General features: G+C 34.5%; 5 protein-coding genes across 6 annotated transcripts; 4 read left to right on the forward strand and 1 right to left on the reverse strand.

Annotated features, from left to right (window-relative positions):
- The first annotated feature begins 4,897 nt into the window (after positions 1–4,897).
- LOC146140645 (uncharacterized) lies at positions 4,898–10,414 on the forward strand. The gene is made up of 3 exons (XM_083392671.1): positions 4,898–5,068; positions 8,289–8,507; positions 10,172–10,414. The coding sequence occupies exons 1-3, from the start codon at positions 4,898–4,900 to the stop codon at positions 10,412–10,414; spliced, it is 633 nt and encodes a 210-aa protein (XP_083248797.1).
- Positions 10,415–14,211: 3,797 nt separating this feature from the next.
- On the reverse strand, positions 14,212–45,266 carry LOC146140646 (meiosis regulator and mRNA stability factor 1-like). 2 transcript variants are annotated; one of them, XM_083391286.1, is made up of 32 exons: positions 44,890–45,266; positions 41,802–41,901; positions 40,446–41,341; positions 38,989–39,142; positions 38,175–38,257; positions 37,771–37,888; positions 35,829–35,995; positions 35,524–35,696; positions 33,066–33,186; positions 32,482–32,516; positions 31,808–31,878; positions 30,438–30,535; positions 29,791–29,966; positions 29,541–29,621; positions 29,299–29,394; positions 28,414–28,467; positions 27,342–27,446; positions 27,215–27,263; positions 26,509–26,620; positions 26,278–26,375; positions 26,056–26,181; positions 22,228–22,370; positions 22,013–22,146; positions 21,499–21,701; positions 21,148–21,378; positions 19,422–19,570; positions 19,234–19,318; positions 18,611–18,717; positions 18,310–18,470; positions 17,370–17,503; positions 16,310–16,880; positions 14,212–15,691 (listed from the first exon to the last, which is right to left on the reverse strand). In XM_083391286.1, exons 1-32 carry the CDS (start codon positions 45,118–45,120, stop codon positions 15,582–15,584), a joined length of 5,172 nt encoding a protein of 1,723 aa, XP_083247412.1. In that variant the 5' UTR covers positions 45,121–45,266; the 3' UTR covers positions 14,212–15,581. The 2 variants fall into 2 exon arrangements, with proteins under 2 accessions (XP_083247412.1, XP_083247411.1); XM_083391285.1 differs by having other exon boundaries at positions 14,212–15,694.
- On the forward strand, positions 22,835–25,019 carry LOC146140647 (uncharacterized). The gene is made up of 4 exons (XM_083391536.1): positions 22,835–22,936; positions 23,780–23,981; positions 24,173–24,337; positions 24,829–25,019. Exons 1-4 carry the CDS (start codon positions 22,835–22,837, stop codon positions 25,017–25,019), a joined length of 660 nt encoding a protein of 219 aa, XP_083247662.1.
- Positions 45,267–57,230: 11,964 nt separating the features above from the next.
- LOC146140648 (heparan-alpha-glucosaminide N-acetyltransferase-like) lies at positions 57,231–83,322 on the forward strand. The gene is made up of 15 exons (XM_083391891.1): positions 57,231–57,487; positions 59,775–59,968; positions 62,435–62,547; positions 63,351–63,466; positions 66,295–66,404; positions 68,560–68,669; positions 72,260–72,336; positions 74,899–75,075; positions 75,578–75,703; positions 77,860–77,992; positions 79,141–79,273; positions 79,545–79,649; positions 81,882–82,027; positions 82,240–82,352; positions 82,454–83,322. Exons 1-15 carry the CDS (start codon positions 57,439–57,441, stop codon positions 82,633–82,635), a joined length of 1,884 nt encoding a protein of 627 aa, XP_083248017.1. The 5' UTR covers positions 57,231–57,438; the 3' UTR covers positions 82,636–83,322.
- Positions 83,323–87,554: 4,232 nt separating this feature from the next.
- On the forward strand, positions 87,555–111,297 carry LOC146140649 (ribosomal protein S6 kinase delta-1-like). The gene is made up of 15 exons (XM_083391534.1): positions 87,555–87,679; positions 89,562–89,600; positions 91,920–92,037; positions 93,805–93,920; positions 94,105–94,192; positions 95,036–95,119; positions 96,717–97,344; positions 97,924–98,051; positions 100,997–101,118; positions 103,107–103,352; positions 105,372–105,507; positions 106,973–107,915; positions 107,979–108,100; positions 108,961–109,136; positions 110,619–111,297. Exons 1-15 carry the CDS (start codon positions 87,578–87,580, stop codon positions 110,835–110,837), a joined length of 3,267 nt encoding a protein of 1,088 aa, XP_083247660.1. The 5' UTR covers positions 87,555–87,577; the 3' UTR covers positions 110,838–111,297.
- Positions 111,298–116,439: the final 5,142 nt, after the last annotated feature.

The raw sequence follows: 116,439 nt of genomic DNA on the forward strand, positions 1-116,439 counted from the left end.
TTTAATAGGAGTTTAGCATAGCCGTTGAGGGACGAAATATCAGGTAATTTTATGATGGCATTAAAATACAAATTATTGTATGATAAAAAAACTTGATGCATACAACGACTAAAAAAAAGAAAACAAACAAAAAAATGTAGCATTCCTAGAAAATAAAGTCTGCTCCCGAGTTCAACTTGCGAAAAGTATAAACTGAACTTTATAAAACATTAATGGGTTAGACTACCCCACTTCAAAGTAGGTGGCCCATGTGCAAATAGGGAAGCACATTGCGAATTGTAAAGATAGAATAACGTGGAAAAATTTTAGCACACGTTTGTAGATGGGTTTGTTATATGACACCCTGAGAGTGGCCGACTGGCCGTTCAGGATTTGATTTGTTTGGTTGTAATCCGAATTTGGACTCAACCTTAGGTGGGTTAACAATTATCATTAACTTGTAGATATAATAATACTTGACCCACCCCAACCCGCGCCCTAACCCAAATTATGTGCGTTGATTTAATAAAATTGTTTAACGCTGTCGTAGGATTCTAGACCAGCGCAAAATTCCGCAATATATACGCCAGAAAAGGTCATTTTTATTGTAAATTCTTAAGGCCGATATAGTATACGCCAAATTCCGTTATTGGCGTGGTTTTATAAGCATTTCGTGCCTGTCAAGGAACCGGTTACAAAAGGAAACTTTTTTGGCGTACGTAGAAACCATAGAAATCAGCTTTTGTTTTTATTTAAAGCAGGGTAGGGCAATCTACGCCCCGCATGTCGGAATGTAAATTATCCGGCATGCCGCCTCTGTTTTTAGTAGGCAAAGTAGTTTTTTAAAGTAGTTTTGGCTGTATTACCAAATAAAAGAAATTCGCGCTTTGCAGTGAAGTTTTACGCACACCAAGGATCTCTCACCAGTGAAAGTGTTCTCCATAGAAGTCTATTAAAATGTTATATTGACGTCATTTAGAATAATATTTATGCTTTACATAATTGAATATCACGTCATAGTTGGTGTGTATATGGGTTAGTTGCTACATGCGTTGATTTTTTACTGACGCCCTTCGTTTTCCTAATAGAAAACCGCGCTGCCGGAGAAGGCGCGCGTCTTTAACTCGTGTGTTTGTATATTGAGCTGCTATAACCGCCTCGTACGTCTCAACTCCCAAAATACGCCATTTAGTATCGGGCGACGTAAAACTTTCCGTTAAGGCCCGTTTACACTATAGCTTCGCTGAGCTGAGCTTGGCGTGAAATTATTTACACTACAGCTGAGCTGGGAGTGAAATTGCGTTTGTACTTTCTATAAGGCAAAACAACTTTTACGCTTCAATGGCAGTCGAGCAAAGCGTGCAAAATCGCTCCAAAGTGTAACTTTTTGCCAGCTGCACGGGGCTTGAGTTTAGCAAAGCGTAAAACGCTCGCCACGATAGAAATTAAATGCCTACGCTTTGCTCAGCTCAGCGCAGCTGTACTTAAACTGGCCTTTATGTTACGGCCTTCTCTAAAGGCAAAATAAAAGTGTAGGAGTTTGTCCTCATGGTTATAATCTTTTTGCACAGATAATATGGGAAAATTCTTTAAAATATAAGCTCATTTGAAACCATTGTCGGAACAAAAACCGTATGTAGAAAAGGTCCCCGCATAGCCAAGCACGTATGGTAATGTCGAAATCTGTGTCTCGAAACTTCAATTAAATATACGACCAGTTTTCTGTAAACTTTGAAAATTTGTTCGGTAAGATTAACTGGATTTAGAACTTATTGTCGTCCCACAAAGTTACCCTCTTCGGTTGTATACCGGTACGTATTTAAAAAATTCTTGTAATCCCAATGCTAAATTGCAATTTGGTTTATTGCCCATTACCCTGTCCAAATGTTTTTTTAGTAGAAACGCTAAGGCCCAAAAAATTATCCCAACTTATCTCTGGCTCTTGGTGAAAATGATTCATGAACGAAACTGATTGCAAATGTCGAACTTGCAGGTGCAAATATATTGGATGTCGAATCTGTAGTCATAAGAATTGATTAGTGGATAATTTGGCATTTATTGTACATTGCGTAATTTCAGATTTGTTGCTGTTTTCGTTTCGGCGCTGTATGCCACTTTTGAATGCGCCGTTTAGTGATATTTTACATTCGCTAAGCTAAAAGCCTCGTGCATGACTAATTTCCGTTACAGATAAAAGTATTTCACCTGTGTGAACACGTTGCTGTCACAGTTCCCGGCTGCCAAAAAGGCTTCGATTAAATATTATACTATTCATTCAACCAAAACTTTCAGCAGATCACTGTGGACTTGAAAAATCATCAGTTTAAATCGCACACATTAACTTTTAAAGTCTTTTGTCGAAATAGGAGTAGGCCTACTCTATTACTCCCAATTATTTAACTCCAACGCGAATTACTAGAGCAAGATAGTACTATGTACGACAGAGCAACATCTAAACTCGTGACGAAAATTAAGACGTCCCTTTAAAGCCCACCAAAAACTAAAATCTTTGACCCGGCCCTGGTAACAAAAAGCATTTGCGCGAAGCTATTCGTTTATTACAAGTGGAGGCTACTAAACTAGCGGACCTCGGTCCGTATCCGGATCTTAAAGTGTTAAATATGAACCTCAAAACAATATTGTTAAAAAATGCTTTGCGGTATACGATTGAGTGACATTTTCGGGAAACTTGAAAAGATACATATTTTAAACTAACTATATAGCAGAACTATAAATCGCCTTGTGCTTCCGAGTCATGTTGCACTATTTTAAAATATTTAACTGCATTAACTGAACGTAAAACATTATCTACTTTCGCATTTGAACCCTTGCAAATACTATAGTCAAGTGTATCTAGGATATATGTTAAATTGTCAAAACATAATTTAACAGAAGCACAGAAACCAGATCAAATTAGCAAAATTGCAAAAATTGTCGTTCACAAAATTGACATTTTACTACAGTTAGGTTGTTGTAAATGGCCTTTTACGATGACAATACAATTTCGTTACTTAAACCCTTTCAAAGTGTTAAAAGCCAACAAATAATGTTGATTACATTCACAATGATACCTTATATGCCCAATGATCATTTGCCGCAGTAACACCCAATTTCGGCTCTGATCGACCCTTTTCCACACGGGGTAAATATAATCAAACTAAAGACAGTGGAGCAGTATATGTGTTTTACCTTGTCAACAGCATAGCGCCATTAGAATTAGACCGACAATAAAATGCCATTTCAGCTAAATTGATCTAGTTAACCCACCTTTTGTCCCACCATTTACAAGTGATGCTTTAATTTACTTCTTACAGTCACATTAACTGAAGATGATACAAGTTCGTATCGAAACGTCTTGATCAAGATGATGGGGTTTGTGTGTAAAAAGGTCCCTTTACTCTTCCCAGACTTTTTTCTTTAACTCTTTCTTTAACTATTGCTCCAACTTATTCTGTACCTCTTTCACCAACTCTGACTACGATTCTTTTTCCAACTTTACCTTCCGCTGTTCCTCCACCTCTTTCACCAACTCTTCCTTTCACTCTTTCTACGACTCTTTCTTCAACTGTTCCTCCAGCTCTTCTTTCTTCCTCCACCTTCCTCCATTTTAACTTGGACTTACTTCGACTGTTTTTCCGACACTCTTTCATACATTTCCTCATAATCTTTCTCCAACTCTCCCCCAAACATCTCTCCCCTCTTCCTCGAACGCTTCCACTAACTATACTTCTGAATCTTTTACCAACCCTGATTTTTATTTTTTCTCCAAACCCTAACTCCAATTCCTTTCACTTTTCTTCCCTCAACTCTGACTCTAATTCTTGCTCTGACTCTGACTCAAAAATGTGCGCACATTTTTAAAGGCAGTTTAAAATGAGCGCACATTGTTTTCTTATTTAAGCGAGCACATTTTTGCGCACTGTGCAAAACAACGTCACGTTCCCTGTTGATAACTTGGACCAATTAATATGGTCAAGAAGACTTGGTTTCCCATAGCATTTTTATTCATAATATGAGACCCATATCGAACTTTGTCAAACATTTTGGATTCTATATTACCTAATGAATATGGATGGCGTCACTATGACGTGTTTAGGCTTGATATTTTCTCGAATTCTTTTCGTGGGAGTCTTGGCAAACTTTCCCATTATCAATTAACCTAAAAATCTGTTGTAATTTGTTAGGTTTTGTTCCTCTGATCACAGGCCAAGAAATACTACTGGCTTTTTGACTGTTCCTGTCCTATACCTTCATAAGTGCAAGTAAAGAAGCGGCACATTGAGTAAGGTCTCACAGAACACAGATTGCGAAGCACTTGTACAGGAAAATAATTGTTACTGTAAAGAACGGTAGACAAATGTGAACCAAGCGCACAATTTAAATTTAGCTTGTTGGTGTTTTTAGTTACAGATTTTTTTCTCTTCATTTCTTACCGGAATATATTTCATCTCAGGAATTCCTGACTTAGTAAATTGAGTAGTTCCGTTAGAGAAAAGACTTTTTCGGAGGGAATAGCTGTTTAACTTTTTCAATAAGCTGTTTGTATAAAAATGTGTCACTAAAATCATTAATCCAGCAGACGTGGGTCGTGTTGTGTTTTGCATAATTTGTGTGGTTTAGTAAACTTTATTAGCATTTCGAAAACTGTATTATATCGATGAAATCCGTTCATAATTCTGAAAATAACCAGAAAGGACGCGGTTACACTGCAAACAAAAAGTGCACGTGGCTCAAACAAAGACCGTTATTGGTACAAGTCTTGTTACACGCCTAGAAAGTAAACAAACGTTTTCCAAGTCGACTTAAATTAATAAAAGGACGACTAAGTACAACATAACGGTTGACAGTTGTGTTGAAAAAACACCTATTACGTTAAAAGTTATCTACAAGTGACACAGTTAAAATCAAAATTAATGAAATGATTAGGTTGTCACTACTAAAGATCGGTTTAAATCTTATACTGGTTACTTTGGTTATCGGTAATCGGAACGAGGATGAAGAAAATTTGGCAGACCGTACTATGCGTGAAATATCCCGACAGATGGGATCTGATGTAAAATATGAAAGCTTGGAAAAATTTGATATTAAGGTAAGAGCTGCTTTTTATAAAAAAAAAAGTTATATGCAAGGGATAGCCTACCGAAGTAAAGAATAAGAGACAAACGCAACTCTACAATTCAGCAATCGCAAACTTGCTTTTCTCTTCACTTAATTTTAGCGGGTGAGGCAACTATAGCCCGATGTGGCTGACGTCGTAAGTTAAAACCTCTCCAAAATGTTTTTTTTTATTGCCTTGGTTTTTGCCTGCTAGGATATCTTTTAGTAGGCCGACTATTTTCGGTGACACCTATTGATAGGTGTGCTGTATTTTTACTCACTACAGCTTCAAAAAGGCCAGATTAGTTATTCCCAAGTATATATAAATACTTTAGGTAGCCTAAAACGGTTTTTGGTATTATTTCTACTGGCGTAGACATTTTGACGTGTGTTTTGGTTCGCACCGTTTTACGGCTAACAGTTTTCTAGGTAGGGATTTCCGATAATATCATATTGAAGCTGCATGATACTCGATGACGAGTAGTAGTATCGGTACTCGTCCGAGTACCTTTTAATCTAAAGTTATTTGTTTTAAATATATAAGTTTAACAACTGATAGCAATTAAACATTTTAATGTTAGAGGAAATTTTGGCCTATATTAATCTTCGAACGTTTCAATTTAATCTATTTTGTGTGTTTTGCCTAAAATATCGGGCATCGGATACAATTATTTCTGTATCGCACATCCTTATTTTAAGCATACCCAATTAGGCCTACAGCACTTGTTTGGTCATGAAGGGAAATTCTGTGTAAAATTTGCAGTGAAGATATATTTTTTTTGATCAACTTTTATGCGGAAATTTGAGTACTGAAAAATGATCGGAAAGTTCACAGGGTTTTACATAGGCCAGACGGACATTAGCCTACTGCTTGTGGTCTTTAGATTGGCTAAGATCAGTGTTGGTATAAGCAATGCCAAAAACTTTACGGCACACTGCAGAGCAACATAACTCTTCACATGGTAAAGAGTTTATAATTAGGCCAGCCTTGTCGTGGATAAAAAGGCATGCAGCTAACGGATGAATGCCATAGCTGTCTTTGTTTTGGTTTCCAAATAAAACTGGTGGAGCTAAAAAAAAACTGTAGTCTTGTTGTGTAGTAAGGCTGAATGTGGGAATAAACGTCTGCCTTTTTGCTATATTGAGTTATACTGTATTGAAATAGTTAAGTGATTTCTCAAACTGTGTGCCTCGAGAATAGGGTATTCAAGTAAGTAATTATCAAAAACTTAAACCTTTTCGTATTAGTTACTTCGTTACTTAATATTTGAAGGTAATTTAGACACACTAAAAACGTAAATGAGATATAAGTAGTTAAAATAAAAAAAAATAAAAATACAGTCTTCGGGGCATGTCAAAAATATATATACAGTCTTAAAAAAAAATATACAGTATTCGGTGGCATGTCCACGTGCCCACACCTTGAGACGGGGATGCGAGCATTTTTTGCACAATGCGCGCAAAAATGTGCATGCAAAAATGTGCGCACATTTTAAAGTGCCTTTAAAAATGTGCGCGTTTTTTTCAAAAGCAAAACGCAGCAAATAAAAAGAAAGGCACAATTAAGTTATTGTTCTTTGTAGCCTACTATCTTTTACAAGTTTTGTTTACAAATTGCTAAACAAAAAATCTTACCAAAGCTATACAATGATAAACAATTGCATTGAGTGTTTCAGTTATTTTCTGTCGCGAGAAAAGAATTTACGGATCACCGCATTAAAAAAGCACAGTTTAGGCCTAGCGCTTTAATTATGTCAAATGATTGTCTTGACAGATATCATCTACTGTTTTATAGCTTAAGCTGCAAATAGCGTTAAATAATGCTGGTTGTAAGCTATTTTTTGTAGGCCAATATTAGTATTCTGAATAAGTGGTACGAGATCGTAAAAAGGTTGGGAACACCTGCTTTAGACTGAGAAAGTAATATTGCCGTTTAACAAATGCAATATGAATATATACACATAATTGAAAGTATGGAATTTTTATGTTTTATTTATCCCTATTGTCATTTTTATAAATTTATCAATGAATGATGTATAATATTTTTAATCTTCATAAGTAAGCCTAATACATATTACACATCTAAAAGAATTCCAGAGGGGCATAAGTACCCTCCTTGCTCCTCCGTTTGGGCGTCCATGATTGTAGGCTATTATGCCCATGGCGAAAGCAAAGCAAAACAAAAAGGCAAAATAGTTTCTAATATTTAAATATATAGGCCTGCACCTGCTATTTGAACTTCAAACACCCTTAGAAAACGAGACAAAAATATTCAGGGAGTCAGAACCGATCCCGAACCGGGAATGTATGAACCGGTTTTGGGCCATTTTTCCCTGTACCGTAACCGAACCTGAACCGTTTTTTGTAAAATGTGAAGGAGTGAAAAGCGCTTCACCCTAGCATAACTTCACAACTTGTATTTTACATGGTCAAGTTGTGCCAAGTTCGAGTTTTACAAAAAATATTATTTATAAAACAAAAGCCTGGTTTATGATTTTCAAATATTTGAATAACGAGATGCTTGTTTCTAATTGTCCTTGTAACTTAAAATGAATACGACATTCAATAAAATAATAATTATTCTCTGGGCTACATATTTATTTACTCGCATTTTTAAGTTTGAATGCAACTTGTATTGTATCCGAACCGAAACTTTATAAACTGTTTTGTAAATAAATTTAGTCAAACCAGCAGAGCTGAACCTAAACTTTTGAATTGTTCCCAAGCAAACCGGAACTGAACTGAATTCCGAAAAATGTCTAGCGGTTCGAATCCTAAAATTTTATGTTTTAAATAAAGTAATTTCTATTAAAATCGATATATATACTATAGCCTATATAAGCTACAGAAATTAAATTTATGTTTTGCTTGAATATTTTCGTTCATTATCTGCTGAAAAGATTAGATAAAAATAAACAACGAGTAGGCCTACAATTTAATAAACAACAAATTTTGCTGTAACTTCAAACACAGACTGGTTTTGTTTTACAAAATGGGTGAACCTTATTGGAGGAAACTGACATCACATTTTACATTTCAAGAATTTTTTTAACAGTTGATAAATCCATGGTACGTTTGTATCTTCGCTAAAATCAGGAAAATAATGAAAAAATAATTATAACGTGTTTATGCAGCAATTCAGCGCCACTTTTGAAATTTTACTTTTTGGTTTATCAAATCTTTGAAACTCACTTACTTGTTTTTTCATACAGCGTTTTTATGACTCGGCCGTGGCAAGCCATGATACTACAGTGGATATGCAGATGCGAGCACGAAATAGCGACGGTCAACCTGTAAAATGTTCTGCGGCAGTGGCTCTACATGACAATCCTGGAACAATTAGTCTACGAAGCTACAGTTGCCAAGAACAAATAAGCGGGATAAACTTGCGAAGATCAGGGGAGACACCCTGCTCCAAAACAGAAAAAGAGGTATAAATATCTGCCTATTAAACTTGGTTAATAGTCGTGTTTCAATAGGTCAGAGTAAAAATAATAATGGTGAAAAAGAAAACAAATATAAGTGCGACACACCCAATGTAGTGCACGCTATTACCTGTGTCCAATGCTGAAATACAATATGCATTGGTGAAGCTGGATAAACTATAAGAAAATGTCTTATTTCATTAGTGGCTCAAAAAAACGTGGCTCAAAAATGAAATTTTAGATTTTTGAATAGACTTTTATGCACTACGGTATAGATAAGAGGTGTGCAATGCTTTAAACCAGTTGTTCTTAAACTGGAGTCCATGGACCCCTTGGGGTTCCGTGAACTAGTTTTAGGGGGTCCATGAAAGCCTAATTGAAATATTAGTTTATATTTAACAATTAATTAATCTTTCAAAGAAAACAGTTAAAAATAAAACGGTTTTGCACTGAATGTATTTAAACTTCATTTTACTTTCACATTTTTGGACCGAAATCAGCAAATTTATGAAGTTAATTTGTATTGTGACGTCAATTTATGACGTCCTTTTTAAAATGTCTTTGTCTACCGTGTGAAGCAAAACAACATTTTAGGAGTCATCGGTAAAAAAAGTTTAAGAACCCCTGCTTTAAACCGATTGGTCAAATATGTGCATATGGGGTTCAACGAGCCAAATGGATGCGAGTTGAACCGCGGGCCGAACGCATTTGTGATCGATCCAATTCACTTTACCTGGGGTGCTGGCCAACTAAAGTCCATTCTTCAGGTGTTCATTAGTCTGTACTATCGTCGAGGAATTTCATGTACCATTTATAGCCTACTTTAAAAAAACATTCATGTACATAAAACGTATGTCAATCTTTCGCCTCGAGAGTTGTAATGCCACATACTTAAAATAAGCAAATTTAAAATAGGCAAAAAACAGGCTTCGTCGAAACCTTAGACCCGTAGCAGTATTATAAGAAACACGCTGATGTCAAGCAAACCCGTGCGCAAATATGTGTATGTCACTAGAGTTAATTAAAAAATGCGTTTATTTTGCTTAAATTTGCATAACTTTTATTTTAAAAGGAGACGTCACACACTAGCGTCATAAGAGATATTCGCATTTTGCTCAAAATGATGATATTCATTTTTCATTCTTTAAATTAACAAAACGTACAAAAAGTGTATAAAAAAATGATTTTGATACCGGTATGTGAAATTATGTTATGAATGTAATGAGTTCATCATTTTTTGTTCATAAAAAAACATTATGATATATTTATTTTTGATGCTAATGGCTTATAGTTGACTTGCTATTGAAATGGCTTAAACCTTTTTGTTTAGGATGAGCCATGAAAAAACTTCAGAGATTACGTCACATGATTACGTCAGAAAGTGATGTCACAAAGTTATATCTAAACGTTACAGCGTAAAAAAGTAACCTTGAGAACGTCACATAATGTATTTATTTTGTAAGTTTTATGTTGGAGTGGTGTTACTTTCAATACAAAAGCTACATAACAAAATTGTTTTCGGTTCGCGCAAAGCAAAAAAACGACATTATATCGAATTTGGTTAGCCAAACTTTAATTTTCGAGCTCGAAGAAACGATTAAACTTAATGTACTTTTAGTTATAGTATATACCTTGCAATTGTCCAATAAATTGTTTACTTTATATTATAGAAAATGTCTGAAACCTCCGTTGATGAGATGAATAAACAAATTGAGGACCAAAACCAGCAATTGGCCGACGACAACATGGAAATGGACATGGGAATGGGCATGGAATTTGATACAGGAATGAAAGATTTGCAGCAGGATCCATACAGTTTGGAAAAACCTGTTTCTTGTTCCAGAATCGAAGTCGATGATGGAACAGAATTCATGATTAAAATGAAGGTTAAACAGAGCAATCAAGTAAGCTGATGTGGTGTTTACCTTGCTTTGTTTAATATGATTAATACCCAAATTCATCATCAACACAAAATTAAACGTAATGCTCCCTAAAGACTATAGTTTTGCCATATTGCACTAAATCTTGATAAACTTTCGCCTTCGTGGTAATGTTTTTGGCTTTTGGAAAGCATAGGCTATATTTCAATTCTCTTTAATTTATTAAATGTGATCGTTTTTTCGATTTGTCTATTTAAACTATATAGCCTAAGCGTATTTTTTCATAATCGAGAATTCTTAAGCGCCCGCTACACAATCTGCTGAATGTATATTTAACTCGATTTAAGTTACTTGTTTAATGACCTAATATCAAACGTCATATTTTAAAGTTGTCATGCTACCTCCCAATCAAGCATCCATCCTCGAATTATTGCAACATGTGTGTCGTGGGGCGTTTGAAGAATCTGTCGAGCCCAAGGGGGCGCTTGTACAAACTGTTCTTCTCTGTGATAAAAATCTTGTTTTTTCCGTTTCTTATATTCAGTTCCAGTGACCTGGATGCAGGGGTAGATACAAAAATCCGTTGTTACACCAACATCGGATGTTAGCTCAGACAGCGAACAGCGAGATACATTAGCCCAACTCGACGTTTTAAGCGAGAAAAAAGGCTTGATTTAGAATTGTCATTTGTATAATACACCCCGGCTAATCAGTTAACCTGAACAAATAACGAAAGGCGCAATGGAAAAAATATCCCGCGGTATTTGTATTTTGATGTATGTTTTTGTAAATATTGTTTTCTCCGAATTGTTCTGGTCCGATAAACGAGTCTTCGGTGGTCAAATGGCATTTCTATGTACATTAGACAAGGCTGTTCCGACCCACAGGTTGGGAACCACTGATTTAGAGCATTTGTCACAATTATTAAAAATATCAGAGGGATAATAACGGACAATGCTTCTTAGCAACTAGCTAAGGCGAAGTTTTTTCTTCAATCAGGGTTAAATTAAGGATTTTTGTGGGGAGGAATATTGACGTCGCAAAACCACGTCTAACCTTACATCTCGAAAAAAAAAATTAAACAAAATTCATTTTTAATCACTTGACATAAAAAACTTTGCACAATGCTCAATATAATGGCATTTATAAATATGTCTTTACAAACATGCAGTTAGGATCATTGCCTTTATAACTTGGGGAGCAAAAATTGTGCATTCAGGTTATCTTAGTAAAATAGTGAAAGGTGCGTTTGCTGTTTTGATGTCCCCTTTTAAGCACAGATTATTTGCGCAGGTGATGGGTCGATTTTTCGATTGATTAATATATACCAACGTACAACGTTTTTTTAGATTCAAACATGTGATGTGAAGTTGATCCAAGTTTCGCAAGATTCTATAAAACTTGAGACGTCTCAATGTCAATGAAGAACGAAAAAAGAATCTTATAGCAGGCCATCTATAATGTGTTTTGTTTAATTTTATGCTTTTTATTGTACAGTAATTTTGTTTCATAACAATAAAGCAACAGAAAGGGGATTTTGTTATATAGAATAAACCAAATATCCGAATAAACCAAATATCCGACGCTGCCTAGGTTGAATAAGGTATTTACCAGTTTAATACTATGTCGCCTTAAACTTGGATAATAACAATGATTGAAAAACTGTTGTTGTACCAATCATGTGAAACTACCGTCGCAATAAGCGCGACATTTGCTTATTTGGACAAAATGTAAAAAGCCATGATGCTATGGCCTTCATTCATTATTGCGTATTTTGTTCCGGTATTCCCGTGTAATTAAGCTTCGTGTTATAAACGGTAGTTTAAAAAGACCAAGTAAAATACTGTCGGGCAGTTACCAGTTTAACACTGTATGACGCCTTAAATCTCGAGTACGGTAATAAAAATTCTTGCAATACTGACGTTTTCCCCGTGATGTTAAAAAATTAACGCAATAAACAAGAAACTTTGCGTGGTTAAACAAAAAAAAAAAAAAAAAAAAAAAAGCTATAGACGTTTGATATAGCGCGCGATAAACCTTTTTTCATCTGCTTCCGTTGGTTTCTTTGAGACTTGCGAATATACCTACCGACCGACTGACTAACTGACCAACAAATCTCGACAAATAAATATTAAGATTAGATATTTGTTATTTATTTTGTATAGATCACTTTCAATTTTTAAAATTGCTTGTCGAAATACCACAAACACTCAAATATGGCTTGTTCCGCCATTATATCACTGCGATCAGCATTTGGATTTTCTGTAGTTAAGACCGCAATCCGCTTGAAAACTAACGTCTTCTTAGCTATCAACTTTTACTGTTAACACCGTTGATATTTGCAAGTGGCAACTTGCTTCGCCGATCTATAGCTTAGCTGGTTTGTTCGTTCATTAACTAATACAATTCTAATCAGCAGAACGTCTTGTGGCTAGCTCGCGAGTTAGATACACACCTTTAAATTGGATTCAGAACGAAAGCGTCAATTAGAACGCACTGTTAAATAAACTATTACAAGTTTAACAACCTAAACTCGTGCACCAAGGCACCTCTTGAGGCTATTAACCCGGCATTATTGTAATTTTGCAAAGCTGCATAAATTAAAGCTAATACTACCACCGTCCACCACCCAAGCCTAAACGCTAACCCGACCCAAACCCAAATAAAAAATTACGTATTGGTGCAAGCGTAAAAGAGCGATCCGGACAAATAGCCACTTTTTAATAAGTTTACGTCGATTAGCCTACATTTTTTGATTTAGGATATGAAGCCAGTAAATACGGCCATATATACCAATCGTCCCTTTACCAACTGAAGGTATAGGCCCTAAGAAAGCTGGTCAAAAAACTAGCACAGTAGCCTGCTACATCTTGTAAATCAGGGGTGTGGAGCCCTAATACAGAAGGGCGTATTATTTGTAGGGAAATGTGGTTAGCACGGACTACCGGGACAAACTGGAATTACTAAAACAATTAACGCGCCACCAATTAAGCGCATATTGTTTTAAGTGTGTCAATGCAAGTCATGCAAGTCACGGACGCCTTTGAAGTTGCAAGTGTTCGACAAAACAAGGTGCTGAGCTTGGAAAGTTCATTTTTAGATGCCATGATCGAATGGGAGGGTTTTAAATCGTTGAACGTGGAAACTCCTAACTGTAGTAAATTTTGTGCGTTGGTAACCAGCCCACAATTGCACAAAATAAAGAAGTGCTCCGCAACCGGTGTACGTCATCAGGTTTACCGCGGTTGTGTCGTAAAGTTAAAGAGGTTCCTCAACTGGGGTCCGTAAACCCCTGGCGGTACGTGGACAAGTTTTATGGGGTCCTCGATCTTTACATTTGCAAAATAAACTATTTTTTGGAAAAAGAGTTTAATTAAAACATGCGTCGGAGCCTTCTGCTTAAATAAACCCTATTTAAACGACATTTCAGTTTCACGTTTGTTGAAGCAAAAATACCAGGTTTCTTAAGTTAAATTGTTTTCTGAGGTAATCACGAAAAATTTCATACCGACCGTAGTCTGGGGCTAGGCGAACCAACTTTTTATGATTACTCGTTATTTTTTTTCAGAAACTTCCGTGTTGAAGTGAACCACTTTTTTTAAAATTTCGGTAAAAATCAGCCTAAAACCGGTTCATAAAGATCAGTTTAGGGTTCGGTTTGACTTCCTGCCTTTAGTATGAAAAACTCGTTAAGTATGTCAAAATAATTATGCCTTTTTCCATTTCATTTTTGAGATTCCAACTGGAGGAAAAGTCGTAAAACGAAACTGTAAAAAATGTATAAAATCAACCCAAAGAGCCTTATGCAAAAAGTGTATTCAAGAAAGAAATAAACGAAAACAAGTCAATCGTGTTTTGCACGCGATTTGACTTCAAGTAAGTTTAATCATTCGTGAACAAATATAGTAAAAATGACAGAAAACAAGACAATTCTAAAGAATAATCGCTGTCACAGTGTACTAACTGGAAAATTTCTGTTGTAGCGAAAGCGACAATGACTGTCGTTTATTTAAAAGTAAAGGACATTTCAGTAAACCATCTCATAGCCTTGTAAACAGGTGTGACCAAAAACAATTAACTTCTGTTTACAAAATATCGTGCACAAAGAACTCTTGAACGACATTTTCCATCTTGCCACAAAAGATGCTCCAAGGTAACAACAACACACAAAATTGTAAACATTTGTATACAATCAGCAACTGGCTGATATAATAACAGCTAATTTATAGCAAACATAGACATATACGCCAACTAATACGCATTAATATACGAATGCACTACTACGGCAAAAAATACTATTAGCGCAATAATCACATTTTCGGACACACTCGAGTAGGGGTCTAGGTCGTTTAAGGACCTGGTAAATACTCGAAAATTTTTGGTTTAATTGTAAAGTTGTTTTTGCGTCAATAACATGATTTACCGTTGGTCGATACCAATGTGCGTAAAGTATAAAACATATTTGCTGTGTTAAGTAATTTTTCCAATTTTGTTGTGTCTTGATTCATGCGCTACTCAATGGAGGGCACCGCTCTCGATCACCAAATACACAAGAGGTAAACGAAATAGTAGAACAGCAAAAAAATATTGCAGAAATAAATAAATATATAGAAAATGTATCACACGAAGGAAAAAATATAACACTGGGTGACGTCATATGGTTTTAGTTATCGAAAGCAAATTTTAAGTACTGCAAGATCCACTTTGATACAAATCGAGATTGCAAGATCAGGAAAAACTTTATAACTACATCTCTAAGATTGCAAATGTTGCGTGTTTCAATCATCATGTATATTGTCAACTTACATGAAAACATTAATAATAAACCAGTTTATACACAAAGACCGAATATAGAAAAAATACTTGAACGATCAGAAAAAAAAAAGGCTAAGCCCACAAATTTCAGGCACTGAACAATATATTTATCAAATCAATAAAGTGGCATTATCAACAATAACATGAAAAAAAATCAGAAATTATAAACTGTGCAAATGTGCACTATGTTCAGCGAAGAATAAACGACACTTAAAAAAACTAAATTTCGGTGTCATTTGTAGAAAAATACAACAGTAGACAACGAGTGCTTAGCCGTTTCAAATATATTTACTTATATCTAATAGCAGAGCTATTTTAGTACCTGCACAGTACAGACAAATATAAATAAATAACAAGTGTTATCAAAGCTTTATTTATAAGAATTTCACAGTGATGTGACGACTGCTGCAAAAGAAGCAGCCAAGCGTAATCGACCAGGTGACGTTTTTTTCCCTTCATCATGGAAACGCGACTCGTCAGAAGACGCAGTGGAATCTGCTGAGAAATAATAAAACACTGACTAGCAAGTAACAACATATTTTAAATAAAAATTTGGGGCACTATACATATGAAAAAATGTTTGATCAATTTTGAAGTAACAGACTGTTACATAATTTCAGTATTTAAGGCTGTAGAACAGCAACACAGAGTTCGTAGAGTCTGAAATTACGTCAACAAAGTGAATATATTAATGTAGAGATTTTTAGAGCAGTGAACAATGGCAATTAAAAATAAGCTGTTTAGAACTGTGTTGGTATCCGATAACCAACTGAAAATCATCCATGCATTCATAGACTAAATTTAGAAGAGTTAACACGAAACATGCGCTCTAAGTCAGACATTTTAACCGCGTAAATTAATTAAGTTAAAATTCAATAACTTAGGTGAAACATAAACACTTTTTTAAAAGGTACTTTTACGTTTTTATATATACATATGCTTGGACCACACATTGTAAAAATATAGACACTCTTCCTTTATTAATAAAATATCCTTGTTTAGGTTCTTCCTGTATTAGTTTTTTTTTAATTTTGGGGCAAAATACTGCTTTATACATATAATACAAACAAGTTCTTGTTCAGTTGGAAGAAAACATCTTTATGGCGTACTTACCTTCGTTGGTAGATAAAGCTGAGTCGGGTGATGGTGTCGACGAAATAGACGTTGTTCCAGTGGGAAGAGTAATGACGCTTAAACTGAATCGCCGCCTTCCTTGTTGTGAATCGCTACTCCTATTGTATAAATCCTGTAGGGCCACAGCACTTCGCTCAGCTGCCTTCCGCGCCCCAATCTCACCACCGCCACGCTCAACGTAAGTCGTTAAAGGTGATTGATAGGAGCCTTCTCGAAACTGGTGATACTGGCCCCCACCTGCGTTAGGTGTGGTATAACCTAGGTCGTTGTGTTTCATTCCACTGTCGCATTGATATTGGTGATACTGTTCCACACTTGGCTCGAATACGTAAAACGGATCCGAACCAACAGCCCCACGATTTCCAAGTGCGGGAAATTCGCGAGCAGCTGGGGCGGAGAAGTCTCGTGAGCTATTTCGTGACGTGAGGTGTTTGTAGCCTGCATTGGGACGTTTCGATCCCGGGCATCGGTCGGCATTAAACGGACGAAAGCTGTCTTCGTTATTGCGAACCGTCGAATTAAGATCATCCAACTTTTGTATTTTCGGAGGCTACAAAAAAAATATATAGTTGAGAGGTTGTGAGGTTTATTTGTTTTTTTTTAACCCAAATTACGAGAAATATACTGGCAGATCTAATAACAAAACACAAAATATAACTTTGTCGGTGAATATTTGTGGTAAAGGGTAAATTATATAAGAGGGCGACACGTTTTTACCCGGGGTGCTGAACATTTTTGTTAGAAAACTTAAAACTGAAGGTAACCTTATTTTTACAGCGAAAAACAGAGACCAATATAACCTCTTGAGGACGATACCAACACCTGATTTTTTGTGTGTGTTTGCCGAAAATGATACCTATGCTATAAACACCTAAGAGAGCGTAGTAGTTTTTATGCAGTATAGATATACTGTAGAATATGTTAGTTGTAAGTGATAGAGATGTGAATTGTGCAATCACTATCTTTTCCATACCACGTTTGCAAGTATTATTATTTTTTTGAATATAACGAAGATCGAGTTATTGGTTATGCAACCTACCGATCTTGTGGACGAAATGAGTTCTCGAAGCTGCTTATTAACTCCATTATCTCCGCTGGAGGTAGCACATGTAACTTGAGAATTATCAGATTTCCGATCACCAGGTGCAGAAATAGATGAGGACAGAGGTCCGTCTGTTTAAAGACATTAGTACAATTTAAAGAAGAATAAGAACAAACTATAAGTTGAGGCCTTTTAGTAAATAAAAAATCTCTCGCAAACAATAAAATGTAAAGTAAGGATGAGGCTTACAATTTTTATATTGTATATATAATATATACGCATGTTAAGTTGTTTTTTTGTGGAAAACCTGATGATGCCTGGTTTACAGGGCGAAACATATATTTCTGCAAATTTTGAAATAATTTTTTGTGTACAAACTATTGCATAACTATTTATTTTGATCTTTGTATATGGCCGCATTTGTCTTTTATTTTGGTAACTCTGATTTCGTTTAACTCTCTTGTTGAGGTCGGCTGGATTTTGAGGACGTCATTATCACATTAAACCATCCTTAAAAACTAGAGCGATTATTTTTGAAGTCAAGATTTACACGTTAGGTCGTAATTATTGTAAGTCAAAATCGATTAAATTTGAAAATGCATATAAATCGTATACAAAATTAAAAAACACTATAGTCAGCTTTTTTTTTGAAAAAAAGAAATATTTATTTTTATGTCATGATTTGTCAAAATTTTAGTTTTCTAGGTCAAAAAATAATCGCCCTATCAATAACTATATACTAAAATTAAGGATTGAAAATACCAGTAACCTAAGCAAAAACATACCTTTTCTAGCGAGAAATCTTGTAAATAAAAGAAAAAAAGAAAACTATTTCTTGTAAATAAAAAAACAAATGGAGTCAAAATTAAAAACAGTTAATACATAAAGGTTCCCACAATTTTAAATCACATTATCAAAGTAACTGCTCGGTACTAACGTTGCATGTGGTTTCGAAGAACCACCACTTTCTTTATTCCAAACCCCTTCACCACCAAGATCATGGAGAGAGCTCGCAGCATCGCTTCACAAGAACGAAATCCGTGACGTTCCGCATCCAGAGGCTCCCCAAACCGTGTCCGATACGCCTGGTTGAATTCGCTAAAGAGAAATATTAGACCACAAGATTGCCACAAAAATACTTTCACTGCGTGGTGTTGAATTTCATATAGTTGACGTTAAGGTAACTTCGAAACATAATTTTTACATTAAACTCGAAAAAAATTGTGAACAAAATTTACCCTAAAGTCATGGATTCTCCGTGTGACAACAGAATAGACCGAATCCTCTTTGCTCGTTGGTAAATTGGCTTCAGCGAAATTTGCGTCTCGCCATCGTTTTGATCGAACTAAGCAGATATTTACGTTAGGGTAGCATTCTTGCTTTTAATTTATATAGCAATACAAAAAATTGCCCCGTCTTTAATGCGTTTCAAACACAACCTGTAGGTATTCGAATTTAAAGCGTACATAAAAATATTTTTTAGAGCGTAAAATCTACGACCTGTGGCTAACGTAAATTCACTATGTTTTTTTGCCGTTAATAGCTAAAATTACGTAAGCTTCTGTGAAAAAAATCAATAAAATATAAAGTTATTTTAACTGGTGATTCAACAGCATAAAATAGGTGAAATACGAGGTTAAATTGCACTGTAAAAATACGTGAGGGTTCGTCAAAACTGCTGCTTGTGTTTTTCACTGTATTTTTATGAACATTGTAATGTTAAGTTAAAAACGCCAATGGTCCTGTTAGAATCAACAAAATACAAATAATTTAATGACTTGAAAAAGGCTGTGCACATCCATAAAACCAGGTGCCAATCGTGCCATACATGAACGTTATGTTTAATGCCGGTGATTTATACCTTGGCGACGCCTGAGATTGCCTTTTTGAGAACGTCGTTAAGAGACAGGAATCCGTATTCACTCGGAATGATGCTTTCGCTGTATCTGTATTAATTTATACAACGGTTAGCATTTCGAACACGCAAGACCATGTCGCGATTAAGGACTAAACTAATCTAAGTTGAATAAAACTAGCTTATAGTATTACCGATCCCTATAAACTTGGTGAAGTTGATCCTGATCCACCTGGTCCATCGTCATATCCAGAAGAAGAACAAGTAACTGGGCACACAGAAGTCGGATTGGTTTGCGTTCAGCCTGCTTTACCACGAGAGTTCCGTCCACATCTTGCACAACCTGATATGAAACAGGAAAAAATAGCAAAAGCCCAAACTAAGAAAAACAACTTTTACTTTGTAGTTTACATAATTTTATTGGTAACTGAATCAGGCTTCTATAGTCTCGTTTGCTTGCATTTAAATGACAAACGTTGGCGACCAGATAATAAATCTTTTGATTTTAGTGGGATTGCTTTCATTATAGCGGCATTGTACTGGAGCAGGATGCAAAGAGTTCTATTTTACGTGCGCAAGTATTGGACAGTTTGCTGTAATTCAAGTTTGAAAGTGTCTGGCGATGTTATGTACAACTATAGACTGGTGGTTGTTTTTTTTCACACAAATTTACTAGACGGTCTCCTGCATCTTTTTTAATGCTACACAATATATTCTCATAATCACTACCGGCTAGTTTTTTAACTAAATTGAGCGTATAAACGGGTTTTTGATAAAACGATCGCATGTTTATCGAGAAACCTATTTTTCAATAATGGAAATGTGACAATTCGTCGTAGTTTAAATGTAATTACCGGAGAATTGAAAAGTAAAATGACCAGACATTTAAACTTCTTTATTTTAATTATTTGGCATATCCCCGCTGTGTGGGAAATCACGCCACCACTTAAGCTATTTTTTCGTTACCCGTATAGGTTTATAGGCGTTGATATAGAAGCATGTTTTTAACTTATTTTTAGAATCCATTAAGAGCATCATTAACTTAGCGATTTCTTAGCGGGTCCCATAAAACGGCTTCGCGGACCCCAGGTTAAGAACCACTGCTAAAAAGGTATAACAAATATTGAGACGATATTGTTAAAGCACAAAAGTACAAAAGTGTGGTGAATGGTGACCAAAACGTATTTTGTTCATTATTAAAATGATTTTTTTCAGTTTTCTTTATATAATGTATATTTTATGTCGTATGGCTTCCAAATCAGACGAGTTTTGCCTCAACGGTTTAAAAAAGTGTTTTATTAACTTAATAATAATAATTGCTTGTACTAAAGCGTTACGACCATATAACCGGGAAGTGTTCGAATCATCCAGGCTCTGTGCCAATCTACTTTTGCAGAGTTTTCGGAAACATCACAAACTTCACGACGAACAATTACAGGATTTAGGTAAACTTGAAACTTGACACATTGCAGGTCAACTAGCGAGACCCAACGCCACAAACGGCATAATATGCATAGCGTAAATAATCCCTTAGTCGAATTTTGCCTTTTGTTTTTCTATCATGTTTGCGACGCGTATATCTATTGTTGTTATATTGTGCGGTTGACAACACAATTTTTCAGTTGACAACACAATTTTTGTTTTGTTTAACAGTTTAAAAAACATTATTTGAGGTTACTTAAACAGCTTGAAAGAACAACATTTAATCAGTAATCAATGATATATAATAACAACGACTGTATCATGTATTGGAACCATAAAACAAATAGTATTAATTACAAATAAAAACGGTGAAATTAACTGCTGATTAAATTCAATGATTTAAAAAAAATATATTATACAGCCTACAGGAATCTAAAACAAGACTCGCGAAATAGGAAGCCCAACTTTTTTAATTTGTCACATATAGAGACAACACACCTTCACCGCGTGAGATAACTTGCCGATCAGTGCCTCAGCGTTGACGCAGTTGTAGTGGTGAGGAACCAATGGGAAGCCGTACTTGTGCGAGAACGCTGTTTGAACTCGGGCCAACGGAAGCTGCACCGATCCACCATCAGCGTGACGAAGCATGCCGATAATCTGTGACGTCAAAACCTTGAGTTGCTCATCGTTAGTAAGCTGAAGAAATTTTTCCGGGCCGTCGACAACCTACAAAATGTCAAGATGTAAAAAATATTGGAGTATATATAAATACGTGGTACTAGAAGCAGCAACATTCAGCAAAAAATCTTCATGAAAATACACGTTTTTAAAAGTACGAGGAATAACCTGAACAACGTTGGGCAATGACTCGAAAAGATCAACCAGTTTTGTGAAACCATAGTTGGCGAGTTTGCACTGTCTGCCGAATTGACGGTGATAGGCCGGCACAAACTCGGTAAATGACATTCTGCATCGGTGACGAGATTTCAGAATCTCTACCAACTCTCGGGCGAATTGATTGGTTCGCTCGATCTCTTCGGCAGTGCGCTCTGTTTCGCAATAATGTTATGAATTAAACTAACCAAATATCAAGAGGTATAATTGCTGTCGTCGCGGCATAATATAATAGACATACACCATTATGAAAATATAGTGAACCGATGGTAAAGCATTAAAAAAGGTTATCAACACTCAGTTTTTAATCGCAAATCTGACTGAGCAGCCCAGCTGTCTTGTTTACTTGATTTTTGAAAGGTAAGGCCTGAAGACATTTTGTAAATTCGTGTCTAATTAAATTATGTCATCTGTTCAAAAAATCCCAAGTTAGCCCATGTCAAACACAGCAACAAAATCAACCTACCTCTGGTCGGAAGAGATAGAACAATGTTTTCGCCTTCGCCTGATACACAAATGTTACCGTCAGGAATATCGTCCAAAAGGTCTGACAATACGCTCACGCCATAATCTCGCAAATTCCAAGGTCGTCCGAAGGTTCTAAATTATAAACAGATATTCTGCCTTAAAAATATAGTTCTTGGCAATTATGCTACACTTAAATCAACCGTTGTTACGTACGTTCCATACATATCTGGTAGTTGAGCCATCAGTATGGCTTTGTCAGGAGATGATTTGAGTATTTTTATGATCTCATGGGTAAACCTTTTAACCTGGGATCTATGTGTGAGGGTCAAAACTTGATCGGGTTTATTGCCAAGAATCTATAAATAAATAATTCGTTAAATTGAAATGCAAATACCCAACGTCACAACTAACGCAACTAAAAAGTAATCTGGAATATATAGAAATGGTAAATTTTGCATAAGGTTTTAAATGCACAGCAACATTAAACACCTACTTCCAGCGAGCAATTCAGTATAGGTTTTTTCATAATAGTTTACAGTTCTCATATCTGTTGTACGTTGGGCGAATAGCTAGGCCTTGTGATTCTAAATTAGATTTTTGGTGGTATGTAGTTCAAACGTTAACCGTTTGATACCCCCTGTTTGTATGAATAAAACTAGGCCAAACAACAAGCAATTCTAAAGCAAAACATTGTGGTCACCTTCAAAGAAAATTCACATATATCACGCCATGTCAGGGCAGATAATAATTAAACACAGACACGATCTGCGCACCTGGATCAACATTACAGGTCGTGCTGTACATACACACATAGAATAAAATGCCAAACGAGGTTAAATTCAAACTAATGGGTGTGATTCCTTTTCAAGTTTTCCGCACGGTGAAACCCGATGAAAGCCTGGTTGTGATAAATCCAGGATGTGTAGATTATTACATAAAAGTCATTGCAAAGCAGAGCTTCATATATAGAGCGTGAGTTATTCCTTGGGGGTTATTTGCTGATAACAGTTATAACGTAAAGCATCAAAACATGGTAAGTTAACATTACTTTTAAACTAGTCTAATTTTCATAAATTTTTACCAGTAACTGTGAAAGACCGCATTTACGATATAAGATACTACTTATCTATCAAGTCACGTTTATTATTTATTACTAAGTTATCATATTAACCGTATTGCAAAAAATATTAACCGTATTTGCAAAAAATAATACAGAACAGCTCATTTTGGGCAATCGTTTCCTTCATATTGCTGTTATGCGACGCCCAACCAACGAAAGCGGAAGAAACTGCCGAAAAAAAGCTTTTAAACAAAGTGAGTTGCGACGGTCTACTGACGAAGAAAATAAATGTCTAATAATTTTATTTATAAATTTGAATCTATACCTAATTTTTTGGGCGATTTAAATAGAAAAATCATGGACTCTCTGGTAAAAACAATTCGATAACAGGGAATTTAATTTCGGTTAGGCCTTACATTGTCATGTTTGGTAAAGCTCGATTGCCACGTTTAGCCTATGCCAGGGATGTCCAACATTTTATTATAGTGGGCCGCATTGACACTTGAAATAATTTAATGGGCCGCAGAACCTATCAAGTTTCAAGATTAAGTATTGGCCTTTAGAGGTATATATATATTTTTTACCCATATTATACTATTAGTGCGCCCCTAAAAGCTGACTGGTACATTTTAATTAGGCTAATATTGAACGTTTAAAATACTACTTGGGAGTGAAAATGACTAGCGGGCCGCACAAAAATTTCAGGCGGGCCGCAGGTTGGACATCCCTGGCCTATGCGTTACTGTTTTTGTTTTACAGTTTTGTGGATTCTCTGTGGAGCAGTGCAAAACAGAACCCTATAGCCGACTAAAGTCTTGTAAATTAGCGGTCAATGCACCAGAAGCACTTGCTGCATTGTCATCGAATTTTCTATGCTCTAGCCGTGATGTTATAAATCAAACACATGGTATGTGATTTGGTTTTGTTGTTTCACAACAGAACTATTTAAAAAAAAACTCTAGTGGTCCAAAACTACAAAAGAAATTAAAAAAAAAAGGATTGTCAAGAAATGAAATAATCACATTTATTATTGTAGTAGCTGCTTTTTTCTTAACGTTAAAGAAAAGTAAAATTTTAACATTTATTTAGAAGAGGCAGCCAACCATTCAAACTGGACTATGGGGTCCGATCACAGCGTAAGCAAGCGATCTACAGACAATAAGTGTAACATTTGCATGACGCGATCAACTCAGCAGATCATTTATGCTGCACAAGACGCCGAGTACGGAACAAATCGCCTGCTGGAGCTTTTGCAAGACCCATGTAAAACGTTTTACCAATTTAGAACATAATTAATTAATGTCTATGTATTGGAGCATAATGGTTGGAGGTTGTAGTAAGACGTAATAAGAATATCAAAGCCCATACAGAAGTAGGTATCATTTTGGACGTTTCGAATAACTCTTTATTCATTTTCAACATCATGAAAAATGAATAAAGAAAATGATGTTGAAAATGAATAAAGAGTTATTCGAAACGTCCAAAATGATACCTACTTCTGTATGGGCTTTGATATTCTTATTACGTCTATGTATTGAATGTTGGAAAAAATAATTTTAAAATTTTATCCACAAATTTACAATAGACATTGGCACAAATAAGTTAATAAAAAGTTTAAAATCCAAAACGAGGTGTAACCGTTGTGTTACGTATTGGATTGCTTAGTTATATATATAATTTACTAATGTGATTTACTTCTTTACACATCCAATTAATAATCATTAGAATCTATAACACAAAACATTTTTATGCAGCCCAAAACCTGTACCAGACGTACAGCATTCAGATTTGCGAGCCTAACATCGAGAGCATAGTGCACGACAAGGTACACAGATGTGGCAAGCAGATGATCGAGTTTCGTGCAGCGGTTTTTAACGACGATGATACGGTTCGAGCACAGCGCGTTCGCTACCCAACCACTTGCGCTCTGCAGTATGACTGTTGAAGGTCGGGATGTACATTGTACAGCCCATAAATATTGAAACAATTTTATTGACCTGCGCTCTGCAGTATGACTGTTGAAGGTCGCGATGTACAGCCCATAAATATTGAAACAATTTTATTGACCTGCGCTCTGCAGTATGACTGTTGAAGGTCGCGATGTGCGGTCCATAAAGATTAAAACAATTTTATTGAGGCCGTTAAGTAGGCGCCCTATTTGCCTAATTAAAAAATTAAAAACCGCAAATATAACAAATATAGTAAATAACCCCTCTATCGAGACATTTATATGCAGATACTAAATTTAGGCTTCATTAATGTGGCAAGGAATATATACATGAAACAAGGGTTTACCTACATTCTTTACAACGGACATACATTTTCATTAGTGTATCATTTCTATAAATAAAAATTAAAAAAATAATATTTTTGGTAAAACCAAAAAATGTTTTCTGGTGACATCCACAGTATCTGCAATGGGTGTGCTGTAAAAGATTCGTAAACACACTAATACATTTTGAAAATCACAATTTGCGTTTTGGAGCTAAATTCTACATATTTAAGTTGTTGAAATGTTTGTGTATTGACATGATGTTTATTCCTGTATTAGCGTTAGTTTTCGAAATAAACGTCTGTCCAGATAAAATAAAAATATTCAAGGAGCTCATTGATAATATGAGCATATAGTTCAGGGAACACATTTATAACATATTAACATATATATATATAAATCAAAAAATTCACAAATCATTTTTTTAAATGCCAACTGTAATATTTACCTTAGGCGCTCAAAAGCGCTTCTCAGCGCCTATAAGTTTAAAAAGTTTTGGAGTCTTTAATTTTCTTAGGACGTTGCGCTGTTAAGTGGCAAAACTATATTTTGATATTTTAATGTTAGCCTATTAAACTCACTACACACTTTTTTTGAAGTATTAGAATGCGCAAAAATAATACTTTATTTTAATTGAAAATACACAACAACATACCAAAACAAGAACAACATCTTATAAAAGCAATTTTAATCGTTGTTTTAAACAAACCTGAACAACGTGCGGCATTGCGGAAAAAGGATCCAACGAATCAGATCCAGCCCGTAACGAATGTCCAAAATGAGTTTGGTAAGCAACCTTGAACTCACTCACCGGGAGGCAACAGTAAGGCTGAGTCTAATAAAATGAACAAACCAACAAATGAAAGCATTAATAAATAAACGAATAAATCACAAAAAAAATAAAACAAAACACAAAAATGCCAATTTATACTTTGAGTAAATCAACCATTTCCCGCGAGAAGCTGACTGCATTCGATGTTTTTGATCTCGAGCAGACTGAAGCTTCACTAGCCGTATCAGAACCAGAACCTTTAAACAAAATATACGTCCAAACATTAGACGCTGCAGATACTCCGCAGCACATGTAAGTAGTAAGTTTGTGAATAAAAATATACTGCCGAAGTGTATATACGAATCTAAATCGAGACCAGTAAAAGCTTACCTACATCACTTTGCGGCTGTGACCACACAACAACCTTATGACCATCGTCTAAAATCTGAACGCCAGGTACATATGAGATCTGGTGCTCCAGGTACACACCCGTATCACAATCCTACAAAACAGGCAAAACAGGACGTTTTGTATACATGACCTATACTTGGGACTAGGTTTCAGCGAATATAATCATTTAAAAACAAAAGTGATAGTACGGTATCATTAAATTGATATGTCTATTCGTAAGAAAACATCGAACAGCTATTCGAAAAAGTACAGAATTCGAAAAAAACCTAGGATAACTACTGATTTACGACATTAGGGCTAGCACGTGACGTCTCTCCGTACATCGCCGCTAGACTTTGAGGCCTCCGGTACAATACCAATAATAGACAATAGGAAATCAGAAAGCATTGTCTATCACAGCTCAAGAATTGCGGAAAACTGATAAGTGGACAATGGACATATGCTAATAATGCGATACTTGAGTATCCGCCTCGTTTATTTAATGCATTAAATTGTGCATTTGAGATGCTGATTGTGATTTGGACAAGTGTATTAAAGCGACTGACAAGTTATTGACAAATAAAATGCGGACGGTGAGATTCAAAAGCAAGAGCTGTACTATTTACTTTAGCCTATAAAATGTCAGGTAGTCAAACACAAAAGTAAAAATTGTCATTAGTATATAATACCAGATGTGACGACCTACCTCGGGATATGGGAATATTCCAAACTCTGCCTGATAGCACTGTTCAAATCTGAAACAATGTGTGAAATGCAACTCAATATATGTAAACGATGTATTTTTTTTCAGCTACAGCTATATGACAACTTACCCGTTAAGATAGACAGAACCGTTATGGGAGTGCAATAAGGCGTGTAGTTTAGCTGAAAACTCACGGAGTCCGATTTCAATTTTGACGAAACGGTACCGATGAGCCCTGTGAATAAACAAAGCTTGAGTTGTTAAATTACTTTATATTCATTCCTTTTCCCGACATTGCTACAGGGGCCCCGATAACACCACAAAGTCGCATTTAGCCAAATATGCCGCTTCGGTGGACTGCCGAATCCAGTTCCTATCATAATAGCATGAGTTCACCCCAAATACTACTAAAAATGGGGTGGATATACAGCAATCAATTCATTGGTGGTGGCATACATCTTATCCAAACAAAATAGTTGTTGAAAAATATTACAGTATATCTGTAATTTCATACCTTTTGGTGTTTGCGAACCCCTTTATCGCGACCCAAATTATGGTGTACGATTCACAACCAGAGTCAATTAGAATCAAGATGTTTTACTATTTGGCAAAAATGGCGGATTTATGCGTTTATAATTAGCTAAAGTTAAGGTTTAAGCTTCCATTCGTCTTATTAGGATTTTTCACTTAAACTACGAATACGTATGGAAAAACTGACTTTATGTTAGTTCGCAAAGTTATTAAAACTAAGCAAAGCTGGTTGATTTATCCAGGTTTCTAAATTTAAGACTAATCTAAGATCAAAACGATCTTAATAAAGATTAATATATTTTATAGCAGTTATTTTAATCTGCAGCAAATCCAATAAACACAATTCTCAAAACTAATACTAGGAACCACTGCCCTATATTATATTCCACCTTTACGATTTAAAGTTTGCTGCATTTTATTTAGAAATATGGTATTGTGCATGTGCACATCAGACTCCGGTAGTTATGCGTAGTCTTACTCGAGCCCCGAGTCCGACTGCCGTGAAATAAACTGACTACGTCAGGTCGCGATTTCCGAGTCCAACACCAATTAGGCAGCCATGACCCGAATATGTAATATTTTTTTAGGCGAAACAACAACATTGGTGCAATTTGCAAAATTAGTGCAATTTACTCAGGGTAAATTCAACTTGGCCGATATTTTATACCCACCTTTCTTCTTTGAAATGCATGCGGCAAACAGATGTTGACGGCCGGTCAAAAAATCTAAAAGTAAAACGACGATTTTCAGTTTTGGCGTGGGTTAGATAATTCAGGTGTTCTCTACAGTAGGATTTTTCAATCTTTTGCTCCAAACGACCAAAGATCAATGGATTCTTATATTACTCGAATGGTATTAGTACGTTATAATAATGCTCTGGTATTATCTTTTAGTTTACGGTTGCCAAAATGTGCAAATGCATAGGTTTCGTAATAAGATTTGGTCAGTAAGATCAAGTTGACTTCACCAATCACCATTATCTTTTTTAACAGTTGGTCGAGTTCACAAGTAAAGGCTGCAGCTGCAAAATTCTATCTGGGAAATTGAATAGAATGCTATTCTACTTAGATTCTAGTTTTTCAAATTTAACTAAACTTTTATGTATCCACATTATCACAAGAACACCTTTAAAAGCGATGGAATAAATTTGGTAATCGCAATGCCATTTTCGTTAAAAATATTTCGCGCAATAGTGTTTTTTTTTGGTCAAGACTTAATTTTATTTTAGTGATCTTATGTGGGGTTTGGTCAAAGTGTTATGTTGCGACCGAACAATTTATTTGTTTTTTGCAATATTGCATCGACAAAACAGATAATGTTAACAATATGAACAACCCTAACATAGCTAAACATTTTTGTTTGCACGAATCTCAAGCAAAAAATACATGTAAATGATTCTTGCTTAAATCAGTTAAATATTTAGACTGTTGCTTGTTTGTTTGTTTTTTGCAGAAACTGTTGGTGCCTTTGTTATACAGAGAGGTATAGGTTTCTTTCGATTTTACGATGGCCAGGTATAGCAAGTATATGTATGGCCAGGTATAGCAAGTATATACCGTTTAAGTGAGACGAATACGCCATCGCAACGTTCTTCCAATGTTAGAAAGTCTTGAAGATTTTGAAGATCGTTGAATGTGATCTTTTTGTGATAACTGAAAACAACGTATTCTAAAAATTACACAAACAGAAAACAGCATCATATGTCACACACGATAAATCACTATATAAGAACACATTCATTTTGCAATATGCACTTCAAAAATAAAACAAATAACAAATCCACGTAACATATTCTTACCTCTGCCAATACATATTTATTATCTTTTTAATGTGAATTCCTTCCTGTCCAAACTCACGAATAATGGGAAGAAGTTCTTTTCTATAAAAATAAAATTACAACTTTACATAATTTATAAGTGATACTTAATCGTAAATTATTTACAACCTAGGTTTACCAAAGCATAGTTTTACAATTTTAACAAATTTTTTAACAAAAAAACGAAATTAAGTATAGTTTTGTTCAGTAAGAACTGAAAAAGCGATCTTACTTAATGTTAGCGATTTGTTCACTCTGTCTTTGTGTTATGGTGACTAATATGCGTTTGCTGCCTATCTTTCTTCTATGCAAGTGTTGCAGAATACATGAAGCGGCTGAAACGTCAGGTACAGTAACATCGCACATGACAGTAAACCGGTTATGTGGCCGGATTTGCAACTTCCATATCTAATTAAAATATAACCTTGAAAGAAATGAATTACGAAAAACGTAAACAAATATTACTAAGAATAGCCATTATAGAACTAAAACAATTATGTATAATAAACAAACAAATAAGACTACTTTACATGGGTTGTATTACTACTCGTCATAAGCATTCACCTCTTTACACTTATGTGGGGTTTGGATAATTAGCGAGTGTATTATTGCGACTGTCCAATTTATTTTTGAGGGGCATTATCGCGAGTCGCATTTTAAATTGAGTAGTTTTGTAAGTAGTCGCAGCTTAGAGTGGATAACGTGTGGAGAATTTTTAGCCGTGCCAGGTAACGCTGAGTAGTCTGCTGTAGGGTGAGCTTGTGAAAACATGTCACAAAACAGGGGCGGGTCCAGGGTGCAACCAAGCCATGGACTAAAAAAATATATTTTGCTAACATGATTTTCCTTATATAAATAACACCAAATAAGGTAACATACTGTTGAGTGCTCCGTGACCATTTTCCATACAGCTTCTTGTATTGCTTTAACGCCAAGTTTTGAATCAATGTTGCTGATTGTGAGCTGAACGCCACTTGCTATTATATATACATAAAGTTAGATCACAGGAAATGTAAAATCTGTTTTTTGAGGGTCAGACATTAAATGTAGCAAAATATGATTAAAATGTTATAGTGTATTGTTAAACAATACAAAAACTAGATTTTTGCACGAAATTAAGGTTTATTTAGAGCAGGGGTGTGCAACCTTTTATACTGCGGGGCCAAATATGTGTATTCGGATTAAATCACGGGCCACTTGCATATATCTAGTCGACTATTGTTTTAGTGACCACCACGAAAAGAAAACCGTTTCGTTTTTAGTTTATTGAGAATCAACGGAAAGGTTGCTGGCAACCCGTTTATTCACTAGGTATACATTAGTAAGTTCTGAGCGATGAGGGGATTTCATGAATCCCCCAAAAAAGTGTTCACACACGTACGTTTAACCGAACAATGCATTTTTTGAAGTAACAAATTTTCTCAGCTATGAAAAATTCGAGATGTTTGCGGTAAAAAAACTCGTTTTTAGCTGCGCAGAAAGAAATTTGTTTATTTTTTATAACGAAAAACAATTACATTTCAAATGAGGTAAAACGACCTAACCCCATTCTTTATTATAATTTTGCTATATGGACCACAAGTAGCTATTCAAATCCATTTCAAGAACAAAAAAAATACAGCGCTTAAGGCAATCCACACATTCAACTTTCACACAGCTTGTACACTTTCACACAACTTGTACACTTCCCGCAACATCATCCAAATCATATTTTTGTAGTTTTATTTTGTGAACAGGTCACATTACTTTGGAATTACTTTCGCTTTCTGCTTCCGTCAACCAAGGAATTTTGCTATAAAGTTTGACTCAAAATTATGAACAAACTAGTAATTAACTGAAATTGCTACTGCAGCGATAACTCCATTGTTGTTTTGAAACAATAGCTCAACAAAGGGCTCAACAACCTCATACTGTGGTTATTTTAATAAACTAAAAAGTTACATGCTATATATGGTAACTTACAGTTAGGAATAGTCAGGAAGTTTCAACATTTTAACAGTTACCTAAATGTTTTGCAGTACGGGCCAAAAACCAAAGCACTCCGCGGGCCACATATTTTGGTTCCGCGGGCCGCAATTGGGCCGCAGGTTGCACGCCCCTGATTTAGAGATATCTTTCCCAAAAAACAGTTCACCAGAAATATTAAATAAATAAAAAATCGAAACCAAACTATATTTACTCACTATAAATGTGGTTACTATAATTCAAGTTAAAAATTATGTAAACAAATGAAAGTATCTTTCACTAACTGTCTGCAGCATATCTGGTCGTTGGACGATTCACCGTGTTTGAATGATGATCAACTTGATTATTGCTATGTCTTGAAACATTGATAAAACATATTTTTTATCACATACAGTAAAATATATTTTTTATCACATACAGTAATTTAATCAAAAGCAATTTCTTAAATGAGATAGTTACTTTATTCCAGTGATCGGCAAACTTTATTTGTTGTGGCCCAAAGTACTATTTTCAGAGCTATTGAAGGCCTACTACAAAAAACCACTACAAAATTTTGCAGGGAGTCCAAGTTCACAATTCACACAGTGTTAGGCTGTTGACACCAAGAAGTAGAGACTTGGGCTAGTTATACTGCACACCAGGGGTGTACAGCATAAAAAATATATCTACCCCATAGAAGCGAAAATATATTTAGCCCATAGAAGCCAATTTTGCTTGCAAAAATAATACAGTACATTTAATTACATTCAAGCAACATCAGTCCATCGATTAATGCTCACTAATGAACACCGAGAAAATGAACTTACAGCTACATCACTTTAATAAAGCTACTTATTTCAAATTCCTTAGTTTGTTGTAAATGATAAAACTAATACTTTTTCACTTGCTAAATATATTTTTTTGTTATTCATACAAGTTGTTTTAATTTTGTTGAGATTTAAATAGGCAATTTGCTTACCCAGGTGTATATCTCATCCTATGCTCCAAATGAGTCTGCAAAAGAAGAATTTACTCTTAATAATACAAGAGAGTGATTATATATAATTCAGGATAAAGCAAACCAAATAAAAACAACTGTAACTATATTAAACAAAAAGTACCACCCAACAGGATTCACATATTATATTTCTTAAACATGCAATAACTAACAGGGTTTACATACTATAATTCCTTAAGCAAGTATTATTTACTATACGGTATGTGCGACTTAAACAACTGCTTTAAATGACAGTTGTTTTAAATGTAAATCATTTGTATTTAAATTGTTCAATTACTATATAGATATGTTAGAAAAAGTTTTGTTATAAATTGCTGTTTTGTTAACAAAGGCAACATTATTATGAATAAATGACAATAATATAGAAGGTAAATAATAATACTAAAAAATATACTAGGATTCAATATTCTGGATTCTTTATTCCAGATTTGAAACCTATTATTGTAGAATACCTTGGAATTCCACTTTGAACATCCCCATGGCAAAGTCGCGTATACTATTAAGGAAATTCCCTATTTCATTTTTAAGGCACAGATGCAACTTACCTGTTGGAGCCACCGACGCTTTGGAGTAAAACCTTTGGAATGGGCCGAGAGATCACTAAACTTTTTAGACACGACAATCTTTGATCCAAACACAATTTCACCACCAAGTCTCTTTAGTGCTCTAAAAATCACAAACTGGCCTTTAAAATATATATATCACAGTTGGAAACTTAGTAACAATCACAGTAGTAGATTTAATAGTTTATACATCTAGTGTATATTTAATACTGATTAATGGACCAGAGACAAGTTACAACTTACTGCGTCCTTTTTTTAAAACATGGCCCTTGTACTTAAAAAAAATAAACCAAAACAAACAGTGTAAAAAAGAAACAACACATTTATAAGACTGAAACAATATTGTTTTTAGTGAATAAAAACTAAAACAAGTTTGCCTGTAATACACCTTTTGGTGCTTGCTATATGGAGTATTCCCAAGAATCATAGGAGTGCGTCAATTATAATAATTTAAAGTGTACATATGCCGAACACAAAATTATTGTACACTTTTGTTCATTTAAAGTATTTATTTACTGTGACCATGTGTAAAAGTTAAACTGCATATATAATTATAGGCTGTAAGCCAGGATTTTAGAAATCCATAGATTTTTGAAATAAATAGAAAACAAACAATCTGTGTAACAAAACTAGTTTCAAAACTTTGACCACAAACACATAAAATTGTTTAGAGCAGACCTGGGAAAATACTGTCAGACAAGCAATCCATTCTTTTTTACCTAGCTTGAGGACCCAAATATGGCCAGAGGCGTAGCCAGCCGAAATTTTTTGTTTAGCTTTCGTCATTTTGTTAATTGCCGTAACAAAGACAAATAACACTGTTAGCAAACCGAGTGTAACGCAATACTCAAAAAACAGTCAGAGAGCAAAAACCTTCTAAAAGTAGTAAAACTACATTATTGTATGGCAAATGTTATATTAACTACATCATTTGTGACTTAACAACGCATGACAATTACAGGTGTGGCATGCCTGTGATCAACTGTTGTGGTACTCCTCATAAATGCTATAAAAAACAAGTTATTAAGAGTAAAAAAATTATAAATTGTTTTTTTTTTTTTTGGGGGGGGGGGGGGCATGGCCCCTCAGCTACGCCTATGGGTAATGGGTATGGCTCCCTAAATCATAATTTTGTCTATTTTAATTATGTTTATTAAAATTTTGTTGGTTTTCGCACAAAACTAGTTTGTCTTTGTAGTACTTTTTACTAGGATTATGTTAAACAAACAGCGCCATGTGTATTAAACACTCCTAAAAAAAGTTGATGAAATAATAATAGTATTGTTATTATTTTTGTTAATTTTGGGATCTAAGCCTGCTCCAACATTGCTAGTTGTCATATCGTAAGATTCAAGCAAAACCACAAAGGTTGTAAAAAAGATCCAAAACAACTTTATTCAACAAAAGCAGAATCATTCGAATTAAGAATATTAGCAGAACTGACGATGCTTTTTGCGTAACTATAGTATTCTGCTTTTGTTGAATAAAGTTGTTTTGGATCTTTTTTACAACCATTGTGGTTTTGCTTGAATCTCCTAAAAAAAGCAACCAAGTTGAAATTTCATCAAAGGCCTCTATTTGCATTTTTTATTAACCAATTTTGTAAATGCAATATTTTCTTGTTTTGCCTGAATCTGGTACACCAATTGCAGATTCACTAAATCTGTCAATCGACCCTCACTGCAGGCTAGTTGTTTTTCTGGCATCATTGATCGACAGATTCGGTAAGTCTGCGATCGCTTTCAGTGTACTAAAAATACGTAAACCTTAATAGTTGGTCAAAAAGCAGCATTAAAAGGGCTAGATCACAGTTGTTAAGACATATGTGTGTGCATCTGTAATTGCCTGAATCTATACCAAATTTGCAATATTGCATTGCATCATCAGTAACACAATTCAGACTGAAAAAACACAATTATTATTTTTATTATTTTTTTTTGAAAAATTTTTTTTAGTTATTTAGGATCATGCCAATATGCAATATGAGAGTTATTAAACATAGGTAGATGAACTGAAATGTTATGTGGGATTAGTTTTATTTCATTTAAATGTTGACTATATTCCAGGTATATAAAAAATATTGGTATCGAGTATCGTTTGGCTAAAAAGTTAGACATTGCGTAACGGTTTCGGTTGATAAAAAGAGATATCGGTAAACCTTTATTTTTGGTCCCTGACTCTTGCAGTCAGTCAACAAAACCAGTTAAAAAAGTATTTTTATAGCTATTAATAATAAAAGTCACTACACATACTTTGTGTAATTCAAGATCCTATACTGGACCTTGTCAACTCCAGTATTTTCTGTTTTATCTGCGCCCCCTACAAAAATGTTACCTTTTACCCACCTCTGCTTGACTTTTGAACAAAAATAACCAACACAAGAATTTTACCTAAGTAAATTAATAGCGAATCGCTATTAGCGATTAGCAAAGTCACAAACCTCCGAGCAAGGTCTTCTGTTGCAAACATTAATGTGGCAGTAGGAGGTAAAATCTTGAACACTTTTCCCCCACAATTATTGGACAGTTGCTTTAGCCTGCTACGAATAGAGTTAACATCAACATGCATTGGAAGGTTTGACACTTGAAGATAACTTTCACCATTAGAAAGATCCTAAAAGCAATATACAAGACCCAGTTGTTATTGTGGTTTATCTGGGATTTACCTTACATGAATTAGAGGTTACTTGTTATATAAATGTTACACTGAATTTTAATGTTTTTGAACCATAGTCATAAAACTTACCTTTTGTACATACACAATAGGGACATTGGACACAAATTGGTTATAAGAAACAACAGTATTAGCAGCTTGCATTAGGCAACTTGAGGTATTGGTGGGATGAATTAGCACAACAAAGTATTTATGCCTGTGACGAAGATCACTAACTTCAGAAGTGAAATTGCAGTCGCCTAATAACATGAAACAAATTAAAACAAACAATGTTAAATCAAAACACACATTCAATCGAGGATTTAGAATGTTCAGTCTTCGCGGCCAGCTAAAATTTAACAAATTAAAACAAGCAATGGTAGAATCAAAACACACACCTTATCAAGAATTTAAAATGCGCACTCTTTGCACCCACCACAATTCAAACATTGGGTGTAATTTCAACCATACGCTATTAAATGATCTTAAAAGATATTTCATGCAAATTATGATATACTGATGATGCCTTTGGTGGCGAAATATATTAAGATGTTATAATAATGTCTGATCTTATTTGCTAGCTTTCCTAGAGTTTTCTGCTGTTACTGCTTACTGAGTTCAACATTTGGAAATCACCAAGGGCCAGGGGCGTATCCAGAAATCCAAAAAGGGAGGGGTTTCCAATTTTCAACTTAGGGAATTCCCCGTTTGTCCGTCTGACGTTAATGACGTCATAATATAGCGACGGATATGACGTCATATGCCTTTTATGGCGCAACGGTAAAGAAGCGATGATCTATTTTCAAAGACACCGTCAAAACGTAAACAAAGTGGACGTAGGAAGATGATTAAAATTTTTTGCACTTTCGTAGATAAATGGCCAAACAGTGTTTGAAATGGACTTTTGTATAGTTTGTCAAAGAGGCGGTGGGCAGACCCGGCCCGCAGGCCGTAGGCCGTAGGCCGTAGGTTGCCGACCCCTGTCTCACACCGACATTTGATATTAACGCGGACAGCAAACATCGAGAAACATCAGCACTGCCTAACTCAACGCTATTGGCGAGGAAAAGGCCGCTTGATTTATTGTTGCTGATTGTAGAACACGCACTTGCTGATCAGCCAACCTGAACCCTAACGAATAACGAAAGGCGAAAGAGAAAAACTATCTAGCGTTTACGGTCGACCAAACAAAAAAATAAAAACGGCGTTTTCCTTTGATTTTAATTTCGCATTAGCTTAAGACGTGTGACCTAATTACATTAAAAACATTGCCGCTTAGAACGGTGTGTAAACACTGACAAAAACATACAAAAAAACGATAATGTCACTTACAAAAAGGGAGGGGTCCGAACCCCCAAACCCATGTCGCGCTAATCGAAAAACACCCGGGAAAAACAATCTCTGTTTAGTATAGCAGGTGGCCAGAGACGTGCTTGTAATTTAGCCTAGTCCCGTACATGGATATACCAAAATCAATCACACATATTTCATGGTCTTGGTTTAGATTTTCGCCTAAAGTTAACGATTGCACACTAAGCGGTTTCGCAGCTGGCGCCTGGTAGGAATGTCGATAATGCATGTGTTCGCTTTGCGTCTAAATGTTCGCTTTTGCTGGATGTTAATTTGCTGTTTCGGATGATTTTTTTCTTGTTTATGACGTCATTACCATCGCTATTTTATGACGTCATATCCGTCACTATTTTATGACGTCATTAACGTCAGACAAAAAAACAATGGGGAATTCCCTAAGTTTAAAATTCGGACCCCCCCCTTTTTTAATGTTTGGATACGCCCCTGTCTGCACCAGACAGATTTTTAGTGGGACATTTTAGTTGGGCAAACCAGGCAACTGAGAGAATGGCTCACTGCACATTTTACATTGTTTAATCGTTCCTCTTTCAAACGGTAATAAACTAAGTAAAACATAAAAAAATGCAGATACAAACATTTTAATAAGATAGTTTTATGTTGAATGTGAAAGTGAAATGCTTATAAAACAATCCTTCAAAATAAAAACATGAAAAACCAGTTTTACCTGTTATTAGGATTACAGTGGCAGGTGCACTATGGGTTTGGGCATATCTTCTAATACTTTGTCGCAGTTTGTCATCTGCTGCATTTTTGGCAGTGGCATTAACATGGATAACATTTACCTGAATTGAAAATTTAAGATTATACAAACCCTTGGTCACATAAGTTTTCACCGAAACAAAAAATATCTGCTTATCTTGGAATACATCATGAAGAATATTGCTCTTTTTATTCTATTGGCTAAGTGATTTTCTATTTTTTCTGTTTTAGTACACTCAAGCAAATTAAATTTTGCTACTTAAATTTTTCGTAACAGCTGTGTATATATATATATTTATTGCATTGTGTTTTATTTATCTACTTATTAAAGCTTTATTGAAAATGGAAGCTATATAAGGATTGATTTACCTGAGCATTGTTAAGATCCTGAATAACATGTTTGCTTTCCTTGTTGATGTCACATACTGCCATAAACTCTGCTTCGGCATGATCTGTATATTATAATATTTGAAATGTTTAATAAAAAATGATTTTCTTCTTCACCATGGCATAACTTGCTAAAGACAATACAGCATACTGATATTTTTGTTTTGTTCAGTAGCATAGACCCCTATAATATGCCTAAAATAAATTTAAATCGTTGCCAGTAGATCAAACAATGTTAAAATAATTAGTAATTCTTTAAAGGTATAAAATAAACTGTTAAATACTTAAAAATAAAATAAGTTATTTAACTTTCTTATAAACTAATTGCTATCTGCATGTCACAATTTTCTGGCTTAAAAACAAAACTTGTAATGGTAGATACTATGCTAGAAGCATTTTTGACAAAAATTGTTCACAAAAAACAACATATTTGAGGGGTGAATGATGGAAAAAATAAATAGCCTGGGAATGTCAGGTATGTTGTTCAACTCTGTAAACTTACAAGTTGTAGCTATTGTATGACAAAATCTGTTCATGTAAGATATTGGTTTGTCTTTGATAAATGCATGTATGTTTTAATCACTGAATCGATAAGAAAATAACTTGTTGAGTTCTTAACAAGGTCTGTTTATCTATTGGATACTAACTTGTCTTAAGTCATGTTTGTGATTTTTAGAAATGTCACTTTATACAATGGTTTATAGTTAGTGTTTTTGATACAATTAAACTATACATATGTTTGCTTTAAATGTAACTCACTTTAAAATTATGGTTCAAAAGATTTAAATACACTTACCGGTGAAGAATTCTTCTCTAATTTTTTTCACAATATCCATGGCAGATTTTCCATTTGGAACAGCACAGTTCTCAATGTCCCAAAAAACGCCAATGGGAAAAACTTCATGCTTTGCATCTCTATTAGCATCAAAAGTGGCTATTGATGAAGACAACTATAACAAAAAAATATTATTTAGTATTAAGGTGCAAAAAAGGTTTATAGATTTTTGGTATTATTTATGAGGGGCCAAAACTTTTTCTAAAATGGCCGCATAACTGTGTATGAGTTATTCCTAATCTTTTATGGCTTGCGCCACCACTTAGACATAATAATAAATTGATTAAGGCACCCCTAAGAGAATTTACATTAAGTAATTCACCATAATGTTACACTAAACCGAAACTGGAAGAACACACTCAGCCCCTTGCATTATAAATGACATCCCAGGGTATGGCAAAATCCTGGTTGAGAACCACTGCTGTTGAGTCTAACAATTACTGGCCATATAAGTGTAAAAAAATATGAATAACTATATCAAAAATAATGTAGTAAGCTTGAATAAATGGTTGGTCCGTTTTAAATTTCATGACAATTTAGTTTAGAATTTCATCAGGCAACATTTCAACTGTAGTTGTTTTTAATCAGAAAATATACCGCAGGCCACTAGAATTAACTCTGGCAGCCGTATCTGGCTCGTGGCTGTTGTTCGACACCTGTTATATATTACGGTATTAAAAGAAACAGACAAAATTTTAGTGCGTTGATTTAAGATTTCATTTAATCAAGTAATTTTGCTTCAGTCCAGTATTCAAACATATTTTCAATATGAATGTTATAGATGTGCTGTTATAGAGCTGTATAGAAGGATATAAATCTCTTCTTTTTTCTAATTCACAACACAATAAAACCTAAAAAGTAACAATACCAAAGCAGAAAAATCTAAAAAATCATACTATTAGGACCAACAACATAATAAAGCCAAATACGCAGTAAAATCCAGTTCAGAATAAGACCAAATCGTATAAAAAAGACCTAAATGTGTGGGAATAAGTCTGAATTTATCTGAATAAGGCATAAATGGCCTAAAATGCCTGAAACTGTAGGTAGAGGGTATGGGACGATCAGGAGCCGGCGGTCTGGCATCGGCTGTTTTGGTGTCTGTTTGGGCTAGTTTTAATAGCGCCGTAAGGGCACCGCTGTTATGCCACTGTACATTTTGGGCCTGTTTGGGGTTATTGGTGGGTAACGGGTGGTGTTAAAAAAATGGTTAGGGTTGAAATTATTAGGGGAGTTAGGGATGTACTTAGGAATGGGGTTGAGAGTTAGGTAAAACGTTGTATAAGCCTGAATTAATATTTTTTTATTTCGGTCCTATGGCTGGAGTCCAATAAAACATACAAATAACAATAATTAAAAACTTGTTCAAGTACTTAGTTTAAAAAATAACATATTACTTAAAGCTAATTAAAACATACCTTTTTCAATATGTTGAAGTGATTCAGTTGTGAATATTCGTGTGAAAAGTGTGGGTAAAACAAATATGGCAACAAAGCAGTGTACACACGGTGGAGAAAAAAGTCACTCAGTGCACATTGAAAGTCAGCAAAATCTGTGCATCTTTTGCATAACATAAACAAATCCTTTAAAATCATTTCATAATCAAACAGTTTCGAATGAGACTGGCTGCTCCTGAGCGATTTAATATCAGAATCACAATTAATATTAGATGGAGTTGATGTTAGTTTAGCCTCTAAATTTTCATTTGAAATGTTGTTACTTTGACTTGGATGTTGTGGCAGGTCATGAATCAGAGTAGAAACATTGCTTTGGAGGCAGTTAGGGCCACCATCACAGGTCGATGACATAGATCCCAATTTAGCAGGTGTAATAGTTTTAGCACAAAAAACAGTTGTTTCGTTTTGTGTTGATGACTTACATCCAACCAGAGGATGACCAAGATTTTGATCTTTGATTTCTAAAGGATTCATGCTATGTTTTGAATCAGTTTTGAAATCATTCACAAGAATGGACACATTACTTGAGGGTTTAGGGCTGTTTTTTGTGTACACCTTCGCGTTATCAACTAGTGCAGATATTGTGGGTTTAAAATTAGCACCAATGTCAGTCTTTTGCAATAAAAGTTTGTCAGAAACTAATGCAGACACAGCACACTCAGTGGTTTGAGGTATCTTAAAATCATCCGGTGTCAGTAGTGTTTTGCTCACTGTATCAGCTGGAGCTGATTTTTTTTTCATAGAAGTGTAGCTTATTATGTTTGGATCACCTTCTACCACTGGAGGAGACATTAACCACTGAGGTAAATTGGAGTTACGTGGATGTATGTATTCCGGAGTTCCAGCTGCAATAATGTCTGTAAAGAACCTTGTATTATTAGTTAAAGATTCAAACTACAAAGCCTAGCTGTTTAAGTCTTAAATTCACAAGATTTTGTTTTTTTATTGCATTTTCGCAATTAATTTGAAATTATTCCAATTAACCAGAAGGGGGTATCGAAAATTCATTCCTTTCAAGACCTGTGGGTTTACAAGCAACTAAATCAAAGTAAAAAAAAATTCTCTTAAGTGCCTCCTGGCCCCTTTCTTGCCATGAATCAACAGAAAAACTTTGGTTTCTTGTTTACTGGGAATACTAGCTAATTATAGAAGTAGCTAAAATTTTCTGCAAACTTTACAAAGAAAAGATTGGAGGTTCTGAGCTATCAGCACTTACCTGGACGAAATATACAAACAAACAACCTGTATATATAATAACTGCATAAGATTCAACTTTTTTTTTAATTTTTGAAGCAGTGTAGGAGAAATTATGCCTACCTTGGTTAACATATGCTCCAGAGATGGAAGTTGGCAAGATCGTTGTGGGTTGTGAAACAGATGCCCCACTGTGGGAACTAGCCCAAGGCAAAGAATTTGTCTAAAAAAATAATGGTATAATTACAATTTGTATTACATTAAATAGGGGCTATACAAGTTGTTTTGTATTTTGGGGAACTGTGGAGCTACAAAAAAGAAATATATATATCATTGTTGAAAAGTTGCCCAACATTTTTTAAATAATAACAGTATATTAATTTTACAAAGGTTATTAAGTATAAAAAGCATTAAGTCCATTACCAAAGTTTGATAATTATCAATAACAATACAAAAATGTTAAACATGGAACATCTTTGTTTTTTCAGAAATTGTTAAATCTTACAACTGTATGTTAGAACCATAAATATATCTTTTGACACAGTCAAATATATAATCATATGAATTTTAACAAAAACAAATGTAAGAATTCCCTGAAATTCATTTCAATAACATTGGGTTGAGTTTGGTGTGTGCTGATGGACAAATCTTTTGACTGCTTTAAAACCGTAGTAATTGGAGCCGAAAAAGTAAAAAACATGCAGTTGTAGACAAAGTGATTATTATTTAAAAAACTATGACAATTTAAAGATGACTGTTTTCTTTTTTTTTTCCTTTATCGCATGAGTACTGCATGGTTTATACATCTCATAAACAAACCCAGCTTTTCAATTTAGTGGCGCAAAAAACAATCAGATAAATTTGGACCAAAACTATTGTCAACAGAAGCCTACATTGTTATGGTTGTAAATGGTACATATACTAGGGTTGCCATATTTTTGAAACAGTTGCATCGGCCAACTCCAGCTCTGGACCTTGAAAAAACTCAGAAATGACTTAAAAAAGTTATGTCAAAACTAGGGATGTTCAAAGTAGAATCCCAAGGTATTCTAGAATAATAGGTTTCGAATCTAAAATAACAAATCCAGAATAGCGAATCCTAGTATATTTTTATTAAATTATTTAACCTCGAATTTGTTTGGGGAAGAGATTAATCTTAATCTACCCTACGGGGCCTACAATCACAGCAATAAATCGCCCAAACAATTTTCTAATATGTGTACATTATAATAAAAAAAATCTCCCATATGTTTAACATTCTTAACAACTGTCATAAAAAAGCAGTTGTGTAAACTGTAATATGTCAACTGTCCAGGTTGTTGCCAAAACTTATATTTTTGCCAATAGTGAGTACAATGCAACACTGCACACAGAAGTCTTAAGCAATTCGGTCCTGTTTTTTCAAGAATTGTTGGGTCTTAGAGCTTATTTTTTTACTAATGTGATCTGTTATGCAGTCAAATAATGTACTGCAAAGAATACAAAGTTACTATTGACTTAACGAATTCTTGACAATTACACTGCGCATAACTGCATACCTCGCTGAATATTGGCCTAAAGTTGACCTAAAGTAACCCTATAGCGCATTTTGTGGACGGCCAGCACGTTTTACAACGTAATGTTACTTTTGCAACTTAACGAATTTAGGAAATTGCAAACTCCACACCAGACATTACACGTTGATCGCTTGACCAATAACGCTTGATTGACACTTAATTATTAGACAAACGTTATCGCGAGACGCGCTAATTGGTCGCCCGAAAAAACGCTGACACTGCACTACAGGGTTACATGCAGGCACTGTAAATTGGTCGCTGCAGCGACAGGCCAACTTACCACACGCGTTTGTGCAATTAGGCGCAACAATCCGCGGTAGAACATTAAATTATATCGGTTCCAATCACCCGAAATCCTCGGCAGAATTGGATTCGAATCCCATCTGGATTCGAATCCAAGGATTCGATATTCTACTTTGAACATCCCTAGTCAAAACATGACAGATTTTTAATATGAAAAGATAAAAAACAATGACATGCTGCATAAAAATGTTTTTTGTATATATATAGTTTAAGTTACCCAAATTTTCATTTTCAATGGTGCGATGAGATGCACGTCGCATTCTGGCTGATCAGATTTTAACAAAACAGGTGGGACATAGATTTTGCGATTCCATTTGCAAGTTTTACTAAGTTTATCAGAACTGATGTGTGATTTTAAATTCGCGCTACATTTGTATGAAACTGAGATATATGTGCCTGGGTTGTAAACTAAACATTGTGTTTCCACAGTAGGTTTAGCGGTAGGCAAATTATGTTTACCTGCATCTCTATATTAGGTTAAGAAAAATATATAATTTTGATGATTAAGGGTTTGCCATCATTTAACTTGCAGTACAAAAATGTGATATGCTTGGTAAATTTTTTCAACTGAGCTTACAAAATAAAACGCTATACACAAAATCTCTTTTCAAAAGTGAAAACAAAATACTAAAAAGCCATAAACTTGGGAGTGTGTGACATAACAATGAACAGTATTTGCATGAGTTACTCTCTGTTATTTATTAAACAATACAAAAGTTTAAACAAATTTTGGTATTAACAAATATTGCTTTAGATATTGTGAATGTATTGGCGATATATTTTACACAGTACTGTTAAATACCGGACATTTAGGCATATTTTGTCATTTCTCCCAGATGCAGATTTTAACACTTAATTCCCTGAAATGTCAGGGAAAATCGTGATGTATGGCAACTTCAATATACACTACAGGTGGGAGGTTAATAATGACTTTTTTGAAACTACATTTTAACTACCACCTTATCCCTTTTTCACAACCTCTTTTGATAGAGTTTATAAATATTTGGCCAGGTGGAACTGCATAATGTTTGGACACTTTTTAGCAAAACTGTTGTGGTGATACGGATCACAAAACAATTTCATCAACTATACCTAAATAAATATCTGCCTAATCTAGTTGTAAAAGTGAGTTTGCACAAGGGAAAGAAATCCTTTGCTATTAACTAAATCAGTGGATTAGACCAGTTATCAATAACTTTTTTGCAATACATACTTTCACCTTACTCTAAAATACAAAATCTAGAAAACATGATATTGAAACTTTTTTTTATTTTAACAATTAAAAACAAGTATATGTTAAAATAAAGTAGTACTCAAACAATTAAAAGACCAATAACCTAATTTATGCTTGCCTGTGGTGAAAATGTGAAGATTTGTGGTTGGGGACATTTGTGAACAGGAATGAAAGTTGATGTCTTAGGGAAAATGGCTGTCATTGGACTGACTGCAGAATTTTGCTGTTGATATATACACAATGGTGATTGTGGTTGAAGTATATACGGGTCATACAGGTTGGTCATCTCATTGTTCGGGCTAGGTAAATTAATTGGAAAAGAAGTAGATGACTGCTCTCCGTCATTCATGTTTTAGTGCCTTCCAACACAACAATGAGGTATGTAAGTGCTAACAAACTATAATTCAGCTTGGAAATTCATAAAGCTACCGTCTATCTGAGGAAAAGAGTAGCATATAGTGGGTGGAGGCTATTTAACAAGCAGCCAGATGGTTACCTGAAATTACCTGAAAAGTAATGTTTGGTGACACTGAAGACCAATAAAATTTTAGATAGCTTGATTACATGTCACTCAACGTAAAATCGTAAGTCACTGTATTGGTTATTTGAAAACTACTTTATACTTGAAGACAGTAATGCAAAACCTTTGCAACATCGATAAAAAAATTATGTAAGTTAGCGACATTAAAGTTTTACATTTAAGATCATTATAAGCAGATAAATATTGGGCTATCCTAATTTAGACATCATACATAGTGACATAACACTGCCGTTGCCCAGTTCATCCATGCAAACTTATGAAGCCTGGTGAGGTAAAAACACATTTAAACAAGTGACGCATACACCCATTTGCACATTGAGTTTAAGACACCTTCCTCTATCAACCTTATAGACAAGCCAGGCAAATAGCCACAGCCTAAACTCTAGTCAAAGTTAGGAATGACTCGACAGTATGAGTTATTGTAAGAGGCCATTCAGCAGAGATAAAGCAATATAATTACTAAGGGGTATTTTGTTGCGATTTTGAGGTGTACAGGTGTGCAATCAAGGTTTTATCCACACTTCAGGTTTCAAATCAAAAACTTAACCTTTATTTTCAAAATTTAGATAAGCAATTCAATAATTGAGGTGCGCAAGTGGTGGTATTTAGAATCCTAACACAATGCACAATATTTGGGTTAGGCTGTTATTTAGCGTGTGGGTCCAGGTGGGTAACTGGGTCAAGTAACAATATATTGAAATTATTTAATAATAATGATCAACCTACCATAACTCATACGCTAACCTGCACCCTAAACCAAATAATGTGTGTTGTGGTAGGATTCTAGACCAGCGACACATGTAGCTCAAAATTTTACCACGTAATATCTCCGAAAGTAAAGCATATATCGATCAGAATTTTTTACACATAACCAAAAGGAATCCAACTTAGCCAGCAAATAGTTAGACTTTTCGCGAAAAAATATATTATTATATTTATAAATATCAATACTCAGTCATAGTTTGGCTTAAAAAAATAAGTGTGCAGAAAGTGACTCATATCGAGGGTGATACCTTGTTTCCCACTCATAGTTATTATCCCTAGTACCATAGAAGTAGTTTATGCACACCTGAAGTTCGGGAATCTAGAACAATTCAAGATTTTTTTTAGCTTAGGTGTTTCAAGTGTGCACACAAATTGCTTTTAAATAAATCTCGGATGTGCACCTGCAACAGAATGCAGACTGGATACCTTACATTTTTCGCTGTTAATAAGAACGTCAAATATTGCAAAACCTTTTCGATTTCGTCGACAATCTATCTATTTCTCTATTTCTATTTTATAAAGATCACAGTTCTGTGTTAGTGACAAAAAGTGAGTCGCCAGATAATTCTTCTGTGACACAAAATAATCTAAATAAAAATACGAAAAACATAAGAAAGCTTGCAGCAGTCACGCTTCACATACTTGCATCATTATGCAACTACTTGGAGCTACAAACGAAATATAAACAAATGAAAAGAAACTTAAGTCACGTGATTAAATTTGCGTGTTCTTCGTCACGGTCTGATGCAGACATCTCTTGTTGACAGATTAATCACGACCTTACCTAATCCAGAATAAGTAGGCCTACCATATGTCCTCTTTTAGAAGTATTTGTCCTCTTTTCTCAAGAAAACTGAATGGTCCTCCGAGGACGCTTAAATATGTCCAAATTTACTTTTTTTTAGCATTTCGAGTTATACTTACTTATACTTTTACCAAAACTTTTAGGCGAGGTGTTGTATTTATTCCTAAAAATATACTGTAGCCATGAAACATGCTGAATTGGTCGCTTCAAACAGGTTTTCCAATAAATTGCCCTACCAGCCATACCTTCCTAATTGTTATTGCAAACATTGCGCCAGAACAATGGCAATAGAACCTCACATCTAAAAAGCTTGTCTAGTTAGTCTATAGCAGCGGTTCTTAATCGGGGAGCGCAAAGAAATTCTTAGGGGGCGCGAGCTCTAAGTTGAATGTTACATTTTTTGCAATGATTTTAATCGTTTCGTTTGGGTACCATCAGAATCGTTGCAAAAAATTTAACGTACACCACTCCTACAGTGCTATACAGACTCTTTTTTTGCCAACTTTAATATTGAAAGTGCAAAAATTTTAGCGCTTCGCGCGAATCATGTGTTTTCTACGTTTGTTAACTTTTTAATCACAAGGTCTCTTTGAGTGCCCTTGCATGTTTTCATATCATCGAAGAAATCAGATTTAACGGCCATATTTAATTACAATGTGCTAACTTATAGATAAACGATAAAACTCATTCACTGTTGGAAACTACTTTTTATCCATATTTTATATATTGTAGCGTTATAAGTAATAATTAGTGGATAATTTGGAATTTATTGTATTGTGTGTTTATCAAATATGTTACGATTTATGATTTGTCACTTTTTCACGCCTTTCACCAAACACTCGCTGTCATTCTGAGAACAGAGCATTCGGCTGTTTCACACATGATAAATGTTATATCGTGACACATATTTCCGTAACAGATAAAAGTATTTTACCTGTGTGAACGCGTTATTGTTAAAGTTCCCGGCTGCCAAAAAGGCTCCGGGTTATAAATTATTTCTGCTTTTTGGTGTTGCCTTTCCTCTTTTATGCAAACTTTCAACTTATATATGCGAAGCTTATATCAATATAACCAGTCTTGTCTAGTTAATACAGTAAGCGGTTGTGTTGCTTGCCGGCTTCTGGCTGGCCAGCTCAACACCAGCCAACAAAAACTGTGTGGATTTGTAATCAGACTACAACAATACTTTGAAGTAATAGTGAGGTTGATTGGTCGAGACAAATTAGTTTAATGAGACTTGTAATCAATACCCTGCTTCAATATGATAACAGGCTAGCAACAGGGGGACTTTCGGGCAATTTGTTGTGCGTGCCCAATGCGAAAAGCCTCCTAAATTTTCAGTTAAGCGCCAATTCAACCAATAAAACTCAATTTCTTTCGGCTGAAAAAAGGTTAAGAACCACTGGTCTATCGCATACAGGTGGTTCTCAGCAGATGCTTTCATTTTTCTTTATGATTCTTGAAATTCAGACAACCATAAAGCAAAATAAGCTATAAATTATAATGCCGAAGAGACAAACTCTGTTTACTAATGAGCTACCAGTTTTAACATCCTAGTTAATAGTGATAATGTTTATTTTAATCGGCAAAGTATTAAATTCTTTAATAGACATTTCCAACACACCCATGATGTTTTTATTAAATTAACGCACATTATTTGGGTCAGGGTTTGGATTAGCGTTTGGGTTCAGGTGGGTCAAGTATCAGTAATTCTATCTAAATTTTTTTTATCTTTTGTGAATTTCAGAAAATATTTTCAATTTATCTTTCCCGGGAGTTTACCTAAAGGCCGATTTGTGCATTGCAACGTCTGCCACGACTTCAAGTTCCAACAGTCAGACTTTTCTGCCCTTGGATGCCCTAATTGTCGTAAACGTTTTTGCTTAGAACTGCCTTAATTTCTAACGTATCGGGTGAAGTGATTCATCTGGTTTTATTTTAATCCCGAATTACAAGAATCACTAAAGGTCTGGCTCAATGTTAGGACTTGGTCGCAAACACCAATTTGAGTAAATAGTCTTGTCATATAGATGGGAATTAATAATTGATCCAAAACATTCTTATTCTGTGATATTTATCGAGTACAAAATTTAATTTTCTACAAGTATGTAGAATATTGATCTAAAATCTTTAATATAAATTGGTTTATATATGCTTTTAGTCCCTCCATTGTAAAACATCTTAAATTCTATTCCATCATAAACATATAGGTGGCAGCTGAGAATTCGAGGTGATCCTATAATGACCCGCTTTCAAAAACTAACTATACGTCCTTTAAAAAACTATTTTCTGTATTAGAATTATTTAGGGGAATGTGTTTTAGTAAGGCATTTTTTTCTGTATCTTTACAGTTTCTACAAGCTCTTCATCTAATACTGCATAAAGTATTGATCAAGTTATTCGGTTGCCCTTCATGAAGGTGTATATTTCAACAGGGGTACCGCCGTGCTATCTGAACTCCACTAAATCGAAACTAAAACAAACTGTCATGGCATAACAAAGGCCATACTGTAAGGTCGCCTATAAATTTATTGTACATTTAAAGAATTTAGCATACATCGCTTTCAATAAAAATGGCTTATAGCGCAGTAAAACACGGCCTGTCATTAATTAAAAGGCGTGAAAAATGAAGACTGGTTTGCAGTACAATTCGGATACGACTAACGTCCAGGAAAGGGGAATGCGTTAGGGATTAAGTTAATGAGCAGAATACACGGGAAAGGAAATACGCCAGAACGTTTACAGGCTTTTTTAATGCGCACGCAAAACAAACACAGTACGGTAAATAACAAATACAGAAGACGGCTCCTCTGCAAAGGGCACACAAAACTGTAAAAAAAGGATTTCAAAATCAAAACGGCATCTTAATATTTACCGGTACATTTTTTTTATTTTCTAGTTGCTTTATAGTGAAGTTTGATGTGATTCTGTGAGGGCAAGCCATATCCTGAAACTTCCTTCATTAGTTGAATTTGAAGAAACTTTATGCACCCAAAGACGGTAAAAAACGGCCTAGAACAGTGGTTCTCAACCGCCGGTCCGCGGTCAACTTTCCTGCTGGTCCGCCAAATATATCCCAATTTTATATATCAATTGCAAAATGCAAGTTGTTGAAAGCTTGTCCATTAATTTAGAACTTCGCAAGCTCGGTAATTTGCAGCATTGTGGCGTAACATAGAGTTAATGGTTTACTTTGGACTCTATCGTACGTCACAATGCTGCCAGTTTTGTGCCCAACTGTTTAATAGTATGGACAGCTACAGCTCGTTTAAGTCTTAAAATTTGAGACCAGTTTTATGTAAAAGTCTACTTTTGTCGTAATTACATTTTTGGTTGATATTTTTTTTGAGGGGTCGCCGGGACGCAAAATTTGTTTTAAAATTTTACCGGCCTTAAGCTAAAAAGGTTGAGAACCGCACTGGCCTAGAACGTTTAGTATATTGTTTAGGAATAGGCTACACCAGTGATTCTCAACCGCGGCTCTCAACTGCACATTTTGCGGCTCTCACTAACGGAGTGAAAAATTAGTTAGCATTAGAAGAATTGCAACAAAGGAAGTAAAAGAAAATAAAAGTGAATGAATTTGATCAGCAAGGATCCCGAGTACGAAGTACTAATGTTACCGGGTTACTTCCGTCCGGCTCTTTAAAATAATTTTGTGGTTTGTGACGTCATAATATATTTAGTCTTGATCGACAAGCTATGGTAATAAGAAATAGCTGTTTCAACAGTGTTAATTAGTTAGCCTAGGCTAGCGTAATGTATATTTGTTGTTTTCTTGTTGATTTCTTAATATTTTTTAATTATATGCCTACTGTTGTTTTTTATGCGGCTCCTTGCAAACCTTAGGTTTGAAATGCGGCTCTGGCTCTAAAAAAGGTTGAGAATCACTGGGCTACACCTTTTCACTTGGCTGCAAAACATCTTCAAGTCTTAATCACTTTACAATTAATTACCATCATTTTAGACGAATGCGAAACAAATTGTCAATGTTAGGTAACGTGAATTAACCGTTTGTATTATGTCACAATGTCTCAAAAGTGGCGTGAAACCAGCAATAGGTATAAGTAGTCCAACCTTGAACAGATTTAGACAAACACGTCGTTAACATGCACCAGTTGTTAGACCTCTGCAAGATGTTTCCCGTTTCGCTTTCCGCCATAAATTTTGACTGCAGCACAATTCGGAATAATGAAGAGCAAGCGCGTTCTAAACTCATAGTCACCCGATCCGACTCGTTTCAGACACTTAAAGCCGTCTTATAAATTCACTTCTTCGGCGGATTAAAGCAGTCACGTGGATGTCCACTGACCCACTGGTGGGTAAGCTAAACCGCTTTATGTGGATAGCTTATTCCACTCGCTTAAAACACTCACGAATCATCGTGAGCGTGATATACTGGCAAACGGCTGTAGAGAAAAGCAATATTTTGTTTTTTTAATGCTCAAAGGTATCGATTTATTCGTAGATAATGAATGGCTAAATATTGAACAACTACATTAGAAAAATAATAATTTTAATTTTGAAAGCATTAAACAACGGAAATTAAAACATTTACATATAAATAGTTTTTTAAATATAAAAACAATTTAGTAGTATTACATTAGGGTATTGACGGCCCTAACTATGTTGGGCTTGCATTTATTTCTTTTGTTATAGTGGAGTAAACTTAGAAATAATATACTAAAAAAATATCATTTTGCAAACTTTTCGTGGCCCCCTTGAAAAAGGCTCATGGCCCCCTAGGGGGGCATGGCCCACATGTTGGGAACCCCTGCTATATACAATGTAAACATAGGGTAAATAAAACATCAAACAATACCTTGAAGAAGAAGCTGCTTCCAACGTAGCTCGGTGCAGGAGAACCTGCTTTAAGCATAGTGCACACCTGCAACCTCGCCACTCTTGGAATCCAGTTTACGAATACTATGCTTTATATCGAGTTAGAAACTCCTTCAAAATTTGCGATCTAGCGCAAATTCAAAATAACTCCTCGTTAATTTCTTGGTACAGAAATAAACTAACAGCGAAACGAAATTTTTAAATGATAATTAACATCCTTATTTTTTGCTTTAGATGTTTGGTTTAAGAATTTGGTGCGAAAAGATAACAGATCTTAAGCACGAGAACTAAGGTTATTTAAAAAAAAGTTTAGCTAATCGAAATTTTTGCAATGATTTACACCTTAAACAGGGTGGTACAAGGACCGCTTCGCGGGCCACAGTATTTATTGAATTGTGTGCCAGAAGCGGATCAACGATTTTCGTTTGGTCGGGGCACAAAAAGTTTAAAAATGACGTCACAAAGTAACTTTGAAAGACATATAAGCTCAAGAAACTTGCTTCTATCGTCAAAGTTGTGCAAATGAAATCGAATGTTATGAGAGCGGGGAAAATGGTGCGCGCGAGGAGCGAAAACGTATTTAACAAAAAAATTAATCTAAAAGACTGCATTTTATAAGCGTAAAATGTTTGCGTAAACCGTGTGCGTATCTTACTAAAATTTTAAGATAGATGTTGCATACTACACAATCGCTAAATTACAAAGACGTTATCGTTTTGCGCAAAAAGGTTTTATTAACCACTTCGATTTGGTTTAAATTGCATCTTGGAAAGGGTCAGGGTGTTTAGCCTAAAGTCACAGTGAAAATCTGTAAAACAATACTTACGAGCAGCGCGATATATTTTATCGTACATTTACCTTAAAACGCAAATATAACTTATAAGTTCGCAAAACATCACTTTAAAAAGTTCCGTAGGACGCACTGCGGCTTCTCTCAAACCGGCTCAACACTTACCAAAAATTAAGCGTTCTTGCCACACCCTGGATCTGAATTTGGTGAGCGGTAGGAAACTGTTTTTACATGGTATACCGGTACCCGGAAAATGTAATCATATAACCCAGGGGCGGGCAAACTTTTTAACACAAGGGCCAGTTAGGAAATGTCATGCTTGTAGGAGGGCCGCACATCAAATATACACTAGTTCATATTCTCAGCTTTTACTAGAAAAAACTAATGGGCTGCAACTACGGCAGTTTTGTCAGTGCTGTCTACTTGTGGATTCGGAAAGAACTTTTTCTACAATTCCAATGACGCCTTTCTCGTACGGATCAGCTCAGTACAATTTAATTAACAGCCTTAGTTCAAAACGGGTAACACTAATTTACGGAATGATGAATGGTCGGAATGGTCGGAACGCTCACTAAATTACGGAATGGTCGGAATTGTCGGAATGGAATGAATAGGGCCGAAACTAATTTGATGAATGGTCTGAACGGAATGAACTGTCGGAATGAAATCAACGAAGCTGTAGGACCAGAATGAAATGTCGGAATGAAATGAACGAAGCTGTAGGAGCAGAATAAACTGTCGGAATGAAAAGAACGAAGCTGTAGTAACAGAATGAAATGTCGGAATGAAATGAACGAAGCTGTAGGACCAGAACGAACTTTCGGAATGAAATGGACGAAGCTAACCCTAACCCTAACCCTAACCCTAACTCTAACCCTAACCCTAAAGTTTATTCTGTTCCTTCAGCTTTGTTCATTTCATTCCGACAGTTCATTCTGTTCCTACAGCTACGTTCATTCCATTCCGACAGTTCATTCTATTCCGACAGTTCATTCTGTTCCTATAGCTTCGTTCATTTCATTCCGACAGTTCATTCTGCTCCTACAGCGTCATTTATTCCATCCCGACAGTTTATTCTATTCCGACAGTTCATTCTGTTCTTACAGCTTCGTTCATTTCATTCCGACAGTTCATTCTGCTCCTACAGCGTCATTCATTCCATTCCGACAGTTCATTCTATTCCGACAGTTCATTCTGTTCCTACAGCTTCGTTCATTTCATTCCGACAGTTCATTCTGCTTCTACAGCGTCATTCATTCCATTCCGACAGTTCATTCTATTCCGACAGTTTATTCCGTTCCGACCATTCATCAAATTAGTTTCGTCCCTATTCATTCCATTCCGACAATTCCGACCATTCCGTAAATTAGGAGCGTTCCGACTATTCCGACCATTCATCATTCCGTAAATTAGTGTTACCCGTTCAAAACCAGCTGTTAACAACATATATGCGTGGCAAAAGTCTGTTACATCTTCATCGTACTAGACAAGTGTAATTGTTGCAAAACAATAATTTATCGTAACAACATGACATAAGTAAAACTTAATGAATAAAGATTGTTTTGCAATCGATGCTTTCCATTCGAATTCAACTGTATTAGTGTAGCGGTGTAGCCTATGGGTTACATCGCACTTCAAGTTCAAACAGGAAACTGAAAGAGCAAAAGTCCCAACATGGTGCACTCTCATAGTCTTATTTAGGAAAAAATAGCTGGTAGAAGGTGAAGGGGAAAAATGGAAAAAGGCTGCATGTGGCCCGCGGGCCGCACGTTGCCCGCCCCTGATATAACCAAACAATTGTAGTATGCTTACTATTCGTTTGTTAGCTTTCTTTGAATAAACCCTCAACGGTACGCATTGCAATAACTCAACAGTGCTTCGCGGGCCACGCACAATGGTGTCGCGGGCCACATGTGTCGCGGGCCTGGGTTTGGAGTTTGGACCACCCTGCCTTAAAATATGATTGAAAAGAAAAAATTAAAATTAGGTCATGATTTCGTACCGCTCGACGCGCTTAAAGCAACACCTATCTATAACTTATAGATAGACGTTGCTTAAAGTTTAGCACAGTGGTTCTTAACCTTTTTGTACCCGTGGCCCCTTTTTGATGCTTTCAAATGGTCGAAGACCCCTTACATTTTTCTGGAGGAATATCTGCGTTTATAGTTCTTTATAATAATCCAGTATATCTGCCTATAGTGTACCTTATGTTGAATAAATTAACAGACAACATCAAATTACTTTATAACACGTTTATTTTAATGTGATTTCTGCTGCTAAATCTCCAAGGTAGTCTTTAAATGCATGTTTGTGTTTTCGATAATGCTAGAACTAGAATAGATCAACGCATGTCATCTTTTGTAATCCTGCCATTCATTTTTACGTCACAGTCAATGCTATTTGTTATGTCACAATGCGATTTACAACATTTTATAGTGTGATTTTATCACTTACCAAAATTGTGATAAAGCATGTTTCCCAGCGTTAATTATTTTACTAAAGGTATATTTAGAAGTTTTTTCGGACCCCCAGGGTTCCGCGGACCCCCGGTTGAGAACCACTGGCTTAGCAGTTAAAATTTAACTGTTCAATCGTGAAACATTAGGAATTCCCCCATTGTGAAAACTTGCTAAATTTGCTCTATTGTAACGAAATGATGCAAATAGTAAGTAAATGCTGTTTGTAATATAGTAACAACGAAAACTCACGAGCAACACCAAGAAGCATTGCGGATCATTAGCTAAAAAATTTTTTTGCAAAGGTTAATTTTTTTAAATTATGAAACAATTGCCGATGTTCTTCTGCGACTTGCAGAGAACAGCGCTTTGCTGTGCATCACCAGTGATGTGTGCTAAGCAAACAGTGCTACAGAGTAGGCCTACTTGTTTAAACAACATATATACTCAGGCCAGCCCGGAACTTGTTTTTACATCTGGAAATTAACTACTTAATTACAAAAAAAACAGTGATAAAAGATCTTTCCTAAACTGTTTTTTTAGAGATGTCAGTCGAGCCAAATAGAGTGGTGCGTGAATCGCATCAAAGTTGGATTATTTTACAGTGTGTGATTTGCCTATATTATTAACACAGCTAAACATTGAAAAAATGTAAATGCAAATATTTTAAAATCTGAATGTTCTCGAAAAAATATGACCATTTTCAGAATCAGCCGCCGAAAACTCTTTAAGAATCAATCTGTCACATCTCCGTTTAAAATTTGCTATTGACCAGTGTAACCATACTAAAATTCATGAGCAATCACAGTAATTTTCCTGCTGCCAGTGGTGTCCCGATTCCATGAAGATACAACCTTTTAATAACGTAAATAATAATAACCTTAGGCTTTTTCTGATACATGATAGACTGTCTATTGTCAAAGATGTTGTTCAAAACATAACCATCCATTCCACCATAAATACTGTACAGAAAGGCGAGAATAGCCTTTATCCCCAAATCAAGAATCTGTAAACACTCAAGTAATAAACCCCAGGTTTACCCTTAAAAAATCATATTTTTGAATATTAATTTTTTTTCAATATTTTTCGCTAAAAGTGTGATTGCTGGAAAGATGTAACCAATACAAGGACTGTGTAAAAATTTCAACTTTGTAGCGTCATTTTTAATTGCTTTATGCGAACATTAATTACGAAAGGCGTTTTTTCAAATTTGGGCAGTTATGAATTTTCAAAGAAACAGTAAACACCCAGTCCGAATGAATTTAAACATGATTTATGTCTCATTTTGAAGGTGGTGACTCCTAGTTTATACCGTTAAAATTTGAACTTGTTGGCTCAACAGTTAAGGGTTAATATCGCTGAATATTAATATTCATATTTTTGAATATTAATTTTTTTTCAATATTTTTCGCTAAAAGTGTGATTGCTGGAAAGGTGTAACCAATACAAGGACTGTGTAAAAATTTCAACTCTGTATCGTCACAACTTTCGGAGATATTGCCCCAAACCTATTCCAGCGCGCCAAGTTCGTGCAGGTTAAAAAGGATTGGATGATGAAATACTGATGAAAAAACCCAGTTATAAGAAAAAAATACTGAATCACATAGTAATAAACCTAGTTTATCTGTTTTTAATTAGGCAACCACCAAATCATGTGGCTCTGTACACCATAGTTGATGGACCTTACTTATAAATTTGTTAAGTAAGTATAAAAAGTAAATGGAGATATAAACTCTTCACCTTTTTTAAAGCATGATTTTTTTTGTTTGCTTTTATTTAACTCCAAATGACATTTATAGCCAGGGCTACTTTCAACTTCACTTTGGTCCAAAATAATATCTTTCTTTTTGTATCTGTTTGAATTCTACTTGATCTTTATCATTTTTGTTGTTTGTAAATTCCTCTTTGCTATTTTTTCTCCTAATTTATAATCCACTTTTTACAATTTTTTAAAGCACATCCTACAAAGTAAAGTTTTGCAAGTGCAAATGAAATATCTGCCTGCATGGTATGTGTGATCATGGACAAATAGGAATAGCTCTGGGAGTATTTTTAGCCACTTTCACATAATAGCCACCAATCCAAAAAAAGTGCAGAGGATACACAACTTTATGAGTACATTCTCGCACATTTGATGCACCTATACATAAAGTGCACATGCGCATTAAGTGCTCCTAAACACAAAGTGCAAATGCACATTTAGTGCAAATGCACGTAAAGTGCACATGAACATTCAATAAACCTGCACATAAAGTGTACATTTAACTTTGAAAACTCCTTTTGAAAGAAAGTGGATTTGTAGACCAGCGCAGATCATAAGCACAATTCTGCCTAACTTTCTATAGTTCATCATAATTTATTAAGAAACAATCTTTTGATGTATTTTTTTTAGAGTTAGGCATAAAATTCAGAATACTTTATTGCTACTTTGTTTAAATATAGCTCATAGTTGACTTTTTTGCCAAACAATGGTCAGTTCTGCAAGTTGGTTGGCTGTGTTATCAATCGTTTTTGCAGGTAAGTTCGACTGGCTTATCAGCTGATGACAAATGATTTTCTTTGTAAAAATAACATAAAGTGTAAAACGTGATGGGTATGCCAAAAACTGCCAAAAGTTAAATAGACAAGTGTACCCTTGAGTTATGGCAAGCCTACCCTTACATTTTTTAAACAAACCAAACCTGAACCCCAAAAATTATAATATGCTCTGAATTACTCCTGATATCTTTAGATCCCAGCAAGATGTGTTATAATTTTCCCGACTGGTCTCTGAGTTTTTCCAAATCCACCTACTGTGAATTTCTTTTTTTTTTTTTTGGTCAGCAATAGAAGTAATAAATTGAGGCTTTACTTGGAATGATAGTTTTAAATGAAACTTTCTCTGTAGCATAACAATTCCATTTATAATCATGCTAAAAAGTCAGATGTTGTTCACCAAGATTTTTCTGAGTTGTGTTTTAAAAGATTTGCTTGTTAAACTATATTGCAGAACCAAATAAATTGTTTGGTTTATAACGAGAGTTCTTTTTATTTTGTTTAAACAGAGAAATCATAGCCTGGTGGAACAGGCAGAACCATCAGTTTAGTTAAATGTTTCCAATTTATGTAATTATCATTCAAATAAAAATAGTCTTTGTAAACATAATAACAACCAGATCCACTACTAAATAAAATAAAATGCAAAATCTGGATAACATTCTTAAAAACTACATGTTTTAACTAAAAAACTCATCTGCAACAGTTTTTTGGCCCACTAAGACCTTTCTGAGTCTGGCTTGACTTACGACCAGGAAATAGTTGCCGACCCTGTAAACCAGTGGTTCCCAAACTGTGGTACGCGTACCACTGGTGGTACGCGAGAGTCTTTCAGGTGGTACGCGACTAACTTCAGCATACGTACAAATTTCGAAAACGTTCAACTTTTAAAACTTTCAGATTGGGTAATTTGCCATGTTGCGTTTTAGTTACCTTTAATTTAAGGTTTCGCACGTTTATGACGTAACACTTACCTTGTTCAAAATAATAAAAGGCTAATTGTTAGCTGGTTTAATATATATGTAGCAATAAACTATTTGTGAGCGGTGTAGTATTGTCGTATGTATTGACCAGCTGGTGAAGAAAAAACAACTATCGCATTGAACCTTGGTTTTTGTTTAATTTATGGTTTCTTTGTCTTCCTGGTATGGCGTTTGGTAAAGTTTAATTCTGCTTACATGCTCATTTTATTTTGTATAAAATAGTTTAAGTTTGAGATATTCTGGTAAGGTGTAACTTAGGTGGTACATCAACACTGTACAAAAGCTCAAAATGGTACGCGAGAAAAAAAGTTTGGGAATCACTGCTGTAAACAGTCTTTTAACTATGGCAATCTAAAAAGAACGATACAAATTTGCAGCATTTAAACTAAAAATATAAATTTATTTTCAAATTCAACTTTCAACTACAAGCAAACCAACCTGCAGAAAAGCAGATTATAGTGTATTTAACTGTGTTTTTAAAATAGTGATCTTGAAACTCAAATTTGCAGCATTCATTTATTTTGTTATAGTAATGTAGATAATATTTACAAATGGGGCAGCTGCATGCACTAGGCGATTCCCACAACTGGAGGTGTTCACAAGTAGGGATGCTCAAAGTAGAATATCGAATCCAATTCTGCCTCATATTTCGGGTAATTGGAACCGATATAATTCAATATTTACCACGGATTTGCGCCTAATTGCACAAACGCGTGTGGTAAGTTGGCCTGTCGCTGCGGCGACCAATTTATAGTGCTTGCTTTAAATGTAACCTCGTAGTGCAGTGTCAGCGTTTTTTCGGGCGACCAATTACCGCGTCTCGCGATAACGTTCGTCTAATAATTAAGTGTCAATCAAGCGTTCTTGGGCGAGCGTCTAACCATGTAATGTCTGGGATCATGTTAGAAAATTGTTTGGGCGATTTATTGCTGTGATTGTGGGCCCTGTAGGGTAGATTAAGATTAATCCCTTCCCCAAACAAAATCGAGGTTAAATAATTTAATAAACATAGACTAGGATTCGCTATTCTGGATTCGTTATTCTAGATTCGAAACCTATTATTCTAGAATACCTTGGGATTCTACTTTGAACATCCCTATTCACAAGTCTTTAGTTGTCATATACTCACAAGCAGCAACTTTGATACAATTAGTGTGTGGTGCCAGGATATGTCATGTTAGCAGACAAACTGACAGAAAACACACATTTATTACATAGATATATCAATGTATTTCTATTAATATTATGATATAACAAGATCAACATGTTTTCTTTTATTTTAACAGTTAAAGCCCATCAGTATGTTGTCTCCAAAGTTCAACAACCTGAATTAAATGAAGCACCTTTGTATGGGAATGCTTATATGTCATCAGAGAAGTTACAATTCAAAATAGACACTGCAAAACTAACAGTTGTTAAAGATACAAAGGAAATCAACTATGAACTTGCAGTCAATGTTTTGTCAGATCATTGTTACAAGGTTAGATTTGACAGCACTGTACTCTGGTATATTGCAGTACTTATTTCTATTTACATTTGGCTTTTAAAAATTCTACCTGTTAACCTTACTAAAAAAATTGAATTAAAAATTTTTAATTTGGGTCGGAATTGCTACCACACAGAGGTATTCTTAGTAATAAGGTTCATAAAGCATATTATTTATTTTCCAGTTTTGCATTAAGTTTGAGGTCTAAAATTGTAATTGCTGTCAAAAAAGTATTTTTCGGAGCTTGTGTCAGAAAGTAATTCGTAATCCCCCCCCCCCCACCTAAAAAAAACATGTACCAGTGGTGTGTCCAGAAATTCATAGAATAGTGACAGGTATGATGTCACAACTTAATGATTGTATTGATATCATAAATAGCAAAAAACACTGATCAGAACAAAGCTATTAACGTCCAGTAAAAGTAAACCTTCAGATGCAAAGCGAATATATTTGTCATCTTACTCCTGTCAGGTGCCGCTTTTAGTGTGCAATCGTTGACTTTAAGACAGATGATGCCTTATTTTGTGGCAAAATATATTCTTTTTTTAGTGACTAGAACTTGACTGACTTTGACCTAAATAAATATTTACAAGCACATCTTTTGCCATGCAGTACTAAACAAAGGTATTTTTTCTGTAGTGTAATCAATTAGCGTAGCACAACGGTGTCCAACCTGCGGCCGTCGATGAATAATTGTGCGGCCGTTAACGTGTATTTTAATAAGCATGTGTTGGCCGTGACTGTACTGGCATGCGTTAATGGTTGATATGTTAAATGCAGATTACAATTTTTTTTACGACTTAAGGATTGTAGTTAAATCAGTGAGCTAAGCTCTTTCGCTACATTCTCACGGAAGAGATTTCTTATGTGCGCTAAAAAAACTTGATTTCATTGATTGATTGATGCACAAAGGAATCAGTGTACGACAGGGGTAGGCAACCTAAGGCCTGTTGACCGGATCGGCTCGCCAATGTAATTTACCCGGCCCGCGGCTTCTTTGGACAAACTAGAAACGAGTCATTTACAAATACTTTTTGACTATTTTAACTAGGCAAGTGCGTAAAATTTTTTGCACTTTGCGCGAATGATATTTGTACGTCCGGTTTGTTTACGTTTACAGGCTGTCTTTTGAACTAGATCAGCGCGTCTTAACCGTTGAACAGTAAAAGGCTGACAAGTGGGTTGCGAACAAACGGAAACTGTATTCAAAAATATTGGGCATATATTTTTAATTTGTGGCAATGAAATAAAAACTTGCACGAAATTTAAAACAAATGCCAGTATAGAAAAAAAATGCTGAATTTGGAACTTTGAGGCAGGTCTAAAATTAAACAAGGGTTTTTTTAGATCCAGAGAGGGCACCTGACGTGGATCCAGAGAGGGCACCTGACCATGCCCCTTAAAAATATTATTTTTAACAAATTTCAATTCAAGCGCTATTTTTTCGCGCTTTGCGCGAACTTCTTCTATCTGTCTTTATTGTATTTTAGTCCCTTTGAAGTAAATCTGTTAATATCAAAAGTGCTATTTATATCATGGCATATTGCGCGTTTATAACAATATGCGATTATTTTATGTGCCTAAGCTCATTTCGATTAAATTAAAAGTTTTGCCAAATCTAAACGTAATAAACGCATTTTTTTCGCCCTTCGCACAATTAATCTGCATTTAGGTTCCATATTTTACCACGAGTTCATTAGACAACAAAACGTCTTTTTAAGATTAATTATGTTTTGACGTCACGATTTGACAACTTTTTGAGCCATCCCTAAAGAAATTTAACTTGCGGCCGTGAGGAAAATAAGACTGTCAATGCGGCCGTCAAGAGCTGAAAGGTTGGACACCCCTGGCGTAGCATCTGTGCCAAGCTGTTTTTTAAGTCAGCTAAAATACAACTCTACATTGAGGAAAATAGGTTGCGCCAGTTGTACACTAAATACATGGTTTTGGAATATTATGCTTATATAGAGTAATTTTACGGTTACTATCTCTACATCAGTGATTCTCAACCTTTTTCAGAGCAAGAGCCGCATTTCAAACCTAAGGTTTGCAAGGAGCCGCATAAAAAACAACAGTAGGCATATAATTAAAAAACATTAAGAAAGCAACTAGAAAACAACAACTATACATTACGCTAGCCTAGGCTAACTAATTAACAGTGTTTGCCATAGCTTGTCGATCAGGACTGACACAATTCATTAATTCTTGATTTCTCTTACTTACTTTGTAACTAATTTTTCACTCGGTTAGAGAGCCGCAAAATGTTCAGTTGAGAGCCGCGGTTGAGAATCACTGCTCTACATAAAAATGGCGACATTGTAATGCACACGACAGCCACAGTCGAAAGACGAAAGGGAACCACTGTACTAAATGCTATTTTCATGAGTGTAAATGTTATATTCTTTTGTTTAAATTGGATTTTTATAATATTCTGACAAGGATTGTGATGTTTTTATACAGTGTGCATTCTACACTTCTACCACAGTTGACGAAAATAAATTAAACAGCACCTTTTTGGTTGATACCAATTGGCCGATGACAATTGTTTTACAAACAAAGACAACTAACTGCAGGTATTTGGAAAGATGTGTAGGCGGTGTGTTAGGTGAAAAAGACATTATTTTTTTAGTAGTAATATGATTGCCTCATATGGTGTAATAAAAGATATCTGCTAGAGCTGTGGAGTTTCTGTTTAAATGTTTTTTAAAATTTGAATTAGCTATATTCTAGTATTTTTTATATTTTTGTGTCATTTATAAACAATTTAAAGAACAACAAAAATGCTTGATTCAATAGCTGCAGTAGTGGCCTTGTAGTTCTAGTCACTTATTAAATTAAAGGAGCTCAATGAAAAGCAAAATTTCCACCCATGACAACATTGTGAAATTGCCCATGGCAACACAGTAAATATGTGAAGAGGGGCTAAACAGTTATACAAAATAAATTTTGCGAAAGAGAAGGCTGACTGTTAGGTAGGTTGCTAGTAAATCTTCCCTATGAGTCTTTTGTGCCTCCTTGCCAACAACTGCCACCTATTTTTAAGTAAAGGCCACAGGACTTAATGATTTAGGATGAAATAAACTAAAGTTTCGGCCACATATTTATACAAAACATTGTTCTTCTTATTATAAAATGATACTGTAAAGTATATATATAAATAACTTGCTTTATTGAACCTGTTACTAATTTATAATTTATTTTATGTAATACAAAGTTAACCAATATAGAATGCTGCGGACTGTTTAGTACCAATAATTTATATAAATATTTATCTTAAAACAGTTGGTCAAAATATATTTTATCATGAAACTGTACATTTTGAACCTGTTTTTATAAAATACTTTGGTGTCGTAATTTTGTATTTGTTTTTGTGCAGTTTACATTATAAATTTGGAGAAAGAGGAGAATACATACTTAATTTTGTCCTTCAAAATGAAAGTTGTGTTCTTTCATCACCAAAAATAATCACTGAACCATGGAACAGCAGTTTACGTAAGCTTTATACATTATTTGTAGCAGCACCTAACCAGAAAAAAAGTACTTGTAAAAGAAAATGTATAATATGATTATAATAAAAATATACTTCGATTGTTTTTTCAGGATTCTTTATTGTTGATTCTAAACCTAATATTTTAGAATATCTTGTTTTTCTTCTACTTTATACATCCCTAGTCCAGGGTTATTTGAATAGCATAAAGATAACCAGCTCCTTTGCCATCTTCTGTGGACTACATGTTTCCCAATCGCAAAATGTAATTTGACAAAAGTATGCAACTAAAAGTCTTCTCAGCGTTCACATACAACTGGTCTTAAAGCTTAAGACTCAAACAAGTTGTAGCTTACTTTTAAACAATTGGGCACAACACTTGCAGGATTGTGATGTACAATAAAGTCTAAAATGGACCATTAACTGTATCTAACGTCACAATGCTGCAAATTGCGGAACTGGCAGAGTTCTAAATTTGATAGACAAGCCTTCAACATCTTGCATTTTACAATTAAGATATAAAATTATAATATATTTGGAGGACCGGCACCGGTCCCCGGACTGGCGGTTGAGAACCACTGACCTAGGCAATGCCAGTTATTTAGGCTGCGTATATATATTTCACCATTATGAAATCAAGCTTAACCAAAATAGTTTTAACAGTGTGTGACAACAGCAGAATACTCTAGCAGAGCTGGATTTTGCACTTAGACCTGATGAAGCACGGCTGTGCGAAACTTTTGGTATTTTTTGCTTTGGGCACTTGCCAGTTGTGCAAGTGGGTGTTAATCAGCACACGCCCTGAGCGAATTGCACTTACATTGGCAAACTGCCAAGTCTCAACCTTTCAAAATGTATGAGAAATACTTAGAAGTGTATTAATAAAGTTGGCGAAATGTATTTCAGGGGCAGCATCTGGTCACCTGAGCATAATTTAGATTAACACCTGTGCACCACTTAGATCAGGGGTGCCCCGTGGGCCACATGCGGCCCTTTTCCATTTTTTATACGGCCCTCGAATGGGAAGCATCTATTAGAAAACAATCTTGATTCAAAAAGTTTTACTTGTGTCATGCTGTTATGATAAAGACTTGTTTTGCAACAACTACACTTGTCTAGGACGGTCAAGGTGTAACAGACTTTTACCATGCATATTGACTGAGATGTTATGTTTAACAGCTGGTTTTGAATTAAGGCTGTTAATTAAATTGTACTGAGCTGATCAGTAAGAAAAGTCGTCATTGGAATTGTAGGAAGTTATTTCCGAATCCACAAGTAGACAGCACTGACAAAACGCCGTAGTTGCTGCCTAGTAGCTCATTAGTTTTTTTCTAGTAAAAGCTGAAAATAGTATTTAGTGTTTATTTGATGTGCGGCCCTCCTGTAAGCATTACATTTCCTAACTGGCCCTTGTGTTAAAAAGGTTGCCCAACCCTGACTTAGATCTTCGTCAACAGTATTCAGTCGAAAATCTCTAAATAAACGTAGGTGTTTAAACCCCTCCCACAGCCCTTTCCTTGTAATTATAGGTATGATAGTGGTTGTGTGGCACGCCTAGGGATGTTCAAAGTAGAATCCCAAGGTATTCTAGAATAATAGGTTTAGAATCTAGAATAACGAATCCAGAATAGCGAATCCTAGTATATTTTTATTAAATTATCTAACCTTGGTTTTGTTTTGGGGAACGGATTCATCGTAATCTACCCCACAGGGCCTACAATCACAGCAATATATCGCCCAAACAATTTGCTAACATGTGTACATTACAATAAAAATCTCCCATATGTTTAACATTCTTAACAACTGTCATTTGAAGCAGTTCTGTAAACTGTATTATGTCAACTTTCCAGGTTGTTGCCAAAACTTATATTTTTGCCAATAGTGAGTACAATGAAACACTGCACACAGAAGTCTTAAGCAATTCGGTCCTGTTTTTTAAAGCATTGTTGGGTTTTAGTGCTTCTTTTTTGACTAACATGATCTGTTATGCAGTCAAATAATGTACTGCAAAGAATACGAAGTCTTGACAATTACGCTGTGCACAACTGCATAACCTCGCTGAATATTGGTCTAAAGTTGACCCTAAGTAACCCTATAGCACATTTTGTAGACGGCCAGCACGTTTTACAACGTAATATTACTTTTGCAACTTAATGCATTTAGGGCAATTGCGAACTCCACACCAGACATTACACGTTAGTCGCTCGCCCAATAATGCTTGATTGACACTTAATTATTAGACGAACGTTATCGCGAGACGCGGTAATTGGGTGCCCGAAAAAACGCTGACACTGCACTACGAGGCTACGTTTAAAGCAAGCACTATAAATTGGTCACCGCAGCGACAGGCCAACTTACCACACGCGTTTGTACAATAAGGCGCAACAATCAGCGGTAAAACATTAGATTATATCGGTTCCAATTACCCGAAATAAACGGCAGAATTGGATTCGAATCCCATCTGGATTCGTATCCAAGGATTCGATATTCTACTTTGAACATCCCTAGGCACGCCCCTTCTAGAACATCACATTACGCGCCTGCTCACAGATATTAAATTTATTTAAATTATTCCTTCTGATAATAATGGGATGTTTTGTCGTTTAGCTATCAAGCATGACATCTATCTAATCATCACCAAGCAAAAATTGTCACCAACAATATCACATATGAAAAGTGACCCTAAAAAGATAATTATATACATATTTATTAAACATCTCTATAATTTATAACTGTTAAATATAGAATTAACCACTTACTACCTGCATAAAAGAAGTGTACTCTATCTATCTATTTAAACCACATTATATTATTGTGTGTGTTTTTCTTTTAGCGATTTGCTGGGCCTTTTTGATTCTGCTTGGTGTTGGTCTTATCTACATCATTGGAGAATACTTGTATAAGAAATACTTGTCAACAAATACATCTGCACTCATCACCAATGTAAGTGATTCGCAAATATAAAAACCACATAATATAATAACTTTTTGCATGTTTATTTTCTTTTGCATTTTTCGCTGATTTAAAATATATTATACATGAACCATTATCCTTAGTCGAAAAGTTACTTTAGAAGGGCTAGATCACAGTTATTAAACATGTATGTGTGTGTCTATTCATTGAATGATATGGTGCTGGAGATCTTCTTCAATGTGAAGTTGCTTGTATTAACAAAATGTGTGTAAGCATTGGAGCCATGGTTGTTTTTCGACTTACTCCTCTATGAGCCATGTAGCTCAGCTGGCGTTGCATGCAGGGCTGGGGAGCCGGAGCCGGAGCCGGAACTGGAGCCCGGAGCTAAGCATTTTCTCTGGAGCCAGAGCCGGAGCCATTGTTATTATTTTTGTGGAGCTGGAGCCGGAGCCCTTTTTATTATTTTTGTGGAGCTGGAGCCATTTTTCAATTTGTGGTGCTAAAGCTAAGAAATTATATTTTGTTCCATCTCCAACGTTAGTTAGCCAAAAGCAATTTTTAAAACTTGCCATTGAATAAGTGACTGGTGGCACCGGAGCTGGAGCCGGAGTCATTGGGTGTGTGTTTGATGGCTCTGGAGCCGGAGCCAAAGGATTGAGTTTTACGACTCCGGAGCTGGAGCCGGAGCCATTTAATAATTGCCTGATGGCTCCGTAGCTGGAGCCGGAGCTAATGCTATTTTACGGTGGCTCCCCAGCCCTGGTTGCATGTGTATCTTTTATTAAATGATATGGTAGTGGAGATCTCATTCAAAGTGAAGTTGCTTGTATTAACAAAATGTGTGTAAGCATTGGAGCCATGGTTGTTTCTCAACGCGCTCCCCTCTGAGCCAGCTCAGTTGGTAGAGCGACGGTCCATGACTAGAGGTCACAAGTTCAAAACTAACTACAGGCTATTTTTTGTAGTCTGCCTTGCTTGTATCTTGATAGACAGATGGAGTTGATCTGTTGAAGGCTTCGGGTGTTATTTTTAATAGTTTAGTTTAATTTATTGTAGTAAGTCTGTCATAAATATATATTATATATATATTCATAAATATAACATTTTAAGCAGCTATTTTCATTAAGCCCTGTTTATATTGATAATAATTGATGTGAAAACACTGCCTGTCATATGCAAATGTGTTTCGCTAAGCCGATTTGGGCACACTGCGCATTAATTTTAAGCTCATGAACTAATGCAGTTCTGGCAGGAGTAATGTTGTATTTCTTGCAGAATATTATTTGACTGTAACAGATCCTATTTGTAACTAAGTAAATCTAAAGGGCAACAATGTTTTGTTAAATATATAAAATTTGAATTTATTGTGTTGCATGACACTTACTATATGGGTCAAATAATTAACTTTTGGCAAGAGTTTTATTTTTTTTTTTTATGTGGTTCAGCATTAATATGGGAAATAGCTATAAAATCTAAGGCATTTTAACCATTATTATGTTCAAAATATACATATGTTAGCAAATTGTTTTGCAATTATTTGCTGTTTTGTCACTAAAGTGTAGATTATTAGTTACCCCACCGCTTAAACTGAAAATGAAAAACAAAACTCCCATGAAACTTGGATCTTGTATAATGAGTTAATGACGTAGGATTTTAATATTATTGTTAGCACTATAATTGGTTTTGGTTGGATTGAATTGATGAAATGACAGACATCATATAAATCATGTACACATCTTACTTACGGTCTAACAATTCTATCTACATTCGGACATTAATATTGACTAAGTAGAGAAGTCACACCATGTGACACAAACATTTAACCCCATTAACTAAATTTCCTGAGTATGAGATGCCTGTAACTGTTTTTAATTAAGAAAAAAAAATAAAAAAAACTTAAAAAAAATCGTAAAACATAAATTGAAGTGGAAACTTACTTCAACTTATCTAAAAAATCCCTCATTTGATTTCTAAGGGGCTGTTCTGAAGTATTTAATATAACTCACATCAAATTATGGCAACTTTTCCCGAAGTGGACAGCAGTAAAATTTGGGCAAATGACAGATCTGATGGACAGCCTAGCCACATTTAGCTGCATGCATTATTTGTATTTTAATTTGGAAGTGATTATTAAAGTAAACAACCATGTATTGAAATACAAATGTATTTATTTATTCTCATAAAGGACCTTGGTGACCCATCGAATGAAGGTGAATTTTCAAGTCCAGATACCCCTCCTAAAGTTTCTGTACCTAAAGGAAGAGAACGTATAGTTTCTATTGACTGCTTTAGGGGGTAAGATTTTTTAGTGTTTTATTATAAGATGTTACTGTATTTGTACTTATATATATTTTTATAGTGAAAAAATAAAAATTATTCTTGTAATATTTTAGGATATTTAAACCTAGTATTATAGTTTATTTTGGGTGGTAAAGATAATTTTAAAGTTAAAGCAACTTTAACAGAGGAGGAAATTTTTTGTTTTGTATATATGAGTTAAAATTTTTGGGTAAACAACCCTGTAGCTAACGCCTTCTGGCCATCTAGGGGCAATACCCTTCTGTTTAGGACACATAGCTATACATGTTTTACAGCAAGCTTGTTTCGTATATGATTTGCATGTTTAGTTTAAGATAAAAATATTTTTTAATGATGAATGATCTTACATTGCATATACAAAAATTCAATTTGTTATCTTTCTTACATTGCCATGAATTGTTTTTTACACAAAATCAAATTCTGAAGTTCTAACACAGTGGTTTGGCAATTTTTTTTTTGTCATGGTCCAAATTACTCTTTCATAAGCAGTGTAAGGGCAACTAGTTGAAACCACCTCCAAAAAATAACTTGAAACCACCTCCAAAATAAAGACTCATAGCCATACCAGATTTTAAATTACTGTTGGTGCTTTATTGCGTAGCTGCGACATGGTTAAGTCAAGGTAAAGGGGTAGCACAAGCACAAACACGCGTTTATAAATGTACAATTGCGAAATAGGAAAAAGGCGATCTGCACGCTTCGATGAACGTGGGTGCACATCGGTAGGTTCGCTACAGAACCCCCCTCCAGAAGCGGGCATGTGTGAAGTTGCGTAGGTTGCAGGGAAGTTCGTCGGGTTGCTTCGTTAGTCACTTTTGAGAACATTGACCATGGTCAAGCGACTAAATGCATGTGGGCGAGTTCAATTCGCTCTCAACTACGCCACGTCGGTGACGTAGTGAATATATTGCGGGTTGCATCGACGGCGAAAATAGTTGGCGAGCTTGCATAGGCTGTCTTGGGAACGGATCCTTTGAAGGGTTTGTGCGACGTTCGAGACGAGCGAGGAAGAGCTAGTACCAAACGCAGGTAGGCTAGCTTCCATAAGCGGTCTTAAGAACGGAACCCTGTGGATTGGTGCGACGTTCAAGACGAGCGTAAAAGCACCAGCTTTCTTCAGTGGCCTTGCCAATCGAATATCCTCTGGCATGTGTTGTAGCCACCAGGGACGAGTGTGCCAACGAGAAACCGTCTCGAGCAGAGCGGGCATCTACTCTCGTGAAACAGGTGTTTCTGTTAACCCGAGAAAACGTGTTTATAAACAAAAAGTCGCGCTTTTAGTTCCTACCGGGAAAGAATAAACAACTAAAGCGAAGAGCATTGCGTCTTGGTTGTCCCAAAGTGAAGGCATGCTGATTAGCTGCTGCAGTGCGCGTTCCTATCGGGAAAGCGCAGATGCCGAAAGCAAGCGCTCTTCGATTGCGTTGTGTCGAGCCAAGTAGCCAAAATCCTAGCTGTGTTTCCCAGAACGTGGGAAGCTTTGTAGAACAGGCGATAGTCATTCGACTAACTTTGCTTAAGACTCCAGTTGTTCAATTTCTTCTTTTGACCTTCAAAAAACGTTTTGAAGACGCGGGGTCACCAGTAAAGCGGTTGGTGCTTTATTGCGTAGCTGCGACATGGTTAAGTCAAGGTAAAGGGGTAGCACAAGCACAAACACGCGTTTATAAATGTACAATTACGAAATAGGAAAAAGGCGATCTGCACGCTTCGATGAACGTGGGTGCACATCGGTAGGTTCGCTACAGTACAATGAATGTACTGCTATCCTTGGCCAATAACTACTTATTAAACTGAAATAATAATGAAATATCTCACTGCACACTCAAAGTTGCCAATACCACTGGTCTAACATGATACTTTTAGTTGTACCATTGGTAAAGTTAGACTGTTTTGAGTAACTTAACTGTCTAATAAGTGGTTAATAAAATTTGATGTACTGTTGTTTGATATGCTAAATCTAAAAATGATCTGCATTTTTCAGCTTTTAGTAACTTGTGGTCGAGGGTTTGGATATTAGCTAAATTATTTGACCTAGAGTGAAGTAAATGAATGAGACACACAAAATAAAGAGCAGGTATAACCAACTGAGGCTTCTAACAAATAAATCACCTAACCCCTGGTTTTAATCTCATCAAAGAATCTACAGACGGATTGCAACTGGGGTTTGTTTACCTATATATTGTAGCTTAGGCATTCTCAAGCTGTGGGTCTCATTTGGGGTTCATTATAACGCTTTGCTAGTATTTTGTAGTACTATGCCATACATATTTTTAAAGTAGTTAGCAGCTTACACACAGGTAGGGAAATTTGGCAGGTCTATATAAGTATTTGTATTTGGGAATTGAGGAAAGATGTTTGAGTTTAAGTTTGAAAGGAAATCAGTTAACGTAATTTGTATTTTTGCTGCATTGTTGAAGTGTGGCTAAAGTGTTTCTAAATATATAGTACAAAGTAGGTTGGCTACTGGTGTCAGAGCTGATGACATGTTATTATGTAGTGATGAACTGCCTAGCGTTTGAACATTTTTTAAAGCTAATTGCTTCTCTCTTTAGACCAAAATTGAAAGCAATAGGTGTTGTTTTATTACATTATCAATAGCTAGCTTTGGACTTGTGTTGAAACTTAGAAAGTACACATAAAAATGTGCTGAAAAGTTAAAAAAATATGCTAAAAACATTCATGTAGTATGAATTTACTTTGACTTTCCTGCAGCTGTTCAGGTGTAAGAAATAAGTAGAGATAGACCGCTACATCGGTTTACTGCTATTTGGCTTCTACCAATATATCGGTTTCGATAAATGTAGGCCCATACTTTGGCCGATATTTTAGTACGAAAGTATGATGTAATTTTTCCTGTAACAACTTATCCATTTTTTTAACAAAAAACTTTGGTTTTTAGCATCACGCCAAGTTAATATGCAAAATAATAGTTTAATAATTAATAAAGGTAAATAAATTTAAACATTATTTGGATTTTATTTTCAACTAATTCAAGTTTTAAACATTTCCCAGGTATATAAAAAAAATCGGTCCAAAAAAGTGATATCGGTTGATCTCTAGAAATAAGACACAGAAAAAATAATCATGAATAAATTTGTCCCTTATATTGCTGAAATTATCGATGATCATTTCCCGCAGCCAATCTTTTTACGTAAGAAAAGTTTAGTAGCTGTGTCATGGTTGGCTATATGTATATTATGGTCGAGAAACAATTAAGAAATAATATGCAGATTTTTTTTTGTAAAGACTTTCAGATTTTTTTGTGATGATTCTTGGCTTGTCTGATTTTTTTTAGAAGCTCAAATTAACTATTATTTATACTTTTTTTGTTCATATGTAGCTTGAATAAAAACCTAATTTTGGCACTCATTTTTTTTTAATTTGGAAACATTGGTAAGTAAAAATTGAGTATGTATTGAAGGTATTAACTTTATATATAATTGCAAAACAGTGATTGTATGGGCACAAGGAAACAATTGGTATTTTAACGAATGAGTTTTTTGCATTTCTTTATTAGTAAGTTAAAGATCATCCATATTAAAGCCTGCTAATTACTTTTGCAGACTCAGCATTATAATCATGATATTTGTAAATTACAAGGGAGGTTATTATTGGTTCTTCAGGCATTCATCATGGAATGGTAGGTGACTGTTGTCACAATAAACAATATCTGTCACATTACTCTCAAAGTGTGTTGCACCTAAATTTAGAGCACATTGTTATTAAGATTTTAGTGGTATTATTCTATTAAATGTAATTTTTTGTTAAATACTGCATAGTAAAATAAATTCCCAGCTTGGATGACTAGATTTATTTCAGTTTTTTAAAATTAGATTTAAATTAGAGAATTGAGGTTTTGCTAGATTAAATTAGAATTAGGTCACGTTAGTTTTCTCAAGTTAGGTTAAAATTAGAATTGCTGAATTCTTAAAAGTCAGAATATAAACTAGAATTACATTGAATCGTTAAAATTAATTTAGTTTAAATTTGCTATTTATACATTTAGCATAGCCTAGCTCTTTTAACTATAAAAAAATACCTACAAGTCGTTTGGACCACAGAGCTATTTGAAAACATTGCAACAATACATGGTTTGTTTTGCTAAAATATTTGTTGGCCATGTCAGGGTTTTTTTTAAGGTCCCCCAAAACAACTTAAAAAAACATTGGGCCATGTAAAAGTTTATTTTTACTGTGGAAAAGTATCAAATGCCTTCGTTCATTTCTTTATATCTGACTAAAAAAAGTAATATGTGAACTTAGCTTGTAAGATTTTAGCAGCAGTACATTTTTCATAAGTGTAATAGTGCAAAAGTGTTCTTAAGTTTAGCAGGGGTGTTGTTCAACTTCAACAAACTGATCTGAAACCTACTTATGCTTATTTTGTTTTTATAGTCAAATTATATGAAGTTCGAAAAAAATATATAATAGGAAACCTATTGGTAATTAATGGTCACTATAATAATCGCATGAGTTGATAAATATAAGAGGAACCTTCCTTTTTAGTATAACAAGTTAAAGAGACGAGTACAATAATGTTTTTTTTTGAGTAATTGGCTAGTTTACAAACTCACGTTTTTTAATTACTTTAGTGTGTAAAAATTGCATAGGAGTTTTTCACAAGGTTAAGCTTCCAACACTTCATGTGGTCTTCAAGATGTACTTAATGTTACTATGAAAATAGTAAATATATGTGAAAAAAAACTTTTTGTTTACACCGGTTGCTGATATATCTGATTTAGATGAAGGACTTAAGTCCATACAAAAATGTTTTATAGACATGGTGGGTCTCAAACGGTTTTGTAATAAAAAATTGGAAAACAGAATAAAATAGTTTGGGAACCACTAGATAATTAATATGAATAGAGTGCACAAACAGTTACAAATTAGATTAGAATTAGCCGCTTTTTGCTTTAATTCTGCTTTTTTGCTTTTTATTAGAATTATCTAGTTTTTAACTCTGTATTCTTCGTTAGTTTGTACAATTCATAAAAACACTCAATTTTGATAACTTGTTTTAAATGGTATAATCTTGTTGTCAGCCCTTATTTTTCCTTCCTGCCTTTTTGCTTCATTTTGGCGTACTTCCCTTAAGGGTAAGATGTAGTCAATTTATTTTAATAGTCAAAATATGCTGTTGCTACCAGGCGTAGTATTTAACAATTGTGTTTATGGATGCAATAGACCTGATAATATGACAAATGCACCCACTATGAATGACAAACGTGGTACCTTGTCAGTCTTATATTTTGCTTTAAAGAGAGTGATGTTGAATCTGCCTGTTTACTTAATTTGTGTGTGCATTACGATGGCACATATTGGGGATTGTCCTGTTAACTTTGCACTAAACAGCATATCAGCTGAAACTAACCAACAAATGTAGGCGATGAGAAGGGCGATTATTTTTTGACTTTGTTAAAATTATTTTAAGTCAAAATAGTTTACAAAATGTACAAAAATCATTTACAAAATTAACAAACACAGTAGTGAGTTTTTTAAAGGGTCTTTCAGTTTTATCAAAATTAAGTTTTGAATTACAGCCCACAAATTTTAACTGTATAATTAGAGCTACATACCTGGTCACAAGCTTTTTTGGCAGCAGGATTTGCAAAACATCAAGTAACTTTAGGTACTTCAAATTGCCTAAACAGCGCAAGAAAACTTGAACTCTTTTTCTTTTTTGTACAAAATTTTAGTGTGGTTTGAGTTTACTTAATACACCAATTTTGTGCTTTCACTCAGCCTGAGAGTAATGTGTTTTTTTATTTTTTATTTTAGATTATGTTTAGTTGTAATGATCTTTGTCAACTATGGTGGGGGTTCATATTGGTTCTTTAACCATAGTGCCTGGAATGGTAACATTTTTGTTTTCTGCATCTTACATAATTTGAAAAAAAAACATTATTTATGTTTGTTATGTTTTAAATTTAATTTGATTGATTGATTGATTGATTTGATTGTAATTTTATTTTGACTTTAGTGTCTTTAATATTTTTGTAAATAAAACTATGGATAAATTTTTAATAACTATGCATTTATTATTCTATACATACACTATTTTTATTTATATAATGTGAAACATAACAATTTTATTTTAAATTTAGGAGCAAAGTTTACAAAAAACAAAAAACATTTTTTAATATAAGTTAGTTATTTAAAGCTAGGTTTTAAATTAATCTTTATTTAACTTTTTCTTTTCTTAGGGCTTACAGTTGCTGACCTTGTTTTTCCTTGGTTTATGTTTATTATGGGAATTAACATCACAATGTCAATCAATAGCCTTCTGAAGCGATCAACCCCTATGAAGGAAATTATACTAAAACTGATTAAAAGAACCATTGTGTTGTTTGCACTTGGTTTATTCATCATAAATCACAACAGTAAGTATTCAAGATTTAGGAAAACTTGAGATTGGTAAAATAGTGACAATGACATACCTAACACTTTTAATTTGTTTCAGCATTCCAGAAATAATAAATAATTGTAACTATGCTAATATATTAAAAAGGATAGATATAAGACGTTATCTTTTCTGTCAATGTGTAAATTTTATTCAGGAAATGTAAATGTCTTTTAAGGAAAAAAGCAAACATCTTGCTTGATCATATATTTATCTGTGCTTGGTATTTTTACCCTTAGGCTTCTTTTTTTTAAGTTCGCTAAAGGTTTCTTTTTTCTTTTTTGCATAATAAAAACAGAACATGGTGGTTAGACTTAGCAAATCACAAACTAAAGATAAATTGGTACCATTCTATAAACCTGGGATGTTTACAAACAAGGTTCATTTAAAAAGTTAACACAATGTTAGTTTTTCTGCAAAGGCTTGTTTTTAACATAAATAACTTTTTTAAATGTTGTAAATATAATAGCCATCTTTTTTAGGTAGTTGGGGCTCAATTAGGGTTCCTGGTGTTCTACAACGGTTTGCAATTGCCTACTTGTTTGGATTTTCAATACAACTCGCATTTCACAAGATACCTGATAGTTTAGATGCAAGATATAGAAAAGGTAATGCTTTTTTTCATTTTAATCAAGTAGGGGTAGCTTTAACAGGGTTTTGACACTTTTTCCGTAAATGAAATTATTTTTCTAAACCGTTTTTTTGAGAAATTATTTTAAATTTGTTATTGTCTGCTATGTCTGTATTAAAGACAAATTTTGCACAGCGATGTTATGTTTCACTTATATTATTGGTAAGGACATTATAGGAACTACTTTTTGCAAAATAGACAAGATTCTGGGCATGCAACTATTATGTAGATTGTGCTTCAGGGCTTAGTTAGCATTTTATTGTGAAGTATTCTCTATAGCGTTGCATTAGAAATGTTGAAATAATTATTTTTTACAATATTTGACTTAAAAAGTAGAATGTTAGGAAGTGAACAAACTATTTTCTTTTTTAATGTTTGTGGTAGTTTTATGACCAAAGGTTAAGCAGCATACTACCATTCTGAAATCAAAAGTATGTGAGTTGTTATTTGGCTGCACATTAATAGACCAAGACATAAAAGTAGGCATCAAATCACATATATATACATCCAAAGGAGTCACATATATACAGCTTGTTCCACTGATTTAAATGATTGGCTACACCAGGGGTGTCCAACTCAAACATGCCGGCGTGCCAATTTTTATCGTATAACTTGCCAAAGTTTCGTAACTAATTCATTTTACTCTTAAAGGCGTTTTTTTACAAAAAAACTTTATTTACACACCAAAACATTTGCTTATTTATTCAAGCAAACCAATTGACCAAGCTGCTTCTTCGCAAACGTTTCTTTTCGGCCAAACTCTGAAGATTGGCCTTAAGCTGTGTAGGGAAAAGCACATTACTTCATCTAAGTGTCCGTCAGTGAGCACATATTTGCTTCTTAACACCAAGCTATATAATTATGTGAATGCTAGCCTCCCTTACCGTATAATGTTAAATGCTAGTGGTCGTGATTGTCGCAATTGTTTTACATTGTAAACAAACATTGGTCATTGGCTGTATAACAAATTTGATATTTAGGGGGGCTTGCATGCCATTTTTTTATTAGGCTGAGTGTCACATTTGGCATGCATGCCATGTGTCGGACACCCCTGGGCTACACAAACAAATGCCATCAATGCAGTTTGCTGTATGTATTATATTGGAAGAACCAAAAGTCCACTTTAAAGACAGATTTTTTTGCGATGTTAAGGTTTAAGACTACATATGCCAACTAAGATTCAGCTAGAAGGCGTGCACCACATGAGACTTCAGTGCCTGTTCCGATTTTGGCTTATAATTGTCTAAAATTGAGTAATCAATATTTCATCTTGTTTTTTGCAAATTAATTTACAACGTTTTTTTCTGAATGCTGGTACAATTTATTAAAAATTAATTTGTAGTCAAGCAAGAGCTGGATTAGTAAATTTCTTTCCACTTTGTTGTATCAATTTAGTATAATAAAAATTGTCGAGGCTACTGGAAAGCGCAATTTTAATAAGTTTGCATTTCTGCGCAAAAAGTTTTCCAGCATAAGCGAAAAAAACTTTACTAGCATATTTGTGGGCCCACATATTAGACAACTGCTAATACATTCTCATTTTAAAAATAATTTTCTAAGTTTAAATTATGTGCTTTGGTAGGCATTCTAGTAGTTGCGGCTAAAAGAGCCATTGGTTGCATGCACTTTAACTTGCTTATAAGGTGAAAATTTTGCCAAGATATTCAATCTATATAAGCCTGCTACTAAGGTATTTGTAGTAGGGGTATGATAAAGGACTTCTGCTGTATGTTATATCATAATGAACCTGTCATAACTCCAAAGAGGCCAAATGCTGGACATTTTGAAGTGACATGTATCATAGCTTTGTAATATTTGTAATACATTTATCTGTCAACTAAAATTTAAGATTGTTCTTTTAATGTAATTTGCTATAGAAAAAATAAGGCAGGCCGGAATCAGTGCTAAAAAGCCTCTATAAAAACTGATATTTGGTATTTGGTTCATTTAAAGTTAAAAAATTGGAAAAAAAAAGTTTTATTGTGTTAGGACTAACAAAACAAGAGGTTGACTATGACAATACCTTACGGTAAACAAACATCGCTGCATTGTAACTTCTTATATACAAGGTGGTATCTTACTTCAATATTTTTTTAATAAGACTAAATTTCAGCTTTGCATATTTTGTTGTAGAGTCTGGTGAAACAACATGGGGGTATCACTTCAGAGACATCTTACCATACTGGATACAATGGCTTATTGTTTTTATTTTAGAAGCAATCTGGCTACTAATAACATTTGTTCTTCCTGTACCTGGCTGCCCAACGTATGTCATTTTTGTTTTAAAAGCTACCTTTTTTTATAGAAAAGGAAAATTATTTTCTTGTAAAACTCTTCAAAAATAAATTTGGATGTTTTTGTTTCTGATGGTCTGGCAATTTGCCGAAAGGTTAAAAACCATTGGTCAAGGACTTCCCAACTTTTAGTTTGGCGACCCCCATTCAATTTAATAAAACTTATTGTAACTTTTTAGATTTGATTAACAGAAACGTTTCTATTTGTCTTTTTCTGCATGTTTGTTAAAAGTAGCATACAACTCTCTTTGGGATGTGTTTTATTACTTATGCTCAGGATGTTCAAAGTAGAATATAAGGTATTTTACAATAATAAGCCCTAAATTTGGAATAACGAATCAAGAATATATAATCATAGTTCTTTAATTTAACTGCTATTTTGAAAACATAATTATAATATACCGTTTTGTGATGAAACAACAACTAATTGTAAAACAATTTTCTAACATTTATATTATATATTGTAATAAAAAATTCAAAAGATTGAAATTCTAAACAAATGCAATTGAAGCAGTTGTTTAAATTGTAATGCTTCATAAAAAAAACATGAAACTTGATAGAAATACCAGATTGTTGACAAAACTTTTTGCCCTCGGACTGCAATACAACAGCATTTAGTTATTACAAACTCCGCCTGTTTGTAACTATTTACTTCAATTGTGATCTATTAGTAGCTGTGCGCAATCCCACTTAATGTTGGCTAAAAGATGAACTTTAGTAGCCCTGTAGCGTATTTTGTTTATCTACCCTGTTTTGGTTTAAATATTGTACTTGCAATATTGTTGCAATATTGTACTTTGAACATCCCTACTTTTGACAATTTCCTTTTGAAAGTCAGAAGTAAGATTTATGCATATTTGCAACTTGTTAAACTTTGTTGTCAAAACCTGGTTTGCAAAGAAATGATTTAATAGCCCTAATAAAGTATTAAAACAAATATCTCATAAAAAATTTACATGGTTACTTTGCTCATAATTGCAAAAAATGTGCAATTCAGAAAGGAATTTTTTTGTTGGCATGTGTTGTTTAACCCACAGTATATTCAGAGTAAATAGTTCTAAACTTAATGTGAGATACTTAATTTTGACTATAAGTATGCTATTTGGATATGTTTGTTTAGTGGTTACTTGGGACCTGGTGGTCTTGCAGATGGTGGAATGTATGCTAATGAAACCTGTGTTGGTGGTGCTGCAGGTTATATTGATAGATGGATGTTTGGAGAAAAACACATGTATGGACATCCCACCTGCAAGGTTTGACTTGTTTTTTTTTTGTTTCTCTTTTTTATGTTCTTGAAATTTCTACTATGCACTAATTTATGGGGTTATAAACATGCTGTTTCGTAATCCCTGCTTTTGGGGTGGGTTTGTGTTTGCCCTGTACAGCCTGTCATAACTTTTAGTGTGGAGTAGAAACTATGAAGTATAACCACTGAGCTAGATAATTAAATAATTTTAGTAAAATGCATACTTTTTTTCCCTAATTAATAGTGCAATCCTACAATATAATAACATGTTTCTACAGTCAATCTACTACCCATCATTGTCTAATGAAGTAAAAGTTTTCTTTGATCCTGAAGGTGTTTTAGGTTCAATCAATGGATGTGCTCTTGTTTTTTTGGGCAGCCAGGTAATTGCTTTTTATATAAGTACTTTTGTATTGAACTTTTAGTGCATGTTTTACATGTACAACACTTGGGGTAGTAGTAATGTTAAATAATAGTATTTTGATGTTGTAAAACTTAATTATTTTGTACAATACGAAATACCCTGCCTTGCCCAGGCTAAATGGCAACTGGCTAAGGACTGATATTCACTGCTTTAAAATGTGTTTGCTCAACACCAAACTATTCAATAAGACTTTTTTGCCCAAACAATCAAAATGCATATTTTTACCTGTTGCAGCAGCTTAAAATTTATAAACGTCAAAAAATTCAAGATGAACAGAAAAGCAATGGCCCTATAACTTGACAATTAATATTGATTTTTGTTCGAAATTTTAAAACCAGCGTGTATGCTTTTTTAATACTTTTCCTCATTTGCCACGTAGGCCCAAGCTGTTATCTAAGAGCTTTTACATTATTTGTGTGATTGGTAACCATTTTTGCGATGGTTAGAAAAAAACGCTCTGGAATTTTGGAAGTTCGGCGCTTACGATGGGGAGGCAGTGTCCTACTGTAGATAAACTAAATGCTTAGTGGTTGTTTTACTCTTTAATACTTTTTCAGTTTGTCAGAAAAACAAAAAGGAACTTAAACCTTTTTCGAAACTTCAAAAAAACACAAGATAGGTAGGACTGTGAACACTAGTAAATATGTAGTCAATTTACCTTCTGTGGTTCCCTATTGGTATATGTCACGGGCTTTCGTTACGTAAAGTGCTTGGCCGTTGGGTATTTAGTCGTTCCATTTTAAATAAACACACAGTATTGTAATTTGGCTACATAGTAGGCGACTCTTTTTCAAAAAAGTATAAAATTTATGGAAATTTTAGTTTAAGAAGACGAACAATCGCATGTTTCACAGTCACGCAGATAAATGCCATCATTTACAGCACGCCATCCGATTAAATGCCTCTTCGCGGGCTGAACAGGTGTGACTCCAATTGTGGGGAAACATTTCGTTATTTAAAGTGTATGTTTACCAACATATAGCGCCACGTAGTACAACGTTTAGGGATAAGTAAAAAAAATAAGGTGTACGATTGTTAGTGATTCCCGATCGCTATAAATAAAACTTAATTTTGGTACTTTGGATCCTGTTAGGTTAGCGCCTATTTACTGAACCATCCCGATAATGATGTGGCGCTGAAAATACGTGTTTGTTAGGGCCGCCAGCCATCGCCTTCGCTAAATGGTAAGTTTATGAAAACCCGGTTTATGAAATCCCTTGAACGGGTTGCTGCACAACCTACGTAGTATAAACTGAACGTTCCTTTTATATGGGAAATCTGGACGTGTGCGTGGTGGTTCTAATCGCTTACTACAATGTTTTACTCATTTCTTTTAACTCATAAAAAAGGAGTTTCTTAATCTGCAAAAAAATGACAAGGATGTACAGCAGCGGCACACGATTAACAATTGGTAATTGCAAATGAAAACTTGTGACATTTAACATAGCATAAACTAAACAATTTGTCATGAAGTTCGATCATTGTACTAATTTCGTACCCTGTGTTGTTGCCGCACTCTTTGAGTCTACAAGTTCGTATCCAAAACGTCTTAATCAAGAGGCTGTCGATCTACTCGACCTTTTTGACTTTGAAATTTATTATTAAGCTACATTACAGATCCGTGCATAGTGTACCCAAATTTAAATAAGTAATTGTTATAATTGTGTGAAGACTAAATGCACTATTTTATTGATTTGATGTCATGTGTGCTGCATCTACTTTATTTTAAATTTTTAAGCCATTTTTAGTATAAAACAGCCTAACAAATGTTGTTAAAAATAAACATTTATACAATGACTACTCACTTTTAAACTGTAAAACAGGTTTATTCATAACTATTCAATTGCAAAGCAATGCAAAAAAGTAGAAAGAAAATTTGTTTTCTGGGGCAGGTAAATTAGTTTTTTCAAAAATTTTAGCTTAAAACGGAATTTTTAAATTGACGTAGCACGGTTAATACTGAAACAAAAGTGCTTAGATTTGGTTTGTGGGTTTTTTTGACGCAACCTAACAATTTCAGGGGATCCCTACTAAAATTTGACAAAAAAGTGTTTTTTTGAACAACCCTACTGTATATCCATCTCCAAATCTTGTATACTGTTTGCCACAATTTAAATTTAATAGCACAATTATAGTTAATGGGTTTAATTCCACCACTAAATTTGTTGCTGTACATTGTTTTTCTTTTTAGGTTGGAAAAATTTTTATTTACTACAACACAGTCAAGGAACGCTGTGTCAGATGGATATCATGGGCAATTATTCTTGGAGTAATTTCTCTTATTCTTACGAAAGCTTCATCCAACGAAGGATTTATCCCAGTCAATAAAAATTTGTGGTATTGCTACGTTGTTTTTTTATATTGCTTAGGAAATTTTTTTTGAACTTCAAATCCAAATTAATTAATCCAGTAGACACTGCGCGATTGTTCTCTGTAGTAACCTGAAACGTTATTGCTTAAAAAGGCAAGTGATAAAAAACCTTTATACTACAAATACGAATCTGGTAACTTAATAATTTACTAAACCATAGACTTTTCTCGTTATTCAGGAGCACAAGTTTTATAACCACCTTGTCTGCCATGGCTTTCTTGCTTATTACTCTGTTTTATGTTTTGGTGGACGTTTGGAAGATCTACTCTGGTTCGCCGTTAGACTTCGTCGGTACGTTTTAGTTTCGTACATTTTTTCACTTTCGATGCACCGGTTTTTAGCTTACCTACTAATCTGGCCCGCACAACCTATTCAATGTCTTTTATTTTAAGGTATGAACAGTATCTTGCTATACGTTGGTCACGAGACTTTCCAGTCGTATGTTCCTTTCAGTTGGGGTTTAGACCAGTATTCCACCCATGCTGAATGGCTTTTTATGAACCTCGTTGGCGTAACATTGTGGGTAATTATTGCCTACTTGTGCTATAGAAACAAATTTTTTCTAAAAATTTGATTTATTTTAAGAAATATTGTTATTAATACGTATTTCTAAATGATAACCACGCTGTTAGGCTGTAGCTACTGTATTAAATCCTTAAAATCACCAACATTACTATTATACAATTTAAACTCATTCTTTGTAACAAAGCATGCCAAATATATTATCGTACCGTATTTTGTCATCATTCCGTGTTGGTAGCTCTGTAATTTGACCATCGTGTTACCGGCGTTTATACAAATTTATTTATACCTTATATTCTAAGACCAGCGCACCTGCTTAAAGTTTGAAGCAACTTTTTCATGTAAAGCCGGTAGATCAGTGACTTTAACCCAGTGCCATGAATACGAGTTCTATACTTTCATTAAAGTGCCAGTTTCATCTTGTCTAATTGCTATGTTTTCATACTAGCCTTTTGTTGCTGAATACCAGATGGAGTAGTCAATCCTGTGCAAGTTTATAAATATATATATATTTGAAGTTTTTTTAACTTACAATTGTGCAATTTTTTTTTATATTTTGTTTGTCGTTAATAACATTCTTCAGTAATTATTCTGTATATTTGAAACTCGGAAGTAATCGATATTGATCTGCTTCTATTTTTTGCAGCATTGCGCAAAAACTACCTAAACCATTTAAAATATCAAATCAGGCTTATTTGATCGTGGCGATTAGTGTGATTGCAAATTTATGTTTATTTGAATAAACTTGTCGTCGCAGGTTTTGATTAGCACAATGTCTTTCTTTCCTTTGATTTCTTTAAAGAGTGCGTGCGAAAGTTAAAGGAAAGGCTTAAAAAGACATGGGATGCAGTTAGACTACAGAAAAAATTTACCGCAGATTATACTTGTGTATATGAATGTTTTAAATCAGGGTGGTCCAAACCTAGGCCCGCGAAGCATTGTTTTATTATTGCAATGCGTACCTTTTAGGTTTGAATCAAATAAATATAAGTAACCAACGAACAGCAAGCATGTTCGAATTGATTGGTTATGATTACTTTTCTTCGGTAACACCATTAAATTAACCAGTTTACTATCGCTCACTAAGTTCGGATCCAGGGGTTGTCAAGAACTCCTAACTTTTGGAATGTGCGAATGAAAGTCCCAGTACGTCCTAGAGGAATTTTTAAAACAGCTGTTTTTCGAACTTGTTATATACCTTATGCGTTTTGTTTTCCATCTTTTTAATATGGAAATAACATAAAAAGTACAACCCTATATAAATTACTATCTTTTGTAACTTTAAAGCAAATCAACGATAAAATATATCGCGCTTCTGAAAAAGTTTGTTTTACAGATTTTCACTGTGGCTAAAGGCTAACGCCGCGACCCTTTCCATGATGCAATTTCAGCAAAACTGGTCTAGTTGAAGAACATTCTACGGTTATAAAATGCGGTCTTCTGAATTAAAAGTTTTGTCAAATACGCAGTTTCGTAGCACGCACCATTTTGGATGATTTTGCCAGTGTCATTATCACTCGATTTCATTTGCGCACAAGTTCGACAAGAGCAGCAAGTTTACGAAGTCTAACATGTCTTTCGACGTTACTTTTTGACGATGCTCTGTGGTGTCTTCTTTAAACATTTCATGCCCCGACCAAACGAAAATCATTGTTCCGCCCCTGGTACGCATGTAGCACTTTATGGGGCCCGCGAAGAATATGCAAGAAATATTGTGGCCCGCGATGATGTCAACCTTAAACTACCCTGTTTTAAATGTTGTGTAGTTAGTATAGGCCTAGGCCGTTATCAGTTAATTTGCTGAGCAGTTTGCTAGTTATGGTTGATTATTTCTACAGAAATTTTTTTTAGTCAAGTTGTTGTGATTTTTAAATCGCTATATTTAGCCTAATATTGTGTAATTATACACGGACTAGTTGTCAATTCGTTATACTGGAAGGCAAAATATAAAAATCACTACCAGGATTTGCCATTTTAGAACCAGCTTCGATCAACTGTATGCACAACAGTTAGGCTACCTCAGAGTCACTTTGTATTTCTGGGGCTAGTTGACAGGCCTTCCGTTGAGAATATCTGCCCAATTTTCTTTTAAGAGCAGTGTTTTCTAAACCCCGGGTTGCCACCCAAATAATGGGGCGCGGTGCCTTCGAAAAGTGGGCCGCCACAGGGTCCTGGTTATGACTGCAATATAAGCCTACAGTAGATGGAGCAGTGTTTTTTAAAGTTTGTCTTACCGCAGGCCCCAATTTGTTTTTGACTTTGCGTGAACCAGGGAAGGCAGGAAATTTTTAAAGATGACGTAACAAAACAAAAAAGAGTTCATAAGTCTGCTGTTTTCGGTTCAAAAATGAAAAAGTGAAATTGGGGCGAAAATTAAGTGTAAACTTTTTTTATTTTTAAATAAACTTTTAATAATGTAGGTTACCCCGGTTCTTCTCGAAGTACCCCGATTTAAGACCCCTGAGCTGAAGTATTTTTAGAAGGACGTGCCGTGGACAACCCTCAAGAAATTCTGACTGTCTCTTTTAGTGTTAAATCCTGTCATTCCAGATAAATCAGCGCGTAACTGTGCCCTGATACGTTCAACACATTTTACCCTTGTTTAAAATGAATCGAGTCACCCGATCCGTTAGAAATCAGTGCATTTCTAAGCAAAAAGGTCTACGACAATCAGGGCATCCAATGGCAGAAAAGTCTAGACTTTTAGACCTTGAGGTCCTGGCAATGCACTGATTTGGACCTTTAGGTAAACTCCCGGCGAAGATAAATTAAAAATATTCATTAAAAGTTCAGAAAAGATAACAAAAAATGTGAGATAGGATTAATAACACTTGACCCACCTAAACCCTAACGCTAACCCGAATCCTAACCCAAATAATGTGCGTTATTTTAATAATTCTTTAAATGCTGGGGAAAAAAGCCCAAACTCGGATGGTTTCTCGTCCATTGTATTTAAGATTATTACGTCACAAATTGAGGTATTGGGGCCTGAAGCGTTATAATTATTAAATTATCGCACATTATTTGGGTTAGGGCGCTGGTTAGCGTTTGGGTTTGATTGGGTCAAGTATTGTTAAACTTAATCTTCTTATGCACATTTGTTAATGCAAATTAGTGCATTGTCCAAGAACTCAAAGTCTAAAAGTCGGACTTTTTGATCCTTTGAATGCACTGATTGTCGTAGACCTTTTTGCTTAGAACTGCACTGATTTCTGACGGATCGGGTGACTCGATTCATTTTAAACAAGGGTAAAATGTGTTGAACGTATCAGGGCACAGTTACGCGCTGATTTATCTGGAATGACAATAGTCTTGACAAACCAAGTGTTATAAATCTCCCCAGACTTTAGAACTGTTATCGGAGCCATTTTGTCATTGAACATTAAGATGTGCCATTGATACTCCCGGCATTAATAACACAAAGCGATTGAAATTATTTTGAAAAGTTTGGTATTATTCTTTGGAATAAACGGATTTTGCCTATATGAACAAAACCATATTAAAACTTAAAGCGTTTTTTTCCTTGTGTAATGAAAAATATTTGAGAGATATCATAACAGGGGAATTCCCAAAAAGTATTTTATGCAAATTTTTAATCTTAATGAGCATAACAAGATGGTAGTCGATTTCGCTGATTGAAATGCGATTTCGGGTTTCCATCATCAATTTCTAATCCAATAATATTTACACGCAGAATGTAACATAATGAAAAAGAATGGACGAGATTAAAAAGCGCCGAAAGAAGCGACGAAAGTCCAGTCCAATTACCTTTATGAGTCGAGTTTTCTAGAATTTGAAGGTCAGATGTATTCTGAGTTTTTTTATCGATTTAAACACAAAAACAAACAAAGGAAGCTTGGGTGTTGTTTCTGCTTGTTAATAAGGTGTATAACAAGCGCGACATTCCAGTTTCAAACGGCATGTACAAGAGTTAAGAAATAGGAGGTTCAAAGTAGAATCCCATAGGATTCTAGAATATTTGGTTTCGCATCATAATAGCCAGAAGATGGAATCATAAAACATTTTATAACTTATGTATATTCTATATTTTGTTTGGGGGAAGCGCTGGTCTACGATAATACCACAGCGTTGAAACAATTATTAAAGCAACGCACAATAATTGTGTTAAGGGTGTCCGTTAGGGGTAATACTAATTTAGGGAATAATGAATGGTCAAAACGCTCACTAATTTAAGTGTTACCCCGTTAAAACAATTATTAAACCAACGCACAATATTTGAGTTAGGGTGGGGGTTAGCATTTGGGTGAAGGTGGGTCAAGTGTTATTAATTTGTTATATTTAATAATAATACTGCGTGTGTTCCAACCATTCCGACCATTCATCATTCCGTAAATTAATGTTACCCTCCATTAGTGTTTGGCTGAGGGTTGGTCGAGTATTATATTTAATGATAGTGCTTAACCTACCTAAATGCTAACCAACACCCTAACCCAAATTATGTTTGTTGTTGTAGGATTCTAGACACGCGCCAAAAATTGTTATCTAAATTTAACACTCTAAACTGCAATTAAAGTTACACCAAGAACAACAAAACATGATACAAATTACCAGGTGCTAAAAACAAGTTTAGAATCCTACTACAATTTAACTTTTTCCCAAAAACTAATTTAGGTGTAAACACCAATTGCTTAAAATGATATAGGGTGTGCACCTCCCGTAGAATGAATGGGTTTCAGTGGCTTTATAGCGAAAAATACCTTTGATAAAAGTAGTTTTTTCATAAAGGGTGGAGAACTTTGTTACAGTGGCATGAAAGTTGAATTTTATTTGAAAAGAGGGTTCTGGAACCTAGGAAATTTAGAAAAATGTACTTTTTTTGGAAAGTTATAATCTAAAGACCACACAGTCCAGGTCGAGCAATTGCTATTTATATTGAAAATGATTCTCATTTTTCTGGTATATTTCTTTTATTCGTTCTTTTTTACATTATATAAAATATGATTGGTTGATAGATGTGTTGATGCTGCTGGGACATGAATACCCATAGTAATAGAAACAAATGCAATAAAAGTTACCATGTTTTGGAAACCAAGCGACACTCCAATGGATACACACTGTATAAAATTGTTATTAAGGTATTTATCTGTTTTTATGATTTTAAAAGTTTTCACACTAGGAAAGCCAATTTATCTTCTGTTTTAAATGTAATTTTTATTTGACGTTTTGTCTTTGAAGGATCCGCCCCTACTTCTTGTATAAAGCACTGAGCGCTAAATCATTTCCTGTTTGCGTGTTTGTAAACAATTGACATTTTGTTCGTTAATCGAAATCTTATTCACATTGCACTACCTTGACCTTTATCTTTCCCCCTACCTTTTGTTAACTGAAACCTAAAAATTGGCAAACAAACATACTGTTTGAAACACGACATATGGAAGAATGCTTCTTAAGCTAATAGGAAACCGAAATCAATTGCAAACGGTGTCCTCCGTTTTTTGTTTTTAACTGGGCCTTTTTTCTCTGTCGCCTTTGTCTATTAGTTTTTTTTTGTTGCTACAAATGTTGTGTTAGGCGCTGTTAATGTTCCTCACTGTTCGCTTTCTGCAGTGATATTCGTGTTGGTGTAATAAATGCTTTTTTAAAGCAAACTCTGATGGAAAGTGGTATAACTGTGAATGTCATGCGCGTTTCCAAGTCTCCTTTTTTTTGTAGATATAGTTACGGCAGACATACTCTATATTAGCATATTCTACTACCAGGTGTTTAGTGATGCAATTCATAATCCCTTAAACCTAGCATGTTAAAATAGCACCCGGGAAAAATTTCTTTGTTTTAAATTGCATGTGGAGAAAGGTGTGCTTGTAGTTTACCGTAGTCCTTCTTAAGTTCGCTGTCTGCATTAATATCTGGGTTGCTGTAACAACGGCACTTTTAACTGTTTCTGAATTAGGTTGTTTCCTAATTATGACTTCATTATCTCTTGTAATAAATGTTCGCCAGCATGTCGTCGTAAAAAGCCAGACAGAACAACGTTGCTCACACTGCTCTCTATTAAGCAAGAAGCTTGACAATAGCACTGCTTTTTTTTCACTAAACAATATGGTTCGCAATTCTGTTGCTTTTTTCAAAATAGCACAACAAAATCAATTTCCTACATATTTTCGACATTTAAAAAATATAGGTGTGAAAACAAACACAAGTTTTTTTTGTGAAATGTATATTTTTGTTAAATTATTCATTACAGTCAAGTTTAACAAAGAATAAAATACATGAAAATTCACTTGTAAATTTTGCATAAAATTCTTCTTTGTGGAAAACACTTTCTTGGCCCCCAAGCCAAGACGAGATATCAATCAAAGATATCTGTTTTATATAATCACCCCTTCCTAAATTTAGCTTGTTCATTAAAAGGGAAGCCATGTAGCATTACCAAGTAATATTTCCTAATATTACCACACTGCGTTGCCTAGTATGACGTCTTAATATGTGTCCAGTGTCCACTGAGGTGTGATCAGCACCCAATGTGAGCAAAAAAAATTGGTCATTCGCCATTTGTTCTAGTCGATGTCAATCTATTTTATTGGACTTTGTTCTAGCAGCTTGAATCACATGACATTATAGTATGTTCTGATATTTAACTGTCAATATACTCCATGAGCAATATTTACTGAGTGACTTGTTTAGCCTATTGTAACTTGTTTAGCCTACTGCATAAGGTCCGACAATAATTTACATAAAAATTTGATGTTAGCAATTTTACATACCTTAAAAAATCTTGAAAAAAAAAAAAATCATGATTCAAACATGCTGATTTGCCTCTCAACTTGATTTCTAATCCTCTTCTTTTGTTTTAAATAGAAGATGTTATGCTGTTAATGTCACCTGTTCGGTTTTACTCAAAAACCATTAAACTTAAACTTGAAATAAATGCACAAACTTTTAACTGATATATTATGTCCAATCATCTGGAGTGTCAAATATATTGTAACTAACCAAGTTATTGTTTTTTTTTTCCAGGAGTTTATGAAAACAGGTCCATTGGAGTATATAAGCGAGGTAATTTTTGGCATTTTCATACATTAATAATAAACAAAAAAGATTCATTCACTGCATATTAAGCTTTGGGTATCTGTATTGTAAAAAAATTAACATTGATTTAATAATTAAAGAAATTAAAATATGACCAAATAAGTGTAAATTTAACCTTTAGTAACATTGTGATATAAAATTGTCCCAATTTCTTAAATTTTTAACAGTGTTTGTTTAAAATAACTAAATTTACTATTATTGGAATTGCACACGAAATAAACTTTATAAATTGTGTGCTTTTTTAGGTGTACAAAAATAAATGCTAACATAGGCCAAAAAGCTATCCTGAAAGACTATACTCCCTCAGAGATCAAAAGTTTGCCATTACCTTTACAATTATAAAAGTGTCCGAATTACTGAAATTTTTACTACTTTTTGACTTAAGGGTAGGGATGTTCAAAGTAGAATATTGAATCCAATTCTGCTGTTTATTTCGGGTAATTGGAACCGATATAATTTAATGTTTTACCGCGGATTGTTGCGCCTAATTGCCCCAACGCATGTGGTAAGTTGGCCTCTCTCTGCAGCGACCAATTTACAGTGATGGCTTTAAATGCAACCTGGTAGTGCAGTGTCAGCGTTTTTTTCGGGCGACCAATTATCGCGTCTTGCGATAACGTTTGTCTAATAATTAAGTGTCAATCAAGCGTTATTGGGCGAGCGATCAACGTGTAATGTCTGGTGTGGAGTTCGCAATTTCCCTAAAGGCGTTAAGTTCAAAAGTAACATTACGTTGTAAAACGTGCTGGCCGTCTACAAAATGCGCTATAGGGTTACTTAAGGTCAACTTTAGGCTAAAATTCAGCGAGGTTATGTAGTTATGCACAGTGTAATTGTCAAGAATTCGTTAAGTCAATAGTAACTTTGTATTTTTTGCAGTACATTATTTGACTGCATAACATACCACGTTAGTAAAAAAATAAGCTCTAAGACCCAACAATGCTTGAAAAAAACATGACCGAATTGCTTAAAACTTCTGTGTGCAGTGTTGCATTGTACTCACTATTGGCAAATATATAAGTTTTGGCAACAACCTGGACAGTTGACATATTACAGTTTACACAACTGCTTCAAATGACAGTTGTTAAGAATGTGAAACATATGGGAGTTGTTTTTTTATGATTATGTACACACGTTAGCAAATTGTTTGGGCGATTTATTGCTGTGATTGTGGGCCCTGTAGGATAGATTAAGATTAATCTCTTCCCCAAATAAAATCTAGGTTAAATAATTAAAAAAAAATATACTAGGATTCACTATTCTGGATTCGTTATTCTAGATTCGAAACCTATTATTCTAGAATACCTTGGGATTCTACTTTGAACATCCCTACTTAAGGGTCACCAGTATTTTAATTTATTCAAGGTTTTTAAATGGCTTGTTGTAGCAGGTGCTGGGTTGAGATTTTTCTTAGTACTTTCTTCAATCTGGGAACACTGGTTGTCACCTGATCTATTGACAGGCATTTGTTAATTGGCGACAAACATTAACAGCTTAAAGCTTATTATTTCTTGATTTTAAAATGCTGCCTGCTTGGTCAACTACAACAATAAATTCGCAAAACCCATGTGCTATGAATTGTCTTAAAGTCTCATGCAATGCACTATATGGTGGGGTAAACATTTAATGCGATTTCTAGTTGAACTGGTTATTTGCTGATTGTTTTCCACAGCTTTCGGTGTCATTCACCCTTAAGAAGGCGATTGGGATAGGTTGCCGAAACGTTGGTTAACAATTACAATTTATCAGAGGAACTGTATTTGATTAATATTACTATGTCTGGTAGCAACAGTTTATATTTGGTTATTTGCTCAGTTTAAGTATCTGTGTTTTTTTCATAGTATATTTTTAAAAGATGCTTAGCCATACAAAAAAACAATTAAATTAGAAAGTTTATGATAGCACATCTTAAATGATGGGCCACCAAATTTTGACTGATATATTTCAAGTCTGGTTGGAAGAGTACATGCTGAAATATATATTTCAAAAAGAAAATTACTTACCCTAAATTTGCCTGTATGGTGTACAAATTTTGTGTATATAATACATAGAATTTATGTTTTATTAATAAAGGTAAAAAACACACACAAAAAAGAAAAAAGTTTATTATGTATTTTTGTGTCATTCAACCTGAACCGGTATAAGATGTTGAAAAGTTAGACAACAAAACTATTTAGCGGAAAAGCTATTTTAATTAGTATAATGCCTGGTAACAAAGTTTATATATACTGAAGACTTAATTCACATGCAACTTAAATATTGTATGCATTTTATTCTTACATACAGAGTATAATTTGGAAGAGATACACTGAATTTAAAACCTTGCATCAGCATCTATTTCAAATCCACAAAGATTTATATTTGCCTCGAAAGTTTCCAACATTTGTAAAACCCAAGGTATTTGGTAAGTGCAATACTAGATGACATGTCGGGCAGCTGAAGCATGTTTGAAATGTTATACTTTATATCAGTGGTTCTCAACCACCGGTCCGCGGACTGGTGCCGGTCCGCCAAATATATTACAATTTTAATTCTCAATGGCAAAATGCACAATGTTGAAGGCTGCTTGTCCATCAAATTTAAAACTTCGCCAATTCCGTAATTTGCAGCATTGTGACGTAACATAGAGTTAATGGCCTACTTTGGACTTTATCTAATATGTCACAATGCTGCAAGTGTTTTGCCCAACTGTTTAAATACGCTACAACTTGTTTTAAAAGTCCTAAACTTTTTGTATGTAAAGAATTTCAATAGAACCAAGTAGGCTATAACACGTATGACAGTGCTTCTTAAACTTTTTTAGTTTTGTTCTCCCCTAGCATTGATCGCCAGATTTCATTAACCCTTGTCTAATGATATGATAAAACTATCTCGGCTATATATAACCGCACAAAATTATCTAGGTTGTTTTAATTTTTGTTAAGGTTTACTTAAGCTAAGTTTTACCATTGCAAATCTACAATTTCTCGAGTCCAGAAATGTAAAGCTACAAAAGCACAAAACACAGTCACCAAATTTTTGTACACTCAATGCAAACCAACTTCACTATTACAATAAGTAAAAAAAAGACCAAAAAACACTAGTTCAGTAATAGATTTACTGCAGAGCTATCATACATTTCTGACAGTTCACCCTTATTCACCCCTTTTGATTGGTTCACCCCTGCAAAAATTTTGTTCACCCAGGGGTTAACCATTCACCAGTTTAAGAAACACTGACATAGGATATCAAAAAGACTACAGCAAATTGCTCATTTAATTAAAGTTTCCATTCTTTGCTTTCAAGTTGCATACTTTTGTCGTAATTAAATGTTGGGTTAATTTTGATTTTTGAAGGTCCACCGGACCGCCAAATTTGTTTTTAAATTTTACCGGACAGTAAGTTAAAAAAGGTTGAGAACCACTGCTTTATATCATCTTTGTTTTGTTTTATGTGCCACACTTACACACTATACAGGTCCTAACTTAATTAAAATACTCTAGAATTTGTTAAAATTGGTTAGGCATTGGAAGAATTATGTAAATTAAAAGTTGTAGTTTTTTGTTCTCACCAAACATGAAATTCATTAATTTTTAACCATGGGATGGATTGAAGTTTGTGATTGAAATATTGTTTATTTGGACAATAGCTTAGGGTTTCACTTTTGTCTATGTTATGTCGTTTGACACATAGGTCAATGGTAAGGATGTTCAAAGTTGAATATTGGAACCTAAGATTTGAATCCAAATTGGATTTGTATCCAATTCAAACTCTTATCCTTTAACTCAAGAACACTTTGTTTTGACACTTTTTTCTTGCCCTTTCTGAATCATTTGATCAAAGTTTCCTATAATTGCAAGCCTCTAAGTTAGATTCCAATGTCATTATAATATTAGTTGTAGTGTTGTAATTGCAACCTTAGCATAATGTTGTTTCCTAATACTTTAGGCTTGCTTTTCCTAACTTTAGACTAGCTTCTTCAACTTTTGGTATTGTTTTGCTTAACTTTGCTTCCTTATTTTACAATGTTATAGAACTAGCTTCCAATGATTACCAAAATGTCCATGCTTTTTAATTGCTGTTTTTAACTTCCCCACTAAATTAATACTCTTAATTTAATCATTTCTAACACATTGAAAAGAGTTGGCTTCTGGAAAATATTAAGTAAGCAGACACTTACTTACATGTTTAGGTCGATTTGACAGCACTACTATACAAGAAAGAGTAGATTGTAGTCAACAATTGTTAGACTTTGCCACACAACATTTATCCCTCTACTCCAGCCACTGCTTTGTGGAATTCTTTAAGGTATATAATATTTAAAAATCCTATCAATAATGCTATATTCTTGTTTTTATAGTATTGTATTTATATAGGGAAGTTTTCTTGCTCTATAAAAGTGTAACACTTTTTTGTCCATATGGCTAAGTTTATTGTAGTATTAGGAAAAACAAAATTTGTAAACTATTTATTTGTTCATTTATTTTTATAGAATAGCCAAAGACTTGCAGCAAATAGTGAGCTTGTCAAGCTAAAGGAATCACCTCTTGAACCTATGAAAAGCAGGCTTCATAATAAAGGCAAGTGAATATAGTCAAGCGGGGTAAAAAAAAAACAGTTTTAGCTAACTTGTCTGCCTAACTTTAGAAGTTTAACATCTTAAGCTAATTACTTTTCTACTGTTAAGGCAAATTTTGATCAATTAACCTGAAGAGAAACCCCTAGAAGTTTCAATTTAATCTATTTTGCCTGTTTGAGCATAATATTACCTTCATGTGGTATTGATTTGGATCGCGATACACTTTGTTGAAAATATCGGGTATCGGTATCAGAATAAAATTAATACCTGGTATTAATTCATTTTGGTGTATAGCTTTAAATTTTCTGAATAAAACTAAAAAGTCAGGTTATTTTACCCAAAGTACATGTCTGTTAGTTGTCTACCTTAGTGTTTTAGCTCATGGTCTACAAATAAGCCTCGTAGCTTTGGTATTGGAACATATTGGCTAGGCATATTTAGTTTACTTTTTAAACCTAAAAATTACAAAATAAAATTATGGGGTAAAAAAAATTACATTGGGGTAATAAAAAACACTGTTTTTTTACCCCGTTCCTATAGATTCAATCGGGGTAAAAAAAAATATATCTAAAAAACTAAAACAGCTAGGAAAGTAAGGTATTTTTTGATACGAATTTAACTGTTGTTTTAAACTAGCATAACTTACTCAGAGAAAAAAAAATTAAAATGGTTGAGGGCTTATTGGTTTGGCCAAGAATGTATTTTTTACCTGAAAAAGAAATTAAAAAAAAATTATATATACTTTAGGTGTGATGACATTGTTTTTTTTACCCCAACTTTAGCAAAAATTTTTTTGACCCCAAGTGACTATACTCATTTTTTTTTTAATTGTTTTATTGTTTAGATGATATTCAAGGCAGAGCAGACCAAACAAGATTAAACAATGATGATCTCCATTTGTTTGACCCTTGTTTAAATGATACAACAGGTATGTTTATTAATATTGCTCAAACATAATTATATAAGATTTCATAATTTACTGTAGACTAGTGTGATAGGTAAACATTATATTTGATTAGATATAGTCGAGTGGGGTAAAACGAAGGTTTTAGCTAATTACGCTGCTTAACTTTTTTTGCAACAAAAGGGTTAACTGATGTGTCTACCCTTCCAATCAAAAAAAAATTATTTAATTTAAAACAAAATATCTCACTAAATCTGTTTTTTATTTTTACCCTGATAAAGGTACAAAAAAAAGTCCACATTAGGACCATTTACAACAGACAACAGCCCCTTTTTTGTTTTGGTTTTCTTATATTTTGTTGTATTTGATCTACATTGATATCAAATTGAAGTGTGCCTCCTAACGACCTGCTTGTGATGAGGGATGTCAGATATTTTTCAGATTCAAACTGATACTAATGCAAACAGGGTGTATCAGTATCATCTCTAATTGAGGTGATACTGGTGCCACTCAGATACTAAATTAATATATGAATTTCTGACTTGATTTGAGATCCGGCATACTCTACTTTAAATGGTAAATTAAACAAAAAAGTAGGTTAAAAACTTAAAGTAACTAAACTTCCTAACGTTAAAAGCAAATTTTGATAAAAAAATTAAAAAAAAATTGATTAGTCCGGAGCTTTATACAATAAGTATACATCATATATAGAAATTTTTCATTTTTAGGCATGACAGAGAGTGGTATGTAGGTGTGATTTATAGGTTTAGGGTCTGACCTCCCCCCTAGGAGCCTTTGATTGGTGGACAAAAAACCTAAAATAGTGTGATATCATTGTTTCAGTTGTTTGTAGCTATCTACTCCTATCTAGTGGTAGAAATATCTCCAATACGAGATTCAGTCATATTCTCTTCAAACAACTAAGTGACTGGCATCATGTAGTGCGAAATTTGGTTGTTGAACATTCCAGCATGGCACTCAGGCCCACTGTAACATGACATGCGCGCTTCAGGTAAAACTGCTGCTGCTGCTACCGCCGCCCAATGCCACCGCCTTGTTTCTTTTAAAGCAATACTCTGGAATTGCCTAAATCAAGTGGTGCCGCTTTCACCACCCAAATTTGCTCGCACCACTCAAAAGTGATTTAGGAACTTCCCGGCTTCAAGCCCTCTTCCAAAGAGCAGCGCCTATTGATACCTTTATTTTTGGGGCTGGGGGCATTTTTTGTGAGGTGGGATTGCTGGGCTTAGGTTTCTTTTCTGAGTGTGGTTGGTGAAAACAATTTGAATGGTGATTATTCGGCGGGTGCTGGAAAAAATATTTTCAAGGGAGGTACAGTTTTTGGAAAATTTTCGGCCTATATCTGTTTTTGCTTGCAGAAACTGGTCAAGGAAAAGTTTTGGGGTATATATTTTAGGGGCCAGGGTTGGTAAGACTGAAACAAACTATGTTTAAAAATCCCTCTTTATAATATCCCAATTACTTAGACAAATGACCCTTGAAAGTAAGGCCCTGAAAAATAACCCCTAACAAATTTATAACAACTGCAACCCCATCTAGTTTTTAAATATATTTAACTATTTTCTAAAGATATCTATTTTAACTTTTCTTTGTTTGACAGAAAGAAGCGAAGAGTCTATAAGGAATGATTGGCTTGCCATTGTAAGGGGTTCAATTCCAACTGATCATGAAGTACAACAAAACAACACAAACTTCAATATACCAACAGTTGTTCAGCATTGTGACTCCAATGCAATAGTATCAAATAATAATGACTTGCAAATGAATTTGACTGAAAGTGAATTAGCTAATGACCAATTAGTTTCCACCAGTGGCATAAAATCACCTCAAGAGGATTCTTATCACCATAAAACAAATTTGATGCAAAAAGATGACTTGGCCATTCCAAGCAGTAACTGCAGCAGTATTCTTCATCCTCCTGCTGGTAAAACAACATCAGACAACAAAAATGAATCCACATTGCCTAGTTTAGAAAACAGAACTAACGATAATACCATAAACTTTACCGAGTGTTTTGGTACTACCAGAGATGAACATAGAAGATCGTCAAAAGCTAGAGCTTACCTAAATCAGATCATAGAACACACTTGTGATGAGACTGTGGAAAAACTTTCAGTTGAAAGCCCTAATTGCCAAACACAAAGACTGGGTGAACCTAACAGTGAAATTAAGGGAAGCTTATTAGATTTAAAAAGATTTTTTCGGGATGAAATGGAGGATGAGTCAAGGTACAACTTAATAAAAAATCTATGTAATATTTTAGTTAAGTTTAACAGGAATAATGATACTTATATATATATAGCTTGATAATAAAATGCAAAGCCAAAAAGGTCGAGTAAATCAACAGCATCTTGATTAAGACGTTGCGATACGAGCTTGTATCATCTTCAGTTGTATAATGTTAAACATTAAAAAATTACTGAAGATAAAACAATTAGGTTTATATTAAATTAAATTTGTTAATGCCTGTGATTTTTTCTCTTGATATGTTTGTAAAAGTTTTCACTGATTTGCAAATCAAAATTGTGAAATAAAAATGTCAATTTTCTATCTTAGCTACATATGTGTTACAACAAAATATATTTCTTTTAATTTCCCAATTTTCGCTATGTACAATTTATTTTTAGGCTGGATGCAAATACATTTTATGCAACTTTCTAGATATAAAAGTTCTCTGATATTAATTTTTTTCCATCTGCTCTATATATTTATATATATATGCGTTTAAACGGGTATGACCAAACAGAAATTCCTTATTAATCTTATGTGTTATATTTTGCACAGTTACTTACTTATGGCTTTTATAGAGGGTCTTATTTGGTTGAAGCTGCGCAGCTAATTTCTGAAGCTCATAATGCAGAAAGTATCCAAGACCATGAGAAGGCTGTAATCAAATACAAATCAGCTGTCAATATCTTGCTACAGGGAGTACAGTGTATGTTTATCTTACTGAATCTAATCATTTTTTTTCGAGTTTATCAAGTACTTTTAGATTTATTGCAATATAACCCAATGTATTAAGCCGTTGATTAAATATTCTGTTGCTGTAACATGGTATTGGGGTCGGGAACCAATGGCGAAATAAGACAAGGGATAACTTGCACGCATTGTTGCACATGACTGCTCACCAGTGGGTTCACCGCTGGACCCCCTCCATAAAGCGGACATAATGTGAAGTTTTGTAACTTTGTGAGGAATTAGATGGGCTACCCCTTCTGGTCATACTTCGGAATAGTGTTTTATGGACACACTAGATGTAGAATATGTGGGCAAAAATGGTAAACATAAAATTGGTTATTGATGGAGGTTTTGGCTAGGGTTAGATTATCCGGATATCGGTTAACCGGTTAACCGATTAACCGCAGTTTTTTTTCTATCTGATATCCGGATATAATTCTGCCGGTTAACCGGCTAAAAGAGTATCGTTGCTAATTGCGTTTTACCCGCTGAGCGCAATTAAACCTTTGTTCACACTTCTAATGTCTTATACATTCAACTACGGTGCTCGTAAACTGCACAAGTGAAATTTACTATCACATCACAAAGAAAGCATAATGAATGATTCTTTTAATAGAAGACTGCATTCTCATGGCAAGGTAAAGTCTGGTAGCTTTTTGCCTGATTTTTCTCGTATTCGCTCGTACTGCGCGTGTACGTGGGTCTCCAATAAAACTGTGCAATGATTTTACAAGCCATTTTTCATGCAAACCTCGTGAAATCGATTGTCTCACTTAGCAGTTATTATCCGGTGAACCGGTTAGATAAATTCCAAAGATACGGATATATCCGTTATCCGGATAGTAAAAATTATTGATATCCGAACTAACCCTAGTTTTGGCATTTAACTTTATTCTTGCTAATGACTTATGTTACTCAAATGCACTGTTATTTATTAGCTATTACCAATATAACTATATCATAACAGATAACACCAATGAATAGTAAGAACAGTTTGATAGATGCAACTATATTGATGCACATCGAAAAATTGTGTTCAGGCCCACTTAGGTGATGATGGCTCTTGGACTTAATGGCCATCAAGGCTGAGAGCACTAGTAGATGTAGAACAGCATTTCGGGAAGTTGAATATCAATAATATATTTTTGTTGATCGGTGCAGAATAAATAGCCTAGTAACTAGTTAGCCAGTCACACCAGTTGCTTTGTTTTGCCTAGTTGCATATCTACTGTGACAAAATAATACCTATAGAAATGAAAACCCTGATCTCTTTGGGCACCACCTAAAAAACTTACCGCAGATGCCAGAAACAAGCATTCCTCAATTGCATTTTGCTGCATTGCCCAGAATGTCAGAAGCTTAGTGTTAGGCCTTTCCACGGCTTGTTTATTGGGCTTGTTGCTTAACGCTAGTTGTCCAGTAAGGCGCAACTGCATGAGTTCCAATGTTTTTTTAATGTTTTCATTTATTTATAATCAATTGGGGAAAAATACCGCTATGAAATATAATAGCATAGCATGTATATAGCCATTCCATAGAAAGAAAGTAACACAAAAGCAACAACAAGATACCAGAATAAGTGGTTTATTTTGCCGGCAGATAATTACTGGCGCTAGTAAAAAAGATTGTTTAGAAATTGTATATTAAATGTCAGATTGAACACGCAGCAAAGGATGCAAATTTTGAACAGAAATAAAATCTTCTTTTAACGACAGCTCCAGAATTTTGCAACTAAATTGGCGAGCTCTAACTGGAGCCGTAACCACATGCAAAACATTGCATTATCAAATATTTTGTTAGGCAACCGAACAAAACATTTAGCAAGTGGAAATGCGTTATTGTAAACCCTATTTATCTCTTTGTAATATAACTTAATGATAATAAGAACTATGAGATTTGTCTCATGACAATTGGTCGATTTAGATGTTTAATGTGTTAATTAACATGTATCACTTAACAACTAAGAGTTGTCAGCTTTAATTATGTCATTTGACTTATAATTTATAGTCTTCAGTTGTTCTACTATGCGACCTTCAAATAACAAAAGAATAAGCAGTTTGAAGAGTCAGGGCAGTATTTTAACATTGATAACATGTATTATGGGTCTAGTGTTCTAGAAGTATTTTTTGGGAGTTACCCTTACTTTTCCCGGCAGCTATATTGTTTTATGTAAAGGTTAATTGGTCAAATTTCTGCTGTGTAAGCAAGGCAAGACAAGGCTAGGAAAAGTAGCCCGCATTGATGTTCAAACAACGGATTTGCCGTAATCTAATTGTTTTTTTACCAAATGAGGTCGCAGGCTTTATACCATTTTTAACAACTAAACATTATACACAATATGTACAACATAATCTCTCCCTTTCTACTTACTGCTGGTATATAACTGTATATAATGTTCATAATAACTTTTGGTGTACTATTACTGACTTGTTTTTGCTAGGGTAACCAGTTTTACATTTACTTTGTGCCATATGAAAACACAATATGTAAAACCAATGTGCTCAAGTGACTAACACAGAGGAAACACTTAATGTAACTATGACATGTACCTGTTGGACAAACCAATCAAAAGCATCAAAATTAATATACCTTTGTCTTAAAAAAAAATTCCTGGTGTCATATGGTATCACCTGTACTCGAAAAGAAAATGTCAGAGGTTGACCAACAGCATTGATAAAAATCTACAGTAAAACAATTAAATATGTAAATATATATATATTCTCTTGCAAGATAATCCAATAAACGCTTTTAATTAGTATATTTGAGGCTACTGCAGTAATCCTTTGAAAAGTATGCCATTATTACAAATCAGAATGAATTTAGAATGGGGCAGACATTGGTTTACATACACATACATAATTTAGGTATTATAAAAATACATCAAAGTAAAAAATAGGTAATTATTTTAATATCTTTTTATAGGTGATACCAATGAAATTCGCATACAAGCTGTGAGAAGAAAAACTACTAAATACTTACAAAAAGCTGAAAAAATTCATGAAAAGTTTATGAAGAATATGGTGAACAATACCACTCTATGGCAGGTAATGTGATATTGAGAACAGATTATAGTATTGTTTGATTAAAAAAAAATTACTTAATATACCATTAAAGACTTAATATTTTACTCGTTGTAAAAACATCATCCTTAACCCTTGCACCCTTATGCAAAAAAACAAAATCTAATCATTGGTGTTTACAAAATTGTTTTTGAAAGTGTTGCTTTTCTTTCTTCATGATTGAGTATGAGTTGAAGAAAGAACTCACAACAGTTTCTTCATTGTGTTACCAATTATGCTTCAGTAACTTGTAGTTAGGAATCTTGCATACTTGTTGTCCTACTTAGATTTTTTTAATGGTTTGACTTCAGGATTGGGATTTTGGACTCAACACTCGCCAATGTGGTTTTATTTGCACCGGACAAGTGCTGATTGACACTTAGTTGCCAACTGGCTAGTGCCTAAAGCAAAAATTGGTTGTTATTTTCTGAACACAAACGAAATTGACCAAACACATTACACATGATAGAAACATGTACGGGATTACGCTAAATTACATGCACGTCTCTCGCCACCTACAATGCTAAACAAAGATTGTTGTTTTCCTGGGTGTTATGCGATTAACGCAACATCTACGTCGAGCTGTGCTGTTTGCCAACTGCCAAGTCAGCTAAAATAAAAGCACGTCTTACACGAATATCGAAAAAGCACGGACACCAAGCACCATAAGCATCGCCTTACTCAACGTTTTAAGCAAGACAAAAACGGAGACCGGTTGATTTATTGTTGTTAATTGTGGAACACACACTTGCTGATGGCCAACCTGAACGAATAACCAAAGGCAAAAGAAAAAAGTATTCTGCTTTTACGGTTGACCAAACAAGAAACGAAAAATAGCGTTTTGAGTTTGATTTTGGTTTCGCATTGACTTAAGACGCATAACATTATTACATTAAAAATATTGCCGCTTCGGACGGTGTTTAAAACCCTGACAAAAACGAACAAAAAACGATTACCAACGAAAAGGGGGGTGGGTCCGGACACCCAAACCCACCCTGTATACGCCACTGATTAAGGTGAATAAAAAACTACTCACAACATGCCAGATCACTTGGCAAGATTGCTCTCTTTAATTGTCCATGTTTATCGCTTTTTATTTTCAAATCAGAGTATGATGTGCTTCCTTCATGTAGTTGTAGGAGACAATTCTAGTTTTTCAGAGCAAATTGCTTAACGACTGTCTAAAAATGGGATCCCTTGTGTGTTTATGGTATAACAGCAACACCAGACTTGTTATTAAACAAGTAAATTTTTATTACTTTGTGTAGGACTTTTGTAATGACCATGGTCTGTAAGTTGTATTGAACAACAGGTCAGAATATTGGTAAATTAGTGGTTTACTTGTGGGCATGAGAATTTCTAAAGGTTAGTTAGTGTTGAGCACAACTTCCATTTGTCCATCCTTGCGTGGAAATAAACATGCTGATTTGCCCTTTTAGAAATATGTATTCGAATAGCAGACACATTAAAAACAACATTTAGAGAGTTGTGTATCTCTGATTTGAACAAATGTATTGAGAAGTATTTGCTGTTCTTGTTTAGTAGGTCATTTTAAATTATCCCATTTCCTATTTTGAAAATATGCTAGGTCTTTGTTATTTTTTTTTTTGCAATTATTTTGACATTGTATTTCAACTAATCTGTTTACTCAACAATTTTGTAAAACAACTGGAGTCTTGTTTGTCTGTGGCATTTTTATACCTGTTTGTCTTTTTGAAATACTCAAAATATAAACTATTTTCAAGAGTTTTACATAAACCCGAAGAAAACACTTGGTTTGTATTTTCCACGGTGGTGACAGACAATGCCAAGTCAATAATGATTATACTTAATACAATAATACATTGTTCAAATCAATGTATTACTAATTTTATTAAAAACAAATTTTTTATAGCTTAAAAATTTCCAATTTTAAGTTTATAAAGAATTGCCCTATTTATTACAAGTTTTAATGTTGTTTTACTTACTTACAGAGTAATGAGCCTGTTGTAAAACACTCGTTTGATGATACTGAGGAAGTTAGAGAGAGAAGCTCTTCAAATGAACCACTAGAGGGTTTTCTAGAAAACAACAGGATTAGTAAGCTGAAGGATGAGCAAGTTCTAATCACAAGTCCTCGACACACATCATTAGATTTAATTGGTTACAAGGTGTTGGGTGTAACTGGGACTGTTCTGTTGGTGCTTGACTTAACAGACCACAGTACCTATGCTATTAAGGTGAGTTTTAGACACGTTAAAAATAAGTATATGGTTTACATTGGTGTTTCATAGCATAATTTAAAAGAATATATAGATTGAAGTTGTAACACACCAAATAAAACTTGATGTGTATATGTTCCAACTTTCAACAATAAAATTTTGCACATATTACGACGTAACAAAACTTTTACTGTAAGGATAAAATAAAACTAAAAAAATTGTGCCTTTCAAAAATACCGAATTAATGTTTCTAAAGTGCATGAAACAATCTAGGATATCTTTGTAAACTGTGAAATATAAAACTTACTTTAAAACTGCACTTAATATACACAAACCAGACAGCAGTAGTATTCAACCTTTTTACAGTAACTTAGATAAAACTCTAGCTCAAATAAAAAGTAATTTGGGGGACTTTGTATTCGCACATAGCTAACATAACTCATTGGAGCACTTTTTAGTCCATTTGGTTTTTTTCAATCGAACAGAGCTCCTAAAAAAATAATTTGGGAAAGTTTTTGGGCAGTGTTTTGTTCTTACGTAGCTTCAATAAAACTCATTTAGATTTTTACGTAGCTAGAATAGGTCTCATTTGAGGACTTGTTTGTTTGTATGTACTGTAGCATGTAAAACTCATGTGGGCATTATTTTGTCCATACGTAGCCCAGATAAAACTATTCTGGGGACTTTTTTTTAACTTAGGTGGAGTTGCTCAATGCACAGGCTGTTGCTGCCACCCTGTTGTCAAATTGCTCTGCTTCAATAAATTATTGCCTTATTCTTTGTTGATTAATGTGATGCACTGCTTTAAAATATGTGTTTGTTATAATCTTCATACCACCCTACATCATATCTAAAACAACCCCAATCGCACAGTTACCCCAAAACCTCCTTTATTCACCAATAGTATATTTTTTTACATTGATTTGCCGCAAAAAATCAAATCTCCTAAGGTCAAACAAATATTCAATATTTTAACTAATGTGTTCATGTTTTGTCCCTCCCCTTCAATAAAAAATAAATGATTTTAATCTCCTATATCCACCCAAAAAAAATCTTAAAATACCTCTCCTATTAGCTGACCCAGTCAAAAACTTTTCCCCTTGTGTAAAAAATACTATTATACTTATCTAATTTTTCCCCTTATATTTTATTCTCTCCTCGTTCCCAACTTTCAAAAAATGAATTTAAAAGTGTAAAAGAACCAACAATTTTATTATAATACAGAACTTTTCTATTAATATGTTCTTTATATCCCTCACTTGTTGCAACTAAGACTCTATATAATTGTTTCACCTTGTATAATATTAAAATCCCTTTTATGGTAAATTAATAAATATATAATATAAATAACATGTGGTTATGCCACCATATGAAACTACCCAATGGGCTGACCCCTTTACCCTGGCAATTGCATCTACAAGATTCAAAACCATAAAATTAATCTAAAAATAAAAAGTTTGTCACTCATTTAGAAGGCCTTGGGTAACTGTTTTAAATAGCCTAAGGTTGTTGTGAAACTGTCTGAGTTTTGTCCTGTTTTATTTTTAAATATTAGCATTAGAGATGTTCAAAGTAGAATATCTGATTGTTAGGATTCAAACTTTAGGGTAATCTGATCCTGTTTTGTGATTTTTAAGGGGTTATTTAAATGTTAAATTTTTAAAAGAGAAAAAAAAAATTAAGGGGTTATTTAAATGTTTCTGTAAAACTTTTGCAACTGTATGAAAAACGAAAACAAATTTTGCATGCTCTAAAAACATAGAAGGCCTTATTGTATTTGGTTGTGAAAAATGTGAGAAAATAAATTCAACAACATGTAACAAATGACAACCAATTTGAACAAGCTAAGTGCATTGTGTGAATCAGGGGTACTAAAATTCCCTACACTTACTTTCACATCCTATGCCTTGTATTATTATCTATGTTCCTATTTAATAATTTAGATAGTCAGCATTTTAGAAACAAAAATCTTTCTATGTAACTTCAAAGAAATAAAGTTTGTTGAACTCTTTATTTATTTAAATTGTTTTTTTCTAGATTCTTCAAAAATCAAGTGTGAAAAGGAACAGATTGCGTAAGGCAATAATACCAACCAACGTTCCTTATATGGTACAACTTCACCGATTTTACATCACAGACAACTTTATTTACCTTGTTCTGGAACACGCAGCAGGTGGTAATATTATGAAATTATTTAAAATAAAAACGTAACAATGTTATGCACAGTATTTGGCTTTAATAAAATATTCCATACAACAATTACTATAATATGCATCCAAAATACAGTACTACTAGCATGTTAATGAAATTCACAATACTGAACCAATAAGCCAGTAAATACTGTAAAAAATCAACTAATTTTTATGGATAGATCTATAGAAAGGTGCCAAAAGCCCAGAGAAAAATATCATGTCTAACATGTTATAATGACTTCATCTATATTTTAATTGGCTGCAAAATACGTGTGGAAATTGAATGGTCTCATTCTTATATTTAAAATCATAGTGAGGGTAACAAAAAATCTAGTGGACTAAATTAATACCTCATATTTATGATACTACAATAACAATATGTTTGTTAAAGCCTAATTTTAGATGCGCTTCAATATTTTCTGGGCCAAGTTTAAAAATCATGTTGGTTTTTGTATATCATTTGCACTTTTTTGATATTGTACTTTTTTCTCCAATTCAATTTATAGTTTGGTATCAAGTACATTTTAGAAATATAGAAAAATACAGGAATTTTTTTTGATGATCCTAAAAAACACAAATTCTACTCTTTCTAAAGATTTAGAACTGCAATAAAGAGTAGTTATAGATCAGCTCTTTTGTAGTCTTACCACGTAAAGATGTAGTAAACTGAATTCAAAGTTAAAAGTACCTTTCTTTTTTCGTTTGCAGAATATGTCATTTTGTGTAATTGTACAGATTAAATTTGAATACTGTACACATTTTGTTTTGCTAATTTGTATATTTAATTTTATTTGTATTGTCGCTTCGATTTATTTTTCTTGTATTTTTGCAATGTTTTGACTAAAAATTATTATGCCATAACTATGGGATGTTTTCAGTAGAATATTGGATATTTAAGTCTCTGAATTCAAAGGTATTCAAAACCAATGTTTTTTATGTGTGACCAACTGATAACCTTCACCTTATTATACATCACTGGTAGGAGTAAAGGCAAAAAAAGTTTGGGAAACAAGCTGGTCTTTCATTCATGTTTCATGTATTGTTTGTTTGCTGATTATTTAAGCACTACAATTTAAACAACTGCTTTTGATGGCAAATGTTTAGAATGTTAACCATTTTAAATTGTTTTTTACAATATAGTTATTCAAACTGTTTTGCAATTAATCCATTAAAGGGTATATTATCAATCATTATTATTCCTCACCTTCAATATGATGTTTAAATAAATAATTATACATTTTCTATGATGCAATGTTCTAGTTTTGGAATTCTAGTAAGCCTGTTATTCTAGACTAGAATACCTTGGAATTTTACTTTGAACATCCAAATTCATAACAATTTGGAATACCTGCAGTGTTTTGTTTTTAACTAAAGTTGTAATTTTATTACCTTTGTGGTTCTACTAATAATATTCCTTAAAATATTGAAAAAAATACATTCTTCCAGGTGGAAAGTTGTGGGATCAACTATGTTTCTTCACTGAAAAGGCAACAACAACTAACGATAATGACATAGACCAGCACCATGAAGATTCTTCAGTGATATTAAATGCATGTGATGTACCTGATGATTGTCATGATTACGCATCAAATAATGTTTCTTCTGAAAGACAAAACAACAACATTAGGGTTTCTAGTCAAATAGAAGACGACATGACCATTGCAAACAAAGAACATCCCAAACTAAGAAACAGTTGGTCATTTTCTGAAAATGATGATCTACCTGTCTTAAATACGAACATTGCTGGTGAAACTGTAACATCTTTTGATGTCCAGGATGTGTCCAAATCCACGCATAATCATATGTTCACAATAGATAGTGTGAGTACATTAAGTGATGCTGATGGTGAAGTGCAATATGAACCCACAAATGAAAATGCTAACACAGTGCAAACTGCAAAAATGGAGCTTGTTTCAGATGATTGCTTTGTTCCTGATTTATTAAGCGAACAGGATTTAAACGCACTTGCCCTTAAAAGTGATAATATTCATTTAACTCCAACTCCGAGATCCACCATTCATGACACTTCAGAGCAACCTCAAGCAAGTGATGTTTCACCAGCAGTGTCGCTTCACAGTAGTACTGATGCTGAGGAGCTTGAAGTTAACAATATGGAAGCTACAGCTTCTGGTACTCAAATAGTTGTGAATAGAATGATTAACGAGCATGGAATTTCCACTGCTAATCCAGCATTAATTTTTAAAAGTCCAAGGACTAGATCTATTTCTACTGTTGAAAAAGTTGCAGCTCCAGTACCAGTACCTGCTGCAGGATTAACATTTTCTACCAAAAAAGAAAATTCAGAAAATGATCTTTCCAAAATAGTAGGTGACAAAGTGTGTTTTTCTTTGTTTCGCAGAATGGACACTGCCACAAGATCACAACTAAGGTATGTTTCCATATAACCACTGGGTTTGTTGTGTTTAGTAAACCATTTCAATTATCTTTATAGAATCCCAGAAAAAGTTATTTCACAGTGGGGTGCTGAGATGGTAATTGCAATTGGTACGTTACATTCTGTTGGTATCTTGTGCAGAAACCTTACGCCAGACAATGTTCTTTTAACAAATGATGGTGAGTTCTAAGATTTGCTTTTTTTAATAAAAAAATTTCGCTCTGAAAATCAGCAGTGACAATCATTTATTGTACATACAGTTAAAAAATTTTAATAAGTCAGACTATTTTAAACAGTATTTAAAGAGAAATTTATTTTGCTGAAAATGGTTTGAAAGTGTCCACATTCATTTACAATTGTCAAATAAAATATTTTTATTTTACAATAGTACTACCCCGTAGTCCATTTTTAAAGTTTAGAAATCCTTTATTTCTTAAACTTTGAAAATACTTTACATATATATACTAAAATCAATTAAATATTTAAAAAAAATGGGACACAATATTAAAAAGATGGTTAGGAAGTACATTTTGTGAAGTATAGTAGAATAGCTTGGTGTTAAAAAAATAAAAATAAAAAAGTTAAAAAAAGCATGTTGCTGCTTTTCTGAAATTGCTTTTTGAAGGATTGCAGTATAATTAGAAGACTATTTTGACTAAATTTCTACTTTATTTTAATTGAAACTGATTCTCTAACACTAACTACTATAATGCATTTTGTCCATTATATTGAATATAGTTTAATTTATATTTATAACGTTTTGGTCTCCTGTTAGCTATTTACTTACTAACTTAACATTGGTAATAATAGAATTTTCTTATCATGAAACCTGGTATTTGTCGATAAAAGGTATGGATCATTTTATGATGGTGCGGGGGTCACAAACACTTTTCAAACATAATGGACAAATTAGGGGCATACTCCATAACGCTTTGATTATACAAAAAAACACTGTGCTGAGATTAATGAAATAACAAGGCATGTGTATACTGTAGATTTATTAGAACCTTGTATTTTTACTTTTGTAATCCCTCAACAGGACATATCCGACTAACATACTTCAGCAAGTGGAAGCAGGTTGACCCCCAATCATCTCATACCAGCAATAATCCAAATTACGCTGCACCTGAGCTCAACAGTGTTTCTTCCAAGAAAACAGAGGCATGTGATTGGTGGAGTCTAGGAGCTATGTTGTTCGAACTTCTTGTTGGAAAGGTATTTTTATTGTAACTAAAGCCTGTATTATTTGCCCTGTCCAATGACTCGTAAAGATTTGTTTGGTATGATTTATGAGTTACAGTTTTAAAAAACAAACAGAAAAAACAAGGTAGCGATAGGGCATCCAATGCTAATGATCTCAGTGAAACAAAAAATAATTTAGTTTGACTAAAGAAATGTTGGACACCAATCGCAATAATTCATATTGCAGTCTTTTTCCTCTGCCTTGTGGCGCCCTGCCCTCTCTAGGGATAAATTTACTAACGAAATTTAATAGTTTAAGTAGAAATTAATTAAAATTAATGCAATCAATGGAAATGGTGTGAACACAATCAGGCTTAAAAACATCGAAATTGTTAAAAAGCACATTTTTAATTACAACTCAGAGACGAATAGTTAATTCTCTTCAACATAACTTTACACAAGCACATACTTTATGGCCATTCATAGTGAAGATTGAAAAGATCTACCAAGCTTAGACATGAACCAGCCAGCTGCCCTAAGGCATAAAAAACATCACGTACGTTGCCCTAACATCAGATGAAACATGACATGCATAACAATAACAACAAGACATGTAATTTTGTATAACACTATTGCGTTTAAAAGCAAACGTAACGTAGCTCCAAAAACAAAATTGTGTTTATTACGATTAATAATATATTGGCTTCGTTATTCCTTCGGTCGACATATGTTCCGTAACAAGAGAGAGAGGCGAAACTGAGTTGCGCACATTTCTCCGTCTAAAGCGAGAGGCCTCGCAATACTCTCGAATAGAAAGAAATAAAAGAAGAAAAAAACAAGAAATACTCTCTTTCTACAAAAAAGAGACTAAGCAATATGCGCTTCGCAACACTCTAAAATGTGGTAATTTTCACTTTTAAACGGTCACCAGTTTAAGCTTTATTTGCACTCTACATTTAACAAAATACAAATCAGAACTAAAGTGAAAGTTTTCTTACATATAAACGTTAATATTCCTCAGCGACACTTTTTTAAGCTAGCAGTATTTGAGAGATGTTTTCTGCGTTTATTTAATGATTTTCTCTGTCATGGTTCCGAGCTAAAGTTACTGCTCTTCAAACTGCGTTAATTATTGTTTTGCTAACCAAAATTAGTTTCGCAAGAAGACTGAAAGCATTTAATTAATGAAATAAAATATTATACAAAATAATTTAAAAATGCGTGGTTAAAGAAAATAAATGCTATATTTATTTCATAGTTTACATTAGAAAAATATAAATGCTGTAATTATTTCATAGTTTACATCAGAAAGGTTACAAGCAGTAAATACTTTAAGATAAAACAATAAATATGTCTTATTTTTTCTTATTGTAATATATAGGTTTTTCCATAAATTTTCTTCTGCTTGTGACGGCCTATCGTTTATAGTTTTCATATTGCTATTATTTCCGGTTTTTCTATGACGTAACTTTGTTGTCTTATTAAATCCTTCCTGACTTGTTACTTTTTGTTTAGCCTCTGTTGGACTGTCATCCATGCGGAATAACAACTCACACCAATATCCAGTTTCCCGTGTTTGTGTCGGATGAAGCAAAATCACTTTTGTCTGGTCTTCTTACCTTTCACCCCACTCAAAGGTTGGGGTATGGAGTTAGGGGCCTGGATGACCTGATGTCACACCCTTTCTTCATGAACGTTGAGTGGGACCGTCTGGTAGAAGACGTAAATACTTAGCAGGATAGTTGCACCAGGGTTTTTTTTATTATTATTTATTTTAGATTATGTGGTGTTTGCGGTGTTTGCGGTGCCTTAATTGCATGAAGTTTTAGAGAATCCCTAAAGTCCTATGAAGACGTTTAATTTTAAGTAAAATTTGTTTCATTTAAAAAAACAAACATTCAAAGTAAAAGCTTAGCATTGCTTCCAACAAATGTCTAGCCGTAAATGTTTTGGTTTGGACCGTCAGCGTGAACAAGACGGTCGTTCTTGTAATAAAAGCCATCTGTAGGACCTTTTTAAATCTAATGTCAGCGGAGATATTCCCACCTCTTACATATGGTACTATACTTTTACCAGGCGTTGCCCGGGTTAAATAAGGTATTTACCGGTTTTAATATTATTTATGTCGTCTAAAAATGTAACTTACCTATACTGGCGTTGTTCTATCGATTGAATACAATTACAATGAACGCGATATATTTCATAGTTATGTCTGTGTAAGTTTGCTGAAGCCCTCGTCCAGTGTTCCGCAACCATTTGTCACTTGCGACACACTTACAGAGATCGAAGTTCTCGGTGGCAAGCCTACAGAATCTGCATAAACAAACGATACACATACATATACCAGGGATCGGGAACCTTTTTAGCTAAGGGAGCCTTAAATGTCAAATTTTCTTGGTTGTTCTTCCATGAGACCCATTTAATGTTTTTTTTAACATCCAATAAGAGGTTGGCAAACACAAGTAAATTGAGCAATACCGTTTATTTTGTTTTCATTTAAATCACAGAACACAATATGCACCGAAAAATAATTAACTAAGTTTGCACAACTTTGATTACGGAGTTGCGTTGAAAGAATGGGGCCCTTTGGCTCCGAAAATTTCTCCGAAAATTTGCTACTATGGGCAATAAAAAAGGAAATATAAAGTTAGTAAAGCGGTCGTGGTCACTTGGAATTTCATTCAAATAATGCTGAGAAATTGTAGCTTAGATTCAATTGCAAACAAGACCTTCTTCAAAATAGCCATATGGCGTCACTAAAAGAGCCATATATGGCTCGCGAGCCATAGGTTCCCGACCCATGACATATACTGTATTGTATATGATATACAATGCATCCGAGGGCGGAGGGGCCTATATGAATAAGTGCTCCAAAGTTGCAAAATTATGGCTTATATTATCCCTTTATTTAGGAAATCATTCCTAATAAAAAATAACTCGTTTCACCTACAGCTGTTAAAATGTCAGAAATAGCCTAATAACGGAATAATGTATTGTGGTGAAATTTGCAAAATTCTTTTATCTTATGACTCTGTCTGCAGAAGTAGTGCTAAAGTTAGTGATAATTAGAGCGGTTATTTTTTAGTTGACTGTTTGCTTAAATTTTTCTAAAACACCCATACGCCGTCGTGTTTTTTTATAGCTGTGTGTTTTGTTAATATGCTAAAAATTGTAACTAAATATTTGAGTTTTGCATAAACCCGAAAAATAACTGATTTGCGGTCCATCGGTCGTCAGTAAGCTATAACAATCAAAACAACGGCTAATGCTACAAACACAAAAATACGTTGTTGAAAAAGTATTTTTTTTTCTAAAGATAATTTAGTTGACTTAGGGGTAAAAGCAAGAAAGAAGTACCCAGCCATTTTTGAACTAGCTGTTAATGAACGGTTAACATTTTGCACAACATATTGTATGAAGATTAACGATCATCAAGTTTAACTGCTTATCTGTTTTGAAAACTGTTGAGGGTTCTTCGTCCTGCATTGTCTTGATTTAAACCAGGGATGTCCAACATTATATTATAGTGGGCCGCATTAACACTTGAAATAATTTAATGGGCCGCAGAACCTATTACGTTTCAAGATTAAGTATTGCTCTTTAGAGTTAAAACGGGACTTTAGAGTTACATATATATATATTTTTACCCATACTATACTATTAGTGCGCCCCTAAAAGCTGACTGGTACATTTTAATTAGGCCAATATTGAACATTTAGGGAGTGAAGATGACTAGCGGGCCGCACAAAAATTTCAGACTGGCCGCAATGTAGCCCGCGGGCCGCAGGTTGGACATCCCTGATTTAAACCATCCGTGGATGACTTATGAAAATAGCGTCAAGCACATCCGTTCCGTTGGACGTGCAGTATAAGTCAAGTTGGTTTTGTATTAACATTTTGCACAAAATATTGTATGAAGATTAACGATCATTAAGTTTAACTGCTTATCTGTTTTGAAAACTGTTGAGGGTTCTTCGTCCTGCATTGTCTTGATTTAAACCATCCGTGGATGATACATTCGCTGTTCACAAAAATGCCAGTAGAGATTTTCTAGTTTTGCCACTAGAAAATCATTCACGTGTCTAGGATATACATTATACATCAAAGGGTCACATAGAAATTATTTTCTAAAATAGGATGATAAGAGCAAAAAAATGAGAAGCCCTGTAATATAGGTGACCTAGCTAATTTGTATATAGCCTGGGCTATTGGTAATTAACCTATGAAAAAGGAGATACAAGGAATGGTTTTGCATGCAAAAAGTAGGCTATCAAACTTATTTTCAAATTCCCCATATTTTTTTATTTGTGTAATAACATTCTTCGCCGAACGGCCAACAGCAGCAGAACATTTTATATTGTCATATTGTGAATATACAGCAGGCTACATGTGTGCCAGGGGAGGATCAACGATTTTGGTTTAATCAAAGCATGAAATGTTCAAAGATGACCTCAGAGAGCTTCGTTAAACAATAACGTCAAAAGACAGAAGCTCAAGTAACCTGCAGCTATCCTCGAACTTGTCCGCAAATGTGAAAATCGGCTGTAACTTGAGACCAGGAAAAATAGTGCGCGCGACCCGCGAACAATATAAGTAGGCTTAACCGCTCGTTAATCTTGTTAAAATTTTGAGTGAAAGAGGTGTTGCTCACTGCCACCCGATCCGTTAGAAATCAGTGCATTTCTAAGCAAAAAGGTCTACGACAATCAGGCCATCCAATGGCAGAAAAGTCTAGACTTTTAGACCTTGAGGTCCTGGCAATGCACTGATTTGGACCTTTAGGTAAACTCCCGGCGTAGATAAATTAAAAATATTCATTAAAAGTTCAGAAAAGGTAACAAAAAATATGAGATAGGATTAATAACACTTGACCCACCTAAACCCTAACGCTAACCCGAATCCTAACCCAAATAATGTGCGTTATTTTAATAATTCTTTAAATGCTGGGGAAAAAGGCCCAAACTCGAATGGTCATAAGATGGTTTCTCGTCCATTGTATTTAAGATTATTACGTCACAAATTGAGGTATTGGGGCCTGAAGCGTAAGTATTAAATTATCGCACATTATTTGGGTTAGGGCGCTGGTTAGCGTTTGGGTTTGGTTGGGTCAAGTATTGTTAAACTTAATCTTCTTATGCACATTTGTTAATGCAAATCAGTGCATTGTCCAAGACCTCAAAGTCTAAAAGTCGGACTTTTTGATCCTTTGAATGCACTGATTGTCGTAGACCTTTTTGCTTAGAACTGCACTGATTTCTGACGGATGGGGTGTCACTGCACAATCGCCAAGGTACAAATACGTTATCGTTTCGGGCAAAAAATGTTTTACTAGATCAATTTGTCTGAAATTACATCTTGCGAAGGGCCAGGGCATTAGCTTAAACATATTTTCTTAAAGCGCTATACATAAGGGGGCAAGGGGCAATGTTATGTTCATATAAAAATTCTTGAGGAAGTTTCATATAGGACGCACTGCGCCGTACCTTAATCCGGCCTAACAACGCATACCAAAAATAGGCTTTCTTGCCAACCCCTGGATCCAAACTTGATGAGCGATATAAAACTGGTTAATGGGGTATTTTGAAAGCCAATGTATTCCGCACAGGAAAGTTTTGATTCAAGCTGTCCTCTCAAATCGCCAACTGTAGTCAACAGGGTTTTTAAAAACGATCGCATTTTTTGTAATTCCAGTAAACTAGAAAAAATACCGAGAGACATCTTTACAAAATGGAAATGTGACAGTTGGTCACCTTTTAACGATCTTTTCGTTTACGTGACGTAAATTTTCATTAAGTAAAGACTTACGTTGAGGAAATGGCGCAAATTTCTTGCCAACTAACTTTGAAAACTCTTAAACACATCTGTAGATGCTGTACGGGACACAAAACACACTCAAATTTATATTTCCGCCACGCTTGAAAAGAGTAAAACAAAATATGAATCGCTGTAGGCGATCTCATTTTCTTTTATAGGCATTCTGAAATGATATTAATATAGGTAGGCCTGTCACGCCAAAATTGATCCGGCCAAACGAGCGCCAAAACTGGTCCGGTCGGATCTTAGGGTTAGGGTTTAAGGATAAATAAGCGATTTTGAAGGCCGGGCCAGTTTTGGCCTAGCCGGACCTGTTTTAGCGGCTGTTCCAACGCCAAAATTGATCCGACCGGCAAAAACAATCCGAGGCCCGCCGGATTCACATTTCTAACATGTTAATAACACAATTCTTAATATACACTTTGTGCGGCCCGCAAAGACCGTAAGCCAAAACTTATATTTTTCTCGACACTCGCTTTTGAGCATGTAGCTGGTGGGTGGGAATCTATTTAAAGTTCGCTTTGTTACTCGTATAGATGAGCGAGTTTTTCATTTGAGGCGATTCAGAGCAGAATTCAGCGTTTCTCTCGCGGTCCTCATAAAACCCCTTCACGGACCACAGGTTGGGAACCACTCTGCTAAGAAACGCATTGTACGAAAGTATTTTAAGAAATGAAACGAAATTGCGTTCATTTCAAATAAAATTAACAGCAGAAGCATAGTGACAGTGTGAATTGAAGTCCATAGAATCACGTTCCTATTGTTTTTGTAATCACTCGTCTACCAACTGAGCTACTGTTTGAATCAATGGACCATGTTAAGAAACGCTGTTACGCTAGATGTTATATCTGAGGATCCACAATTAAACAGTTTACCAACATTTAAAAACCCTAATAATATTGTTTTCACTAAAATGTCAGATCATACTGCAAGTTCTAACCCAAGCTTGGATTAGCGTATAAAAACGGCGTGAATTTTTTGAATATTATTTTCTTATTTTTTTTTCTTTTTCGACGAATGACCTGTTTATCGATTAGTTTTGTTTTGTATCGCCTTTTTTTTAAATATTTTTATTTTGCCAAATATCCCCTTTTGTGACTAGCTGTTGTTTCGCGTGAGCATAGATTTTTATATTGAGGGCAACGTTTTCCGGATATTTCAACGTTTGGTCGTCCAGCATCTTCCGAGCACGCAGCCCAATTTGGTGTTCTTACGGGTCCTTGGTTTGTGCATTGCTGAACTAACATGCCCAACATCAGACCTCCAGGCTTATGTGGTTTAGTCTTACCAAGAAATCTCTAGTAAGCGAGAAAACAAGTAACATCGAGTGACATCTCGTCGGATCACAGCTCCAGTGATGTAGTGGCGGAGATTGCTGTTGGTGGAATGTCACCCGATGTTCAATGGACTGTGTTAACACCGTTTATTGGCTGTCTTTAGACTTTCGAACGCGTCTTGCACAAATGGAAAATCGCGAAAGGTAGGTGTAGAGTTGGTCCTCTGCGAAGATCGGAGAGTTAAA

Source organism: Ascidiella aspersa, chromosome 6 (genome assembly GCF_963924565.1).
Source record: "Ascidiella aspersa chromosome 6, kaAscAspe10.2, whole genome shotgun sequence".
NCBI classification, from domain to species: domain Eukaryota; kingdom Metazoa; phylum Chordata; class Ascidiacea; order Phlebobranchia; family Ascidiidae; genus Ascidiella; species Ascidiella aspersa.

What these genes read in the sequence shown, in the direction of transcription:
- LOC146140647 (XM_083391536.1), top strand. Translation starts at nt 22,835, where the DNA reads ATGCCAAACGAGGTTAAATTCAAACTAATGGGTGTGATTCCTTTTCAA. An exon ending in TGTTATAAATCAAACACATG is followed by an intron (nt 23,982 to 24,172) that starts GTATGTGATTTG and finishes TAGAAGAGGCAG; the next exon opens with CCAACCATTCAAACTGGACT. An exon ending in GGAGCTTTTGCAAGACCCAT is followed by an intron (nt 24,338 to 24,828) that starts GTAAAACGTTTT and finishes ATTTTTATGCAG; the next exon opens with CCCAAAACCTGTACCAGACG.
- LOC146140649 (XM_083391534.1), top strand. Translation starts at nt 87,578, where the DNA reads ATGAATACCCATAGTAATAGAAACAAATGCAATAAAAGTTACCATGTT. An exon ending in ACAATACCACTCTATGGCAG is followed by an intron (nt 101,119 to 103,106) that starts GTAATGTGATAT and finishes ACTTACTTACAG; the next exon opens with AGTAATGAGCCTGTTGTAAA. An exon ending in TGTTCTGGAACACGCAGCAG is followed by an intron (nt 105,508 to 106,972) that starts GTGGTAATATTA and finishes ACATTCTTCCAG; the next exon opens with GTGGAAAGTTGTGGGATCAA.
- LOC146140646 (XM_083391285.1), bottom strand. Translation starts at nt 45,120, where the DNA reads ATGAATGACGGAGAGCAGTCATCTACTTCTTTTCCAATTAATTTACCT. An exon ending in AAATGGTTGATTTACTCAAA is followed by an intron (nt 26,182 to 26,277) that starts GTATAAATTGGC and finishes TCATTTTATTAG; the next exon opens with ACTCAGCCTTACTGTTGCCT. An exon ending in CTACCAGATATGTATGGAAC is followed by an intron (nt 22,147 to 22,227) that starts GTACGTAACAAC and finishes TTTATAATTTAG; the next exon opens with AACCTTCGGACGACCTTGGA.
- LOC146140645 (XM_083392671.1), top strand. Translation starts at nt 4,898, where the DNA reads ATGATTAGGTTGTCACTACTAAAGATCGGTTTAAATCTTATACTGGTT. An exon ending in TGGAAAAATTTGATATTAAG is followed by an intron (nt 5,069 to 8,288) that starts GTAAGAGCTGCT and finishes TTTTTCATACAG; the next exon opens with CGTTTTTATGACTCGGCCGT. An exon ending in GCTCCAAAACAGAAAAAGAG is followed by an intron (nt 8,508 to 10,171) that starts GTATAAATATCT and finishes TTTATATTATAG; the next exon opens with AAAATGTCTGAAACCTCCGT.
- LOC146140648 (XM_083391891.1), top strand. Translation starts at nt 57,439, where the DNA reads ATGGTCAGTTCTGCAAGTTGGTTGGCTGTGTTATCAATCGTTTTTGCA. An exon ending in ACCATGGAACAGCAGTTTAC is followed by an intron (nt 63,467 to 66,294) that starts GTAAGCTTTATA and finishes TTTTTCTTTTAG; the next exon opens with CGATTTGCTGGGCCTTTTTG. An exon ending in CCTGTACCTGGCTGCCCAAC is followed by an intron (nt 77,993 to 79,140) that starts GTATGTCATTTT and finishes ATGTTTGTTTAG; the next exon opens with TGGTTACTTGGGACCTGGTG.